The sequence below is a fragment of the Polypterus senegalus genome, chromosome 12 (genome assembly GCF_016835505.1).
Source record: "Polypterus senegalus isolate Bchr_013 chromosome 12, ASM1683550v1, whole genome shotgun sequence".
NCBI lineage: Eukaryota > Metazoa > Chordata > Cladistia > Polypteriformes > Polypteridae > Polypterus > Polypterus senegalus.
In genome coordinates this window covers 99,857,054-99,995,414 of record NC_053165.1, presented here as the reverse complement: position 1 = coordinate 99,995,414, position 138,361 = coordinate 99,857,054, and the positions used below count along the sequence as shown (strand labels likewise).

At 40.0% G+C, this 138,361-nt stretch overlaps 2 protein-coding genes across 3 annotated transcripts; one reads left to right on the top strand and one right to left on the bottom strand.

Annotated features, from left to right (window-relative positions):
* Positions 1-38,529: 38,529 nt before the first annotated feature.
* mrps11 (mitochondrial ribosomal protein S11) lies at positions 38,530-91,883 on the bottom strand. 2 transcript variants are annotated; one of them, XM_039773014.1, is made up of 6 exons: positions 91,694-91,880; positions 64,531-64,629; positions 53,528-53,626; positions 43,268-43,397; positions 41,931-41,996; positions 38,530-38,772 (listed from the first exon to the last, which is right to left on the bottom strand). In XM_039773014.1, exons 1-6 carry the CDS (start codon positions 91,768-91,770, stop codon positions 38,665-38,667), a joined length of 579 nt encoding a protein of 192 aa, XP_039628948.1. In that variant the 5' UTR covers positions 91,771-91,880; the 3' UTR covers positions 38,530-38,664. The 2 variants fall into 2 exon arrangements, with proteins under 2 accessions (XP_039628948.1, XP_039628950.1); XM_039773016.1 differs by lacking the exon at positions 64,531-64,629 and having other exon boundaries at positions 91,694-91,883.
* Positions 91,884-92,432: 549 nt separating this feature from the next.
* On the top strand, positions 92,433-97,476 carry mrpl46 (mitochondrial ribosomal protein L46). Its single transcript, XM_039773009.1, has 4 exons — positions 92,433-92,725; positions 95,762-95,960; positions 96,683-96,856; positions 96,942-97,476. Exons 1-4 carry the CDS (start codon positions 92,480-92,482, stop codon positions 97,196-97,198), a joined length of 876 nt encoding a protein of 291 aa, XP_039628943.1. The 5' UTR covers positions 92,433-92,479; the 3' UTR covers positions 97,199-97,476.
* The last annotated feature ends 40,885 nt before the right edge of the window (positions 97,477-138,361 follow it).

The following is a 138,361-nucleotide window of genomic DNA, read 5'->3' as shown; positions in this document are numbered from 1 at the left end:
TCTACCTTTGACATTTGTCAAGGACATAATGGGTTTAGATAAAGAATTTGTGTCATCTTATGTCTTACAAACAAGAGGCATCCGATTTTAAAATTCTAGGTTGTCAACTGTTGTAAGGGAGGAAAATTTATTAAATTGCCAAATATGTTACTGAAATAAATATGCAAATAGACTATTTGCAAGGGATACAAAAATTAGACCCACTTAATTCTTTCTAAATGCTGCAGGCAGCTGTCTGATGATCTGCTCTCTGATGACTTTAATTTTAGCTGAATAAAAGATCAGCACAAGCTTAAGCTGAACAGAAGACCCTCCTTGTTGCCTTATCAGCTGAGCACGAGCTACAATCCAGTGCTATAGCCTAAAGGCAAAAATTAAATTTAAAAGGTCATCAGAGAGCAAGACAGAATTTTGTATTTCTCGCTCTCTCGTTTTATTTTTATAATAATGAATACTACACCAAGGCTTACATTACCGATATCAGCATAATGTTGATCCCTGAATCTGTTCTATCTCAATGCTTGGAGTGAAGCACCCTTCTGACATGGATAGTTATAAATTGAAAATAAATGTTTGATGTACTTTAGCAAACAAGCTGTTAAATTGAGTCATACTAATAAATGTCATGACCTTGTGTTCTGTGCTTTATTTCATTATTTCTAAAATGAGGCTACAGTAATGCATGCTGGGGTCTAGCGTATTCATGTGAACAGTTGAGAAAAGGACAGCATTGTGGGTTTTTTTTTTAAGTTTTAAAATATGTCTACAACAGTATAAAGTGTTTTACAAAGTTTCATTTTCCTGAGCGTTTTTGCTCAGTCTTGTGGGGAATAAAATGTCAATCATGTTGGTTGTGAGAGAGTTAACGTGTGGGGTGTCTCATTGACTTGTTAACTTGCAGAGACATACATGTGTTACTGTAAATGACAACTGTCATTAGAGTGCCAGAATGCATATGAAGCAGTCTTGTCTTCTTGTCCTAATCTATTTATAGACTATTTATATTCTGCTAAAGAGTCCAGCGTTTCGTTAGGTAAACATTTATTGATAATGACTTTTTGCTGCAGAATAAAGCTTCATAAATATTGAAGGCACTTTAGTAGATCAGGAACACGAAGAGTTGTTTACTTTCCATATGTTTAGGGAGTTGGGATTCGACCTCAGTGGGTTTGGTAGATCCAGCAAAAAAAAACCAGCAAAAGCAAGCAGTATGTGTGGGTTTTTTTTTTTGTTTTTTAATAGTAGAATCTGAGCATTTGAGGATCATTATTCTTCTCAACAGTGTGTACTGTCTTGTCACAGAGCTAGTGACTAAAAAACAAGAAGAATGAATGTAGAACACTCATTGTTGGTGAGGTAGTCTTTAATGTACAAAGTGGCCCTCTCCTCTTGAATCAGATGTTTATGGCCTGTTGTCATCCTTTCTGGAATCGTCTAAATTTAGGGACTTTAAGGGTGAAAGTCCTGTCAGGATCATATGTTCCTCAGGTCAATTAGCTGACTTCATACAACACTGAGCACAGGAAGTTCTTAAATCATGCTGCTCAAGCAATTCCTTAATAATTCCTTCTATTAATTTACCTCTGATGCATGTTAAGCGTTCTTGCCTATGGTGACTTGGATATGCCCAATCAACCTTATAATGGGATAATATTTGTTGTTTTCCAGCCCTTACGAATTCCCCAAATGTGCAGTGACTTTTGAAAAATATGTGTCAAGGGTTTATATACAGTATGTACTTGCCAACCTCCTTAAGCACTCAAAGGTAAAAGTTATGTGGTCCTGGTGATTTGTTAGATCTCATCTTATTTAATCTGTGCAGCACTTCTCCCTCTACAGTTTCTCAATCACTCAGTACCTCCTTGGAAGCATATCGACTTTATCATGTGTGATGATTTCAGAAAAATGCAAGATTAGAGCATTTGCCATTTCACTGTCTGTATATTTTAAACCACTCAGTGCTTCTAATACAGTTTACCTCCTACTTTAACTGTTCTTTCACTATTAAAATATTGAAAAAATCTGTTTGGTTCTTCTTTTTGCAATGTTCCTTTCTAACTGCTAGTTTTTCTCATATCCTTCTTAGTGGTTACCTCGTACTCTCATATGCCCCACGATTTACATTGGAGTTACCAGTCTTATGGCTGTTTTTTCCTTTGCAGCTTCTTTTTTCTCTCCTCATTATCCATTGCAGAGTTATTCATTTATACATATAAAGGTGAGTTAGAATCCGAGAGTCTGTGTTTGTGGAGGGATGGAGAGTTAAGGCGGGTGGGGGAGTCACGTCATCATCTCCCCTCCCATTCACCTCATTTCATTCACTTCATTTCGCTCCCAGCTGAGATCCGCAGCTGACGCGGTCTTACCGTTCTTTTTCCTTAGTGTTTAGTCCTCTCTCCTTTACTGATTTACTGTTTGCTAGATGCAGTACTTACTGAATAGTATTTTTTCCTTTAGTGTTTCTACTTAGTGTTTAGTAGACGCGGTTTGCCGGTGTTCCTGGCGGTGTTGCAGTTTACTGTTACTTTCTACTTCGTTTTTGTACTTAAGTGTTTAGTAGATTTTTACTTTATCTCATTTACTGTTGTTTTTTTTACTGTTGTTCCTGGCGGTGTTGCCCTTTTTTACTTTAGCTCATTTAGTGTTTGGTAGACTTTTACTTTATCTCGTTTACTGTTGTTCCCGGTGGTGTTGCCGTTTTTCCCGTTTCTATATTTTATGTAGCATGTTCACGAATTAGTGAGAGAAAAAAATTTATATATTTTGGCTCCAGGAGGACAAACCAAAAATGTATATAAAGAAGCTCTCTAAGTCGCATGTAGATACATAATTATTCCAACTACAGCGACTGTAGCGAAGCGCACGAGGTCTGCTAGTTTCAAATAATTTCCAAATTTTTATATGTAAAACGTTTTCAGACCTCTTCCACTGCTGTTCGATAAGCTTTACAGTGTGGAGACTGTCTCACTTTACCCCTTTAAGACTCACTTCTGCTCAAAATGAGCTCTTTTAAAAATTAAATTTAACAGTTTAGTTTTTGCATCTGTGCTCTGCCAAAACACCGAGAAGTATATTATATTATGGTCACTTGACTTAAGTGGTTCAAGCACCTCTTCACCCTCAATTCTAACTTAATTGTTACAAAATCTAGACGGGCTTTTCCACTCGTTGGTGTCTTGACATACTGTTATAAAAACAGTCACAGATTTGATCTAAAACTTCTACTCCTGTACTCTTCTACTCTATATGTAAAGATAGCCCAGTGGGTAATTAAAGGCCATCATAGCTATAACATATTCAGCTAAACCTGACTTTTAATATTAAAACTACTTTTGAGGGTTCTATAAGAGTGAAGAAGAGTGAATGCCAGAGCATTTAAATTTTAGGTATAAATAGCTTTGTTAATAAAATGTGTTTGGTTTTGGTTTTGCGGGTGTTCTTCAAAATATCTTGATCACTCTGTGCTCAGTGCTACAGCGTGCTATTCTGCTGTTGTATTTTCATGAGCACAAAGTACACTGCAATTCTTATTTATATGTCTCACTAACATGTAAGGATTCCACTCTCTGGCACCATGATGTGTAAGAATGTATTAAAATAGGCAACTTCATTTTATTTAACAGACACTACTAATACTGCTGCTGCTACATCAGTATTGGTCATGTTAGCCTCTCGAGCTGCCCAGTTTACTACTAGAGACTTGATTAATCTTACTGGGCTGCGGTAGCTAATTTGATTTTTTAGTTATTTATATTTCAAAGAGATAAAGTGTACACGTCAGCAGCATAAGACAAAAATGATACAAGTGGTAGATCTGTCTTGCTTGTCTATGAATTTTAATAAATACATTTGAGATACCCAAAGCTGTCATCAAAGAATTTAATAGAATAACAAGATATCAAGGAGTGTATATCAGACCCTGCATTATCTAATTGTAAAGTACTGTCCTTGAGGCAACAGAATCGAAAGGGCAAGGGTAAAGGTCAAAATGAAATGGCATATGTGTGTATAAGTGCTACCTGTGAGGTAGTCGACTCTCCAGAGAGACGTCACAGTCCACACCAGTGTGTAGGGCTACAAAATGACTGCTTGGGTGCACATCAGTCTTTATCCAGTTTACAGAAATCTTCCATCAAGCAGTCAAGAACAACATATCAACTGAATTTTCAACAACGGCGAATCTCTTTGTGTTATCTTTTGAGAGGATGATTTTCTCTTTTGCCCTACAGATGGACTTCCCATGTCTGCCTCTTGTGATAGTGACACTGCCCTTTCTTTCATTGCTCACTACTACTGACACGTGAATATGCACTACCATAATATACAGTATGGGCCACCCTATCCCCCGGCTCTGAGCTAACCCAAGGCCACAGTCAAAATCCAAGGTTCTCCAGTGACCATACATCTGGGACGATGAGCTTTAGCAGCTGGGAGGCGTGTCGGAAATGCCCTCCAAGTGTTGTGTCTGCACCCCACTCCAGGTGCCACACATGTGGCTGGTTTTTATAGCCATTTTCTCCAGATATTTTCTCCCCCTCAGACAACCTTGGCCACCTGAGAAGCACGACTCTCTGAGGTTTAGACCCTGAAGTCGAAACAATATGTACTTTGTGTGTGTGTGTGTGCGCGTGCAGAGAGAGGATGTGTTATGTGGTAGGTAGCCATCCATATAATCAGATTGCTTTTCAGATCTATGAATATAATACTCCAATCTTTACCCTGTCAAATAAGCGAAGCAGCCACCATGGTGCAATATCAGAGGCTTGACCTCCGGTGCTGACGTCCGAGTTTCACTCTACGTTAGGGGAAGCAAAAAGTTTATACGCCTGAAGAGCCCCAATCAGGGTGAAACACGTGTTGTATACTCTTTGTATAATTTGGCAGGTACTGTATAATATTTGTGTGTGTGTGTATATACAGTATGTATGTATATATGCATATATGTACACTGTAAAAAAAAAGTTAAATTTAAGGTAAAAAAAACTGGCAGCTGGGGTCGCCAGGATTTTACCGTAAAAAAGAAGGTAACAATATTTTTTGGTCTACAGTACACTTAAAAAAATAATGTTTAATTTACGGTAAAATACTGGTAGCTGGGTTGCCAAAATTTTACTGTAGTAGATAAGGTGACAATATTTTTACATTTACAGTATAATTTTGTAGTAAAAACTATTTGGTCTTTGCAACAAACTCCAACAGAAGGGAATGTTTAACCATAACCAGAAATTCATGTTGTGTAATAAATATGACAATCAATAAACAATATGTACTGGCAGGGTCAAATCCTAGTACATAGTTTGCATCAGTTAGTTAACATCAAACTGTAGCAAACATGTGCCATTTAATTAGACACATTGAAAACAATTCAATGTTCAAATTAGTTACAGCGCTTGCCTGGTAGGGAAGTAAAGTTTTCTCTTTTGTGGTGTATGGTGTCCTACGTATCGAATACAACTCACCATAAATCAGCTTCCATAACCTCAAAAATCCTTCAGCATGTGGGGAAAAACAAGTCTGCTAACTTACATGTAGGTTAAGTTTTTTTCCCTCCTATTCAAAGGTATGCGGTTCACCAGGAACGATATTGTAAAAAGGGGCGTGTCCTTATGCAAATATCGTAGCCGGTTTTACTGAAACAGTGGTTTACCGTTTTAAATTTTACGGTTGTTTACCTTCGTTATTTAACAGTTTTACACTGTAAAATTAACAGTTTTTTTCAGTATAACTGTAATGCATCAATAAATGGTATTTAGCATATTTTGATGGTAGAAAAATATTGATTTTACAGAACTTGGCTGTAAAAAATAATTAAATTTATTGTTAAAGATATACAGGTAATTTTCAGTAGAACATAAGGTAACTTTCCTTTTTTTCAGAAAAGGTCTTTTACCTTCACCATTTACAGTATTTGTACCGTTAAATTTACTGACATTTTTTACAGTCTACTGTATGTATGTATGTTGTGTGTGTGTGTGTGTGTGTGTGTGTGTATATATGTGTATATATATATATATATATATATATATATATATATATATATATATATATATATATATGTGTGTATATATATATATATATAAAATCATTATGTAGTACATCATATAGTCATTTTTATTTTATTGACAAGTATAAATTTGGTTTGTGAGTGTACATTGTTGGGATGGTATGCCAAAAAAAAACAAACTGATTCTTAAATTTCATAAATTACTTTGACTTTTATTTCATTGCAGACCATATGAGCCCAAGATATTTAATGTTTTATCTGGTCAACTTCATTTCATTTGTTAATATACATCCATTCCTTCATTTCAGGCCTGCAACACATTCCAAAAAAAGTTGGGCCAGGGGTCAAATTAGGGCCAGTAATGAAGTAAAATAATTAAATAATATGGTTTGAAACGGATGATGTCAACATGTGATTGTAATCATGATTTGTTACAAAAGCAGTATCCATGAAAGGCTGAGTCTTTGAGAAGCGACGATGGGCAGAGGATCTCCAGTTTGACAACAAATGTGTGAGAAAATTATTGAAATTTTTAAAGATAATGTTTGTCAAAGAAAAACTGGAAGGGATTTACATATTTCTCCGTCTACAGTACATAATATCATTAAACAATTCAAAGGATTTCAGTGCATAAAAAGCAAGGGCGCAAGCCTAAGCTGAACACTCGTGATCTCCGATCCCTTAAACCAGGGATTCCCAAACTCGGTCCTGGGGGGCTCACTATGGCTGCAGGGTTTTGTTCCAACCAGCTTCTGATTTTAATTGGACTCCTGGGCTAATCAAGTGATGTGTTGTTTCCTAAGTTCTGTGTTTTGGGAACAATGTAAAAATTAGAAAACTACAGTGGTGTGAAAAACTATTTGCCCCCTTCCTGATTTCTTATTCTTTTGCATGTTTGTCACACTAAATGTTTCTGATCATCAAACACATTTAACCATTAGTCAAATATAACACAAGTAAACACAAAATGCAGTTTTTAAATGATGGTTTTTATTATTTAGGAGAAAAAAATCCAAACCTACATGGCCCTGTGTGAAAAAGTAATTGCCCCCTGAACCTAATAACTGGTTGGGCCACCCTTAGCAGCAATAACTGCAATCAAGCGCTTGTGATAACTTGCAATGAGTCTTTTACAGCGCTCTGGAGGAATTTTGGCCCACTCATCTTTGCAGAATTGTTGTAATTCAGCTTTATTTGAAGGTTTTCTAGCATGCACTGCCTTTTTAAGGTCATGCCATAGCATCTCAATTGGATTCAGGTCAGGACTTTGACTAGGCCACTCCAAAGTCTTCATTTTGTTTTTCTTCAGCCATTCAGAGGTGGATTTGCTGGTGTGTTTTGGGTCATTGTCCTGTTGCAGCACCCAAGATCGCTTCAGCTTGAGTTGACGAACAGATGGCCGGACATTCTCCTTCAGGATTTTTGGTAGACAGTAGAATTCATGGTTCCATCTATCACAGCAAGCCTTCCAGGTCCTGAAGCAGCAAAACAACCCCAGACCATCACACTACCACCACCATATTTTACTGTTGGTATGATGTTCTTTTTCTGAAATGCTGTGTTCCTTTTACGCCAGATGTAACGGGACATTTGCCTTCCAAAAGTTCAACTTTTGTCTCATCAGTCCACAAGGTATTTTCCCAAAAGTCTTGGCAATCATTGAGATGTTTCTTAGCAAAACTGAGACGTCCCTAATGTTCTTTTTGCTTAACAGTGGTTTGCGTCTTGGAAATCTGCCACGCAGGCCGTCTCTTTCTTATGGTGGAGTCATGAACACTGACCTTAATTAAGGCAAGTGAGGCCTGCAGTTCTTTAGACGTTGTCCTGGGGTCTTTTGTGACCTCTCAGATGAGTCGTCTCTGCGCTCTTGGGGTAATTTTGGTCGGCCGGCCACTCCTGGGAAGGTTCACCACTGTTCCATGTTTTTGCCATTTGTGGATAATGGCTCTCACTGTGGTTCGCTGGAGTCCCAAAGCTTTAGAAATGGCTTTATAACCTTTACCAGACTGATAGATCTCAATTACTTCTGTTCTCATTTGTTCCTGAATTTCTTTGGATCTTGGCATGATGTCTAGCTTTTGAGGTGCTTTTGGTCTACTTCTCTGTGTCAGGCAGCTCCTATTTAAGTGATTTCTTGATTGAAACAGGTGTGGCAGTAATCAGGCCTGGGGGTGGCTACGGAAATTGAACTCAGATGTGATACACCACAGTTAGGTTATTTTTGAACAAGGGGGCAATTACTTTTTCACACAGGGCCATGTAGGTTTGGATTTTTTCTCCCTAAATAATAAAACCATCATTTAAAAACTGCATTTTGTGTTTACTTGTGTTATATTTGACTAATGGTTAAATGTGTTTGATGATCAGAAACATTTTGTGTGACAAACATGCAAAAGAATAAGAAATCAGGAAGGGGGCAAATAGTTTTTCACACCACTGTAAGTTTAGTAAATATAAATAAATGTACCAAGCAGGTATATGGGAATAATGTATTTTTTCTTTTTTAATAATTTTTTCATGTTGATTTTCATTCTACTTTTCTAGGTGTTCTAATTGTTTAATTAATCAATTATTTACTAATTAGCGGGTCTGATGCTAAAGTAGTTGCAGCCTTTGATTATTCAGTGTTGTTTTCCAGCGTGTCTGCTCTGCTCACTTTTAATTGTCATTAATAAGATACAACGAAGGGGGAAAACAGCACAGAGAAAGGGCAAAATAGAATGAAATCAAGAAAAGAGAATTAAGCATTTAATTCTATGCTAAAATCAGAAATATTTCTAAATGTCTTATAAATGTAAAAATCATGCCGCTCTGCTTTTCTGAATGTAGAATAAAAGAAAAATACATTTTTATTTCAAATTTAAATTTGCAAGCATATAATCGCAACAAATGCATTATAACTAAAATTAAAATAAAACATGTCTAAGGCATAGATCTAATGACTAATATGTGCCTGCTTTAAAGTACACAGCCTGTCCAGGTTTGGTTTGATATTTGAGATTAGAGACACTCTGAGCTCCTTTTCTATTTGAAGTTTGTTTCTATGACGAGCGCCGCCGCTGCTGCTGCTTTTATAGTCGCAAGATTTTCAATCCAGAAAGTTCGAGACGTATCGGTATCTGTCACGAACATTCGGGTAACAGTAGATCAGGTGATAATGCGGCGTGATTGCACCACATTGGCAGCGTAGCCAATATTGCCAAATTGAGTTAAATAATTTACTGCGTATTGGGTTATTTTCATGATACAACCAACACCGATATAATATTTGTTGGCCGAAAATACGTTCGTCTCGCGCAGATTGACTTCATTGGTGTCATCGTTTTACGAGATTTTTTTAAAATTAAAACATATTTAATTTCTTTACATAAAAAAATAAATAAGAATAAATAATTTATTCTTTGTTTTTGGGATTAGAATTACTACCAAAAAGCACACAAGGCATTTTAACAGTTATTAAAGCACTTAAAAAAAAAAAAAATAAATAAATTGCAAACATTTCATTGAAGTTAGCCGAACACATGCAGATCTTATGGAAGTAAAAATGATAAGAGACCGCAACACCGGACGAGTATCACACCTTTGTTAGTTGTACCTTGGGTTATTCTCTATATTATGCAGGGGGTGCAGAATTATTCCAGGTAGAAAAGAGGGGGCGCGAAATACGAAAGTTTGAGAACCGCTGCCTTAGACCAGCGGTTCCCAACCTTTTTTGGGTCAGAGCCCACTTTTTCAAAGAGTGATTCGATAGCGAACTATACTATATATTGAAAAACAGATTTTTATTAGAATATATTAACAATATTGGTGTATTTCTCAAAGTATGATTAAAAAAATGAATATAATATTATTAGTAAGAGGGCTGAGCTTGGTGTGATGACACTCATTTTTTGATGTTTGGTGCCATTTTTGTCATCAGCAATCTTAAGCTGCCGTATTCCACTATTGACGATCTGTTTCTTTTCGTTGTTAACAGATTGTTGACCGTAATAAATCCTCTTTTGGCTAAATATGATGACGGGAGACTTGTAGATCGTCTAATTCATGTTGCTATTAGGGAAAAGTAGTGTTTCTCCCAATGAAGTGACATGACATTTGTTGTTTGGTGAAAGTGAAGTGGCTGGCGCGTAGCGCCGGAGGATTGGTGAGCGAAATGAGCAGGGGGCAATACCACCTAGTTTTTAATAAGTAGGTCCACGTAAGTTTTCATTTGAATGTGATATGTAAGTATCGCACTGTAATTTTAGGTTTTCACTTGCTCTGTAGAAGTTCCGAAACAATTTGGTATTGATAAAAATCTCACGTGTTTATAGTAATGTTCAATGAACCTGTCAAATCATGCATAGATTCGTTGGGAACCTCAGCCTTAGACGGCACTGCATCAAGAACTGTCGCTGATATAACTAATATAGCTGATATAGCCTCATGGCCACGGGATTTCTTCGACAAACCTTTGTCATGCACTACAATATGGAGTTACTTTTACAAGTGCTACTTAAAACTTCACTATGCAAAAAAGAAGCCTTATGTTAACCTTGTCCAGAAGTGGCGTCGACTTCTCACGGCTCAAAGACACCTGGGATGGACTATCACACAGTGGAACCATATACGGTGGTCAGCCAAATCAGAATTCCAGATCTTTTTGTGGAAGGAATAGATGCCGTATGCCCCGGACCAAATCGGCATGGTATGAGGTTGCCCTTGGTAATTTTATACCTCTCTAATTGGCAGCGTTAATGCAGAAAACCACACTGAGGTTTTAGAGCAACATATGCTGCCTTCAAGATGACATCTTTGCCAGGGACGTCCTTGCAGTTTTCAAGAAGACAATGCAGTGGCTGTGGGAGAAGAATGGAGTCCTGACCAGTCCCCAGTAGAAAATGTGTGGGGAATTTTGATATGAAAAGTGCAATGATAACGACCCCGGATTGCACACCTTAATATGCGTTTGCAGACAGAATGGAACAAACTAACACCTGAAATTCTTCATTACTTGGTATCCTCCTTTAAGTGCTCTGAGGAGTTGGAATGGCGACATTACAAAGTGGTGAAGGCTTTACCTACCCTCAAGTAACATCCAATTGTCTATTATGGAAATAGTGTAAATCACTTCAGTTGTTCAGTGACCTGTCAAATGTATGGGAACTTTAACATTATTATTGTGCATTTGGTTGTTGCCTTTATTCTATGAGAGTTACGAGATCAGGATACTTTACAGCTGCTTCTTGCAGCCAAAGCACGGACGGGTTGGCTAAGTGCCTTGCTCATTTTCACACAGGAATTAAAGGAATGTATGGACTTGGACTGTATGCATTGTGTTTTATAAATGTTTATACACTCACCTAAAGGATTATTAGGAACACCATACTAATACGGTGTTTGACCCCCTTTCGCCTTCAGAACTGCCTTAATTCTACGTGGCATTGATTCAACAAGGTGCTGAAAGCATTCTTTAGAAATGTTGGCCCATATTGATAGGATAGCATCTTGCAGTTGATGGAGATTTGTGGGATGCACATCCAGGGCACGAAGCTCCAGTTCCATCACATCCCAAAGATACTCTATTGGGTTGAGATCTGGTGACTGTGGGGGCCATTTTAGTACAGTGAACTCATTGTCATGTTCAAGAAACCAATTTGAAATGATTCGAGCTTTGTGACATGGTGCATTATCCTGCTGGAAGTAGCCATCAGAGGATGGGTACATGGTGGTCATGAAGGGATGGACATGGTCAGAAACAATGCTCAGGTAGCCCGTGGCATTTAAACGATGCCCAATTGGCACTAAGGGGCCTAAAGTGTGCCAAGAAAACATCCCCCAGACCATTACACCACCACCACCAGCCTGCACAGTGGTAACAAGGCATGATGGATCCATGTTCTCATTCTGTTTACGCCAAATTCTGACTCTACCATTTGAATGTCTCAACAGAAATCGAGACTCATCAGACCAGGCAACATTTTTCCAGTCTTCAACTGTCCAATTTTGGTGAGCTCGTGCAAATTGTTGCCTCTTTTTCCTATTTGTAGTGGAGATGAGTGGTACCCGGTGGGGTCTTCTGCTGTTGTAGCCCATCCGCCTCAAGGTTGTGCGTGTTGTGGCTTCACAAATGCTTTGCTGCATACCTCGGTTGTAACGCAGTGGTTATTTAAGTCAAAGTTGCTCTTCTATCAGCTTGAATCAGTCGGCCCATTCTCCTCTGACCTCTAGCATCAACAAGGCATTTTCACCCACAGGACTGCCATACTGGATGTTTTTCCCTTTTCACACCATTCTTTTAAACCCTAGAAATGGTTGTGCGTGAAAATCCCAGTAACTGAGCAGATTGTGAAATACTCAGACCGGCCCATCTGGCACCAACAACCATGCCACGCTCAAAATTGCTTAAATCACCTTTCTTTCCCATTCTGACATTCAGTTTGGAGTTCAGGAGATTGTCTTGACCAGGACCACACCCCTAAATGCATTGAAGCAACTGCCATGTGATTAGATAATTGCATTAATGAGAAATTGAACAGGTGTTCCTAATAATCCTTTAGGTGAGTGTGTGTATATATATATATATATATATATATATATATATATATATATATATATATATATATATATATATATATATATATATATCTATATATATATATATATATATCTATATATATATATATATATATATATATATATCTATATATATATATATATATATATATATATATATATATATATATATATATATATATATATATATATATATATATATATATATATATATATATATATATATATATATATATATATATCTATATATATATATATATATATATATATATATATATATATATATATATATATATATATATATATATATATATATATATATATATATATATATATATATATATATATCTCTAGATATATATATCTATATATATATATATCTATATATATCTATATATATATCTATATATATATATATATATATATAATCTATATATATATATCTATATATATATATATCTATATATATATATATATCTATATATATATATCTATATCATATATATATCTATATATATATATATATATATATATATATCATATATAAGACGACGCTGAGCACAAGCAAGACAGAGCCCTGCCCGCCAACTCTAAGACCGTGGGATACGCTCGACAGAGCCCCACCTGCCAACTCTAACCCTCCTACTGCGTCATGGGATACACACGACAGCTGTACCCATCCTCCCGAGTCCAGCGTCGCTCTCGAGGCATGCAACAACTCGCCAAACACAGCCTCAGTCGCTTCCGTCTGTGCAAAAGTCCACATGCACCTCTGAGCCACGTTGACTTTACACCGCACGCAAGACAGAGAGCCACAATCGCCAACTCACAGAACCCCGCCCACCAACTCTAAGACCATGGGATATGCACGCATTTAGTGTATAAATGGATATAAATAATTGTATGTAAATGATTTGCCAAAATCTTTTGTATGTAAACAATACAGTTTAAAACGTTATTGTTTTTTCATCAGAAAACCTGGTTTCCACATCTACCTGTATTAGTTTTTAATTTTAGTTTAGTTTTAGTTTTTAATTAGTGTATTAATTTTAGTTTCAATGGCACTTTTACCACTCGCAATAGGATGGACGCGCTGACTTATCGTGTCGACTGGGCAACACAGTGAATGCAGCGTCTATCTATATATGTCTATGTTTTCCGTAGCCTGCTACAAGAAGGTACTCTCCCGACAATTGGCATTTGTTTCGCTCCTTGCTATTTTCGTTATACTGCGACGGTGGTTTCCTAAGCCTTTGTTATACTGAATTCCTTTCTCACTGTTTTCCATTCCTATTCTTACACCGCCGTATGCTACAGCGGGCTTCGGCTAGTTAGCTTTATTATTATTATTATAGTGCAGATTTGGCTGAGCACAATGTGCTAAGGCACAGGTGTCGCACTCTGGTCCTGGAGGGCTGCGGGTTTTCATTCTAACCATCTTCTTCATTAGTGACCAGTTTTTGCTGCTAATTAACTTGTTTTGCCTTAGTTTTAATTAACTTGACTCAGGCCCCTTAGTTGTCTCTTTTTCCGTAATTGGCAGCCAAACAATAATGAGACACAAAACGAGCTGCCACATGACCAGCTCACCAGTGCCATCACACAATATCTGAAAACCAGTAATGGCGTGCTGCACGATAACGTGCAGTGAATACACTTCACTTGAGCATTCACACTCTTTCTCTGTACATTTGCTCAGAGGTTGATGCGCTTGCTGCTTCCTGAGCAGCTCTTCTTTTTTCCACCCTAGCGGCCTGCTTCTTCTCTTCTTTCGTCAGCATCTTTTCACATTAAAACTGATTAAGTTAGTTTTTGTGTTGCAATTACTTAGTATGTTTTCTTTAATTTTTCACTTAAGCTGGCACTTAAGTCTTCAATTTGCCCCAAGAGTGATTAGCGAAGGTGGTAGGGAATGAGAACGGCGTCCATATGCATGCGCCGCACGGCCGCCCTGCTGCGTGCTGCCGAGAGTTGATTCTATTCTAAAATAAAATACAGTAATCCCTCGCTATATCGCGCTTCGACTTTCGCGGCTTCACTTTATCGCGGATTTTAAATGTAAGCACATCTAAATATATATCACAGATTTTTCGCTGGTTCGCCGCTTTGTGCGGACAATGGGTCTTTTAATTTATGGTACATGCTTCCTCAGTTTGTTTGCCCAGTTGATTTCATACAAGGGATGCTATTGGCGGATGGCTTAGAAGCTACCCAATCAGAGTGTGTATTATATATTAACTAAAACTCCTCAATGCTATAAGATATGCTTCCCGTGTGGTACTTGAGATTGTTTGCTTCTCTCTATCTTTCTCGCTCTCTCTGCCTGACGGAGGGGGTGTGAGCAGAGGGGCTGTTTGCACAGAGGACACGGACGCTCCTCTACAAAATCGATGTGCTTCTGTATACTTAAAAGCACGTATTGCTTTTTTGATTGTTTGCTTTTCTTTGCGAGCGCTCTCTCTGACATTCTCTGCTCCTGACGGCACTCCTTTGAAGATAAGATATGTTTGCATTCTTTTAATTGTGAGAAAGAACTGTCATCTCTGTCTTGTAATGGAGCACAGTTTAAACTTTTGACTAAAGGGTGTTATTTCATGTCTAGAGGGCTCTAATAATGTTAACAGGGTGGGAGAGTTTATAAGGGCTTAATATATAAAAATAACCATACAAACATATGGTTTCTACTTCGCGGAATTTCACCTATTGTGGGGGCGGGGGGTGGGGGGGGTCTGGAACGCAACCCCCACGATCGAGGAGGGATTACTGTAAAAATAAAAAGAATAATAAAAATCTTCATCCCCAAAAGCAGATAGTAGACATCACGTAGTATATGTGTACCAAATTTCAAGTCAGCAGGTGAAACGTTTTGCAAGCTACAGGTGATTTAAAATCCTGGACAGACAAACGAACAGCCATGGTAGCGTATTATATAGGAAGATTAAGAAAGGTGAAGGTCTCAGTAAGGTTGATCTGCTCAGGTCACCAAAACATTTTGATGGTGTTCTTCTAAAAAACAGAAAAATCAACAGTTTGCTGTGGCAGAATGAGAGCAGCAACAAGCCATGGAATTAAATAACAGCAAGAATTGGCTTCTCATGAAGAAATTGGTTGGAGTTTGAAATCCCAGAGTCTGTTGGCTCATTTCACGTCTCAGTTCTGTTTGGCTGCCATTTAATGAAGAACAGAATCGAGTCAGAGGACTGAATCCTGAAAAACAAGGCTTTTAAAAGGAAGGAAAAATAAGTTAATTAGCAGTGAAAACTGGACACTGATTAGGAGAAAGGGTCAGAATGAAAACCTGCAGCCACTGCGGCCCACCATGCCTGTACCCCTTGTACTAGAGGAATTTCAGATTTAGACACATTACAATGGTTTACTGCAGTGTTTCTCAACCTTTAAGTATTTGCGACCCGAGTTTTCATAACAGTTTTAATCGCTCTCCCACCCCAACATTTTTTTGAAATGTAGATGCACATTTTATACCTACTTAACTTTTATCGACATTTATCTAACTCTATATTTATTGTTCTAGTGTCAGATTGTAGTTCATTTGTTTTGGTTTTCATACTTTTGATTCTTGTTTTCTTTTTTTCACATCTTCGTGCCTCCCTTTTTGTTACTTCGCGGGCCCACCCCACAGGTTTTGAACCACTGGTTTACTGTGTGGCACAGTGGTTAGTTTATCAGCCTCACAAATTCACCATCCTGGGGTTGGGATTGCACACCCAGGGCTCGACTGTGTAGAGTTTGTGTGTCTCTCCCTGTCTCTGTGCGGGTTTGGGAAAGCTGCACAATACAACTATAAAAAGATTCTAATAGCATAGTGTTATGGTGTATAAAATCTGTACATTTTGGCTTCCATTATATTTTGTTCAAGACAAGACAACAGATGAAATTAAATTAAAGCAGGTTTTCTTCCCTTACACCTTACTTTTATAACACTTGTTCATAGCTTCATGCTAATTTGGTTTTATAGCCTGGGAAAGGATGCTGAGCTGATACCTCAGGCTATTGATGGATGGACATCTGGAACAACAATTTGCTTTATAGCCTAGGACAGGAAGAACTACTATTTCTCCGAGTACATCAAAGGTTTTGTTGTGTGGGAAAACAGACAGTGAATTAATTCATCAATCATTTGGACAGCCAGCCAATCAGGTGCATGTGTTTTGAAACCAAGGCTTGACATTTCATAATAAATATGCCTTGGTTTGGAAAGAAGAGGAGAGAAGCAAAGGGAGAAGAAAGAGAAGCAAAGGGAGAAGAAGAAAGAAGAAGAGGAACGGACGAAGACGGCCCTGGTCGTCAGAAAGGCATCATGAACATCGATTGCTAAATCAAACGCCTCCCTGGGACATTCATCCTTGTCATCTGTAACTTTTTCGTAAGCTTTTTCTAAAGACTATATATATTCAGACTTTCCTATCACTACCTATTTTCTAGTATTCTTTGTTCTTGTGGTATTATTATTATTCTTGTAATAAATACCATGCTGCTTTTAACTTTCTATGCTTTGTCTTAATGTCTAGAGTGATTGAAGTAATAAGTTAGATTTCTTTGAGCACCTGGTGACAGCCGGATTTTTGCCATTATTTCTGTGCTGCGAGGTTTATATGGCTGAGAGCGAAGAGCGCTATACTCAACAGAAGGGACAGATATGATAAAGAAGGTATTCTTGGCTGATGAATGGCCTATAGTCAAGAGTGCGGAGTCTTTGTATGTTTAAATGTATTCTTGTAGACCAAAAGTAATATTTAGGTCTGAGATATCACTAAAACATCGTATTGTTGTTCGTGCCGAAAATAAGTAAGTCTCTTGAAGCGCTGAATGACAGGCTGTTATTCCTATAGCACTTGTGTGGTTTAAAGTGCTAAGGGTTAATCAGCGTGTGTGTGTCATTCATGGAGCACTGTTGTGGTTAGGGTCTGTGTGTGTGTTTATCTGTGTGTGTGTGTGTTCATCTTAAAGTGCAACAGTAGACCAACCCGATAACGAACTTGACGAGAACATTTACCTTTGAGGAAACAGGTAAAAGGGCAAGTGGAGGGAAATACCACGATAATACACATAGTCTACTGCACTGTTTATAAAAGTAAAGTAATTGCAGGAAACGATTTAAAATTCTATAATTAGTCATTTATATACTTAACTATAAAGGCATTGCAACAGCAAGGAATCCCAAATGAAAAGTCCAGGTAATGTAATTTTACAATAAATTTACAGTTGAGTTTTCATAATTCTATAAAATCATTTACTTCATCATTTAGAGCTAAGTGTATATTTACAGCAAGCTTACAGTCTTATGTTTGTACTTTGAATAAAATGCAGTGTTTAAATAACTTAATCCATGATGTCTTGAGGAGAAGGAAGAATTGCTTTTGTCATGGTTGGTTTGTGACACATTTGCTAATTTATTGAAAACCAACCACCATAAATCAGCTTTCACAACCACACACACACACAAAAAAAAGCAAAAAAAACAAAATCTGTTTCCTTACTGTCTTAAGTTTCCAAGGAGTGAGGATCCCCCTCGAGACCCTTTGCAGCAACATGCAAATCACGTTGTTTTTTATGTCGATATTTTGCCAAGATAAAAACGCAGAAACCTTTCTGGAAAACTGCCTGAAATATGGCAGCCCGTCTAAGCCTATTTGTCTCAGGTGGACAGAACCGAGTAACGGTTAACCTGTGGTGAATGTCAGCTCATTTTAAGTTAAATCACTTAATACGAGGATGTACTGGGAAAACGGCCTTCCCGTTCTTGGAGTATTAAAAAGTGATCATTTGGGATAAAGATAATTAACTTAAGATAGGTGGATAACGGCAACAGTCCTCAAGACTAATTATGCCTGTTTGAAGGAATGAAATCTTTTGGCTTTGTGTCAAATTAAATCAAATGTTTTAGTGAGACATCCAAGAGATTTATATCAATATTTTGAGAAATGATCATATCTGCTGGCTTCATGTAGCCATTTTAAGGTAGTTATTAACTCCATGAGCTGATTTTTTGAGCCTATTGTATTAAATATTATTCTTCAATTTTTTACTCATAGTGTTTTAATGTGAAATCCCTGTGAACTGATACATTACAAAACTTATAAACTATATAAACTATTCTTGCACATTGACACTATTTCTTTATTGGTTTAAATGTAAATATACTGTTCAAGCATTTCTCTGTTTAAAATGCATTTTAACCTTAAACTGTAATATCATTTTTAATACTGTCTAAAGTAAGTATATGAATAATTTCATGTATTTTTATAAGATTTTTTTGGACACTGGATCAAAGTTAGCCTTTGTGGGAGTGTGCAGGAGTGGGCTACGTGATCCGTGTCCATGTTGCTCTGGTAGGCTTAAACCCACAGCCTTGACTGGATTAAACAGGTTTAGGAATGCCGTGCTGCTGTCTTTTCTGGAGATGGTTTATTATAAGAGTAAAAAGCAGATTTAATGGCTTACAGTGTAAAAGACATGAGACTTGAACAGACAACACTGGAGCTTAGGGTCCAACACCTCTCTTGATGAAAGAACACTGCACACCCCTGAAAAGGTGCTTTTTATATATATGTGGACTGGGACCCGGACACAGGCAGACGGACAACATAGTTCACCCAACACACGTTTATTTTGTACAATATTTTACAATGCACGAACCCCAGTGCCTCTTGCACAGATTCCCCAAAGTCCAGGCCACACTCTCAGTCACTGTGCCTCTCTCTCGACCGCCTCCCGTCCTCTTGCCAGCTCTGTCCTCTTCCACCCAACATCCACTATCGACTGAAGGGAGGCGGCCCCTTATATGGGAACCCGGATGGGCTCCAGCTGCTTCCTGGCACTCCCTCTTGGACACACCCCTGTCTGGCGGAAGTGCCGGCTGTGCACCCGGAAGCCGTCCGGGTGTCTCCTGTCTTCTTCTCCAGCACTTCCTGGTGTGGCGGAAGTGCTGGGCTCCTGGATTCCTCGGGCACCGAGGCGCCGCCTGGCGGTGGCCACGGGTCCCTACAGGGCTGGGCTTCCAAGCCCTGTACCCGAGGCCCCCAACATAACCAGGACGGATGCCCCCTCACGGTCTGGAGGAGCCCGGCCGGGGACCACAACATATATATATTGTCACAGAAGAACGGGGACCCTGCCCAGCCAGGACGCCTGGACAGTCCCTGAGTTAGACGATACCTCCCCTGGGCCACGAGAGGGCAGCCACCCAGGTCTGTTTGGGGGCCACGGGAATGGAGCTGAGACGCTCACCACTACGGGAGGATGTGGCCACCGCCAGGGGGCACCTGGACTGTTAGGGAATCCTGGATGGCAGCACTTCCACCAATCCCAGGGGCACCCAGAGTGCTTCCAGGTGCTCTCCTGACACTTCCGCCAAACCAGGAAGCGATGTCAGGTGGAGCACCTGGGGCTTATCCGGGTCATGAAAAAAGGGGCCGCCTTCCTCCAGTAAGAGAGCCAGAGTTGGGAGGAAGAGACAAAGCCTGTGAGGAGGGGAGAGGAGATCAAGAGAGGAAGAGAAAGAAGAGGAGAAAGAGAAAGGAAGAGAGTTGGTGGATGAAGGCATTGTGGTGCATATATTGTGGACTTGAACCTGGACACAGACAGACGGACATCTTATGTTCACCCAACACACCCTTTATTTACAATATTTACAATTATTGCCCTCACATGCACCCCCAGTGCCTCCAGCACCGATCCCCCAAAGTCCAGGCCACACAGTCCTTTGTGCCTCTCTCTCTTGGCCCCTTAAATAGGAACCCGGATGGGCTCCAGCTGCTCCCTGGCACTCCTCCGCAGACACGCCCCAGTGTGGCGGAAGTGCCGGCTGCACACCCAGAAGCCATCCAGGTGTCCCCTGTCGTCTTCCCCCTTCCTGGTGTGGCGGAAGTGCTGGGCTCCAGGGTTGTTCAGGCACCGGGCGCCGCTGGCGGTGGCCACGGGTCCCTACAGGGCTGAGCTTCCAAGCCCTTTACCCGTGGCCCCCAACATAACCAGGGCGGACGCCCTATATACAAATATATACACATATACATATCTACATATATATATTAGGGGTGGGACTCGATTAAAAAAATTAATCCAGTTAATTAGAGGCTGTGTAAGAATTAATCTTGATTAATCGTATGTAATCGCACACGTAAATTTGCCCCAAATCGCAAATGGTTTTTTTTTTTAATTTAAAAGGGTTTTAGTGGGCGACAGAATCAAATAATAGACATGGACATGAATATTGTAAACTTAAGCTCTTTTAATTTCTGAAAAAAAAAATGTTTTTAAACTGCATTTGAATTCAAAACAAACAAAAATATCATCCCTGGTTAAAATTGGGCAGACTTAAAAATAAAGTGGTAGTTTAAGTACTTTAAGTACATTTTCAGTATAGTATTGTCTTTAAATAATAATAACCAAAATGTCAACATCAAGTGCAGTTTTTCTTCTTAAAAAAATAAGTCAGAAACATAAAAGGTAATTTGACCAACTTAACCTTTAAACTTTTATTTTGTACATTAGGCTAAAACAGTGTGATCATTGAACATTTTGTAATGAGATGTAATTAGAATTACTAACGGTCACGGAAGTCCAATGATCCCCAGTAAGAGCCACAAAGTCCGCTTTCTGTAATGCATCTAATTTTGCTTGCTTTTCAGTGTGCACAAAACCATGCTTTTATCAAGACTTCGCTCGGGTAGTCTTTTGAAATGAAATTTTCCTCCGATCAGTCGTAGGAAGGCGCTTCATTCTGACTCTAACATTTTTGTAGCTGTGATGTGTGCATCAGTGTAATCGGTGTACCAGGAAATCATGCACTGAGAAAAGTTCCCCTTTGCTTGGAACACAAAGTGTGATTAAATGTGTTATTTTTTTAACGCGGTATGGAGTACATGCATCAAAGCTTCTCAGCTGTGCTTGTGCTAAGAAAAGGAAACATTTTAAAAATAACATAACATGATTCTGCGTTAACCGCATATTTTTTCATATGTCCCAAACCAAGGAGATGCGAGGGTAAATGAATCGGGAAGCGCGCGTACATACTCAGTGTATTATCCCCTCTCGGGAATCGAACCTCGGATGTCAGCGCTAGAGGCTTCGCGCCACAGCGTGTGGCTTGTCTATTTGAGAGTATGTAGATCGGGATATATATATATATATATATATATATATATATATATATATAATATTCACAGCGGAGAAGTAGTGTGTTAAAGAAGTTATGAAAAAGAAAAGGGAACATTTTAAAAATAACGTAACATGACTGTCAATATACAGTATTTGTTTTGTGAGTGTTACTGAGTGTTGCTGTCATCAAGGATTTGATTATCATTATTTCTTTCAATCAGGTTCGTATTTGTAGGATGTGTTGTGTTCAAGTTACATTCCGTGTTTGTCAATCGTTGTAAAGATGACAGGTTTCATTCATCGATTCGTTTCTTACTGCCTCAATAAACAGCTCATCTTCCTCTTTATCTGAGACCTGACACACTGCATGCACGTTTTTTTATTTTTCTTTTTACACTGTCTTCCTTTAGCGGGACATTGACTTTTTCCACCGTGTGCTTTGTTTCCGCAGTAGCTGCACTTATGAATATGCTTGTATGCGTCACTCGCTTCATATTTTTTTGCTGCCTTCTCAATTGCGTAAATTCGGTTTTTGTTCAGCTCTCTTTGGAACTGTTGCTTTTTGTCTGTGCACTGCGTCAGTTCACGTGAGCCACTTGGTGTTCTTGCATCGAAGGTTCCCAGCTGTGCTGGTGCCATCTCGTGTGATGTCCATGGCTGTATTTAATGTTACCTTAGTCCTGGCACTTGAAACTTTCTCTCGCAGTTTCGCTGAGTTTGTGCCAAACACCACCCTGACCATCTCATCTTCCTCTGCATAAGCACAGTCCTTCACCCGTGAATATTTAGCAGCAGTGTTTCTATTGGATTGCCGCTGACGGACAGCCTTATATGGGCAGGCACTAAATTACAAACGCCAGCGGCAGCCTGTCTATGAACTTAATTTAAACTTTAGGTTTACACTGTGCTTTGTTTCTGAAGTAGCAGCACTCATGAATATGGTTGTATATGTCAGTCGCTCGCTTCTTATTGTTTCGCTGCCTTCTCAATTACATAATGCATGTTTTCTTCAGCGCTTTTTTGAGCTCTTCCTGGTTTTCTACGTACTGCGTTGATAGTCAGTTCACATGATTACATGGGAGGCGTGATGATGTCACATGAAACTCCGCCCCCCACGGCCATCCAGCTCAACTCCATTACAGTATATGGAGAAAAATAGCTTCCAGTTATGACCATTACGTGTAGAATTTCGAAATGAAACCTGCCCAACTTTTGTAAGTAAGCTGTAAGGAATGAACCTGCCAAATTTCAGCCTTCTACCTACACGGGAAGTTGGAGAATTAGTGATGAGTCAGTCAGTGAGTGAGGGCTTTGCCTTTTATTAGTATAGATTATTCTTGTTGATTTGGTGGGCCTCTCTTGAAGTGATGTTACTGGACCAGTGCTCTACAGGGCAGAAAATTGTAGTGACCAACACAGAGTTGTAAAGAATAGTCAGTAGCCACATTGAAAGAATGCAGTCCTCTCTGCCCCTTCGTATAAACTGTAGTTTCCTTTTGTTATGAGCCCACTCCAGCCTGTTGTTGATGTGGACCCCAAGTACTTGTAGCTGTGCGCCAGCTCCACATCCACTCTCTAATTAGCAATCGGATGCAAAGTCTGTTTGATGCAGCCAAAGTCCAATAATCAGTTTCTTAGTTATACTGATGTTAAGTTGCACACTGCGACACAGTGGTGCAGTAGTAGCGCTGCTGCCTCGCAGTTAGGCGACCTGGCTTTGCTTCCTGGGTCCTCCCTGCGTGGAGTTTGCATGTTCTCCCCGTGTCTGTGTGGGTCTCCTCCGGGTGCTCTGGTTTCCTCCCTCAGTCCAAAGACATGCAGGTTAGGTGCATTGGTGATCTTAAATTTTCCCTGGTGTGTTTTTTGTGTGTTGGTGTGTGTGTGTGTGCGCGCGCGCATCCTGCCTGGGGTTTGTTTCCTGCCTTGCGCCCTGTGTTGGCTGGGATTGGCTCCAGCAGACCGCCGTGACCCTGCAGATAGGATATAACAGGTTGGATAATAGATGAATAGATGGATGAAGCTGCACACAACTCTCTCTGTAGCAAGAAAGCCAGTTTTGATATTTTTTTACCTAAAACACACGTGTGACAAGTTGATTAGTGATTCCAAATGGCTCACGTTTCAGACATTTGCATGAGTGTGCCCTCCAAAGGACTGCCGACCTGTCTATAGTTGCTTTCTGCGTTGTGTCTGATGCTGCTGTGACACTGAATTGGATTACTCAGGGTTGAGAATGTTTCCTTTACGTATGCACCACATCTAATCCATCTCATGTTTTCCATAGGATATTTATTCCAATGTTCAATATACATTTTCTGTTTCCCCTGTCTGTTTTCAAATGCTTTGAACTCTGTTATAGGGTTGCAGGAGGTCAGTGCCCATCCGAGGCAAAAAATTGAGAACCATCTGGGTGGAGCGCCAGTCTGTCGCTGCTAATCGACTTTTAATGTGATATTTATGTGTTACTAAGGTGTTTTGAAATGGTGGTCAGTGCACTTGATAGCTTTTAAATAAGATGGATAAAGGGGTCATGAGATGTTTAAAGGGGTTTGTATCTAAGAACATCAAATGACAAAATCATCAAAATGTGAGAAGTTCTTGGAGCAGTTCAGGTCCATGGGTAGGCCGGAGCCTATTCTTGCAGAGTTTGGCACAAGACAGGGACCAACCCTGGGTAGGACGCTAGTTCATTGTAAGGTCCATTCTTGGGCACACTGACACTTCTATGGGGTCAGTTTAGAACTGAAAACCGGTTTTACAAATGGTTGATGCCTTACATGAAAAGAGTTGCTTCCACAACAGTTCTACATGATGAACCAAAATGAAGTACCATATGTCTCAAGGTCATTGCGTGAGGTAGAGGCAGCTGAGTTTCCTTTGATCGGTGATCCCTTGTAGTTTTTAGACAGCAACATGCCTTGGTCCGGTGCACACCGTGATTTCACTGTCCAAGCGTTCTTCACAAACAACTAATCCATTATCACTACACAACACGCCTTCCGAACACACTTCGCATTCCTCCTAATGGTGACGTCCCAAATCGGAAAACAATTCTTCTGTGGTTGGCTAAATTTAGGCAGACTGGTGCAACACTGAACAAAAAAATCTCCACGGCCGTCCTCGGACTGTACGAACGTCTGAAAACATCCGAGCTGTAAGGGCATCAATTCTGCAGTCTCCTAGACGTTCAGTTCACACCTTAGGCATTTTCAACACGTCTTTGAGGACCTTAACTTCCATCCATACAAAATGATGGTAGTGCAAGAACTCACTGGACAAGCTGTAGAGAGTTGTGCACGAACATTGTGCAAACCGTTCATCGAGATGCCATCGTCATGTGTAGCGATGAGGCACATTTCCATTTGAATGGTTGCGTAAATAGGCAAAACTTTTTCTACTGGGCTGAAACCAACCCTTGTGAACTTCATCAGAGACCCCTGCACAGTGAGTGTGTTACAGCTTGGTGCGCCGTTGCAGAACTTGGCATTGTAGGCCCTTATTTTTTTGAGGACAAGGGAGCAACAATCACCATCACTTCAGAATGTTATATTGAAATGCTAGAGAACTTTTTGCTGCCCCAACTGGAAGAAATGGATGTGGTGGATGCCTGGTTTTAGCAGGATGGAGCAACAGCATATATGGTGCAGAGATCCATGTAAGTTTTGCGGGAGATGTTTCCAGGGAAGCTGATCTCCCTGTACGGCGATGTTGGGTGGCCTTCACGTTTATTTGATCTTCCTCCATGCAATTTCTTCTTCAAGTCGAAGGGATACACACACCAACCTCAAAACCTCGAAGCCCTCAAGGACACTATCTGCCACAAAATCGCCGCTATTCCCCTTGAAATGGCCGAACGAGTCATACGAGCGTTCAGAAATTGTCTTAAAAATAGTATATCACTAATGATGGCTAACACCTTGGAGACATCATTCTTAAAACACAGTGAAAATCATCTATTTTTGTATCCCGTTTCTGGTGTCGTAATGAATTTGTAGCGTTTTTGTAGAATAAAACGTTTGAAATGTATAATAAATGTAGCTAATTTCATGTATCTATTTGTCTGATGTCTTTTTTTCAAGGCATCTCACATCATTTGAGATACGGTCGTTGACATTTCTTTTTGTTTTTTCTAGTCGGAGCACAGGCAGGTGAAGCAACTTGCTCGTCGTCACACAGCGTCGGTTCAAGCCTGATGTAAAGCAAAATGTAAGTTATTATCATTAAATAACGTGCGTACTAGATTTCTTCACATGATTGACAATAAATCTTATCATAAATCATATTTTAGAATTAAATCCCGTCCCTGAATTGAACTGAACGGGGTTGAGAATCTTGTTCTAATATTGTGGTCATTTTCTCCTTCTTAAAGCACCCTGGTCTCTACTCTTAATGTTTTTTTCTTTTCTTTTCACTACAGGCTTTTCCAGCAAATAATAATTAGTTACCCGTTGCCGCCTTATCTCCGGGTTAATGCCATGTAAAACATATGCTCGTGTTTAATCAGCGGATCTGGTGACCAAAGCCCTCCTCCCCTACCCCCCCCACTTTGTAATAAGGGCCCCTATAAAAGGCAGGTGTACAGCATGGCCTGACCTTGGTTACCGTGGATACAAGATCCACAGCTTGCCTGGAAACTGTTCCTGCTAATTGCTGTTGTCGTGGTAACAAATCACATGATGCATTCCCTGGGAAAAAAAACAGCAATTGTAAATGTGTCCATTCATTTAATGCTTTTAATTCTGTATTTACCTTGTCTTATCATGGTGGCTAACAGGATGTTTTTGTGAATCCACAACCATGAGGGCTGAACAAAGACAAGCTGGTTTCATTTCAATTACTCCAAAACATTACCTTCTTCTCCTGAACCCCCTACATCACAGGATCCAGATAGCCTTACAGCCATCTGCCTAATTTTTATAACCCATCATTACCTCAGTCTGAATATCAGAGCCATTTGCATTAACTCCACGGCACAACTTTTAAAAACCCATTTCAGGAACATTTACATGGTCAGCGATGAATGGCAGGGAAAAAAGCAACACTTGAGAATATGGCTATATAACTTCCATTAGAAGTATGCAGCTCCTAATTATTTTTTCCCTGTATGGGAAAATTGGTGCTTCTGTATGAATGAGGAGCACAGAGGCCATTAGCCATCGGAGGGAAAATGCGGCTCGTGTCACCCTTCAAGAACATTTACTTGGTAATCAGAGAAATTTATGAGAATAGATTTGAAATGCCATAGAAGCTATTAGAAAGTGGCACTTCTTTGCGACATATCACCAGAACTAAAAGCTTATGAAGATCACAGAAATTTAGCAAAAAAAATAAAATACATAAGGCGTCAGTGTCTGCCAGCATTCCAGGGACCTGGGAACAAGGGGGTAGCCAGGAATTCATTTCAACGGGGCGACTGAGAAAGTACATGAATCATAATTCTGTCTGGAACAGTCGTAAATATATTTCAGGGGGGATATAAACCCCAAATCCACCCCCAGGCTACTCCTATGCAGTGGATCATTTCTGTTAATCCAATATCTCCACAAACATATTAGCCGCCTAATCAAGCAGCTTTTAAACTGGCAGGCCTGTTCACTGCTCAGGTGATACAAGCATTGCACTCCTTTAGTGCCACAAAGGATGGCTGCTGATCAGCTTTTCATAAATCGTCACCACTACGCATGTAATTTAACCAACTAGCCAATAATAAAATGGAGTCTCCTTACAGTGCTTGGTGAAAAACACAAATTTTCTTATTGATCCAGTCTTTCGTTTGTTTATATCTTAATTTTTCTGCAACCAATACCTCAGCCTTATTTGATATAGTTGTTGCTCTGGAGTGACAGGTATGTGTGAATTTAGACATGTGTTTATGATAATATACTGTAGTAGGAAAGCCTCAGATCTCTAATCCTTGAAGACAAGACGGCTCATGAGATTCTTATGATACAAGGCACCCCCAGGTCACTCTGGCAAGGGTGCTGCCACCTCTTTGGTGCGTGATGGTGTGTTTGACTGTCTTTTGGCCTGTGCCATGTGCTTCACTGTCAGAAGATGTCTCTGCAGTTCTTTTCCTGTCAGTGATGATGCATGGCTGTGCCACCACTTGCCACCCGGAGGACCTAAAGTCCAATTACATAATTGTGGTTGGCCCACACCTCCAATTCTTTGGTCATTTGTCACTTTGATATTGTTGCTGCTGCTTTTTTCCTGTCAGCCATTGAGCATAGTGACATTACCGCTTACTGTGAGGAGCACCGAGAAACAAGTAACATTCACCCAGTTTGCACATGTATAACTTCTTTGGCGCTCTAAATGCATGACTTGCATTTACAATGAAAGCGATCAGTTGGATTATGCAATGTACTTCACTGTCAGCAGATGTTGCCACACTTTATTTCCTGTCAGCCATGCTGCGTGCATGTACCACTGTTCTTTTTATGTTAGCTATTTGCCATGAGATGGACCCAAAACCCAACCCAAGGTTGCCCGGACCTATAATTTGTGGGTCGTGTCACAATTATCATAAGCTCTCAATTTAGAGTAATGTCAAGGTTCAAGGCCTAGGGGTTCTCAAGTTTTTGCCTGAAACACAGACAACCCTAATAAACATTGTGGTGGATGGCCAGGATGCCTCTGTGAGGGAAGGACCTGGGGTGGGTCATAGCTCCCCCTGAACACGAGAAGGCAACCCACCCTGACTCACAACGGGGCCATTGGGTTGAAGCTTAGAAGTTCAACCCTGCTGGGACCCATGGCCACCACCTTGGGGGCACCTGGACAGTTTCAGAGCCCTGGGTCTCTGAGGTGGTGCCAAGAAGATGATCTGGGAACACCTGGAGGACTTCTGGGTGACCTATAAAAGGGGCCGCCACACTCCAGTCGAGGAGCCAGAGTCGGGAGGTGGTGGTCGAAGCTTGCTGGGAGAAGAGTGGAGGTGGTAGACAAAGGGAAAGGAAGAAAGGACTGTGTTGTGCTACTGGTGTACTGTACTGTACTGTGCTGTGTAGAGGGGAGCAAAGCGAAAGGGCTTCCTCACGAGAATAAACGTGTGTGCTGGACTTGAACTTGTGTCTGCCTGTCTGATTCGGGTAGGGTGGCTGGTATGCCCCCTTGATTTTTTATTTTTATTTTATCAAGTTATGGATCTGATGATTCACATTTACCAAAAAATTTCAATTGTCAAGGAAACAGGTGGTGTATACGTAGCATAAAAGCTTTGAGGTGCTGTAGGACCAGACTCCTGCCTTGTGAGAGCAAGTGTGTTGGTCAATTGAATCGATTCAAAGTTTCTTACCAGGCAGCATTATTATACTGTAAATGTCTACGCGTGGTAGTGTGTGTGTGTGTCTGTCTGTCTGGTCCAGAAGTGAGAGGGTAATCGCTCTACCTCAGAGAAAACAGGAACTCACTTAGTCACTAATACACGAACGAGGCCAGCACATCGGCAAAACAAAACTTCCGAAGAAAGACAAAGTCGCTTGGCTGCTAATGCACAAGAGATGTTAGCATGTCGTCAAAATGAAACCTCTGAAGAATGACAAAGTTGCTTAGCCACTAATACAGAAACGAGGTGAGCACATCGATAAAACAAAACCTCCGAAGAAAGATAGTCACATATCTGCTAATACAGACACAAGGCGAGCATGCCGGCAAAATGAAACCTCCGAAAAAAGAGTCACTCGCTTAGCCGCTAATACAGAAACGAGACCAGCACATTGGCAAAACTAAACCTCAGAAGAAAGACAAAGTTGCTTAGCTGCTAATACAGAAACGAGACAAGCACATTGGCTCACTTAGCCACTATTACAGTAAAGAGACGAGCACATCGGCAAAACGGAACCTCTGAAGAAAGAGTCACTCACTTAGCCACTATTACAGAAACGAGACGAACACCTCAGCAAAATGAAACCTCCAAAGAAAGACAAAGTTGCTTAGCCGCTAATACAGAAACAAGGCGAGCATGTCGGCAAAATGAGACCTCCAAAGAAAGACAAAGCCATTTAGCCGCTAATGCACAAGCGATGCGGACATGTCGGCAAAACTAAACATCCAAAGAAAGAATCACTCGCTTAGCTGCTAATACAGAAACAAGATGAGCACGTTAGCAAAACGAAACCTCCTAGGAGAGAGATGCCCGGAATAGTTCTTTTCAATTACATGACATTTCTACAGTTCAATTTTTTTTTCTGATGATTTCAATAGTTTCTAGGATGGGCTTACACAGCTAGTTTATAATATGAATCTGGTTTTACAGCCATAGATATGATAATCTTAAAAAGCAAATGGATTAGTGCAGTATACAATATATGACATCATCACAATGTTATTATATAAAAGAAAACGACTAACCAAATTTTTACAGTCGGCTTGATTTGCACGAACAGTTTGGTCGCAAATACTCAAGTGCTAGAGTGCATGGCCTTTAACATTTAAAGCTTAAAGGTGCAGTTATATCCCTTGATTTAAATAGAAAAAAAAATGAACGCTGGAGCCTGATGTAGAAATAACATTGAAAAACTCCCATGTTTCACTGTTTTAATTTGCTCACCTAGCAGCGACTGGAACAGTCTGGTTTTACGCCTAAGAAGTCTACCATCCACCGCATCCTAGCACTGAGGGTTCTCATGGAGCGCAAACGCAAATATCAGCAGAGTTTCTTTGCAGCCTTTGTCGATTTTTGTAAAGCATTCGACTCAGTTGATCGAGCTGCCCTGTGGGACATCCTGAGGGTTCGTGAGATCCCCTCAATGTTGCTGGATATCATGGCCGGCTTGTACACTGGTACTGTGAATGCTGTGTAGAGTGGAGGCAGAACCTCTGTGTTTTTCCCAGTTGATTCTGGGGTTCGGGGTTAATGCTTGTATGGACTGGGTGTTGGGCAAGGTCATGGGGTCCAGCGGCTGTGAGGCATCTGTTGGCGAAGAACGGTTCATGGATCTTGACTTTGCTGTGATCTTCGCGGAGTCAATGGAGGCTCCTATCAGGGCGCTCGAGAGGCTGAGTGAGGAGTCTGAGTGTCTGGGCTTACAAGTGTTCTGGATAAAAACCAAGATCCAGGCCTTTAATGACCTCTTAGGCACAGCCATCAGCAGTGTGCCTGTTTGCGGAGAGAGTGTTGACCTTGTTGAGAGGTTCACTTACCTTCCTATGAAGTCAGTAGATGGATTGGGAGAGCATGGGGGGTCATGAGGTCACTGGAAAGGGGTGTGTGGTGCTCCTGATATCTATACAAAAAGACAAAGGCCCAAGTCTTTAGAGTCCTGGTGCTTCCTGTCTTGCTATATGGTTTGCGAGACTTGGACGCTATCCGGTGACCTGAGATGAAGCCTGGACTCCATTGGTACTGTGTCTCTCTGGAAAATCTTTGGGTACTGTTGGTTTGACTTTGTGTCAAATGAGTGGTTGTTTATGGAGTCCTGAATGAGGCACATTACCTGCATTGTGAGGGAGCGTCAGTTACGGCACTACGGCCATGTGGCGCGTTTCTCCAAGGGTGATCCGGTTCGTAAGATCCTCATTGTTGGGGGACCGAGTGGCTGGACGTAACACCTGGTTTTGGCAGATAGAGGGTCACTTCCGGAGGGTGGGACTGGACCGCATGTCTGCCTGGGGTGTTGCCAACCAGGATCACGAGTTGTTACGTTGTGAAGTGGGTGTCAGCAACGCACTTTACCAGTGCATGCTCCCCAACTTGACTTGACTTGAAGTAGTCAAGTTGGCTGGTAATCTGTAGCGTCCACTGGCACACCGTCTCGTTTGAAGTCCAGTAGCCAGCTTGCCTCCAATGGATTTGTCTGTGTAGTCCTCCCAGGGCAAATGTTGCTGTAGGGTACAGATGCAGGTACTTGACTTTCATTTTTGATCTCCTGGTGACTTGCATCAAAATTGGAGTTTGATAAGTCAGAGTCCGATTCAGCAATAAAACGCAAAAAATAAATAAATAACATGCACTGAGTATTTTTCTGTACGCATTGGCATTACACTCTCGCCCGATGTCGATGCTGTTCTAGGCGTTATTTACTCTGTGCTACTCACACACACACAGGGATTCTATGTCAAGTCAACAAATCTACCGGTCCTCCGAGCAAAGAGGGTCTACCTATATCATAATGGTGAGTTTTATCACCCTCTGCACCGGATGTCGACCTAATTTGACATCTGTCCTCTTGAGTTGACAAAAGTCGTCATCCGCCCAAAAAGAGTTGATATTGTTTTGGACTGGTAATTGTTGTTTTTGTTGTTTACGTTGTGTTGTGCTTGTGTTTGTGAGTTGAACATGTGTGTGTAACTCTTACTGCGTATTTTGTATCTTGGTTTGGGTTCAATATTGCGTTTTAAATGCAGATCTGATTTGACCGATTTTGCAGCATAATGGGGAATTGGTACAGGATGACCTCCTCAACATGCCAATAAGGCAGAGTAGGGGAATCCTACATTGTACAAGTCCATTTGAGATAAGACAAAGCTAGAAATGGCATTTATAAATCAAAATTTAAGGACAAATATCTGGATCATTCCAGTTGGCCACTGAAGTAGCCTGTATGGTTCTCTGTTATAACAGTTAGTGCCAGAATAGTGTTCAGACCATTAACTAATTACTATGTATGGCTCCTAAGAACATTTTCACCTTTAGCTTAAAGTTTGGGACCATAGTCATAGACTCCATGGATGTGATTTGACAACTTAACAGTTTGAAATTTCTACAACTGAAAATGAGGTGCCTTGAACCCTCACTGGAGGCCCAAGTATCACATCCACAGTGAGCTGAGCATCCAGTTCAGATATATCAAGGGTTGTGATATAGTCGCTTCCAACATTGTCTCAAAGCATAATCATGTGCAGCAAAGCGTTGATGATGGTGATGTTCAGGTCATTTAATTTGAGGGACTAGCTGTGCTACATGTCTTAAGATGGGTTGAAATCTAAATAATCAATGTAGACCTTAGCGTTAACATTTGCAGTGACCCATTTATTATGATGTCTTTTATAACACACTAGCTGTCCCCTGCGGCTCCGCCCACGTCGTAGTGAAACAGAACAAACTTTAAAAATCAATAAACAGACAGGTATTGCTAGCTAAGCAGAGGCAATATAAGCTCCAAAATGCAGAGGTTAGATCCACTCGACCAGAGGTTGGTGTGTGAGCTTAGAGAGCCCTGCTCGGCTCTCCACTCCTGACGTCCTGCTTCCCCTTCCCCTTGGCCCACAGTCTGTCTCTTGGATTAGTGAGAATAAATCGCTCCTGCAAGTGAACTATGATGATGATGAGAGAAGTTGCAAAATTAACTGGAATGTTAAAGTAAATTCTAGAAAAAAACTTTATCTAAATCCGTTAAGTAGTTCTCTCGTGAAAAGTGGACAGACAGACACAGGATTATATATATATATATATATATATATATATATATATATATATATATATACATATATACACAAGGGGCTTTGCCCTACTCGCTTTGCTCGCCAAGCCCCGTTTTTGTTTTTCCGATACACACTTTTAAGATTTTTTTTTTTCTTTGAATTGTTGCTATTTCATTAGTTTCACTTTTATTTCAGAACCTCTATAAAAACAATATTTGGAACCTTTCGAGCCCCAATCTGCTGAATATTTTAAATGAGGTCAGTGAGACATGTTTAATGACTTTGTACCATAATTCAGGATCGGTTTCACTTTCCTTATTTTCTGAATTTTCACCTAGGTTATTCTTTTTTTGTCTTTCCAACGCTTTTGAGTCTCTTTTCTCTGCACTGCTTTCTTCTTCGCTTAGTCGTCTACGTTTCATTCATAATGTATTGTCCTTATATGCTTTATATGCGGTGAGAGCCCTGGATCTGTGTGTGCTCAAAGCCAAAACACGACTATGTTCCTGCCAGTGCTGTTATTTGGTTGTAAGTAGGGCGTGTCTTGCAAGAATCTCATGTTCTAAGTCATTGCGAGATGGTCCTGGGTCAGTCTCTTGGCACAAAGTCTCATGTTTAAGGTCCCTGCGAGACACTCCATGGCCAATCTCTTTAGTCTCGTGGGTCCTTTAATTGTCTTCCGTGATCATATAAGATCACGTCTTGTCACCCTACTGTTTCTCTCCAGGTTTTTTTTTTATAATATATATATAGTGTATATAAGAGAGAGAGAGATGTAGTAATAAACTGCATTACATTTCTCATCCAAACACATGGTGCATCACAAACATTTGTAGTAATAAAATGCATTACTACAAATGTTTGGGGCACCATCTGCTGCAATGACAAGTGCAATGCATTTGTCTTTATTATATGCCATTTGGTATGGAATTCGTAAAGGCCATGTTAATGATTATGATGCGTCATCATCTGTTGGAATGACAAAGACATAGCTACAGGGCGGACACACAGACGCCTATCCTTTTAGTAAGGTGGATGCCATTCAACTTAAGTTTTTAATCAGAGCTACACTTGATTGATGGAGAACGTTTGAAGGAAAATTACTGTGAGCTGCAAGGTGTCATACATTATGTATCGGAGTGAAAAATCTTTGGATTTTTAATAGTTTGTTAAGTAAGGATAGTAATAATAGTAAAGAATAGTGAATTTCCCCTTGGGATTAATAAAGTATCTATCTATCTATCTATCATTTCATTTGTGTGAATATTAGATCGTAGGATTATTTCAATAAGATGCAGCTCTTAAGAAAATAAACTGGGAAGGCTAAAATAATTTTTGGTAGTGTGTACTTATTAGTGTGCAGGCATATGGCCTTTTGGACTGAAGATAACACATCACAACGTCTCACAGGGAAGAGAGAGGATACTGGGATGTATGCAAATAGGTAAGTAGGCTATTGCAATTGTAAAACCAAATGCTAACATAGTGATAAACTATCTATTAATTTATTACATTAACTACAGTTTGTATGCTTGTAAAAAGACGTGAAATAGGTGCTTTGGACCTTGCCATCAGCATGTTATCACATTTACCTAATGTTATGATACAGCCAGGGTTTGTTCCCTGGCTTATGGTTGTTTTTCTTTTTATTTTGCAATTGCTGTTTAAATTTAAATATTATCTTCCGGGTGTTTCTTGTAATTATGTATTTTTGGTTTATATTGTGTTGTTTATTATTTAGTATTTATGTATTATGCTTTGTTCTCCTGTCAACCTTGTGTTTTGCAGGAGTAATACATACAGGCGGGACCATCCTGATGTGACCACTGAAGGCTCACCCTCAGTCTTTATCTTCGGAAGCTGACAGCAGATCTTTCAGTGGTTATTCTATTTGTCACAAGAACGACACAAAGTCATCCAAAAGGTTTGGGGCAGCCACCCGTATATTGTTCCTTGGCTGCAAAAATGGCTTAATTTGAATAGAGGTGTCCACAGATATGAGTCCAAAACAGAACTGAGCTATGTAGTTAAGATGGCGGCTTTAGAAAAGGAAGTGACGTCATCTATGGTGGTCGGAACCAGAAGTGGCATCATTTGTGGTGCCAGACCCAGAAGTGACATCATCAGTGGTGTCTGAACCCTGCAGGATTTCCTGTGGAAGGTCTGCAAGGGACTGCTAGAGATCGTCAGTGCACCCCACCCCGCAGTCTCCCAATCGCATGTGTGTGACATATTATTTACTCATTTGCTTGAGAGTAAGTTGCAACAAGTGGTAGATTTGCTAAACCAAAGTTATAATGCTGGCAACCTTCCTTCAGAATGGGTGTTAGCAGTGATTTTTCTATAGGGGGGTCCAGATCTAATTATGCAATTTTCATTACGCTATAACTTATTAAGTTTATTATATCGAAAATCACCCGAAAAATCCCAGACCATCGAGAAGTGTGTGAACTGACGACATGAAGTATCGTCTTCGTGCCGAACTAGAATTGTCCCTGCATAAATCAAAGTCATCCAGACGATCTGGATCTGCATAATCAGATCAGGACCACCCTGTAGTACTGAGCCCAGGTAACGAACAATCAGATCCAGCTAGTTACAGACCTATATCATTATCTTGACACATGGGTAAAATTCTGAAACGAATGGTGACTGACAGATTGACATATTATTTGGAAAAGGAAAAACTTTTGTCTTCATGAGTGTGGATTTAGGAAATACAGAATGACTTTAGACTTTGTATTGTGCAAAAGATCAGACCGCAGGAGGCCAATAAGGAGGTGCTGGAGGCAGTTTTCTATGATATACAGAAAGTATATAGTGTGCTCTGGAAAGTGGGGCTGCTGATAAAATTAGAAAAACTAGTTATAAGGTGATGAATGTATAATTAGATCAAAGATTTCTTATTTCAAAGGGCCATTCAAGTCATATCAGACACACAGTAACCAAAGGGTAAAAGAAACAGAAACACATAAGAGCTGAAGAGATTCATAATAAAAAGCCTTGGCAAAGCATAGCTTTACTGTTATATTGGGGGGAACTTAAATTTAAACTTAAATTCATTTAAATCTTAAGTGTCTTTTTATTGCTTTTGTTTGCCCAAGTTGTAGTTTCCTAAAAAAAGAATTAGTTTTCATGTTAAGCACTTGCAGATTTTACAGACAAAAATGAATGCTGGCAGTAAGTAAAACTATGATTTGAAAGAGACGACATAACAGGTACAGTGCCATCTACTGGTATATAAAAGCAATAATGAGCTGGGAAAAATGTCTATTATTTATCATCTTGATCTTTTTATTCAAAACTTTAATAAAAAAAGACTTCAACTGAAGTAAAATAATTAAAAGGGACAAAAATATAAAATACATTTTTTCAAATATATGTATGCCACAATTATTGGCAGCCCTAGAAAAATATATGGATAAAATCTAACTGGTTTATTCCCATTCATATTTTATTTTTCTAAATTCATTTAAGTATGGATGAACACGCAAGTGGTCAGCTATGACTTCCTGTTTCACTGTGGTATACATTCAGGCAACACATTCGCTAAATTCTGCATTATGGGAAAGACCCAATAACACAACAACAATGTGTGGAAAAAGGCTGCTGAACTGCATAAATCATGAAATGGCTATTAGAAAATAGCTGAACAGATGAAGTGGTCAGTTCAATAATTTTAAAGTAACTGGAGATGTTAAGAACTGGCCTGGATGGGCACATGTGTTTGTACTGACCCCATGCACATCAAGGAGAACGGTTTAGGAAGCCCAAGAATCTCAGCGGGAGAATTGTAGTCATTAGTTGGGTCTTGGTGTCAGAAATTCTCCAAAAACTACAATCACTTGCCACCTATAGTACATAACTTTAAGTTGTTTGGGAGGGTTCCCAGAAGAAAGCGTCTGCTGTCCTCAAACTAAATACTCAAGTGCCTACAGTTTGCTAGACATTACTCGATTTTTTTGATAGGACCCAATAATGTGGTCAGCTGAGCCAAAAAGAGAGCTTTTCAGCATTAACCACCAGAGGTGGTTTAAGAGTAGAGGTAACAAAAGGCATACAGAAAAGTACAGTATCTAATCTCCACTGTGAACTATAGTGGTGGACCGACTGTTATTCTCGAAAAGGCCCTTGACAGCTTGTTAGGATACATGTTATCGTGGACTCTTATAAACATTCAGCAGCTATTAAGTCAAAACCTATTAGATTTTCCAGCTGACTGTTGGATTTTGAAAAAATGTGGAAGAGCTGAAGAGAAGAATCCACATGTTTGGACCTAAAAATCTGGAGGATTCTGTATGGAGAAATGGTGTTAGATCCCTTGACATGCATTTGCCATCCTTATTAAGCACTACTGGAGATGAAGGCAAAGGGGGCTGCGCAAAGTATTAAATGAAAAGTTGCTAATAATTGTGGCACATATTTACTTGAGAAAAATATTAGTTTTATGATTGGAATTTTTTAAATTTCAATTGTTGTGCTTCAGTTTTTGTTTATATTTTGATGATAAACAGTAGACCTTTTCACAGCCCATTTTCCTTTTATGGACTAAAGGTGCCAATATGGCAGCACAGTGGTAGTGGTGCTGCCTTACATTAAGATGACCAGAGTTCACATCATGGGCTCTCCTTGCATGAACTTTGCATGTTCTCATTGTGTTCGCCTGGGTGCTCCAGTTTCCTCCCACGTTTCAAAGACATGCAGGTTAGGTGGACTGATAATGCTAAATTAGCCTTAGGTTGGAATTTAAATTCATCCTAAAATGAACTGGTGTCCTGTTCAGGGATTGTTCTCGCCTTTGTTGAGCGGGACTGGCTGCTCCATCACCCTGTTCAGGAGAAGTGTGTTTTGGAAGATGGATACTAATATATGCCAATCACACTTTAGATCTTAAAGGGTGAGGGGTACTTCCTTTTTTTTTTTTTTTTTAATTATGTCAATAATTTCAAATGCTGACACAGTATGTAGTTTCTGACAGAAAGTAAACCTACACATGAATAAATAGGTTTTGCTAATAAAATAATCATGTTTAAGTTTCCATGAATAAATAGCTTATATATTCGTCTGCTTTAAAATAAATGCGATCAATTAATGAAGCTTTTGCCTATTTTGAAAGGTAACAAAAGATTCATTATTTTATGCAGATTTACTTCAATGTTATTCTGTTACAGAAAATACACCTCCAGTTCATCACACAAATGCAAATTTTCTCAACTGATTTTATATGCGCAGTATTTTATAAATGCAAACTGTATAACCTTGCTTTTAAATAATATTTAAATGATTATTTTGTCCTATCTAAACGTACAGTGGATTTATACGTTTTCGCTTCACTTTGTCTTTTATTAAAAATCATTAATTTCCCCTAGAGTTATCATTCTTGGAAAAGAAGGTTATGTGATCCACCCACATAGCCAGAACCACAAACAGAGCAAATAGCTGTAAATCACAACAACCTGCCTCGAATAAAAAAAAAAAGAAAAGAGGAATAAACACAGAACATAAATATTTATTGTAACAGAACATAAATATTTATTGTATAAATGAAGAGGTTCAATGACCTGAGTTTAATAAAATCCAGATGATGGTCACAAGGATGAAGTTTTGCTCTTACATGCGATAGCCTAAATCCTGCGTGCTTTCCTTGGTCGACAGCCATTGTGAGGGATGGGAGTGTTGTCTGTGATGGAAACTACCTCTAATCCACCCATTGTTAATCCTTTAATGGCAGACTGCAAGAAAACACATACAATGTTTTACTATACAGTAAAAAAAGGTCCAACAGCAATGCTATAAAAACACATTATTTTATTAATTCTGAGAAATAAATTAATTACTGATTTGGAAAATAAAGCAAAGGTGATTTACTTTTTTTTTTTTTTTTTAAACGTTTTTAATTATCTTTACCAGGAGTTGCATTAGTTTTTAAAGGAACTGTAAAGTAACACACATCTTTGGTATGTGGAAGAAAAAAAAAACCAAAGTATCCAGAGAAGCTCAATTCAAACATGGGAGGACCTTACATACTCCAGACAGTCAGCAGCCATGTTATAAATAAAACACAGGCTCCAAAAGTGTGCAACTGCATCTCTTACTACTCAGGCACCAAGATTAGATAGTGTGAACTTGGACCCGGACACACACAGACGGACATCTTAAATTCACCACACACTGTTTATTTACAATATTTACACAAATTAGTCACGTGCACAAACCCTAGTGCCTTTTGCACTGATCCCCCAATTGTCCAGGCCACACAGTCCTTTGTGCCTTTCTCTCTTGACTGCCTCCCGTCCTCTCTCCAGCTCTGTCCACTTCCACCCGACATCCACGGATGACTGGAGGGAGGCGGCCTCTTTTATAGGAACCCGGATGGGCTCCAGCTGCTTCCCGGCAATCTCCCGTGGACACACCCCCGTGTGGCGGAAGTGCCGGCTGCGCACCCGGAAGCCGTCCGGTGTCCCCTGTCGTCTTCCCCCCGGCACTTCCTGGTGTGGCGGAAGTGCCGGGCTCCCGGGATAATCAGGCACTGGGGTGCCGCCTGGCGGTGGCCACGGGTCCCTACAGGGCTGGGCTTTCAAGCCCTCTACCTGAGGCCTCCAGCATAACCAGGACGGACGCCCCATCTCTGTCTGGAGGAGGCACAAGCCCTCCTCTGGTCCTCCTGGGCGCTGCCTCAGCCACGGCAAAACGTTTCAAAGCCTTTCCTGTACGGACCTCGTGGTTCAGAAACAGTTTCATCCCAAGAACAATAAACACACTCAATCGATTGCTTCTTGTAGAACTGTGTGTACTTATAAGTACAATCACCTCACTGTAAACTTGCACTACAGTTACAATATTGCACAACCTGCGCCACTTTATAAAGCGCGTATTTACATGATATCATTTTCAAGATGAAATGCAGCAAAATAGGTTGATTATATTATACAGATAAAACTTTAACTTCATTTAAATAATCTGTATTGTTAATAATTAAACATGTGAGGATACAGTGCTGCAGCGCTAGCAAGTTCACGTATTGTCCCTGGTTGCGCTGTATATTTACTGAGGCTAGCACGACACAAAGGATAGACAGATAGAATAATTAAACATGTACTATGAAGATATTTCAATGTTCCTTAAAAGTTTTGAAGAATCGTCGTTGTAAGTTTACAGATAGCTTAATGTCTATTTTACAGAGCTAATTGTGTGACGATTGGGTATTTGGGGAAAGAAAAGCAAGGACAGGAATTGGAGGTTAGTACGTTTGAAAGAGACAGGACTGCTACAATAAATTATTTCATTGCAGGTCGCGCATGGTGCGGCAGCATCTTGTGTGAGACATGAACAATCACTGCACCATCGTGTTCTCATGTTTAATAACATGCTTTCATTCCAATCATCATGAAAATGATATCACGTATACATCTCATTATTTTAGTTATTCAGAGGGCTTTAATATCACAAATGTAATGGATTCTGTGTCCTGTCGGAGGAAGAGAGCCATTTTAAGAAGCACGAAGTGATTCACACACACAGAGCACATAGAAGATCACATACAAAACAAAGCATTTAATGTGCTACTTTAATTACGATGTGATTTGAGAAACTGGTTAATTAAACGATTTTAAGATGAAGTTTATGATGTTCTACTTTAATGACAAAATAAACTACATGATTAAAGTGGAAATTTCGAGACTGAAGTTGACATTTCATGCTTTTTCCAAACTGTGTGCCTTTTTTTTCTCTGTACCCAAATAAGCTTTCATATGACACTCAGATGGTGGGCTACGACTCGGCTTTTCACGGCGACTTTGATATGAGACTTCATTTTTATTTCCGGTACTGTGTGACTTTGTGAACTTGAGCTTTCAAGTTTCTCCAACACGCTATGTCACTCGATCAAGTTCCTTTTGTTGATTTTACCACGGTTTAAATCAACAAATAGTATGTTTTTTCTTTGCCTCCACATGGTATTCGCTGAAATTCTTATATTTTCCACCGTGCTTTTCCCATTGTCTTTCACAGATGGCTGAGCTGAAGGGCTATTTAATATTGATTTGCATATTCAAAGAGGTGTAACTCTGGGAGGAGTTGGGGAGGGACTGAAGGCACATGCACGAGCGTTACTTTTCACGCTCACCGGGATTTATGTAGTGAAAGAATGCGGAAGTTGGCGAACACACAGATTCCTGCATCTGTATTTTTCTGTGCATAAGCACATTTCAGCTTTTGTGCTTATGTCATGTTATAGTGGGAGTTCTACGCACGGCATTATGCATGAGGCCCCAGGTTAGTGGGAGTTCTACGCACGGCGTTATGCATGAGGCCCAAGGTTATTACTTAATTAATTTTTACACCTTGAGTAAATTGCAGGACTTTGTTCTTCTTATAGTGTCTTATCCTCTAAGGATGTCATCAATAATTCCTGGCTAAGATCATTTGGCATCTGCTTTGAACAATCATGAGCACCTTGTGCATGTACTCAACATAAATGACATTTCTGATTAACAGGAGCACTGTTGTTTGATGTGTCAAATGCTATAGCTCAGTACCGTTGAGGCAAATAAGTCTCAACAACTCTATTACATACACTATGATTCATTTGCTTTAGAAGGACACAGTCCAATTTGTCAATAAAAAATTATTTTGACCCAAAAACATAACTGCATGTATGATGTTTTGATACCTTAATGTTTGTATTCTTCACAGTGTCTGAAGGAGTGCTAGAATGGAAAAAAACAAGCACCCATAAAATCTTACTCTAAATACTGAGACCTGCCATTCTAAACTGTTGGCACACCAACAATGTGGACAGCAGCACTTAAAGCAGAACCTACTTTTAATTAACAGCCTGGCACAGAAATTGAGTTTTGGTGCTATAATCAGGTAAAACTGAATGTATTACCATGCGTCCTGGTCCCAGACCCTTCACTATCACTCGCACATGTAACACTCCTTTGATATGTGCTTTCTGAAAAGAAAAAAACAAGCAATCCATGAAAAGCAATAATATACAGCAAAATTACATGAGAATCCCAAAAACAAAAGAACAGAAAGTATGGAATAATTTCTCATTGTATAGAATAAGGAAAATACTCAAAACAAAAGAAAAAAAATGGAATGGCAAAATATCAAGGAGACAGCCACAATTAAGTTTTTTGGTACAATCTTAAAATAAAAATATTATTTTATGGCTTTAAACAAATAAAGCAAAGTACACACAGTTTATAGATTATGTGGACAAAATATTATGATTTATTTTAAACATGAATAATTTGTGAAAAGCAGTAAGTTATTACAGCAGTAGTTTAAACAATGAAAGTTAATTCTAACGGAAAAAAATGCACAATTTCTCAAACTCTGTTGCCAGCATGACTAATGCTGCCCATTCTTTCCACAATCTATTGCCCTGGAGAAGCTGTAGCCACTAGTGTATTCCACCATGGTCAGTCAGTCATTTTGCAACCCGCTATATCCTAACACAGTGTGCTAAGAAATGCCACTGAGGTTCTTCTTGCTCTCAGCTATCACGGTGTGTAATGTCTCACAATATTAAAACAGTCATCACCCTGCACACATACACTTTGTTCTGACATAGTGCCAATATTCTTCTAGGGTCACATCAAATGTATCTTTGGTATATCGTGTGTATAGTTCTAAGTCTTGCACTTAAGTAGTAGTTAGCACTTTTACTTGTTTTTACATTTTATGCTGTTGCTGAATTTCCATTACATCTTGCCTTAAGAAGGGGCCTGAGTTGCCTCGAAAGCTTGCATATTGTAATCTTTATAGTTAGCCAATAAAAGGTGTCATTTTGATTGACCTCTCATCACATCCATAATGGCTAACATGGTACAACACCCTAGTACTACATTCTGGAATTCATAAACTATTTACTAAATCTCTACCTAAAGAATGAAAAAAAAATTAATAGATTCATTTTTTTAGGTTTATATGCTGAATATATACATATACTGCTACCTGCACATATACCTCTGCCACTGTCTCTATTTATTCCTAGGATTCATTTATTTAATGTGTGGGTTTTTTTTTGTCTACTTTTTTGTCACTGTCTGCAGGGGCACATGCAAGCAAGCATTTCATTGTACATGGTATTTGTACACATGACAATAAAGAATTGAAATTGAAATGAAGTGAGAAGATACTTACAAGATTAAGCTAGTGTTATTTTTAAAAGAGTTGGGAAAGGAAAAAATATTTGAAAATATGTAATTTTCTTACCGCTCCTGCTGAAATTCCAGCTGTCTGAGCAGCTACTGGTGTGGCCTTCTTTATATTTTTGAATCCTTCTGTGCCACATGATGTTCGAGCTATGTACTTCCCTGTGTGATCAGTTACCTGTATGTGTGTACTGACAGAGAAAACAACAGGAAATAATAAGAAACTGCATATAATCTCATATTTTTTCACAGAAATATATTTATTAGAGGTAGTCAGACAAATGAAAAAGCTGCATGTATGCTCTTCTTCACAGTGGACATTCATGCATTGTATTGTCGTAAGTCGTGGGTAACATCATAATTAATAATATTAAGTTAGTACTAAGACTATTTTAGCTTCAATCAAGACATGTTACAAATTCTATTATATATTACGATCAGACAACAAATATTGTGAATCAACAACTGTGGAGATCCTCATGTTTTCACAATACTGTATGAGACTCAGATAGTTGTTTCCAAATATTTCATAACCAATCATGCTTATATACTGTATATGCTAGGACAATGGTTACTTGTTTTTATCTATTTATTTTTGGTTTCTACAGAATCACTGTTAACTAGTTTATTTACAAGAGCTTAATATCAGGAATGATTTCATAAGATATCCTATTAAGTAAATTGTAATTGGGGACTTAATTAACAGCAGTCATATAATTATTATTAGACTTCCATTAATTCATTCTGTTTTAATTGAAGCAATTTTTAATCCTTGACTTTACAGAAGACTGGAAATGGACATTGTGTTTAGTCAAATGGCAGAATTGCAGATACACATTTAACAAAAATGAACACAATTGTGTTTTTTATATTATTATGAGCAAAGCATTTCAGTTATATTAGAAACACATCACATTTTATCAGCTAGTGATTTTTATTGCATGACCATCTGATGATTTGTACAGATAAACTGCTAGAAACTACACCTTTCTTTTTAGTTTTTCCTTTGTAAAATTTTCAGATGTTACACTGCCACAGAGTTATTCCTTGATTAATTTGTGATAGTAACCACAGACTTTTTTTTTTTTTAACCTTTTCTGGATAAAAATTAAAACCCACATCAAAAGCATAAACAGTATTTACTATTGAAAATAAAAATGGCTGGGGAGTGCTTCTTTATCATATACAGAATAGGTATAATACCCCTCTAGTAGATTGACAGATACAGAATAGGTACAGTATGATACCCCCCCTAGTAGATTGCCAGAAATTGTCAGGAAACAGGATGACTATCCTTCATGATTTAGAATGTTAAGGTATTTAAATATAGACTTCTGATTCCACAATATCTAATTTTTAATGGAAAGAATATTTGGGACTTGTTATGCTAAAACTCTAAACTGAAGAAAAGGACAATCAGTGTTTGTATTATACAGGTATATTTAGAAACTGAATGATGGAGACATCTTATATACTCAGCAAAAAAAGAAACGTCCTCTGACTTTCAACTGTTTTTACTTTCAGTAAACTTAATGTGTAAATATTTGTATGAACACTAAAAGAGTCAACACCATAAGACATAAACTAAACATGTTTCACAATGTGTCCCTGAATGAAGGGAGGCTCAAAATCAAAAGTACCAGTCAGTATCTGGTGTGGCCATCAGCTGCTTGAAGTACTGCAGTGCATCTCCTCCTCATGGACTGGACCAGATTTGTCAGTTCTTGCTGTGAGATGTTACCCCACTCTTCCACCAAGGCACCTGCAAGTTTCTGGACATTTCTGGGGAATGGCCCTAGCCATTGATCCAAATCGATCCCGCTCCAGGGTACAGGCCTCGGTGTAACGCTCATTCCTTCGACGATAAACACGAATCCATCCATCACCCCTGGTGAGACAAAACCGTGACTCATCAGTGAAGAGCACTTTTTGCCACTCCTGTCTGGTCCAGCGAAGGTGGGTTTGTGCCCATAGGCGTTGTTGCTGGTGATGTCTGGTAAGGACCTGCCTTACAACAGGCCTACAAGCCCTCAGTCCAGCCTCTCTCAGCCTATTGTGGACAGTCTGAGCACTGATGGAGGGATTGTGTGTTCCTGGTGTGACTCAAGCAGTTGTTCTGGCCATCCTGTACCTGTCACGCAGGTGTGATATTCAGATGTACTGATCCTGTGCAGGTGTTGTTACACGTGGTCTTCCACTGCGAGGATGATCAGCTGTCCTTTCTGTCTCCCTGTAGCGCTGTCTTAGGCGTCTCACAGTGCGGACATGGCAATTTATTGCCCTAGCCACATCAGCAGTCCTCATGCCTCCCTGCAGCATGCCTAATGCACGTTCACGCAGATGAGCAGGGACCCTGGGCATCTTTCTTTGGGTGTTTTTCACAGTCGGTAGACAAGTCTCTTTAGTGTCCTGCGTTTTTAGAACTGTGACCTTAAATGCCTACTTTCTGTAAGCTGTTAAGGTCTTAACGACCATTCCACAGGTGCATGTTAATTAATTGATTATGGTTAATTGAACATGCATGGAAAACATTGTTTAAACCCTTTACAATGAAGATCTGTAAAGTTATTTGGATTTTTAAAACATTATTGTTGAAATACACAGTCCTGAAAAAGGGACGTTTCTTTTTTTGCTGAGTATATATAGATCTCTAAAGGGGATTGTGAGAAAAGGACTTGAACAGAAAATATCACTATATGCAGATACAATATGTGACTGTATATATCTGACACACAAAATTCTGTGCCCGCAGGCGTAAAAGCATTAGCAGATTTTCAAAACATATCTGGACTCAAAAAAAGTGAATTGTCTAGCACACAACATCAGATTGGACACCTTCTCATTTATCTTAGGAGATCAGTTTAAATATCTAGGGTTAAATATTATAAGCAAATATAAAGCATTTTTCAACAAAATGTTGCGGTCTGTATAGAAAAAATGAAACAAGACATGAATAATTAATTGGTCTACCCTCCATCATTATGTGTGTGTGTATTTTTGGATTTTCCCCCAGGAGATACTGTATATATCAATCACTCTTTGTCCTACTGACTGATCTTGGTTTACATTGATGGCCATTGATCTCTAATCTTGTAGAGTTTTGGAGGGTCTAGACCAAAAGCAATATATGCTGAACCATGGTTTCCTTTAACTTATTACATATAGCAATTTTGTTTACAAGCTGCACGTTTACATGGTCAAAGTAATGAACTGAATAATCAAAGAACTGTACACATAAGAACAGGTGAAAAGAAATAATTATGAAAAGTATGCACAACGTCAACCTCCTCTATGTTCTGTCTGTGCAGGATCCTTTTACTGAGCTGTACAAACATCTAAACTGACCAAGGCATACCATCGCTCCTGGCTGTTTTTGCTTGGTGAACTAGAGTGTATCAGCATATCATGTTGTGACCTCTAACAGGACACTCTACTGCAAGTGTCGCTTAACTTTTCTTTGTCCATCTCATGTCTCATTGTGCCATCTTGTCTTCTTTTCCTGTGCAGAACTGATGATCCTGTTTGCCTCACTGCAAGCCGCATTACTCTGCACAATTACAGTCTCGGCTTACACGTTGGGACTGTTGTGTTTGCAGTGCTCATTTGCATGAACTGCACGCCCCATTGCTCGATGAAATCACAGCTTTAGAGATAAAAATCCCAACCTGCCTAAGACCACCCTACTCGGTACAGTTTTATTACTGATAAATAAACAACATGGATTGGCTAATTTTCCTTTTCTATAATGTCACTAAATGTCTAAAAGAATCAGTCAAAGTGTTTTTGAGATTTTAAGGTATTGAGTTTTTCTACTGTGGGGTATTTATTCCTAAATATTCGTATATCGAAATGTCTTTTCTTAGCAGAAAGCTGAAGGCCTAGATGTAACATCCCACCATTTTTAAGCTTTTTAACTACACAGGGAATACTGTTTTTGTTGATGAGTGAGTCAGTTAGTCAACTTTACAGTTTTAATATATATATTGTACTGTCTTGCATTCATGTCTAAGGATGACCTTCCAGACTCGTCCTTGATAAGCAATACAACCCCAGGGAGAGAGGGGTGCTATTGCTGATAGTACCATCTCTTTCGGTTCCTAAGGCACAGAGAAGATGGCCAATGAGTACAACTGATTCTGCTCATTCCAGTCAGAGTACTACACAGTATATTCAAGGCACTCCAAGAAGGTGGCATCTCATTGTGGACTAACTCTTGGCAGAGACTGATCTCTACTGGAGACCCGAGAACTCGGAGAAGCAATTACAATTTTTGTTGGTTTATTTTATTAATTAAATAGGAAAACCTGGCTTTTGCCCCACCATTTATTTTGGACTAGCAAAATACCCGCGCTTCGCAGCGGAGAAGTAGCGTGTTAAAGAAGTTATTAAAAAGAAAAGGAAACATTTTAAAAATAACGTAACATGATTGTCAATGTAATTGTTTTGTCACTGTTATGAGTGTTGTTGTATATATATATATATATATATATATATATATATATATATATATATATATATATATATATATATACTAGCAAAATACCGCTTCACAGCAGCGAAGTACTACATTAAAATTTTTATTAAGAAGAAAATTAAACCTTTTTAAACTGAGGGAAAATATGCCAATAATTATTTGTTAAGGATCTCTTTGTATACCATGTTGTCAGTTCGGCCCTCCGATTGTAACATGACCAAGCTGTGCGCTGAGCTTACTCTTGAGCATGCAACTTACAGTTGGCCATGTGAACAGTAATCTTGTCTCAAATCTCACAGCTTGGATTGCTGCTGTCATAATCGGTTTGAGTTTCATGGTTTGTTTCAATTACGACAGTATTTGCAGGATTTGTTGTGTTGAAGTGACATTGGCATCTGTCAAGCGTTGTAAGCACACAACCGGTTTCATCGATTAAATCACATCCAGCTTTTGAGAGTTTAAACATTCATAAACATCAAAGTGTCCACTACTGAAATCGTCACCTGTCAATCTAAGATGTTTAAGAGGCATTGGTGGTTGTCAAAAGGTGTAAAATATTTGGCCATTTCGGTACACATGAAAGCAACAACCGAACAATTCAGCGGCAGCCATCAACTCACATGCAGAACCATAGGTGAGGGACTTAAGCATTTTACTATTATAGTGTTTCTGTGTAGTATAATTATCTCCTGTACCGTCATCAGTCCACACCTTGAACCTGTCCCAGTCATTCAATACATAAGACACAATGTTCCTCCGGATATCAAGAGTGAGCCTGATATGGCCGTGCAATATGTAACAGAGAATGGAAAAGGTAGGTGCCATCTCCGGGCATGGAAACCACTCGGTAAGTGACAGTTCTTTGATCGATAGTGATCACCTTGATAGACATGGTCATGGGGATTGGAATGATAAAGGAAATGGGTACCTGAGCAATGTAAAGTAAGTCTAAAATACCTATACAATAACTATAATTGTAATAAACAAATAATAAAACAGCAGAGAAGCCGTGGATTAAACAAAAAGGCTATACAGTAATCCCTCCTCGATCGCGGGGGTTGCGTTCCAGACCCCCCTGCGATAGGTGAAAATCCGCGAAGTAGAAACCATATGTTTGTATGGTTATTTTTACATATTTTAAGCCCTTATAAACTCTCCCACCCTGTTAACATTATTAGAGCCCTCTAGACATGAAATAACACCCTTTAGCCAAATGTTTAAACTGTGCTCCATGACAAGACAGAGATGACAGTTCTTTCTCACAATTAAAAGAATGTAAACATATCTTATCTTCAAAAGAGCGCCGTCAGGAGCAGATAATGTCAGAGAGAGCGCTAAGAAAAGCAAACAATCAAAAAATCAATATGTGCTTTTAAGTATACAGAAGCACGAGCCTCCATGTCCTCTGTGCAAACAGCCCCTCTGCTCACACCCCCTCTGTCAGGCAGAGAGAGTGAGAAAGATAGAGAAAAGCAAACAAGCACCGCGTGGGAAGCATATCTTATATCATTGAGGAGTTTTAGTTAATATGTAATACATGCTCTAATTGGGCAGCTTCTAAGCCATCCGCCAATAGCGTCCCTTGTATGAAATCAACTGGACAATCAAACTAAGGAAGCATGTAACCTAAATTAAAAGACACATTGTCTGCAGAAAGCGGCGAACCAGCGAAAAATCTATGATATATATTTAGACATGCTTACATTTAAAATCCGCGATAGAGTGAAGCCGCGAAAGTCGAAGCGCGATATAGCGAGGGATTACTGTAGTTATCAGAAGGGAGACGTGAATCCCGTGGCGAAGCAAGGAAGGGAATGTAGAGACCGGAGCGACGGATGGTCTTATAACGTGGGAGGCGTTGGGATGGAGGACCCAACGCCACCTCACACGGCGACGAGCTGCAGGTTATGGACGTATATATGTACGTAAGTAAGATTCAGTTAGCATTGGGAACCCGTGTACCAAATTTCTTGAAGATGGGCCCATAAGTAACAAAGACCGTTGAAAAGTTTGATATGGCGGCCGACAGTGGCATCATACCACCGAGATAGATAGATAGATATAGATACTTTATTAATCCCAAGGTGAAATTCACATAATCCAGCAGCAGTATACTGATACAAAGAAACAATATTAAATTAAATAGTAATAAAAATGAGTCCTTGGTCTTGCTGGTGTTAAGGTGTAAGTGGTTTGAGTCGCACCATTTAACAAAGTCTTTGATTAACTTTCTGTACTCCTCCTCCTGCCCACTCCTGATGCAGCCCACAATAGCAGTGTCATCAGCGAACTTTTGCACGTGGCAGGACTCCGAGTCATATTGGAAGTCTGATGTACTGTATATAGACTGAACAGGACCGGAGAAAGTACAGTCCCCTGCGGTGCCCCTGTACTGCTGCACACAATGTCAGACCTGCAGTTCCCAAGACGCACATATTGAGGTCTGTCTGTAAGATAGTCCACAATCCATGCCACAAGGTGTGAATCTACTCCCATCTCAGTCAGCTTATCCCTAAGGAGCAGAGGTTGGATGGTGTTGAAGGTGCTAGAGAAGTCCAAAAACATAATTCTTACAGCACCACTGCCTCTGTCCAGGTGGGAGAGGGATCGATGAAGCATATAGATGATGGCATCCTCCGCTCCCACCTTCTCCTGGTATGCAAACTGCAGAGGGTCGAGGCGTGACAGACCTGTGGCCTCAGGTGGTGAAGCAGCAGCCTCTCCATGGTCTTCATCAGATGTGGCGTCAGAGCAACAGGCCGGAAGTCATTCAGCTCACTAGGGCGTGATACCTTTGGGACAGGAGTGATACAAGATGTTTTCCAAAGCCTCGGGACTCTCCCCTGTTCCAGGCTCAGGTTGAAGATGCGCTGTAGAGGACTCCCCAGTTCCAACGCACAGGCCTTCAGCAATCGTGGCGATACACCATCTGGACCCGCTGCTTTGCTGGCACAAAGTCTTTTCAGCTCTCTGCTCACCTGGGCTGCTGTAATTGTGGGTGGGGATGTCTCACCTATGCTGGTATCAGCAGAAGGATGGTTGGAGGATGCAGTACTCCGAGGTGAGAGTGGGTTACTGTGATCAAACCTATTAAAGAAGTTGTTCATTTGGTTTGCTCTCTCCACGTCTGTCTCGATGGCGGCACCCCGCTTGAGCTGCAGCCAGTGATAATCTTCATCCCATCCCACATTTCCTTCATACTGTTGTTCTGCAACTTCTGCTCCAGCTTTCTCCTGTACTGCTCTTTCGCCGCCCTGAGCTGGACTCGGAGTTCCTTCTGCACGCACTTCAGCTCATGCTTATCACCACCTTTAAAAGCCCTTTTCTTCTGGTTCAAAAGGCCCTTGATGTCACTTGTAATCCATGGCTTGTTGTTAGCATAGCAGCATACTGTTCTTACTGGAACTACAATGTCCATACAGAAGTTGATGTAATCAGTTGTGCATTCAACAGCCTCTTCAATGTTCTCACTATGTGATCTCAGCAATATATCACAGTCTGTAGTTCCAAAGCAGTCTCTCAGAGCCTGCTCTGCCTCAGGGGACCACTTCCTGAATGAGCGTGTGGTAATAGCGTGTGGTAGTAGGTAGCGCCCTCACTCTTGGTTTGTATTGAGGCTGAAGCAGAACCAGGTTATGATCTGCTTTCCCAAGGGCAGGCAGTGGGGTGGCGCTGTATGCGTCTTTAACGTTTGCATATACTAGGTCAATAGTCCTGTTTCCCCGAGTGTTACAATCCACATACTGGGAGATGGCAGGTGAATGTTTTATCCAGCGTTACATGGTTAAAGTCTCCAGCGATTAGCACAAGTGCCTCAGGGTGCTGCGTTTGTAACTTAGCAACTGCGGAATGGATGATGTCACTCGCCATCTCCGCGTTCGCTTGAGGGGGGATGTAAACAATAACAGCAATCACGTGTCCAAACTCTCTGGGCAAGTAATAGGGCCGCAGACTTACGGCCAACAGTTCAATGTCCCTGCAGCAAGTGGAGATTTTAACGTTTACATGTCCTGAGTTGCACCACTTTGTATTGACATAGAGAGCGAGTCCTCCTCCTTTCTTCTTTCCACAGGTACTTGCGTCTCTGTCCGCTCTAACTGTGCTAAACCTGGGTAGCTCCACGTTAGCATCTGGGATGATAGACGTTAGCCATGTTTCACTAAAACACAGCAAGCTGCATTCTCTGTAGGTTCTGACATTTCACCAGCACAGCCAGTTCGTCGATCTTATTTGGTAGTGAGTTTACATTTCCCAGAATCACAGAAGGCACCGACGGTTTATAACGCCATTTTCTCTCAAGTTGTTTCAATTTAATCTTATTTTTTATCTTTGCGCCGGCTCGGCTGCCCCGATATCGTCTTCTTACCTTGTCAGGTAAATAAGGAACCACACCGGCATAAGCATTTCTTCTCAGTGCTTTAAGCTGACTGCTTGAATAGGCGATTCTCCGAGTGTAAAAATCCATGTCAAATAGTAAAATAGTAAAAATGTGTAAAAAGTGTCCAGGGAGCAATTCCACATAAAAGAAAGTGGTAGAAGTGATCAGAGAAATAGAGAAAAATAGAGATAAAAAGGTAAAAGATAAATAGAGATAAAAAGGTAAAAGATAAATAGAGATAAAAAGGTAAAAGATAAAGTCGTATACGGAGCTGCTGGAAAGGCTGCCACTCGGATGCGGCGCCGAAAATGATCATAAATAAGTACCAAATTTCAGCCTTCTACCTACACAGGAAGTTGAGAGAATTAATGACGTTGGAAAGTTCAATATGGCAGCTGACAGTGGCGTCATACCACCGAAATAAGTATGTACATTGGTTTCGGTTAGCGCAGGGAAGCCGCCTACCAAATTTCGTGAAGATGGGGCCATGAATAAGAAAGTTCAATATGGCGGACGTTGTTGACCGTTACGCATAGAATTTCGAAATGAAACCTGCTTAACTTTTGTAAGTAAGCTGTAAGGAATGGGCCTGCCAAATTTCAGCCTTCTACCTACACGGGAAGTTGTAGAATTAGTGACGTTTGGAAAATTCAATATGGCGGCCGACAGTGGCGTCATACCACTGAAAGAAGTACGTACATCGGTTTTGGTTAGCGCAGGGAAGCCACCTACCAAATTTCGTGAAGATGGGGTCAGCCTTCTACCTACACGGGAAGTTGGAAAATTGGTGACGTTGGAAAGTTCAATATGGCGGCGAAAGTGGCATCATACCATCGAAATAAGTAAGTACATCGGTTTCGGTTAGCGCAGGGAAGCCGCCAACCAAATTTCGTGAAGATGGGGCCATAAATAAGAAAGTTCAACATGGCGGACGTTGTCGACCGTTACGTGTAGAATTTCGAAATGAAACCTGCTTAACTTTTATAAGTAAGCTGTAAGGAATGAGCCTGCCAAATTTCAGCCTTCTAAGTTGGAGAATTAGTGATGAGTCAGTGAGTGAGTGAGTCAGTCAGTGAGGGCTTTGCCTTTTATTAGTATAGATTTGTATGTCCATGGTCTTTAAAATAAAAAACGGATATTGTTTTTATGTTTGTGGGCTGCAATTTTATTTTTAATTTCTGCAAATATTGAATAAAATTAGATGTGGATGAATTTTAGCTTTTCTGGTTCACTGTTAAGATTTCACTAAATCCCAAAGTAGCTAAATATCATTATTTATACTTTTATTGTGTACTTTTTTTTTTGTTATAACAAATGAGTATTCTGCTACTCAAGTTATTCTAGCCCATTCCTAGAAACTATACCAAAAACTGAGGATTAATTGATAAGTCTCTCAAAATACAGTAACAATTTTAATGTTCCATGTAAAAATTACTCATTTTAACTTTTTATTTAATATATGCTCTTACTTGTTGTATGTTGCTTTAACATGTGCTATTGGGAGTTCTTCATACTTTTTGCCTTGCCAACGCAAGCTGGATTCCTGGCCAGGAACAGGAGGGAAAATACTGAAAGAAATGAAAATAAACAAGATGAAAAAAAGTTTGGAAATGTGAAATAAATATTAAATGTATACAAAAATACTATAATTTAAAATGAGTAAATACAGTACTCTTATTTCAGGTCCTTTCAGAGTATCAAGTACATATTAGGTTATAGAAATAAAAACAGTTTTATAGTAATACTAGACAAGTCTGCTACAATAACGGGCGCTAGAACAGTAGTGCATAAACATTAGTAGGACCAGTCTATATTAAATGGCAAGGGACCCTGACCTCATTCTATTTGTCTTATTTTTTTTTTTTGTCAAAAATATTTTTGCAAGAAGCCTAAAGTAAAATAATAATAAAAATAAAATAGAAACGTATATGACAATACAGTAAGTATAATTAATATGCCTTAGTGTAAAACTTTGTAACAATCTGTAATACACAATATCTGAAGAAGATATTTAGGAAACATTTTCTATTTTTTACCTCATGAAATGTTTCTACAAAATTTCATTATAGACAACATTTCTTGTAAATATTCTGTCTGAGTTTGGCAATAGTTTGACTTGTTCAGGACCATCTACAACCTTGACAACAACATCTGGAAAACTTCTAACTCTTGATAATGCAACATATAACTGACCGTGGCTGAATACTGGTTTGGCAAGTAAATGCCAACTTTTTCTAAGGTTTGCTCTTCTGAGTCTTTCTCTTTTAGCGTTTTTCTGATGCTCATTTTCTTTTTCTTCAATCGATCTATTTGCTCGTATTTTTTTTTTTGTCTTTCAGTCTTTCTTTTGTTGATGTTTACTTGTTGAACTGACCGTTCTTCCAACAGATGTTGCTTATATAGAATTTAATTGTCTGTGTCTTTTGTCCTACTTGACGTGTCCTTTTTTTATTTTGGGTGGCATGTTGTTAGTAGATATGTCCGTAATATTTTCTCTTACAGTAATACTGGCTTGTATGTGGCTGTAATATGAGTCACTGTATTGTGTGCCTTTCATTTTCTCTCGCAGTAATACAGGTTTGTATTTCCGTAAAATGCCTGTAATTTTCTCTGAAAGCTTTGATGAATACTGGCTTTGATGTCCGTAATATGACTTTCATTTTCTGTTACAACAGTGGGCAACCAGCAGAGTGTCCCTAGCAACTGATGTAATGTGTGGCGTGCAGCTGATAATCGTGCTGTGGCATCTCCCCAGCAAGTACTGTGCAGTTCCCTAGCAAGTATTTTAATCTGTGGTGGCGTGCAGCTGATTATTGTATGTTTGGCGTCTCCCCAGCAACGGATTTTATGTGCGCAGTCACGACTACCCAATCAGCATTCTCCCAAGCAATGATGTCCTTTATTTGCTTATCATGTGCGACCGCAGTTAGGCCAGTCACTGTGTGCCCAGCTTCCAGTGTGTGTGTGTCCACGGTGCTGTGTGCATGGGCGGGCACGGTGCGATGTACGGCGCGGCGCGGCCCGCACATGTGCACTTCACCAGAAGACACACACACGGACACCTGGACGCACACAGGGGTTTTATTAAAGAGGATGATAAATATTTTAATGAAGAAATCTTATTTTCTTTTACTATGTTTTTTGTGGATTTTGACAAATGATCCACCAAAAGATGACAGCAGAGCTTCATGGAATTTCTGCCTTTAGGCATTTGTGTCAGATTATTGAATTTCACAACTGTCACATTTTTACATGTTTTATTTTGTTGATAAACGTAATCAGTCTATAATAAAAGTAAATACTGTAGCAGGAAGACTGCTTTATTCAAAAAATGTAACTTATTTGTCAAAGAACAAAAAAATGAACAAAGACAATGTAAAAAATATATACAACAATCACAAAAATTACAAAATGTTAATTTACTTAAGCTTTTAAAGTTTATATATCTATACTAATAAAAGGCAAAGCCCTCACTCACTCACTCACTGACTCATCACTAATTCTCCAACTTCCCGTGTGGGTGGAAGGCTGAAATAAGGCAGGTTCATTCCTTACAGCTTCCTTACAAAAGTTGGGCAGGTTTTATATCGAAATTCTACGCGTAATGGTCATAACTGGAAGCAGTTTTTCTCCATTTACTGTAATGGGGATGAGCTTCAACGCCGTGGGGGCGGAGTTTCGCGTGACATCATCACGCTTCCCACGTAATCACGCAGTACATAGAAAACCAGGAAGACCTCAAAAAAGCGCTGAAGAAAACATGCATTATATAATTGAGAAGGCAGCGAAACAATAAGAAGCGAGCGAGTGACATATACAACCATATTCATGAGTTCTGCTACTTCGGAAACAAAGCACGATGTAAACCTACACTTTAAATTAAGTTCATAGACAGGCTGCCGCTGGCGTTTGTAATTTAGTGCCTGCCCATATAAGGCCGTCCGTCAGCGGCAATCAATAGCAAACTCCCACTAAATATTCACGGGTGAACGACTGTGCTTATGGAGAGGAAGATGAGATGGTCAGGGTGGTGTTTGACACAAACTCAGCTAAACTGCGAGAGAAAGTTTTAAGTGCCAGGACTAAGGTAACAATAAATACAGCCATGGACATAGCACGAGATGGCACCAGCACAGCTGGGAACCTTCGATGCATGTACACCGAGTGGCTCACGTGAACTGACGCAGTGCACAGATAAAAAGCAACAGTTCCAAAGAGTGCTGAACAAAAACCGAATTACACAATTGAAAAGGCAGCAAAAAATATGAAGCGTCTGGTACATACAAGCATATTCATAAATCCAACTACTGCGGAAACAAAGCACACGTTGGAAAAAGTCAATGTCCGCTAAAGGAAGACAGTGTAAAAAACCCGTGCATGCAGTGTGTCAGGTCTCAGATAAAGAAGAAGGCGAGCTGTTTATTGATGCAGTAAGAAGCGAATCGATGAATGAAACCTGTCATCTTTACAGCGATTGACAAACACGGAATGTAACTTGAACACAACACATCCTACAAATACGAACCTGATTGAAAGAAATAATGATAATCAAATCCTTGATGACAGCAACACTCAGTAACACTCACAAAACAAATACTGTATATTGACAGTCATGTTACGTTATTTTTAAAATGTTCCCTTTTCTTTTCTAGCTTTTTAACACACTACTTCTCTGCGATACGGGTATATATATATATGTATATATATATCACGATCTACATACTCGAATAATGGATACTTTATTAGCCATCAATGATTGTTTTGGTAAAGCCATACTCAGTGTATTCATTAGATGAGCGGTAAAAACTAAGAGCGAGGGAGGATGCAGGCTGTAGTGCTGGCGTCAACTCTATCTGAATTGGCGATCACATTTGAAAAAATATATCTTTTCAAGTTCTATTTAGTCCATATGTGTCAAACTCAAGGGCGCGGGCCACATCCGCCCGGCGTGTAATTATATCCGCCCGAGATCATTTTATATACTGTATTATTGTTATTAATGGCCGGGTATATGAAGCGCTGGTAACACAATAAACTACAGATCCCATAATGCAGCGCTTCAGCTGCCTTGCGAACACTTACGCGTTAATCAAGTGTAGCTTATGATGCTGCAAGTTATTGCGAAGCTAGCTCACACGATGCTGAAGAGAAAAGTTGATTCTGAAAATAGAGCCTTTAAAAACCGATGGGAGGCTGAGTATATGTTTACTGAACCCGTGTGTCTCATTTGTGGAGCTAATGTGGCTGTAATTACAGAATTTAATCTAAGACGGCACTATGAGACAAAACATCAGGGTAACCTGAATGCAATGCAGAAGATACAGAAAGCAGAAGAATTAAATAAGAATCTGACACTTCAGCGGACGTTTTACCGTGCACAATCACAAAGTGATTTCAAGTGAAGCTGCTTTTATGGGAGACACAAATGCACCAGTGCAATTTGCCCCACTTTCCCTGTTGCCAAGTAATGTTAAACCAAGTCGTCACTACGGTGTTCCCAAATCGCACTTTGCTGATAAACTGGCGCACTGAGTTTGCACGGCTTTGGTGACTTTGAAGAACAAAAAGTCCGTCTACATGCGGCTCGAACCTTGTGCATGTTTGGTAGCACATATCTGTGTGAGAAGCTCTTCTCAGTGATAAAGACTAACAAAACAGCACACAGGAGTCGCCTCACTGATGAGCACCTGCAATCCATCCTGAGAATCTCCACAACACAGAACCTCACACCAAACATAAGCGAACTTGTTGCCAAAAAAAGATGCCAGGCGTCCAGCTCTAAAATGACATATGAGCAAAGACAACTGAATGATTTGATTTGTTATTGCTGAAAGGAACACATTTTATTTATATTTCTAGGTTTTGTTATGCAGCATGTTCATATTTGAATTTGTATAATTTTGACAGGATATATTTTTATGGAGAGCAAAATCTTTTGGGATATTTAAAATCTAAGTTTATTTTTATATAAAATTACATAAGAGAAAAGAAATTTGAATGTTTGTTCTTTTAACGTTTACTTTATTTCTAACTTGTATAATTTAGACAGGATATATTTTTATGGAGAGCAAAATATTATAAGTTGTTTAAGGTTTGAGTTGATTTATTCACGAATAATATTCCTGTCTGTTTTACCATTCCTACCAAAGATATTTCTGTCGACTAAATAAAAATTCCTTCTATTTAAAATTTAAATAGAACTTGAACAAATCGATAGTTCATAATATCCACGCAGACTTGCACGTAAGAGCGGGAGTTATCCGTTTTAACAAGCAGCGTATTGCACTGATACGAAATAGCTGTGTGTGTATATATGTAGATATGTATGTATATGTATATATGTTTATATATATGTGTGTGTGTGTGTATGTATATGTGTGTGTATATATATATATATATATGTATTTGTGTGTATATATGTAGATATATATATGTATGTATATATGTGTGTGTGTATATTTATGTGTATATGTATAGATATGTATATATATATGTTTATGTGTGTGTGTAAATATATATATATATATATATATGACAACAACACTCATCACTCACAACAGTGACAAAACAATTACATTGACAATCATGTTACGTTATTTTCAAAATGTTTCCTTTTCTTTTTCATTGCTTCTTTAACACACTACTTCTCCGCTGCTATATATATATGTATATATATGTGTATATATATATATATATATGTGTATATATATATATACACACACACACACAGTATACACATACATATATATATACATATATATATATATATATATATATATATATATATATATATATATATATATATATATATATATATATATATATATATATATATATATATATATATATACACATACACACACAGAGTATATAATAACATACACAATTCCTTTATAAATTACCTGGTTAAATCTATTATCTTTTTTATGTGAAAGGTAGGTCCGGTACAGTATGTTTAAGAATAACATATGGTTTAGCACTAAAACAAAAACAAAAAATGGATGAACATCCGTTTACTGTATGCTTATAAAATATTTTTAGTAAACTGCCATTCTGTTAAACTCTAATTATCAAAATGTTGTAATAAGTGGAGACCAGAGACGTGGAAAGGTTTGGGGCAGCCACCCGTTTATTACGGTTTCCCGGCTGCAAAAGTCTTTGAGGCATTGCAATAGTTTGTTACAACAGAGTCCAAAACAGAACTGCCTGCCTAAGCAAAGGCAGCGAGCTTTATAGCACAGAGGGCGGAAATGATGTAGTCCTCTGGGCGGAACTGGAAGTGACATCATCCTGGGGGCCGGAACCGGAAGTGACCTCATTCTTGGGGCCGGAACCGGAAGTGATGTGTCCTTCCTGGAAATGGCTGCTCCTGGTGAGATTTCCCGGGTAAGACCTGCAGAGAACTCAGAAAGAGCGTCAGTGCACCCCGCCCCCCCCGGGCAGATGTATAAACAGTATTTCTAAGCCCTTCAGCTGCTTCCCATGCACCGTGTGTGACAAGACTCCCCCCTCAGCCCAGACCCGTCGGGTCGGGCGACCTGCACCGAGAGGTCGTGGGCCGGGAGAGGGCATCGGCGTTGGCATGAAGAGACCCCTGTCGATGAACGAGCGTATACTTGTACTGCTGCAGGTCAAGAAACCACCTCGTGACCCGCTGGATTGACTCCCTGTGAAGGGCCATCCACTTCAGAGGTGCATGATCCGTCACCAGAGTGAACACGCGACCCAAGAGGTAGTACCGCAGCTGAGTTACGCCCATTTGATCGCCAGAGCCTCTTTCTCCACCGCCGCGTACCTGGTCTCCCTGTCCAACAGTTTCCGGCTCAGGTACATAACGGGGTGTTCAACACCGTCGACCTTTGGCTCAACACGGCACCCAAGCCTGTGTCCGAAGCGTCCGTCTGGAGGATAAAAGGGAGAGAGAAGTTAGGGGAGATCAAGATAGGTGCTGAAGTCAGAGCCCTTTTTAAGTCACTGAATGCAGCCTCCGCTTTATCAGACCATACCACCGTATTAGGAGCTCTTTTCTTTGTCAAGTCGGTCAAGGCGCGCTCTCGGAGAAGCGAGGCACAAACCGGCGGTAGTACCCGCCAAACCGAGAAAGGATTGGACTTGCCGCTTGGTTTTTGGACGGGCCAGGCCATTATGGCTTGCAACTTGGAACACTGTGGCCTCACAGTACCCCGGCCCACTAGGTAGCCCAAATATTTGGCTTCTCTCAATCCAAAGAAACATTTCTTGGGGTTGATTCGGAGCCCGGCCTCCCCCAGTGTCCGTAATACTGCTGTGACCTGCTGTATGTGTTCCTTCCAGGTGCTGGAATAGATGACAACGTCATCCAGATAGGCAGCACAGAACGAGTTATGGGGCGGAGCACTTTGTCCACCAGGCGCTGAAAAGTCGCAGGCCCGTGTAACCCGAATGGAAGGACACGATACTGCCAGTGTCCGCTAGGAGTGCTAAGCGGTTTTTCCTTAGCGGACTCCGTTAAAGGAACCTGCCAGTACCCTTTGTCATGTCAAGTGTAGTCAAGAATTTGGCTGGTCCCAGTCTCGAGGAGGTCATCCCGCGAGGCATGGGATAAGCATCAAATCGGAAACTTGGTTAAGCCGGCGGAAGTCATTGCAAAACCTCCAACTGCCGTCAGGCTTAGCAATCAAGGCGATGGGACTGGACCAGGGACTACTACTTTCCTCGATTACTCCTAGTGCCAGCATTCGCGATTTCCAGTTCCACTTCTACTTTCTTTGCCTCCGGAGTCTGTAGGGTCGCTCACGGACGATCACCCCGGTCAGTCAATATGTCATGCGCAATCAGAGAGGTCCGACCTGGTTGTTCACTTACCACCTCTGGGACAGAGCGGATAGCTGCTTGAGCTCTTGTTTCTGTCTGGGGATAGCTGCTCGCGAAATTAAGGGAACTTACTTCGCAAGAGAGAGCAGGGCTGTCGGAGGAGGGATCGGGATCCCTCTCCTTCCACGGTTTCAGCAGGTTTACATGATATATTCGCTCAGCTGGTGGCGATTGGGCTGTTTCACCAAATAGTCAACCAATCCCTTCCTCTCCTTAATTTCGTAGGGGCCTAGCCAATGCGAGCAGTTTAGAGTGAGAAGTTGGTACCAATACCATGACGCGATCCCGGTTGGAACTCCGGAGAGTCGTGCCACGGTCATAAAGGCGGGCCTGTGCTGATTGCGCCTCCTCTATATGACTTTTTAGAATCGGTCTTATTGCATCAAATCTATCGCGCAATTGGGCGATATATTCCAAAATATTAGTGGAGGGCTGTGCCTCCCCTTCCCAGCCCTCTTTTAAAATATCTAATAAACCCCGGGGTTGTCTTCCGTACAATAATTCAAATGGAGAGAACCCGTAGAGGCTTGAGGAACTTCCGGTAGGCAAAGAGGACAAGGGGAGGAGTTGGTCCCAATTCCTCCCATCCTTGCTGACTACCTTACGTAGCATTTGCTTGAGAGTTTGATTAAATCTCTCCACTAGCCCATCGGTTTGAGGATGATACACGAGGTTTTAAATGCTTTATTTTCAGTAACTTGGCAGTCTCCTTGAGCGTTTCCGAGGTAAAAGGCGTTCCTTGGTCCGTCAGGACTTCTCTAGGAATGCCTACCGAAAAGACTCCTACTAGTTCCGTGCAATATTTTTAGTGGTAGCGGCGCGGAGCGGCTTCAGGGAATCGGGTAGCATAATCCACGAGGGCGAGTATATATTTATATCCTCGGGCTGAGGGTTCTAGGGTCCTACTATATCCACCCCAATCCTCAAAGGAACGTCAATAAGGGGAAGGGGAACCAGAGGAGCACGGTCCTTCCTAGGAATTTGCCGCAGTTGACATTCCGGACAGGAAATGCAAAAACGGCGAACCTCCTCATTGATCCCCGGCCAAAAAAACCGGAGCTTAATTCTCTCTAATGTTTTGTCGGACGAGATGGCCTCCAAGAAGGTGGGAGTGTGCTAACTTCGCAAACCTGCCGCCGGTAGGTCAGCGGGATTAGCAACAACTTCGGACCTTCCCCTCATGTTCAGCGACCCGATACAACAATTCATTATCAATGACAAAGTGAGGTCCCTGTGGCATGGGCAAATGCGCGTTGGCGTTAACGAGAACCACTGCATTCTTTATGTGTTTCAGAGAGTCGTCATTCCACTGTTCTCTCTTGAAAGAAGCGGTGTTGCTCTAAACTGAAAGTGCAACTCAGAGAGGGGTCGGTCTGACCTCAAGGGGCGGAGATCCTCCTCGCTGCGGCGCTAGTGGATGGCGTAGTAGCCCGCGACGGTCGGGAGTGTCTTCGTCACTCTCTTGGCCTACCGCCCACTCCCTGTCGGCTGATTACGGTGTGGAAGCAGCTTGAGATGAATCGTTGTCATCTATACGAGGCCATAAGTTTTTGGGAATGCTTTCTAAACTACGCTGTTACTATCAGACCAGTCCGCCCGAGGATTACGGAAGCGGAGGATCGGATGCACCGCCACGGTAAGCTGTCGAAGGGTTCCTCCGAGACATATGTAACACGGGCGGTATTTATGCGCGGATATCTCCGTGTATACATTTTAGACTGGTCTTTTTTAATCCATTGTTGCGGTAGAAAAACGGCGAGCAACGACAGACACGTTACTGCGGAATCAAACAGCGCTGTTATCTTATGTCCATTAATAAGAAGCTCCCCGTATGTTTATCCGCCAGGGATTGCTAAGGGCACACAAACAACCCGCCATTGTCCCCTACGGTCCGCCTTGTTCCCGACAGGTCGCAAGCCAGGCGGCCCGGCGACTTGAACAAGCTCTGGAATGCGTGGAAGGGACTGCTTTAGTAGGACATAGCTCCGGGTAGTCCACAGAGCGGCTGTTCTGCCCTCCCAGGTTTCACAGCCGGCCTCTGGGTTTGCAAGAGCTGTAGCAGCTCGTCCATAGAATGGAATTAAGCCCCAGGCGGCTGGGCAAATTCCTGGGGTAGTCTTTTAGCAGCAGAAAACAGGCCACTTGCTGCACTATTTGTAAGGGGTTAACTCGAATGGCGTAGCCACTCACCCACCTGTTGCCAGAGAGCCATAGCCTGCTCTGACAGCCCTTTGCTTGGGTTAAACTCCCAGTTTATGATTTCCTTCACCTGCCGGACTGGGGACAACCCATCGTTAACTGGGACCTTGGTCCCGATGGGCAGCTCGGCTTTCCTGCCAAGCAGAGCATACTGAGCCACTCGAGTGTGTTCCCCAGAAGCAACCCCACGCCTGTGGGTCCCCTCGTTCTCCACGAGATGGGTGGTCCCACACCGGGTTATGCTCATGGAGCAGAGCCTGCACGCGTCCTTCCTGACCCTCTGGCGCACTCCCGCCCGAAACTTCGGCCCGGTACTCACCCACCTGGTTCCGTGATAGTTCGTGTCCCGGGTTCATCGGGGACACCATCCTGCCGACTACGCCACTGTAATAAGTGGAGACCAGAGACGTGGAAAGGTTTGGGGCAGCCACCCATTTATTACGGTTTCCCGGCTGCAAAAGTCTTTGAGGCATTGCAATAGTTTGTTACAACAGAGTCCAAAACAGAACTGCCTGCCTAAGCAAAGGCAGCGAGCTTTATAGCACAGAGGCGGAAATGATGTCGTCCTCTGGGCGGAACTGGAAGTGACATCATCCTTGGGGCCAGAACCGGAAGTGACCTCATTCTTGGGGCCGGAACCGGAAGTGATGTGTCCTTCCTGGAAATGGCTGCTCCTGGTGAGATTTCCCGGGTAAGACCTGCAGAGAACTCAGAAAGAGCGTCAGTGCACCCCGCCCCCCCCGGGCAGATGTATAAACAGTATTTTCTAAGCCCTTCAGCTGCTTCCCATGCACACGTGTGTGACAATGTGCATTATTTGTCATAACAGCCTATCTAATGCCTTGTGCTTGTGTAAAGTTAATAGTTTCACATTGAACTCAATAGTTTCAATTAATGATTAAGCAAGTTAAGCATAGCTGTTGATTTCTAATTCAACTGACAGTCTTGGATGTGTGTGTGTTGATAAGAGAAGGCTGGAGTATGATTAATAGGAAGGTATTAACGTTTTAAAGACAATAGGTTTGGCCAAAAATCAACCACTTTTTAAAGCATAAGAAGTTAGCTAGAAAAGGAGCCTGAATTTGAGTGCTTTAAAGCTAGTATCCATCATCTACTTAAGGCATGAGACAAACTTTAGGCTTCTTCGATTATGGATCTTTCTATTATTCACCATTCAGTATTACAAGGAAACAGTTCACTTAAGATCAACTGGTACATTTTACAGTCATTAAAGTGTAACTGAGAAATTGTTGTATGAAAGATACTTGGGTGAATCTAGGTTAATTATCACCACCTGTCATGAGATGGACTTAATATGTTAACCTATGCTGAACAAACAAGAGCATATGCTTTATGAGTAATGCAAAATAAAAGGTTTCCCATAACAATGTAACCAACATAGCTGTTGACCTTAACCAACCTGTATTCCTCCAAGTTGTTTGTGGAAGGAGAACTTGTGAAACTTTCTGCAGGCACTTGAAATCTCTGTGCACTGGACCACAAACATCGGGGTCCATTCCTGAATGACGAGAAAGAACATAAAATTAACTCTTAACTGAAAGTAATACAATGGCAGAAGACAAATTAAAAAATGCATTAAAAAGTATTTTTACAACATTGTTTGAAGCTCCAGAAGTTCACTTGAAAAAAGAAAAATGTTCTAAATAAACTAATCAAAAATGGTCAGGTTTCTGCTTGCATTGTGCTACAATATGATAGATGCACCATTGGTAACATTTATGCTTGTAGGTCAATAGCTCATCATTCTTCATCATATGGCTAATAACAGTCTAACAAGCTTATTACCATATTACAAGGAAAGGCTATCTTCAAGCAATAATTATAATTTTTTTTCCAGATGTAACAATATTTGACTATTTTGTATATGGCTAATAGTAGTTTATTAATATCATTAAGAACAGATTACGGTAAAGGTATTTTTTTATTTAGTAAACGCCTTTACCCAAAGAAACTTCCAAAATAAAAACAAAAAAAAAAACAAAACACAAAATCAATAAACATGCCAGATGCTTAAATATAGTGTAAAATCTTACAAAGCAATAATGATTGTAGCTTTGGTCATATTTTTTTGTCTTCTGATTTTTGCCATAGTGGAAAATAAACTGAAGTTTCAGCACTCCATCCCATTGCCTTTACAGGGTACTTGAGTCAACTTCCTGCAATATTCCCTATTACTCTAATTAATACTCAAAATTTCTGGTGATGAAATGCGACCATATAACAAAAAATTACTATTATAATTATTTTTTGGAAAAAAAATACATGACTTGCTAAAATATTATATATATAAATACTGTAAATGCTTAAAATTACAGTTTTGACAGCATGGAGGATGAAATGTTTAGCAGTACAAGCTTCAACCTGTAATCAATTTCAAAGAAAGATTGCAACAAAACAAGAGGTAAATGCAGTAAAGAGCTGTGAACTGTAAATACTGATCCTATAAATTTATCCAAAAAATGTACTTGCACCTTGACTCTGATAGTAACATCTGCACATTAAGTCCTATACTTATTCTATCAAAATGGACAAGAAAGTAAAGGTTGTTTTATAACAGAGATGAGACTTGCCATAAATATATCAAATGTTGTCAATATATTCACTAGTCTGTATTCTCGAGTTTGTAGGAGGAGCTGCACTTTCAGCTTATCTGGCTGCACTTGGTAGATTTAGTTCTGTATGCAGCAGTTATTTTTTGAAGTTTAATTTCTACATGTGTTCTCAATTCTTCCATTAGAGGATATACAATGTATGGTTTAATCATTTCTTGTATTATACCCAGAAACTTGCATAAGTGCTCTGAGTCTACACTCGTTAAGAATGCTATACATAATAATAAAGTTAGACCTCTTATATCTTTGAAAGATGCTGAGAAATTAGTTTACGCTTTTGTTTTCAGTCGACTAGATTACTGTAATGCACTCCTCTCAGGACTACCCAAAAAAGACATAAATCGTTTGCAACAAGTGCAGAATGCAGCTGCTAGAATCCTGACTAGGAAAAGAAAATCCGAACACATTTCTCCAGTTTTGATGTCACTACACTGGTTACCTGTGTCACTCAGAATTGAGTTTAAAATTCTGCTAATGATTTATAAAGCCTTAAATAACCTCGCTCCATCTTATATATCGGAATGTCTGACACCCTATATCCCAAATTGTAACCGTAGATCCTCAAATGAGTGTCTCCTTACAATTCCAAAAGCAAAACTTAAAAGAAATGGTGAGACGGCCTTCTGCTGTTATGCACCTAAAATCTGGAATAGCCTGCCAATAGGAATTCACCAGGCTAATACAGTAGATCCTTTAAAAAACTGCTGAAAACACATTACTTTAACATGGCCTTCTCATAACCTCACTCTAATTTAATCCTGATATTCTGTATGTTCAATTCATTATAATACCTATTCATGGTGGCTCTAAAATCCGTACTAAGCCCTACTCTCTCTTCTGTTTCATTTTCCAGTTTCTTTGTGGTGGTGGCCTGCGCCACTACCATCTACTCAAAGCATCATTATGCTCCAACATTGATAGACTAAAAGCCGGAAGTCTGCATGACCATCATCATCAAGTCCTTCTGTAAGAACCCTAAATACAAAGGGGACTGTTTCATTTATGTGAGGTAGAATGCCCAGAGGGGACTGGGCGGTCTCATGGTCTGGAATCCCTGCAGATTTTATTTTTTTTCTCCAGCCGTCTGGAGTTTTTTTTGTTTTTTCTGTCCTCCCTGGCCATCGGACCTTGCTCTTATTCTATGTTAATTAATCTTGACTTATTTCATTTTCTTAATGTGTCTTATTTTTCTATTCTTCATCATGTAAAGCACTTTGAGCTACATTTTTTGTATGAAAATGTGCTATATAAATAAATGTTGTTATACAAAAATTAATTAGAAATAAATTAAATAAATAAAGTATGAACACCACTTTATTTCAGTTACAAAGACTGAATGTGTTGCGTGCATGTGAAGGCTGAAATGGTTATAGGAGACAAGCCGTAATTGTTCTCAAAACTCTCATCAACTAAGCCAATGTCTACTGAAGACTCTGTAATTAATTATTTAATGAATGAACCTATTATACCTTTACAGAATATATACTGTATATACTTAAATATGTACCATGATCTTATGAATACCAAAATGGCTTGTTACCAAATGGTTTTTAGTGCAGCTACTTAGTTGCCCCATCCTGCTGTTATAAACTGCTGCTTAATAAAATGAGTAGTAAATGTTCAAACGAATAACACATTTTGCATATTGTGAAGGACGGAAAGAAACAGATTGAGCTCATATCCATCTGTTCTTGATTTCAAACTAAGAGAACTGCAAGGTAATGTAAGTAGTTCGTTGTATTTTTAACCCATGTGATTTCATGAGTCTTACACTAATTATTCAGTGAGCCATGCAAACAGAAATAAGAAGAGTTTATTAATTTCACAGAGCATGTAAGCATCTTATTTAGAGAAGGGTCTAAAACAGAATTTCAAAATGCTCATACACCAACAAGTTTACTAATTTAATCATACAGACAGAAGCACAATGTGGTTTTTAGATACGGACAGTCACTGTTAAACATGTAAATTACATCAACATTATGTTGAGTTTATTAAGCCCTCTCTATAAATTTATAGAAAATGACAGTGCCTCTAAAATCCAACCAAACGCCAGCCCTGTTTATACCTTTTATTAACATGCATTACTGGTGACTGCATTGTCTAAATGCATGCTCCATGACAAATAGTCGTGCCAGTTGATAATGTGCATGTATAGTTGCTTGCTATGCATTTGTACTCCCAAACAATGCCATCATCAAGTCTGAATTCTAGGTTTACAGGTGTACTGCATTTTATTTTCACCTTAACAGAGTGCTCTTTCTTTGAAAGTTGACAACGACTCTCATCAAAGGAAAAGTCAGACAAAGCGACTTCACAGAAACCATTGTTTTATGATCAACCAGTTTAACATGAATACTATGTTGTTTTAGATGAACCAAATCCTTTAACATTAGATAACCCGAAGCATACGAAAATATTCATAATGCTGAGCCACCTTAAATTCGCTCCCACCTCCTCATAGGTGCCTTTATTTTGCAAATGTGTCAATTAGGGATGCACCGAAAATTTTCGGCCGAAATAGCATTATCGGTTTCGGCCGAAATGTAAGAAAGCGCCGAAAATAAAAGCCGAAATTGTCGCCACGCCTCTCCCATCCTCCCGTCTCGTTCGCGCTGTCATTACGCATCAAACACGGAGTATGTCGGCGGTTTGGAAGCACTTCAAAGTTTCAGATGAGGACAGCAAAGTTGCAATATGCAACATTTGCTCTGCAAAAGTTTGAAGAGGGGGTTCAACAGCAAAAACATTTTCGACTACAGGTTTAATACACCACCTTAAGTCAAGACACGCAATTGAATTTGAGGAATACCGTCAAACAACGTTGCTTAAAACTAAGCCAACTAGCAAATCAACACCCTCGGTTGCCACATTTTTCGAAAAAATTAAGAAATTTGCAAATGACAGTGCTAAAGCACGTGACATAACAGAGAAAGTAATGGAATTCATTGCTTTAGATGACGAGCCGTTTTCAGTCGTGGAGGACATCGGATTTCGTAGGCTAATACACCACATTGAGCCGCGTTACACACTGCCAAGCAGATGGTATTTTGCAGAGACCTCTCTACCTGAAATGTATGACCGTGTTGCAAAGCATGTTCATGAGCTCATGACCACAGATATCTCTGCTCTAAGTTTTACCACAGACATATGGAGCTCTGACGTTAGTCCAACTAGCATGCTCAGTTTGACAGCGCAGTGGATAAACGCGGAGTTTAAATTGCAAAACATTCTGCTTCATGCACAGGAGTTTGTCGGCTCACACACTGCAGCAGCAATATCCGATGCTTTGGCTAACATGTTTGAAACTTGGAACATAGACAAGTCTAAAGTGCATGTGATTGTGAGAGATAATGCACGGAACATGATAAAGGCTATGGATGACAGTGGATTAAAGAGCATACCTTGCATGGCACACACGCTGCAGTTGGCTGTGAATGAGGGAGTGCTTAGTCAGCGGAGCATATCAGAAATCACAGCAACTGGGAGAAAAATTGTGGGACATTTTAAGCATTCTCCGCTTGCTTATTCCAGACTACAAGATTTGCAAAAACAGTTTGGGATGCCAACAAACGACTACAGCAAGATGTGGCCACTCGCTGGAACAGTACATACTATATGTTGCAAGGATTACTTGAACAGAAGCGGGTTTTAGCTGCATACATGACAGATCACGACCTGCCAGCAACTTTGAGTGCACATCAGTGGATGTTGGTGGAAAACATTGTCTCTCTTCTCCCGCTCAACAGTTAACCAAGGAAATAAGCTCAGCTCAAGCGCCTGTTGCTGAAGTTATTCCACTGATCGCAGCACTGAAGCGCCTGCTTGGAAAAGAGGCGGAAACAGATCATGGCGTAAAACAGCTAAAAACTCTACTGGAGGCTGTTAACAAACGCTTCCAAGACATTGAGTCCAACCCTCTTTACGGCATTGCAACAATATTAGATCCACGCTTTAAAGACCATTACTTTGACGATGAGAAAAGGCAGGATGTACGAAATGGTGCAAACAGAGCTTACGGCTCTTGAAACCTCTGGTGAAGCACAAGCCGCGACGGGGAGAACAGAGCAAACTGTGCCTGAGAAACGGTCACGTACAAGTGATGAGGCGCAAATTCCTTCGCTTTCTGATATGTTTGATGAAATTTTACAGGAAAGCGTCCCAACCCACAGCGGTATAAGAGCAAGCGCAGCCTCACAAGAAGTAGCAACCTATCTAGCTGAACTACCCATTGGCAGAAGTGACAATCCACTTGACTACTGGCGCGAACAAAGATCGCTTTCCTTTGCTTGCATGGACTGCGCGCAAGTACTTATCTGCCCCAAGCACCAGCACAGACAGTGAGAGATTATTCAGTGCAGCATCTCATGTTCTTGATGAGAACAGAAATCGTCTCTCCAGCCAGAAAGCTGAACAACTTTTGTTCATAAAGAGAAATCTGCCACTTTTGCTAAAATAAAAGCAGCCTAATTTGATGTTGTTTACAGTTAAAGGTTTGATTTATTTATTCTGTTATTGCAATGTTGTTTTGCACAGTAATTTAAAATTGAAGTAAAACGTTTAATGCAGGTAATATTTTGCACAATTCGTAAAGGCACTAAAAGCTAGCACAGACTGAGTGATTTTATTCAGTGCAGTATGTTCTTCATGAGAAGAGGAACTGTGTCTTCAGCCAGAAAACTGAAAAACGTTTGTTCATAAAGATAAACCTGCTTCTTTTGTTTAAATTAAAAGCAGACCAATTTAGTGTGTATAGTTATGTTGTTTACAGTAAGAGGTTGGATTTATTTATTTTTCTTCTGTTTGTGCACTGTTGTTTGGTACAGTAATTTAAAATTGAAGTAAAAAAGCAGCTAGCATTTTTTTGCACAATTTTGTTACAGAAAGAAATTTTATTTAGTTTTGTTATTGTTAAACAGCCTTATTACTGTTATTTATTATCAATAAAAGTTTGATTGCTTAATTAATTTGTAGTTTTTTTAATACAAACAAAAAGAAAATATTTTAAACATGTTTTTTAATGAAGCCATTTTCGGTTTCGGTATCGGTTTTCGGCCAAGTGCATCCAAACATTTCGGTGCATCCCTAGTGTCAATCAGCACAAACACCAAGCAGCCCATACCCCACTAAGGCAGCTGAAGTCTATTTATCTGGGAGTTAGGTATCTGGAATTGTCTAGGGTAAATAATATATTGTTATTTGGAATACACACATTTCATGTGTGTTCCATGTCTAAAAGGATCTTTATAAATGTAGAATGACAGGAAATGCAAGGCAAGAAATGTTGAACACATAACTAAAACAGAAACCTTTTTCATGCTATAGTAATAAAGACAAAATGTTGACATGAAATGTGTAATGTGTGAAGACTGAAGTCCAAATATCAAATAAACATTTTCACAAAAGTATAACAAGACAAGTGTGCTTTTATTCAAGAATTTAACTGAACAAAAAGAAATTATTCCAATTTTCATGTTGCTGTAAATGTGTAAAAACTGAAGCCAAAATATCATTTGGTACAAAGTAGACATGTCTGCTTGGCTGGTGCAGAGGCAAGAGCTGCTATCTTGTAATTAAGAGGTTGTGGGTTTGATCATGGTTCCTTCCTGCATTTACTATTTTCAGTAGTGAGCTGCTATTATGATTACACTTTATATAATAAAAACACATGTTTGATTTGAGTCTGTAACAGCTGGTGTAAATTTATGGTACTTGTAAAAGATATCACTGAAGGGATATAAGCAGACACACAAATGCTGATGAATCGTCTTCTTGGTATCACATGAATTTTTTTTTTCAGTTTTATTTTTGAATAAAAGCACACTTGTTTCATTACATCTTTGCAAAAGTGTTTATATTATATTCCAGTAACCACTTGAATGACATCAAATCAGAGTACCTTTCCATGGCACTGGTGTGTCTTCAGTTGTTTTAATATAGATGAACATGCTTTCGTAAACAATGAAAATGCTAGTGTGAATGGAAATTGTTTTTTGTTGAATGAAAATGCAGTAGTGAGGATGCAGCCTTACATTTTTGTCACAAAAGGTAGAATTTATACCCAGTGCCATTTATTAATCTGTAGAAAGTAGAGAATCTTGCATGGGGATACATTTTCAGTAGCTGGTATGCCTTTTTAAGCAGGTGAATCAGTTTTTAACATAATACAATCACTGCAGCATCCTTAAATCTGAATTTTGAGCTTAAAAGGTTTCATACGTGTGAATTTCTTTTTTCACTTTCTTCAAAAGCTGATTTTTCTTTGAGCTAAGCCAACACATTTCACATTGCTTCTTTTTTTGTAAAATCATTCCAGTTCTCAGGGGATACTGAAGCCATTGCACCGAACATTTACAGCACCATAAAGGCACATTACAAACTCTGAACATTTCACTGTCTTATATAATGAAGATATAAAATAACATGACAAAAGTTTTTAAAACGTGCCTCAAGTGAATGATTTGAGGGATTCAATAATGGCAAATTAAAAGAAATAACTAACATCAAGTTATTTAATGCTAATAATACAATCCAACTGAGATAAGGACACTTAAAAACAAAAGACCTTTTTAACTTTCACTTGTTTAACAAATTTTTAAATGACAGGAAAAGAGTGACTCTTTCTTTGAAACATTTTCTTTATCTGATCATGCACTTGTTTAAAAATAATACCTCAAGTTCACCATGCTTATATTTCCCTGTGACTGCAAGACAAGGGCCCTTTTCCTTCTGGAACCATCAAAATTTACAGATGTGACCCATCTAAATAAATTCAAAAATCACAAATTTGTAACACTATCTTTCCGCTCTTGTGCAAAAGGAACCAACAGGGGCATTAAAGCCACATTTACCTGTTTCTGAAGGCCAAATAACTATCAGTGTTTTTGTAAAGATGAAAAATTGACACCTGAGCCTGAAACAATGCAACCTGTCAATTTGCAGTGCCTATAAAAAGTATTCACGCCCTTGGTTTTCACATTGTATATTGTTATACTGTAACGGTTGTCACATGTTTTCATGGTTGTGTATTCTTTTAACCGTTTCTGCCTCATGCTTCCTTTAGGGTGTATGCCCAGAGGAATTATTGACTGGGGAATATTTCTTTAAGGGAGTAGGGTCCAAACAGCGCCTGTGGGTCCTGGCTAAAATCTTCCTTAAAAGGCAAGGAGGCGCGTAGTTTAAAGGGGAGGGAGAGAAGGAAAAGGAAGGAAGCGAGGAGGGCGGAGGAAGAAGAAAGGTTGTTAAAAGAAGAAGCTGGGAAGGAGAACGGAATTTGTAAAAGAAGCGCTTGGTAAAAGCACGGAAGGCTCCGAAGTTCACGGTTGGACGCAACAAAAAGGAGTGCGGGCTAACAGGAAAGCATCTTCGGAGTGCACGGTTTCAAGTATATTTTTTGTTGAGGGTAGCGGCCATGGAAGGACGTTAACGCTCAGACTCCCGGGTGAGACGGATTTCATCTCTTAACGAAGGATCGCCCCCAAGCCGGTGAGATCGCTCCTTTTACTTATAAATCAGATTACTAGGCAGCGGAACGGAGTTGTCTAGATTACTGGACTATTCACGGACTTCCCAGGCCGTGTGGCTAGACTCTTTTTTAAATCAACCTTATATAAAAGGGAATGGGGAACATGGGGGGATTGTGACTCTGTGGGTATAATTTTATATTTGTATATATGTGTATATATGTGTATTGCTATAGATATCTATTTTGAATATAGGGGGGGGTGTTGTTTAAAGGATATATCTTGGGTGCTTTTCTGGGCTTTCTTTCTTGCTGTCTGTCTGTATAGTATATAAGGGGTTGGTCTATTACTGGGTGTATATTTTTGGATAAGGAGGGCTTAAATGAAGGGTTATTACTGGTGTGCTTTATAATATATATATATATATATTTTTTTGGTTAAACAATTGTTAGTTGTGTATTTCTTTTTTTGATATAAACAACTCCATCTGGGGAACATCAAAGTTGGGTCTAAGGTTCTGTCGGTGCTCGGACATTATAATAATAATTTCCTATTAGAAGGAGTTTTTTGTGTGTGTCGGACTCCTCAACCATCAATTAGTGGAGTTCGCTACATAAGTGGTGGCCGTCACGGGACCGATTTGAACCGGGTTTAATTTATTTGATTTCTTTTTTTTTTCCTGTTTGGGGATTTATATACTTAGCTAGTTACCAGTTATGGCTACTGAGGCTTTAGAACAGGGGCTCGATGGTGATGAAGATCTGCTGGCGAAGAATCCATGGTCTTGGGCCCACACGTCACTGTCAGGGCTTGCGAAAGAGTCAGAGAAGTTACGGGCATGTTGCAACGTTTGTATATGGATGACACCCTAGGAACTAACAGATCAGACATCAGTCTTCCATCTCCAATAACAGAGTTATTCGATAGGGTCCAGAGAATTGAAGGAAGGTTGGACCAGATGGTGGACACGCTGATGGCACGAGAGGAATCTCTTAGGGAATATATGGATACCACTTTTTCTCATTTGGAAGAGGCTATGGTTTGCCAGGCAGAAGATATTCTTAAAGAAACTGTGGCCTGTTTGAACGAAGAGATAAGAAGTGGCAGTCAGAATTGCAGGATGTGGTTCATCAGAGTACTCAAGGAAGGTGGCGTCCATTTAGCCATTCAACTCCATCGGGGCAGACTATATTGAGACCAGCAGTGTTGCCTGCTCCATCGGCAGCATTGCGCATGGACTTTCCCAAGATTGGGGAAGCTTATACCACCGATGACATTCTACGATTTGTGGAGCAGGGGGATGCCTTTATGGAGGTGCACTCTCTGACATCCAGTGAACTTATGGGGGTTTTGAATGCCTCTCTACACGGAGCAGTCGGTTGTTGGTGGCAGGCTGCCAAACGGACTATTGCGGATTGGGCTTCATTTAAGACTGCTTTTTTAGATGCCTTTCTACCCTCCGATTACTATGAAGAATTGGAACGGAGAGTACGGGAAATGGAACAGCAACCAGGGCAGGCCATTGGGACTTTGCATATGAGTTCCAGGCCTTATGTCTTAAATGGAAACCAGACATAACCGACGAAGAAATCTTGCCGCTTATTGGGAGCATGCAACTCGAGACTGGGGGGACACTCGGGGCATGGTGAGGACGGTGGATGATCTCGTCAAACTGGGATCCATGGTGGAACGAGACTGGGCGGCTAAAAGAGGGTTTAGGCCATCAAAAACAAAACCGGGGGAATCAACCAATACTGGTAATAAATACCAGAAGAAAGAGCTAATAGATGGTCAGCTAGCAACTGTGTTTGGTCAACCTTCCCTTCTGGTGGTTCCAGTTCAGCTGAGAGGCTTATGGGGAGAAGCCATAGTGGATACAGGGAGCACGTTTACCCTCATGCCTCAGTATGTGGCAAAAGATTAAGACCTCGGAGGACGAACTGACAGAGTCCACTTCGGTCAAGTTTATACTGGCGGATGGCAGAAGAGGGGTCGCTCTGGGAAAGGTTCAGATCAAATACCAATTACAGCAGACGATCTGGAAGACTGACACTTTCATACTGGATGATGCCCACCTGGCCATGCCCTTACTTCTAGGGTTGGACTCCATTATGGCTGCACAGATGACCATTTGCCCTTCTCAAGGAGAGTATAGCTTGCCTGGGGGTGGGGTGTTCCAGTTTGGAAGAAAAGGATCGGAAGAGCTTGGCCAACCCATCTCCCAGTTTTATTTAGCGGTGGCAGAGGTCCTGGACAAGGCCATGGACCCACTTATAATTAATCAACGGAAGAGGTATGCGTCCATTGTTAGGCAGATGGCCATCAGTATGGACAGACCAATTGGGGACTACTCAGATTGTCTCCCATGTTATTTATACAACTGACGAGTTGCCCATTAAACATCGGGTTTATAGAGCCTCTCCCCAAAAACTTCAAATTATTAGGGAAGAGCTTGCTAAGATGCTGCAGGCTGGCATAATTGAGCCATCATCTTCTCCATGGGCTTCGCCAGTGGTGTTGGTTCGGAAGGGGATGGATCACATCGGTTCTGTGTGGACTACCGAGCCCTAAACGCTAAAACCCGAGTGGATGCTTATCCTATGCCCCTAGTCCATGACATTCTGGAATCGCTCCATGGGGCAACAGTATTTTCCACCTTGGATCTACGCTCCGGTATTGGCAGGTACGGATGGGTGAAGACAGCGTACAGAAGGCGGCAGTGATAACTCCGGAGGGTTTGTACCAATTTCGGGTTATGCCCTTTGGGTTGGTCAATGCCGGAGCTACATTCCAGAGGTTAATGGAACAAGTCCTGAAGGGGCTACTGCGGAAAATTTGTTTTGTATATATAGACGACATCATTGTATTCTCACCAACAAAGATCAACACTTGCTGGATTTAGAAACAGTGTTTCGCGTCTCCATCAAGCCAACCTGACCTTGCACTTAAAGAAGTGCCATCTGATGCGATCCCAATTGACCTTCCTTGGCCATGTGGTTTCAGCAAGAGGAGTGGAGGTGGATCCCGAAAAGACTATCACCATACGGGACTATCCAACCCCTACCAAGCGTGAAAGATCTGCAGAGGTTTTGGGGATGATAGGGTGGTATCATAAATTTATACCAAACATGGCAGACAGGGCAGCTCCTTTGCATCACCTCACCAAGAAGGGAGCCCCGTGGAAATGGTCACCCGAATGCCAGGAGGCAGTAGACAGGCTGAAGACCGCTCTGCAGGAGCCGCCCATCTTGGCACAGCCGGATCCACAACTACAGTTTGGGTAAATACTGACGCAAGTAATGTGGGACTGGGGCGGTGCTTACACAGTGTCATACCAGTGGGGAGCATGTCATTGCCTATGCCTCAAGGAAATTAAGGGGACCTGAGCTTAACTACTCAGCCAGTGAAAAGGAATGTTTGGCTGTAATTTGGGCTGTGGAGAAGTGGCGGCACTATTTAGAGGGGACAGTATTCAGCGTTTATACTGATCATAATGCTTTGACCTGGGCTTTCAAGTGCTCAAAAACTTCTTCCAGGCTTACGAGATGGGTGCTCGGCTCCAAGAATTCAAATTCCAGGTTTACTACCGGAAGGGTCATGGCAATATAGTACCAGATGCGTTGTCTCGGATTCCTGAAGAGTCCCAAGAGGTACTGGTGGCTGTGGTCAAACCCTCTGTGTCTGAACTGCCCCTAGACTTGCAGGTAATCGCCGAGCTCAAACAACTTGTTCTGTTTGTCAGGGGTGCAGGGAAGGTTCAGGGAGTAGATCTGGGCATATCAGATATGAAGAACTTCAAGGGGTGCTGTATCGAGTGATCCCTCGAGACTTGGAGGCCACAAGTATCAGCTAGTGGTTCCCCAAGAGCTAACTTCAATTTCTCCAATACTTCCATGACAGTCCTTTTGGGGGTCACCTGGGGAAGACCAAGACCTTATTACGGATCCTGGAGGTAGCCTGGTGGCTCACCATTCGTAAGGATGTCTGGTACCATGTTAAAAACTGTCAGATATGTCAACAGTATAAGATTCCTCCAGGAAAACCGGCTGGTTTATGCCAATCCACAGTGGTGAAGGAACCAGGAGAAATGGTGGGAGTGGATTTGATGGGTCCTTTCCCTAGGTCCAAGAATAAAAGACTGTATTATTAGTAGTGGTGGATTATTATTCCAAATGGGTGGAACTGTTTGCTTTGGCTAATGCAAAAGCAGGGAAGATATGCTCCATTCTTAGGGAAGACATCTTCACTCGGTGGGGTGTACCAAAATACATGGTGTCTGACAGAGGACCACAGTTTACCTGTGGTTTGATGGAAAACTTATGTTCCAGATGGGGGGTGATGAAAAAATTGACAACAGCCTATCATCCCCAAACGAACATGACTGAACGGGTAAACAAAACCCTTAAAACTATGATTGCATCATATGTGGGGAAGAACCATCAAGACTGGGACCGCTGGTTGCCGGAGCTTCGATTTGCGCTCAATACTGCAGTACACGAAGTTACCGGAGAGACCCCTGCTCTATTGGCTGGTGGTAGGCAGATCAAGGGACCCCCGAGCGTCTCATTAAAGCCCCACACCCTAATTCAGTGTCTTATCTGACGATACATCAGCTAGTCACCTTAAAGAAGCAAGTGGAGAGTCGTGTGGCAAAGGCCAAAGCCAGGCAAGCCAGATCTTACAATAAACGTAGGAAAGAGGCCCACTACGATGTAGGGGATCTGGTCTGGATTAGGTCTCACCCACAATCCTCTAGAATAGATCAGTTTGCTTCCAAGCTTGCGCCAAAATATATTGGTCCGGCAAAAATACTAAAAATTTTAGGACCTAATAATTACAGGGTTCAGTTTGAGACGGGAACAGAGTCTAAAAGTGACACTATGCATATAGTGAACCTAAAGCCCTACTTTGGTCCCTCTCCAGAGGGGGGGGTGGGGACTATGTAACGGTTGTCACATGTTTTCATGGTTGTGTATTCTTTTAACCGTTTCTGCCTCATGCTTCCTTTAGGGTGTATGCCCAGAGGAATTATTGACTGGGAATATTTCTTTAAGGGAGTAGGGGTCCAAACAGCGCCTGTGGGTCCTGGCTAAAATCTTCCTTAAAAGGCAAGGAGGCGCGTAGTTTAAAGGGGAGGGAGAGAAGGAAAAGGAAGGAAGCGAGGAGGGCGGAGGAAGAAGAAAGGTTGTTAAAAGAAGAAGCTGGGAAGGAGAACGGAATTTGTAAAAGAAGCGCTTGGTAAAAGCACGGAAGGCTCCGAAGTTCACGGTTGGACGCAACAAAAAGGAGTGCGGGCTAACAGGAAAGCATCTTCGGAGTGCACGGTTTCAAGTATATTTTTTGTTGAGGGTAGCGGCCATGGAAGGACGTTAACGCTCAGACTCCCGGGTGAGACGGATTTCATCTCTTAACGAAGGATCGTCCCCAAGCCGGTGAGATCGCTCCTTTTTACTTATAAATCAGATTACTAGGCAGCGGAACGGAGTTGTCTAGATTACTGGACTATTCACGGACTTCCCAGGCCGTGTGGCTAGACTCTTTTTAAATCAACCTTATATAAAAGGGAATGGGGAACATGGGGGGATTTGTGACTCTGTGGGTATAATTTTATATTTGTATATATGTGTATATATGTGTATTGCTATAGATATCTATTTTGAATATAGGGGGGGGTGTTGTTTAAAGGATATATCTTGGGTGCTTTTCTGGGCTTTCTTTCTTGCTGTCTGTCTGTATAGTATATAAGGGGTTGGTCTATTACTGGGCGTATATTTTTTGGATAAGGAGGGGCTTAAATGAAGGGTTATTACTGGTGTGCTTTATAATATATATATATATATATTTTTTTTGGTTAAACAATTGTTAGTTGTGTATTTCTTTTTTTGATATAAACAACTCCATCTGGGGAACATCAAAGTTGGGTCTAAGGTTCTGTCGGTGCTCGGACATTATAATAATAATTTCCTATTAGAAGGAGTTTTTTGTGTGTGTCGGACTCCTCAACCATCAATTAGTGGAGTTCGCTACAATACAGCATTGCATCACAATGGATTCAAATTTCTCTTTTTTGACAGTGAACAAAAGAAAAATAACTCATTTTTGTCAATGTAAAAACAGACCTCTGCAGAGTGGTCTAATTTAATATAAAGCACAAAATATCACCTTCTCCAAGCAGTATTTCGTAGATGAACCTTTGGCAGCAATTATAGCTTTAGATTCTGTGTGAGCAGGTCTCTATCAGTTTTACACATTAACACTGCAATTTTCCCCCATATTTCTTTGCAAAACTGCTCACAGGAATTGTTAGTGAAGAGGCTTTTTCAAGCATCTAAATATCCAATGAGCGTTATCGTGCATTTGTTGTTAACACACAGTCTGCACCATAGAGTGGTCTGTGGGGGCCATGCATAACTTAACAGCATAGAGCAAACTGCACCACAAATATGCATGGAGAGAAAAAGGCTCATGTTAAACGGTACTGCATTCCCTTTTCCATCACTTGTTTACAATTCATGTTTAACAAAATGCCTGCTAAACTAGGTCTGGGCAACATATCGAGTTTCATGATATGAACGATATTTTTTAAAACATAGTTTGAAAATAAAATTATCGCGATATATTAATAGGCTATATGCGCACAGTAGTGCTGAAGTACTTCTGACAGCTCAGTCGCTTCTGTTGTGATTTTTGTTTACTGGCAAGAATGTCCGAGTACATGAAGTTTAAGTTTCATCATACAGATAGCTCTACAACTGAACAATGTTGTGTACCTTTATTTTGAGCTTATAGTAAGTACAACAAGGTACTTAATTTTCATACCATTTCCAACTAATGCAGAAACCCGATCTAAATGGGTTGTTGCTTTCTGGATAGAGTGTTTTGACTGACGGAGGATGACCCACTGGGCGAGGAGGAGGATAATAAAATCTTCAAGGACAACAAATACGCTTCAGCTCTGTTTCTAGTAGTTTAGTTAGGGAGGAGATCCAACAGCTAAGGAAACAAATGGAGACACTTACATACAATGTATGCGCTCTCTCTCTCTCTGAACAGAGGGGAACATTTGAACAAATCCGAACTTTAATTTAAAAACCAACGACAAGCAACCAAAAAACATTGCAGAAGTTCATGCTAATAGCCTTACAGCCCGGTCGCTGTACACACTTTTTTTAAAATGAGTTTTAAGCACAGGGAAAAAAGCGAACATTTGAAAAAAGAGAAAAGTAACATTGCAACAATTCACGCTATGAACTGAAAAATTAACTTTTGAAAAATCCGTAATACAAAAACCACCAAGAAAACTAACCTTGCATGAGTCGAGTTCTGGCATGAAGTGTTTTCCTTCAGGTGTTTTCTCTCTTGTGATTTCTTGGGTTTCTGGTGTTTTTAGCTGTTTAGCTGGTGGGAGCGAAAGCCTCATGCAGCCATTCCAAAAAGAAAGTCCTTGTGACCCAACCCTTCGTGTTTGCCCTCCACATTACTGGCAGTCTGGCTTTATTTACATTATGCTGCTTGAAAGCACAAGGGTTCTCAAATTGGTAAATGAGTAAACAGGTAAACAGTTTTTCCACCTCTTGTAATTTCTTTCTTTACTTCGATTTCAATTTTCTTCAAAACTTTCTTCTCACCACTCTTCACTTGCTTAGAAGCCATAGTTAACTGCAAAAGCACACAAAATACTGTAGAGTACAAAGAGAGTGCACGTCTGACTGAGAACAATGAACAGGTTAAATGAAAAAGCCAGGCAGGCACGCGGCTTGCTCGCTTTCTCTCTCTTTCTCTTTCAGCCTGCCTGCCTTCCTGTGCCAGGGGGTGGAGTTGGGGGGGATGGTTTGCGTGGCACGTACTGCCTGCTTCTCAGAAAAAGAGTCTCAGCTGTATCCCCCCTCCCCCTATGCAGAAGGCAGGCAGTACGTGCACGCGAACCATCCCCCCAACTCCACCCCCCGGCACAGGTAGGCAGGCAGGCAGATAGGCAGGCAAACATGTGCAGCTGTTACAGACTCAAATATATGTGTTTATTCTGTAATAGTAACAACAAGAACCGCTCACTACTCAAAATGGTATATGTAGGAAACGCCCAGAATCGAACCTGCAACCTCTTGATTATTTGTCAGCAGTTCTAACCACTGTATCACCCATGCGACTGTGTCAGCATCGTACCCTAACCCGATTTCTTTTTATTCGGTTATATTCTTGAATAAATACACACTTATTTTGTCGACTTGAAATGCATGTGTTCCAAATAACAATATAATATTTACCCTATACAACTCCAGGTACCTCACACCCAGATAAACAGACTTGAGCTGGGAGAACTTTTTCTCCGACTTGACAGTCTGGTTGCTGCTTCTGCTGATCGACACATACGCAAAACAAAAAATGCTATTGGAGAGGTGTGAGGGAATTTAAGGTAGCCCAGGATTACAAGTTTGTTCGTAGGCTTCAGGGATTCTAGTGTTACAAAACCGGATCAAAGCATTCCTACTACATACATAATCAAATGTTGAGGCTAAATACAGGGAGTGCAGAATTATTAGGCAAGTTGTATTTTTGAGGATTAATTTTAATATGGAACAAACACAGTGCTATCAGTCAATCCAAAATGTTAATAAACCTGAAACCTGAATGTTTCACAACGGAAACGTGAGTGTGAACATCATCAGGGGAATACATATGTGCGCACAATTATTAGGCAACTATTAGTGTGCAGATTTATTATGCAACTAAAGGAAAAATGAAAATTTTCCCATCTCACTTGTTTATTTTCATCTGTTATAGTGAGAATAATAAACAAACACCTCAAAATTTACAAATAAACATCTCTGACATTTCAAAAAATAAATCAATCAATCAATGACCAATACAGCCACCCTTCTTTCCAATAACAGTCATAAGCCTTTCCATTCATGGAGTCTGTCAGTTTCTTGATCTGTTGACGATCAGCTTTTTGTGGAGCAGTGACTACAGCCTCCCAGACACTCTTCAGAGAGGTGTATTGTTTTTCTCCCCCGTAAATCTAGCGTTTAAGAAGTGCCCACAAGTTCTCGATAGGGTTTAGGTCAGATGAGGAAGGGGCCATGTCATTATTCCTTCATCTTTAAGGCCTTTACTGGCTGGCCACGCAGTGGAGAACTTCGATGCAAGTGATGGAGCATTGGCCTGCATAAAAATCATGGTCTTCTTCCTGTATCACTGTTTGAAGAAAGTGTCTTCGAAAAACTGGCAGTAGGTTTGGGAGTTGATTTTGAGTTCATCTTGAGTTCATCTTCAATGCAAAAAGGTCCAACTAGCTCATCTTTAAAAATACCAGCTCATACCAGTACCCCACCTCCACGTTGGAGTGGAGCTATGTGCCCATTACTGATCCACAGGTCCATCCATCTGGTCCATCAAGAGTCACTCTCATCTCATCGGTCCATAAAACCTTTGAAAAAAATCTGTCTTCAGATATTTCTTGGCCCAGTTTTGACGTTTCAACTTATGTTTCTTGTTCAGTGGTGGTTGGGTTTCAGCCCTCCTTACCTTGGCCATGTCTTTGAGCACTGAACACCTTGTACTTCTGGGCACTCCAGGTAGGTTGCAGCTCTGGAATATGAAAGTACTGGAGGATAATGGGTTCCTGGTAGCTTCACGTTTGATTCTTCTCAAATCTTTGGCAGCTAATTTGCGTCTTTTGTTCTCAACACGTTTCTTGCGACCCTGTTGACTATTTGCAACAAAATGTTTGATGATTCTGTGATCACACACCAATATCTTAGCAATTCCAAAAGTGCTGCATCCCTCTGAAAGACTTTTTACAATTTTTGACTTTTCAGAGTCAGTTAAATCTCTTTTTTGGCCCATTCTGCCTGAGGAAAACTAGCTGCCTAATAATTCTGCACACCTTGATATAGGGTGTTGATCTCCTTAGGCCACACCCTCCCTCATTACACAAATACACATCACCTGACATGCCTAAATCCAATAAGCATTCAAGTTAATACAGCTTGGAGTTGGAATATACACATTAAAAATGATGATATGGTCAAAATACTCACTTGCCTAATAATTCTGCACTCCCTGTATACATGGTCTCAAATTTAAACAACATAAGTCACCATGCAAATAGTAGGATCTTTTACAAGTCTTTGTTTTCAAATTTGCACATTAAAAGTAATGTTTTGGCAAGTAATCACAGGTAAATACAGGGTGGAGTGCAGGCAGGATAATATTCAACATATTTCAAGGGTTAGGGTCACCAATCCACCTAACCTGCATGTCTTTGGACTGTGGGAGGAAACGGAGTACCTATCAAAATGTTTCATTTTTATTATTAATTTGTCGACATTGGTCTTGAACCTTTGACCGTTTGATCAAAAGTCCAACATGTTAACCACATGACCAGCACTGCTACATATGTGTAAATATACAGAAACTTACAGTATGAAAAGGATTTAAGGGTTTATGTTAGCACAACAGTCTCATCATCTAACAAACATGTACATCTAATTAGAAAAGCACTAGGATAAAATATAAAGACTGTTAAATGCAAATCAAGGGACATAATACTGATTCTATATAATGCACTGGTGAGGTAGAGCTCCATTCAGTGCACTACAAAAAAAAATGTACAGTGCCACCTGAAACTGTGCAGAGAAGAGCAACCAAGTGCCACCCAGGACTACAGTGATTGGGTTAAGTAATAAAACCTATTTAGTCTCAAGAAGAGGAGGCTGCACGGGGACCTAATCCATGCCTTTCAAATTCTCAAAGACACTGATAAAGTTGATCCAGCAGAATTACATACTATAGACCACCAGTTGAAATTATGGTGAAGTATATTTTGGACCAAAGCCAGAAAGCACTTCTTTACACAAACATGTATGGAAATCTGCAACCAAATTATTAAATTATTTAATTGAAGCAGAAGCCTTGACAACATTAAATGAAATAAACATTTAAAAAGTACCTGAACGATATATACTTACACTATAAGTATAATGTATATACTATACAACTTAGCTAATAGCTAAATTAATTAAGCTTCAATACTCTCCTCTCATGTGTCAAAATTCTTATGGCTTTAAAAAAATTTCTTCACTGAGATATTTATTCTGAAATCAAATGCAACATTATTTTATGCTAGAAAATGTTTTTTATTTTATTTTATTAATTTTTTTGTAATCATTCCATACACATAGATCAATTTTTACAAAAAACAGGAAAAAAAAAGATATGTTATCTGAATCATGAGACACATAATGGAAGAAAAAATGTTGCTTTTCAATAAATATGTTAGCTCCACCAAAAGGCAATTTATAGAATAAACATTTTTTAAAATGTGGAAAAGTAAAAATTAAGCAAATAAAAGAGGAAAAATGGCCATACAAGTATTCAGTCCTTATATTATGAGAGCCCAGAGTTTGGCACAATTGAAAAACCTTGGTCTAACAGTTGTCTTGGATTCACATCCAGCAGTGAATCATTAAAATGACTTCCATATTTTCTGAATAAAAAAAACCCCACAGGTGATGGATCATTATTCAGGTAGTAAAATCTAAAGAGCGCACAATTGCAAATACTGACAAAAATACCACAAGCAGACATTTTGAAAAGGGTACAAAACAATATCCACACGTTTGGCTGTTCCATAGTGACTGCTGGTTCAGTTATCAGGAATGTAAGGATGCTCTGATCGATTAGCTGCCAATCAAAATCAGTTTATTTTACAAGACCCATTCAGTAAAAAGGCAGATCACAAAAACAATATTTCAGCTTTTCTAATTTTACAGTAATTTTGTTGCATTGCTCTTTTAAACAATAGATTACAGTAATTGCACACTTGTCTTTTTTTTTTTCTTTTACAATAAACGTCCTACAGTGTAAACAAAGACCAGGACATTTGTTTTATCAGTGAGTGAGAGACGATTGGTATACAAGCCTTTACATTAAAGAAAGTGGAGTAATAAACTGAAAAAAAATAATTGGAGAAGTTGTCCTGTGCAACTAAGCAAATGGCAAGAAAAGTTCCTATAACTAATTCTGACCTTTTTAATGTGTCCTTTAAATTAAAACAGACAGTGAGCTTATTTAAAATGCAGCATCTTACACTTTTAACTGAAAAAAGAAAGATAAAAAAGAATCTGAAAATTGCTTTGCAGTAAATAATAGACATTTTTAAAGATTAACACCTGTATAAATACAGAAAAATATATATTTTAACAGAAGAAGGCTGTAGTGCAAATAATGATTTAAAATGATTAAAATGTATTAAGTGCATGTATATTTACATTTAAGCAGTGTTTAATTTGCACCATCAATTGACTGTGTAAGAATATATATATATGCACACAGTATATATATTTTTTGTCAGAGAAATGGAGAAAAGTACTTTTTTCAATTAAGCTTCATTTCAGACTGGTACATTACAAAAAAATTAAACAATATGACAGCCTGTAATTCTGAGAAGCATTTTATTTTCTTTTATCCATTCATATGTATTATGGATAAATATTTTTGCACAGAAATTATTTGTTAAAATATATAATTTTAAGGAAATTTTATGGTCACTGAAAAACCAGCCTACAAAATTTCATTTTGTTAATAAAAAATGAACAGTCAACACTTGTGGTCTATAGTTTATAGTATAGTGTATTATAAAAATACAATTTAATATAAGACCTAAGACTACCATTTGTCTGGTTATGTAGGAGATAGAGTAAAAAAGTTTTAATAAAAGGATAAAGGAAAAATAAATCAGTATTGGAATCGGTCAATAAAGTAACATGAAATCGGTGATGAGTACAGCGATGCCTTACAAAAATGACTGGAGTATCCCTAGTAAAAGAATATCAAACCCTCCCAGGCAGTGTCTAGAAATGGCCACCACATCAAACTGCAAACAAGAAAGAGATCAGCTGCAAAGAGGTAAACAATTAAAGAATTGCCTCGAAGATGCTACATAGTTCAGAAACTAATGTAAACCTGTACCAGACAACTATATAAAGAGCTCTGAAAAATACACCTGTATGGGAAGGTGGCAAAAAGAAGAAAAGAATGGAGAATGAAGAAAAACAAATCCTTCAAGAAAAGCTGTTTAGATGCACAAGACTCATCTGATTAACTATAACAATGTGGATGGCGCATGTCCGCATGGAATAATGTGTCAAATCCCTCCAGAACAGAGAATTCCTTTGAGACTAAGTGTGACTCCCTTTATGAGAGTAGGGATGTCTTGATATCAGAATTTTTGTATTCGATACCAGTGAAATTTTACAGTACTCAATACCTTTCAATACCACAGCAAAAAACAGAAATCCCATTTCATGGCTTTTTATTAAAGAACCCCTATTTATTGAAGGGAACAATACTGTGCCTTTTTCTGTAATACAATATATCAAAAGCAGCGACAGCTTAAAAATATTAGCATATCCATCAAGTATGTGGTGGGCTGGCGCCCTGCCCGGGGTTTGTTTCCTACCTTACGCCCTGTGTTGGCTGGGATTGGCTCCAGCAGACCCCCCGTGACCCTGTAGTTAGGATATAGCAGGTTGGATAATAGATGGATGGATGGATATCCATCAAGTAGTTACCCAACTATAGTTTAAGGAAACAAGTATGGACATTCATAATTAGCAAAACACAATGCTAGGCTTGTATTTTAACTTGTGGCAGAGATACAAATCCCCCAATTGCAACAACAAAAGTAGTTTATAATCTTGGGTGAATTTCTGCAAAGGGATTATAAAAAACGATATTTCATTAACTATCTGATTTATCTCAACATGTATACATCCTGAATTTAACCAGTAGCTTAAAACTACTGCTTAAAATCCACTACTAAACATAAAAATAAAAATCAAAAATGATAATAGAAGTACTGTTGGATTAGTGAATTCCAAGATTATTCCAGATATTTCCATTTAAGCAAACTCTTTAAAGCAGTTACTATTAGCTCCAATGTGTCAGTTACCATTCTGTTATATTTATAATATTTGCTATTGCAAGATTTATTTGCTTCATTAGCTGGTTTAAAAAATTACTGAAGAGTAATATTTAACGGCTTAGTCAAGTTAATTCAAATTTCAAATGTCAGAATCTCATTGCACTTTAATTTCCCACACGTGTCCCTCCCTTTCTTTTTTTTTACATTTGTCCAATCTTTAAAGCATCCATCTAAAAAATCACTGTAAACATTTTGGAAAATTAAGGCATTTTCTAAATATGCATGATAGTGAGAAATTAATTAATGCAATTATTTCTAGTAGTACTGACTACTGCAATGCCATGTTCACTGGCTACTCAAATTATTTTTTATACAGCTTTCGGTTAATTCAAAATGTTGCTGCAAGAATTATTACAAGAACAAGAAAATACAAATATATAACTTCAGTTCTTAAGTCCTTACACTGGGCAGATTTCAAAATCCTTCTTTTAACATATAAAGCCTTAAATGGTCATGTCCCTACCCTCTTATCTGGATTTACTTACAGAACAGATCACACATTAAGATCTCATGATACTGGCCTGCTTATGTTTCCAAGGATTAATAAAATAACAGTGGGAGGTTGAGCTTTTATTTACAGGGCCCCTAAATTATGGAATGGTCCTCCTCCTACTACTATAAGGGGTGTCCTTTTAGTCTCAGCTTTTAAATCCATACTTTGGTTTAGCAAACACTGAGTGTATAGCTGCGGATTAGTTGTGCACAATGCATCTCTGTTGTGAGTCATTAGTACTAAAATATAAGAAATGAAATATTTATAAACTGTTATGAACCCTCCCCTATTCGGTTTCTGTTCTCAGCATCCACATGTGGCACTTGGTGCCACTGCTCTCCTGCCAAGTCGTTTGCCTGGTTACGGAAAACACATCTCAGATAATGGAACATGGGAATCATGGGGTATAAGGAACATTTTATCAGATTGCCTGGTCCAGCACTGACTCAGAAGTAGAATGGCCAGTAGAAGGGAAGCGCTAGCTGTGTCCGGCTTGTCTGACTCCTTTTCTACAACCTGGTCGTGGTTCTACAATTAACTGATGGACAGATGTTGCTGTTTTCATTTATGTTGATTTGTTTCTACTTTATGTCTTTGAACAAATCTGTAGCCACAAATGTGATAGTTTTGTATTTAGTGAGTGGTACAATATGTTCTTGAATTTTCTCTTTAGAGTTGTTGCAGCCTCCATTTGGTGAGGAACGCTATTGTAAGAAATAGTAGTTTCTACTATTGCATTGTATTTCTGAGATGGCAATGACACATTGGCCAACTAGCTCTATGAAGAGGATTACTTTAGTTCAGTTTTCTGCATTGTATTTACCACATTTCTTGACATCCATTACATGCCCAAACGTCCGTTTTTTTACTCTCCACAAGGGTTTATTTTGGGAGTTTTTATGTGTCTTATTAGAGAATCAAGACTGGGGGTGGGCTGTCAAAAAATGGGCCTGTTGAAGTCTACTGAGGGCATTTCTTTTGTGATTTTGGACTCTACAAGTAATAAGCTGTTGCTGTTGTTACATTATTCTTTATTTCAGAACTCCTGTGAAACAGTCTTTAGTTTTCTGTTTTCAGGGTTTCTTGCATGAGTGATCAGACTTTGTTATTGATTATGTCTGTGTACAAATCCAGAATTAGAAAATGACTTGGGCTGATGTTACCCCGTAATCAATAAATTTGCAACTGCGAGACAGCATTAGATTCTGTAATGTATAATTCAAATATATCACGTGATTTTACTTATGCGTAATAATAATGAGCATTCGTTTGTCTTCAAAAGCCAAATACTGTAAATGACAATTTAGCTTTTACAGATACATATTTAGAATCAATGTTTAGAAATTACAATGTTAAACAATTACACCTCATTTGATAAGTAAAAGTTCTCAAAGCTTGCACAAATCTGTTTTTGATCTAATTCCATAAAGGGATAAACGGGACAATACCACAAGCCTGTGTGTGTGCTTTGTGTTTTTTTTTTATTTATTTATTTTTTTGAATAAGTCTGATTCCTGCACTCACACGTTGAATGTCTCTTGCGTGAACACTAAGTATTCCCAGATATGACCTCTGCTGTTTTTCTTTTTGACAGGTCGCTTCATAATGTTTTATCATCACCACAGTAAGCCATTTTTATATATACTTTTTATTTATTGTGCCTTCCTTGTGTGACTTTCTTGGTACTACCGCTACTGTGAAAAAGTTGGCACCGTTATGTTTTTGCAGCTTTGGTACCAAATTAGTACTGAAATACTGGTTCTTTTGACATTCCTAAAAGAGAGTACACATATGGACATGGTTCGCTAAAATGTTGACAGCAGATAGTGGAAAAAAAAAAATTACTTAAAATGCTACACCCACAGGGTGTCTATCTAAAACCTAACATCCCACTAAGGCATATATACTCTCATCAAGAGATCTTGCAGTTTATTCTCCGATTACAATAAAAAGTAATTTTAACTTGCTTTACTTATTCACTTAGATATGCAGTCTTTGATTCTGTTGGGACTGGCATCAGTGTCATTATCCATATTATTGTTTTGGGTGTGCTAGCAACAGAAATCTGCTGTGGGTCTTTGTGATCAGCGATAAAAAGATCTTATTTAAATGGCATTCTTTTAAAGTAGGTGTGATGACACACTGTTTTGGAAATGGACATACTGTAGTTAATTTTTTCGGAAATACAACTGGCCAATTCCTTTAGCCTCACATTTACTCCAACTGTATCATCTTACTCTTTAGTGATGCTTTGACCAATCAGTTGACGCTCTAAATCAGCTCTAAACTGTGATCCGTAAATTGGCCAATACCAAAACATTTTTTTTTTTTACTATGTGCTTTTCTAAGTTTTACAGTAATTTAGCTGCAGTGCTTCTTTATGCAAAGTATTACAGTAGCTGAGGAAGTCTGTGTGTTGTTTGCAGTTGGAACTTCATGTAAACAGAGAACAGCCAGGAAAACTTTAGGAGAGTGAAGCCTGAAAATTGGCTTTTACATTAAAAAAGTGGAGTAATAAATTGAAAAACAGGAATCTAAGCCGTTCTCCTGTGCAACGAGAGCAACAGTAGACATACATTTTGTACAGCTGAACTTTGAGTGGATATACTGAGAACTAGTCTATGACAAGATTTAAAAGAGAAGCTGGCCTACACTTTTAAGGCTTACAATGTTCTGTCAGTCCTCCTTTGTTAATTGCCCTTTCCAGCCATTATGATAAGCAATATACAGTGCAATATTGTCCAAATAATGCTTCAGAGAGTGCTGCAATGCAGTTTGTTCGAACACTGCTTTTATACCTACAAAGCTGGTTTCTAAGTAATCAACAGAAGTAGGTAAACCAGCAGGAATTTGTTTGCATCGGCTTTACAGGCTTAATTAACTTCATTGCTGCAGAAATGCTGTAAGTTATTAACCTATTACTTGTTCCATGAAAAATGACTTTTTGTATAATTGTATAATGTTTTTTTAACAGTTTTTAGTAAGCTAAACTTCTTTTTTAACCTCTGGACGTTTACCATTTACCTTTATACCATTTCAAGCTATTCATTGGACCACAACTTTTTAAATTTCAATATAAACTAGAAAAATCTGGTAGCCCAATAAGAGTACAAAGCTGGTATATAAGCACACTAAAGACTGAAAGCTAGTGTTGCAGAAAAAGGTGGCTCTACAAAAGATTAAAAGTGTAGTCACTGAATACTGTTTTTTTTTTTCTTTTTAGATTAGATTAGATAAAACTGTATTAATCTCATGGAGAAATTTTCTTTGCAACGTAAAACATATCTCAGATTAAAAAAACAAAGAGCATTTGGAGCTTAAAAAAAAATATAGAAAAAACAATTTCACCGAGTAATTTGGTATTCAGTAGAACTAGAACAATAAGGATGTGTGAATACTTCTACAAGATGCCAAACGTAAATACTAACGTATCAACATACAAGGTTTTATAACGACACACATAGTGAACATAATCAAACGAAGCTCAAGATTAGAAGCAGGCAGTACTTTCTGATTAAGCAGTTTGTTCAAAAGAAAAACTAACTTGACAGCCATCAAAACAAAGTCATGAAAATCTTCCTTAACAGCTCCAATGAAAGATGAACAAACACTAGTGCGAATAAGAAAGCTATATTTTGAAAGAGCGAGTCACCAAAGCGACTTCTAAAACATGTCCAACAATAGATGGCTAGGTTTAAGTATATTTTTTCGAAAGGTTTTGACAAGTTTGAATGTTTCAGTTTATTAAAGTAATCACACGCACGCACGCACGCACGCACATGTATCTTTAACATCTTCATGCAAGAACATTCACTCCATATAAATGATGATGATGAATTCATGGATGAAATATGTTTCTGGTAATAAAACTAACTCATCAATAGTTCTGAAGGTCTACGGCTCTCTCTAAACGTAACTTAATTAGAATGATTTTGCATGTGAAACATTCTGAGATTTCTTTCCTGTGCACCACTCTAAACAGAAGCATAATACTGAAGATTACTCACACGGACAACGTTTGCGTAAAAATCTGCTCACATGCCGTTCTAACAACGAAACAGACGCTGCTACAAACTTTGTACATCCTCTTCTTGAAGAAAACTCCTCAGTGTGTAGTTAGCCCTCTAAAGTAAATCTTATTCACCGTCACCACGCTACACGGAAGTCTGGCTTGCATCTGTGAAGGTTACTCCTCCCCCTGGAATGTTCTATTGCTTTAACAACAGTGAGGGGAAATGTGAATCATCGAATAATTTATGTACATATTACTCTGCACAAATCGCTGCATCATATATCATTTGAAAAGTAAAACTACATAAAACAATATAGTACCATTTACATTAAATGTATTTTTTGTCCTAACTACTCTATTCTATTAGTATAATCAATAATTAAGGGTTAGTCAGTCAGCAATCAGTCAGCAAAAATCGTCAGAATAAGACATTTATCTTACGGTACTTGTGTTTTAATAGAGAAGTTAGCAGAATAAAATCACAGAGCAATTTTAAAACACAATTCCGCTTACAATTTTACAGGAATCCCCCCTACCCTTGAAGTTTGTTTGGTCTCGGCTGCTGCTGCGCAGCACCGTTGAATTTGATAAGTATTTTACACATACAGTTTTAAAAGATATTACTATAGTAGTTAGTTTTGTATTAAACAACTTATTAAAAGAACGTAATAATATAAATTCTAATTTATTAAATGTTTTTTATATAATCGACAGTGACAACACAACCCACTCCCCTCTAACCTTTTGCAAGATTCCCACTTCCTGTGGTGGGTATGTCAATATGGCGGTGCCCATGTCGCCGGCACTGTGCCGTCTTGTAATGAGACATGTTTGGTTTGCTAGCATGGGCTTTTCAAGCGGTAGTAATAGACTGCTCTTAGCTGGACCAAATCTGTTTAATCTTCGCAGATCTACGAGAAATGTATCTCAATGGAAGTTACACGGAGCAGTTTGTCTGCAGAGACCCGCTGTAATTTCCCAGGAACGGAGTCCAATGGAGCAGCAGGTAGCAGAACTACTAGGCCAGGTGAGGTCACTTTGTGATTAGAGGTTTGCCTTCTGTTGTTTTCTAATCGAAACCGAGTCTGACCAGCTAAAATGACAGAAATAGTTGGATATTTGTATTTATGTTAATACCAACGTAGAATGGTTAAAATGTGTTGCAGTTGGAGTTGCCAGTAGATACCGTTACAAACACTCCATCAAAAACTAATATTCCCGTTCTGAAAAACTAAATATTTTAAGTATCGTTTAGTACCTTGCACGGAGGTTAAACGCTGCTTTTAAAAAATGGAAAAACGTCCTTTTGTAAAGAAAGGTGTCAATTCTACAAACAAATTATGGTGCCAAAGCTAGTTAACCTTTGGATCAGCTCTAGCTGCAGTAATCAAGTATTTTAAATTATTCTGATGAAAAGTCCCTTCCGTCCTTCAATGTGCGTTCCCTTTGCACCATCCGCAAAAGAGTGCGACGTTTTGCCATACATGAATGACATTGACAAATGATGGGCAACTTTTGTTATCCGAAACAGGTTGAAGTAGGCAGGCAGTTTGGTGTAGTTGTTAAGGCTCTGGAGTTCAAACCCTGACGTTCAGGGTTCAAATCCTGCTACTGACACTGTTTCTCCAATTGGCAAACCAAAGGAAATGTAACCATTTGGACCATAAATGTGGTTAGTTGCCTTGGATAAAAGTGTTAGCCAAGTAAATGTAAATATTTAAATTGATAAACAATCATGCTAATAAATGTGTTATTCAGTGATAGTAAATTTTAATGATGCATGTAAAGCTTCTCTCTAAACATGTAAATGCAAACATGTGCTCTGATATGAACAGTTTCAAAACGGAACAGCTCAAAATAATTGCAGTGCTCATTCCAAAATATACAGTTTTACAAGTCAATATTTTTTAGAAAAGCAAAGGTAGTTATTTGAATATTAAAGACACTATCAATAAACACCCATTCTGTACTTAATTCAGCAAGAAATGTTCTGCTTGTAGTATGATGCTTTTGGAGTTGTCATTACAAATGGTAATTGTTATACTGAAATATATTAAAAATGTGTGTCCTGTGGTGGGCTGGCGCCGTGCCTTGTGCCCTGTGTTGGCTCCAGCAGACCGCCATGACCCTGTAGTTAGGATATAGCGGGTTGGATGATGGATGGATTTGATTCTAATCTTTCATAGCTAAGCCGATAACTTCACAGAACTCTGTCACTAATACCAGCCCTAGAGTTGTGGTTGCGCCTAGCTGGAACTCTGATTCTTGTTAGTAAAGTTAGGAAATGTTACAGGATGAGTATTGGCAGGGTTGGGACAAGTATGCTACTGTTAGATGACCCGTCAATTCTAGACCATTCTTTTCCCTAACCATTTACACATGAGCTGTGAGATGAGTGGGCAGAGCAATGATGGCTTGCTCTCCAGTATGTTGGATATTGTTGTATGATTGTTTTATCAAGCATTTGGGTGTAGGGATACTGTGAAGGGTATGAAAGTCTGTTTCCATAGGAAAGTAACTAACGTAAAAAATCCTCCATATTTTACAGAAGTTCTCCCTGTATACTGTATTTTTGTTTCCCTGTACTTGCCACAGAAACTCTTTCCCCATATTTTTCTCTCATGGTCCTGATTTCCCTCTATAATTTGAGCTATTCACACTAATCTGGCAACCCTTATTGCAATTTTTATTCAAGTTAAATGTAAAGCATGTCGTTAGAAGTTTTGTATTTTGACTAAAATCTGTAGATTAGAGTAATTTGTAAAGAACAAGACACACAGAACTGTAAATTTATATGTAGAAAAAAAATGCTACAAGGCTAACTCAACATGCTTTATTCACACACACACCTGTGTTTTAGTAACATGGTCAAGTTCAAGTTATTAACAGTTTTTTACCTTTTTGCTGCAAAACAGGTGTGTGCAGTTAAAGCAACAAGACCTTAAAAATAAGTATCTAGGTCCTTTATTTTTAAGTTTAAAAAAAAAAAATACAACTTTGCATAAATTTGAATATAAAATTATGCATATGGCAAAAAAAATCACATTTAGAATACCTGGCCTATGTACTGTACATTTTTGCACAATTTACCCTTTATTAAATCACAATCGCCTTGTAAATGTGCTGAGGGTTCAGCCAGTTCCAGTACCAACAAACTAGTCATCACACCTGCCAAACTTCTTTGCCGCAAAATAAATGAATCACAAGTTGACCCAGGCCACGGAGATATGCCTTGGCATTGCAGATGACTTGAATTTAAATGGAATGCAACTGCTTATAATTAACAAAAGCAGCTTCGCACCCACACCATACGAAAACTGGATGTAGCATCTCCTCAGTTAGCTAATTGCTTTTTAAACTGCGTGCATGATGAAGTAAAGCTTGACAGAAATATTCCTGACCTTTCAGCCAGTTCCCTGAGATGCGGCAACAGGTAGCCAAACTAAGCTGCCGGAAACCAAAAAAGGTTCTTCAGTGAAAATGCGCAGCTTTATAATGGAACTGAAATACAATCTGTACATATTCAAAACTTCTGAAGTTTAATATGTTTGTCATGTTAACACATATTATGATAATGGCAAGGTGATATAAATGATGTAATAATTCATGTCTTAGAGCAGTTATAATATTATAGTAATGCATGCAACTCATCATTTAGCTAGTTCTCTGCATTTCAGTGCTTTATCAAGGGTGTTTCCATTTCCTATTTTCTCTGAAATGTTGCGTATGCATGGGTGTGAGTTGTTGTAAATAAACACTTTTCAACATCAGGTTTTCTTTTATTAATGCTGATGTCTGTGTGGGAAGTTGCGTATACCATTTTGAGCCTCTTTTCACGTGTGTGTAAAATTTATAAATGAGGCCTCTACTTTTTATGTTTTTCCTGAGCCCCTTTATAACTTTTACATGTTTTCTTAGTGACTGAACTCTGATTTATTTGCTAATATGATTGTAATTGACTAATTTTCAAACATAGATTGTTTTGGAAATTATGGACTATTGCATTACAGATTTTTAACATAATTATAAAGGAAGTCTGTTAATGCTTTTGTTTTGTTCTCAGCTTGAATTCGAAAAAAGTCTTCTATCAGATCATGAAATCTCTGTACTGGAGGATGCCGAGAGGATCAGTCGCAAACAGGCTGACGACTATGACTCTGATGAAGATAGGGATGATGGGAAAAAAATTGTCACTGCACAGGATCTTGAGGACATGTGGGATCAAAAAATGCAACAGTTCAGTCCTGCTCCACGAATCACAGGTTTCTAATCATGCTATTTTAACTGAAGTTGAATACTCTGCAAGTGACCAATATTGGTTTAATATTTCTATCTTTCTTTTAGTACAAAATATTTTTGGCACTGCACTAACTGGTGTAAGAGATTTTTGATATTATATGTTCCCATGTATAAGTGTGGTTGATTGTTTTTGGGAATGGATGAAAAGGCACACTATGCTGTTAATACTGGTTTAAGTGCAATATTTCAATGAAAATAAACAAAAAAGAAACATGCAAGGTCTGCAGACCTTCCTTCATATGGGAGCTATTCTTAATTGTGAATTACTTTGTAGTTCTGAAGAAAATCCTTTTTTTGGAAAGAAAGTGGGGGTCTTTCCTCAAGCCTTTGATTAATTTGCACACCTATAATCCAATTTGGTTTGTGCTTTTATTGGCATCAGCCATATTTCAGTAGTAATTTGTACCTCGTTTCAGTTGTAATCGTATATAAGATCATTATCAAGGAAATATATTTAGATTTCTTTTCTTGACCAACCTAGGGATGAATTGTTTTTCCCCTGGGCTTTGTATTGGTTTGTTAGATCTTGTGTTATTTTTCCTGTCTTGCAAATGATTTATATTCAAATTTTGGATCAGCCTAGTTCCTTATGTGATATTTTAATATTTCATAAAGGTTGTTGTGTGACACATTTTCTTTCTGCAATTATTACAGTGATGCAGTTAAGTCTTTTACTGTATTTCAGAAGAGGATAAGAAGAATGACAGGATGTCTCTTAATCGTAGTTTGGGAGATACTCTGTTGCTGTTGGTGAAAGAAAAAATTGGTAAAAATGATGTGTGGCTGCTTCCTCAGGCACAGTGGGAGGAGGGTGAAACTCTAAGGCAGACAGCTGAACGAGCCCTTACTACGGTGACAGGTATGATGAGCATAATCTTTGTTTTTGTTTTTGCTTGGAATATTAATTACGCTTTTTATTTGTAATACATTCCTTATCTTAACAGGTGGCAGCATCAATGCAACTTTTTTAGGAAACGCCCCATGTGGGTTTTATAAGTACAAATTTCCAAAGGATGTCCAGACTGAAAGCTGCTATGGAGCTAAACTGTTTTTCTTCAAAGCCCTGCTTGCAGACAGAAATGTCAGCCTGTTGAGAAAAGGTGACTATGTGTGGGTGAGGAAGAATGAATTGCAGGACTATTTGAAACCTGAATACTTGAAACAGGTCAACCAATTTGTTTTAGACACAAGTTCAAACTGAAGAGATGTTAGCAATGTCATATCAACTTTTGTCAAAAGATGCAGGATAAAATTAACCTTAACTTCTCTGTTCTAATGGGAAGTGATCTTTTTTTTCCTGTGATTTCTGTATCTCACAACATTTTTGTTAAAGGATTTGTTTTGTTTATTAAAGTATTTTAAGCTTTACATTTCTTACAAGGTTGTCTTTCAGTGATTTGCAGTATTTCACACTGAAATAATTGAATTGACTAATGCATATTAAAGTTTTCCACTTTAGTTTTTATTGACTCTGAACAATGTTTGAAATTCTTGCATTTTTTTGTTGCAGTTGTTATAAGATGTAAAGACATGCAGGTTAGATGCATTGACTTGCTAAAATGCCCTGGTATGTGTCAGTATGTTCACATTACAATGGACTGGCACCATGTCCAGGGATTGTTCCTGCCTTGCACCCAGTGCTTGCTAGAATAGGCTCCAGCTTCCCTGCATTGCTGCTCAGGATAAGTTGGTTTCAAAATGGATGGATATTTAGATTCTCAACATCATGTAATCATACCCGTCTGGTAAGAAATCTAATTCATTCATGCTTGGTCATGTTTCAGCACAGGTCTTGAACTTGCCTTTTACATTTTATGTTTGTAGACAGACATGGGATGGTCTTTGTTTCAGACAGGCTTCATACTACTGCTTAATTAGGATCAGACACACAGATGTTAAAGGAAGTGAAACAGCATGTACTGTTTAGGTTGCATTGTCACTTTTCACTGCTGCTTGCACATTAAATGTCATTTTGTAAGAAACAAATTAACACTATGCAGTCTTAATTAATTTTAAAAGGAAAAGTACAGTTTGAAAATTATTGAACATTTCTAAAATAGTTTGATTGCAAAAGCTGTTTTAACGTATGTTCCACAGATTTTTTTTTTTTTTTTTTTTAAACTCTTGTGTATCTTTTCAGAGCAAACAGACAGCATATAGTGTGTTAAATTTCTTAGAACAAAAAACCAAAATCACAGGTCGAGTCCTATTTCTAACTCTTAATCAAACCAATGCGTTAAAGGTAGGTATTGGCCTCATTTGATTATATGCTGGAAATAAAGCCATACTTCAGAGACATGTACAATATAGAATATCCTTAAATGTATGATTCTATATTAAAAAAAAAAAAAAAGCAAATCTGTATAGGCTTGATTTTTTTAAAAAATTTTTGTTGATATTTTGAAAAAAATTTAAAAAGTCATAAGTAGCCCTATGTCTTGAGTAAGATGTGCAAAACTTTCAGGTGCTATAGTCATATCTAAGTTCCATTGTAATATCATATACATTGTTTACTTAGTTTTCTATATTAAAAAATATTTATCAATAGATTAGCTGTGAAAATCGTCTTCGAAGGAGTTTTACAGATATAGCTTGAAGTCCTTCTTATGGCATACAAAGACACGGGAGCATGTGAAAATAGAACATAGGTTCGGGTGTGCAGCGTACCTGTGGCATCAGCGACCAGTGACAGAAAAATCATAGAAACATATCCACAAACGACTTCCACTGCAAAACAGACTGATACACTCTGTCACAGTGAGGCACATTAAACATGCCAATGCCACACATGTCAACTGTGGGACACTCCCTTGTGTAGCAAAACAAAGGTACAGCATGCTAGAGATTAATTTCACCGTACTCTGTACATGTGACAATCTTGGCCCTATCAACCTACAAAACATAATGAAGTGTGATACAAACATTGATACTCTAATGTTCAAGACCTGCTCTTTCCCAGTTTATTTGTGCCAAGATCAGTCCTCATTGTGCACCACAGTCAAGAGATTTATTTGTCTCAAAGATTAATCAAAGTCTGGCTCTCTGACAGAAGAAGAAGACATTCCCAGCATGGAGTGGATTGTAGTGAAGAATCACAAAGTGACAGTATCTGAAATACCAGACATTACAGGTACAGGTATTAGTTTTGTATCAGTTGAATGTGTCCTTTGTCAACATTAAAGTGTTCCGAGTAGAGAAATGAAGTATCACTGCATCCATTGTCCCAAGGTTAATTTCAAACTAATTAATTTGGACTGAGAGAAATTTCAGAATTTTAGAACTGAGAATAAAACATGGATTCATCAGTTTGACCCAGAGTCCAGTCACAAGTTGAAACATTAGAAGCACAATGATTCTCAAATACCAAAGAACATCAATGCTAAGTTATATACACAACCTTTTATGATGCTGGGGTTGTTGTCTTTACTGGTAACAAACCCTAAAAGTTCTCCATGACTAGTTAAGCTGAAATGGTTACCACCACGGGTGATGTTGTTCAACTAAGGGAGTCGAATACAGAGAGTGTTGGCACAAGCAAGGTGTGGCAGTAGGGGGCGCTAGTGCTCCCTTGAACCCTCAGGGATGACTCCAAACACCAGGTAAAAGTCCAAGACCTTTTATTTTCCTTTAACACAAATGTGCACCAAGCACCCTCCACACTACTCATACAATAAACTAACACAATAACCACTACTACTAAATCTCTCCTCGCCCAGACACTTTGCTCCTCCACCTCCCAGCACAGCTCAGTGTCTGGAGTGAGCCACAGTCCTTTTATAGCCCCTTACCCAGAGGTATTTCTGTCCCATCAGTCCATAGTTCCTAATTGCTTCCGGGTCAGGGCAATCAGTCTTTTACTTCAACCCGGGAGCACGACATTTCTTCCCGTCACGTGACCGTGACCTACACCCGGGTCATACGGCATCACAGAGCCCATAAGCCCCCCCCACAGAGACTCCTGGTGGTCCCCAAGGTATCCAGCATGGCTGTGTATAAACAGTACAAAATCCATAAGGCCCTGCTGGACCTCGGGGCAGGATCCTGCTGTCGGGAGAGCACCTCCTGGCGGCCTGGGGGTGAGGACCGGCATGGGAAGCCGGCAGTCCTCCACAGTGGCAAAACATTTTTGAGTGGAAACAACGGTTTTGTGAGCTTTGTAAAATGTGTATTGGCATTAACATGGATTGAACTGAAAAATAATACTTGATTTTACTTGTGTTTTACTTAAAAAAATAAATAAATAAAAGCTTAATTACCCCCATAAAGCCAAAAAGCATTTCATTAGTTTATGACAGTAGAGTAGTAGCTGCAACCCTGAAAAACAATGAAAATTCTGACAGTTGCAGACTGTGACCACTAAATGTCAGTATTTCTTAAGAAACAAAAGCAGCTTTAAATATGAGTTAAATAAATGTCTGAATTTGATCCATTATGTAAAGAAAAGGCATTTCATGAATGAGTTACATAAACCATATTTTACTGAATATCTCGGCAGCAACATGGTTGGAAACCTGAAGCAGAATCCTGTTTTTATTAATTCGCAGAGCTGATAACAAAAGTAAAAACACGGCCAATTTCAGTATGTATAGTGCAGCTGTAGAATGCAAAAGAGTTTGGTTGTACATGGAGGCAGTATTCAAAATTGGAATTAGGAGGTTAAGGTTGTTTGGTGTATGCAGGCCACTCTTATATTTTTCCTACCAGTCTGTAGTGGCCAGTGTAGTTTTCCATGTTGTAGTGTGCTGGAGAAATAGTATTATTGCAGGTGATGCAAACAGACTAAATAAAATGATTTAAAAGGCTAGTTCAATCTTCGGAGTCATGTTGGACTCGATGGAGGTAGTGGTAGAACAGAGGTGACACAGGAAGCTTCTTATGATTCTCACCTCCTGTATGAGGTTTTTGGCTAAACAGAGCAGCACATTCAGTAGCTGACTGAGGCAACTGCATCGCTACAAAGAGCGCTATGTGAGGTTGTTAATGCTGTCAGCCATTAGGCTATATGAGGGATCTCAAACTCCAGTCCTGGAGGGCTGCAGTGGCTGCAGGTTTTCATTCTAACCCATGACCTGTTTTTGCTGCCAATTAATTTCCTTTGAATTAATTTTCATTGACTTTTTTTTTTCTTTCTAAGATTTGTTCCCTGCAATTTCTTCATCGTTCTTCTGAATTGCTGATTTCTTTCCTTAAACAGAAATGAAATGTGAAGTTAGTGAGTCACCAGAAGAGCAACTACGTTAGGGCCTCAAACTCCAACCAATTTCACTCCAAGTTGTTTAATTAGGCACCAATTCTTGCTATTAATTAAATCTGTTCTAAATTAAATTCCATGGCTTGTTGCTGCTATCATTGTGAAATAGAAATTTTCAAAATTGCTGATTTTTTTTTCTTTACTTTTCTAAGAGCACTGATAAAATGTTTTGGGGACCTGAGCAAATCAATATTCCTGAGACCTCAACCCGTTTTATTTTCAGATATTGTATGGTGGTCACAGTTTGCTGGTCATGTTTTGGTTAATTTTGTATCTCATTATTGTTTGGCTGCTAATTAAGGAGAAAGAAATAAGGGGTCTGTGTCTTCGGGATCAAGTCAGTTAAAATGAATTCAAAAGAAGTTAGCCACTAAAACAGGTCACTAATTGAGGAAAGGGTTAGAATGAAAAATGAGTCACCCCTAGGCTGAGGTGATATTTATTTGTTTTGAATGGTAGTGATCTGGCCTAGAGGAGATCTTCACAGCCAATGACACTGTGTGCAAATGACTGACATCCTTCACTGTGAAAATGTAACTTACTGTCGCTTGCTAAACTCGCCAACAAGCATGAATTTAAAATGTTTTGACTAGTTCAAAAATAGGCATCTTCATTTTGCAAAAGCTAGAGAAGGTTTTGTTATATCCAAGACATTAAATACAATAACCGTATTTTAAAAAATATACATTTGTAGGGCTGTTAACAAGGCTAGAAGCAATTCATATTTAAGGTTGCCATTCTTGCTGTTTTATTAAGCAGCCTTATAATAGTAATGAATTCATTTACTTGTTTTACAGTGTTCAAAGAATGCATTTATTTGGTTGGCTGACTGCCACAGTTGTCAGCCCTGAAAGCAAAACTTCTGTAGTTTGCTGGTTTACTTCAACAGTTTCAAGGTAACTTTTACAGAATTCCTAATCATGTGTATTCATTTTTAATGAAGGGAAAGACAAGAAAAAAAAACAAAGCTGGAGTCTGAAAATAGGTATTTGTTCTCTTTGTAAAACAGCTTGTTATGTTAATTGCAAGAAAGATATGTATCCAGACTGGAGAATTATCCGTCAGGAATGTCGCTGTAGTCTTAAAGACACATTTGCTTGCATACACATAATGTATACCAGTGGTCTCAAACTCCGGTCCTGGCGGGTCACAGTGGCTGCAAGTTTTCATTCTAACCCTTTTCTTAATTAGTGACTTGTTTTAGTTGCTAACTTCTTTTGAATTCATTTTAATTGACTTGCTCTTGAAAACTTGGACCCCTTAATTATTTCTTATTTCCTTAATTAGCAGCCAAACAATCATGAGATGTAAAATGAGCCAAAACATGACCAGCAAACTGTGCCCATTATAAAATATCTGAAAATAAAGAAAGATGAAGATCTCAGGAATGCTGATCTGCTCAGGTCCATAAAACATTTTAACAGTGCTCTTAGAAAAGAGAAAAGCAACAATTCCAGAAATGTATACTGTTGCACAATGAGAGCAGCAACAAGCCATGGAATTTAGGGACGAGTTTAATTAATGACAGGACCTGGCGCCTCATTAAGCAACTGGTTGGAGTTTGAGGACCTGACTTAGTTGTTTTCTGTTAGCTCACTCACTTCACATTTCATTTCTGTTTGGGTGCCATTTAAGGAAAGAAATGAGGCAATTCAGAGTAACAAATCCTAAAAAACAAGTCAATTAAAAAGAAAAGAAAAAGAGTTATTTAGCAGCAAAAACTGGTCACCAATTAAGAAACGGGTTAGAATGAAAACCTGCAGCCACTGTGGCCCTCCAGGACTGGAGTTTGTGACTACTGCTGTACAGTATATTTCTTTAAGCTTATTAAATATAGCCAGGTGCTATTGAACATAAAGGTATTTTGGGTTAAACAAAGGAAAGGAGAGAGGGAGAAGAGATTTTTCCAGTAACACAGAAACTCAGAAGCTTCTAGTTACTTATAAAGTGCAGGAGTGGTACGTGACTGCGGGAGACACAGGCTGGTCTGTTCTTCTGTAACTAATAAGTGAAAAAGAAAATGTGTCTAGTCTAGGCATGTGTAACTTTTGGAAAAATCTTTCATTTCTGAATGGATTCATTTTTGAAAACGGCTGTCCAAAATTACAAACTGGCCACCATACCATGGAAAATTGAAGGGAGGCTTGTGCTTTAAATAGGTAAAACAAATTTCACAGAAATTTGCTTTCATTTATTACAGTCTTCAGAAATTTGCTTTTGAGGGTGTAAGCCAGCATTAAATGACAACTTACGTTCATCCTTTCTTTCTCTTGTGTTCTATACTTTCTATACTGCTAGGTGGGAGAAATAGTATTGCTTAATTAGGAAGTTTTTCTTTACACAAAGAACGATAGACACTTGGAATAAGCTACCAAGTAGTGTGGTAGACAGTAAGACGTTAGGGACTTTCAAAACTCGACTTGATGTTTTCTTGGAGGAAACAAGTGGATAGGACTGGCGAGCTTTGTTGGGCTGAATGGCCTGTTCTCGTCTAGAGTGTTCTAATGTTCAGCAAAAGTCAAAATTCAATAAAAAAAATTCTCAGGCAAAATTCACCCTGGCTAAATACAAAAGGCAGTATTAAACTAGAACAAGTAAGAAATGCATTGTTAAAAACAGAGAATGCTCACTGAATTTAAATAAAAAGTATTTGTACTTAAACTGTCAGTATTACTTTAGTTTAGGTACTGAAAAATGCATCTATTACTCATTTGATGTACTCTTACACAATAAGACCTTAACAAAGGGTTCTTTTAGTCTTAATTACAGCTCTGATGTATCAGTTAATAGGTTATTCATCTCTGTGCAGTGTGGCAGTTGAAATGCTGTTAAAATTACTTATGAATATGAAGGATTTGCGGGTCTTATAAAAAAGTATGCAATATCAAGAGACATATATCTCACTGAAACCACATCTGACCATTGAAGTTATTTTAGTAGGCCACATTGCACAGATGAATAATCACTTTACTGATGTGTTGTGCATGGTATTAACACCGAAGGAAGCTTTTAAGTTCTTGTCACTTAAGAGTAAATCGGTACTAGATGCATTTATGCAATACCTGAACTAAAGTGTTACCAAAATGCAATTTAAAAAGTATTCACTCCCAGTTTGTTAATTTTTATGTTAGCCCACTTGCTAAAATAGTCTGAACAGAAATATTTTTTAAACTGCTCTTTTGGTTGCCTATCTTGGGTTCCAGGGTTAGGGCAGGTTTCTTTGACACCTCTCTCAGCTCTACGAAGGCAGAGTACGTCAGCAGTCTCTTGCCATAAGTGAATTGACTCTGATCTGCTGTTGCCCCCTTTTTAATACCTCTTCTGAGTCAACTGGCCAGGTTTTACTTAGAGACTACATGAATTTTTCCATGGTAGAAAGAATAGGCTTTGAGGCATTCAGAGTTCTTTTATATTTCTCCACAGGTTCTTCCTGTGCACCTATCTTGAGCCTCTCAGGCTGACAGAGTGAACTATGACACTGTAATGTTAAAATGATCCAAAAGCCACACATCCATATAAATTAAACTCAGGTTCTGTTTTATATTCATCAATTTTGTATATCAAACTTAAATATTGTAAATAAAGTTGCAATCAGTTGAATGTCATCTAAAAAGTTAAAAGGTGTCTATCTGTGGCCAATTATGGTGCATCGTGAAAGTTACAGCAGTGTCATATTAACAATAGTGTTAATGGCTGCCAAGTGAAGAAGCCAATGTTCTATAAAGCAATATGACCATTCTATATGATTTATTAACAAATTTTAAGTAAAATATAAAAAAAAATATTGGTCAAACAATTCTGACATGTAAAATATTAACAGGCAACAAGAAAGGTAATGTAGTACATCTCCCACGGATAACATTAGACACCAAAAGAGATCTTGATATGCCATTCGTATTAAAACGTTTACAGTTTCCCATTAGAATAGCTTTCGCTATGACAATTAACAAATCACAGGGGCAAACATTCAAAAAAGTCGGTTTATTTATTAGAAAGAACACGGATCAAAATTCAATCCGATATTGATGAAAAGTTAATTCCAAATATTGTTTTTACTGACATTTTACTGTAAAAGTTAGTCGGTCAGTCATTGTCCAACCCGCTATATCCAAACACAGGGTCACGGGGGGTCTGCTGGGCCAATCCCAGCCAGCACAGGGCACAAGGCAGGAACAAATCCCAGGCAGGGCGCCATGCCACCGCAGGGTGCACACACACACACACACACAGGACAATTTAGGATCGCCAATGCACCTAACCTGCATGTCTTTGGACTGTGGGAGGAAACCCACCCAGACACGGGGAGAACACGCAAACGCCACTCAGCAAGGACCCAGGAAGCGAACCCAGGTCTCCTTACTGCGAGGTAGCAGTGCTACCACTGCGCCACCATGTCGCCCTACAGTAAAAGTGAATGTTTAAAAAGTATTTGTGTGCTAATTTCAAAGCCAGACAGAATGAAAATGTATAATGTAACGAATACCTCTAACGCAACATGAAACATCATTTTCTTTCATTTTATTGTGTTTTACTATTTTTAATATGGCTAATTACTCGCTGTAATGTAAAATAATTCTATTACGCATATGTAACAAATCCTATGAAAATAACAACCTGTTTAAATTGTACATCCACATCCCCATACACGAGTGGCAGAACCGCAAAGAGGCTAGCGCCTTAGCACCAGCCCGGGGGTTGGCAAGCGAAGTGAGCAGGGAGCAAAGCCCCTTAGTAGAATCTTCTTGTATAATACGCTACCGTGGCTGTTCGTTTGTCTGTCCAGGATTTTAAATCACCTGTAGCTCTCAAACCATTTTACCTATTGACCTGAAATTTGGTACACATATACTACGTGACGTCTACTATCCACTTTCGGGGTGATGATTTTTATTACTCTTTTTATTTTTATTTTATTTTATTATAGAATCAACTCTCAGCAGTGCGCAGCAGGGTGGCCGTGCGGCACAAGTGTATGGACGCCATTCTCATTCCCTACCACCTTTGCGGTCACTTCCCCTACCTCTTCATATCTTTGATCATTCTTGAGGCAGATTGAAGACTTAAGTGCCAGCTTAGGTGAAAAATTAAAGAAAACGTACTAAGTAATTGCAACATAAAAACTAATTTAATCAGTTTTAATGCGAAAAGATACCTACGAAGGAACAGAAGCAGCGGGCCGCTAGGGTGGAGAAAAGAAGAGCTGCTCAAAAAGCAGCAAGCGCATCAACCTCTGAGCAAACGAATGCTAAACGTACAGTGAAAGAGTATGAATGCTCAAGTCAAGTGTATTCACTGCACGTTACCGCTCAGTACGCCGTTACTGGTGTAAGAAAAATAGATGCAAGCACACAATGGTGATTTAAAACACCTTATGAGAAGAACTTGGGAGTTATTTAGGACTCTTCACTTTACAGATTCGACTTATAAAATATTGTGCAGAGTATAATTTAAGATGTGCAATGTAACTGAACCTGTGCTCTGACCCCAAAGGTCATGTAAAAAAAAAAAGGTAGTTTTGATCTCCATATTATTAAGAAGATACAACTGCATTTTGTAAGTTCTAATGAAGACTGGTCACGAAGTGTGGATGGCAATTAAATGATTTTTAATTCAGACAGCTTGAGTATCCAAAATTAGGAAAAGTATTAGTACTGTACAGGCCAACTGTTATTTGAAATTGTGTTCTTCAACAAGAACAAGGGGGAATAGATAGAAAGACACATAGGCCCAAACATAAATTAAATAAGTTAACATGTATTATATTATAAAATAGTACTTTGAGGGCTTTCAAATTCTAAATTATTTACGACATATATTGGAATGAATGGCCTTTACTCCTTAATGCTGTTCTTTCTGTTTCATGGTCTTTTTCTGTGTCATGCCTTGTTGTCAGTAGTCTCATGCTTCATGACCTTCTGCTCTCACATTTGGGATAAAGTCAAATTTAGTCAATTGGTCTGTTTCATTGGTGGTCTCATGCTGTGACTTTTTAAAATATCGAAGTACCATGCATGCATGTAATTACTTCAGTCCAGGTCTTCACCCCTTATTAAGCATTTATTCTTATGCTGTAATTGGGTACCAAGGTTTAAATGAACTTTTTAGGCCTTGTGTCAGCATGAGTTGTGAGCAGGTAGTAGAGTTAATTAAAGGGGAATGTGACTTTTCAGAACTGAGAACTGGAGGAAATGCTAGGAATTTTCTGAAATAAGTGAACCATTTTGAGTGCAAGAAATAATGAAAAGAATTGAACAAAAGACATATCAAAAAGCAGAATGAAAGGCTGAAGAATCAGACTGGTAATAATGACGATTACAGTCATAGTCCAAACCTTAGAATATAAGTTCAATAAGCCCAAGAAAAATGAGACAATAAGGTATTTAAAAAGTAACCACTGGGGGGTGTTGAAAGGCTGCTTAAACAGCAAAGAACATAATGTGAAATGGACCTCGGTTATGATGGAACAAATACTATTGCCTAGCAACAATAAATGAGAGATGTAGTCAAGATCCATGCATAAAATAATCCCCTATTAGATTGTTTTGTTATTCTCCTTCTTTAGTAAAGGTGCTAAGACAGGATGGTAGATGGTTTTACACTCCATTTTGTTACAGCAGGTTATGTATGACTGAACACGTGTGTATGTGTTTCATGCAATAGGCTGTTGACCCATTCAGACCTGGCTCCTGTCTTTGTGCCCAGGACAGCCAGGAAACACACAAGCTTCCCACATTCACATATACAGTGTTGATTTACATTTGTCATTTTTACTAAATCAGCATGTTTTTGTGATAAAAACAAAAACTGCAATTCATAGAGATGTGGGGAATGGACAGACTGCACACAAAAAAGTGACAGGAGCAAAGCTTTGAGCCCAGTCCCCTGAAACAGCTGGTCTACATGACATATGTTTCAGCAATTTCTGATTCTGCTCCTTGTAAATTAGGAAGAAGTTATTCAAGCAGTGTTGTTCTTAACTTGAAGTGAATAACTGAATACAAACCATTTAGCTGCAGAGATCTGTAGGTAATAAATCTATTTGTGCATTACAAATCTCCAGTTGTGATATATCATTGGCCCTATATTGATTAACAATTAAAACCTAAATATTAAAATAACTTTTGTGCAGAGGATCTGTGTTAAACCCTTTAGGATGTAGAGAAGTCATAGCAAAGAGTAAATCCATTTCGCTCTTATCTGTAGGTGCTTTAATTGCTGTTGCTCTGCTGGATATATCTCAGCCTTATGTTGCTCATAAAGTAATCATTCTGCAGCCAACTTCAGAGAAAAATTAAGTGACTAATGACAGGGTAGCTAACTCGGTTTCAGTTTGCTTTCCTAATTCCTTAAATACATTATTATTTTCAATTTATTATCTTTTACACTAGATAAAGACCTACCGCCCTAGTAAATAAGTTGTATTTTAATCATTTCATTGCCAACAGTATAAGAAGGATCTGTCAATCTTTTGTTCAGGTATTTGAAACTTCAGGGCTGAGATTAGCCTATCCCTTGTGATACAAGGCGCTATATTGGCACCTGACCCGGCACAGACAGACTCTGGAGTGACACGTAAAATAAATAAATGTTTATTGTCTTCACCTGAGGTCCAGATCTTCCCCATGTCAGGCACAACACAGTCCCAGAAGTACAAAAGCACACAAACACAGATACTTTCTTTGAACAATCCTCCACTCCTCCCAGGCAGCTTTGTCTCCTTCCTCCCGACTCTGGCTCCCGGAGTGGTGGCTGCTGGTCCCTCTTACAGCCCACCCGGAAGTGCTTCAGGTGTTTGCTGACCTAATTCCGACTGCACTTCTGGGTGTGGCGGAATTACCGCCCAGATGGGCTCATGAAGCCATGCAGCTTCCTCAGTGGTGGCCACGGAGCCCAACAGGGCTGAGCTCTGAACTCCCATACCTGTGGGAAGCAGTGTGTAGCTCTGAAGGGACATCCCAGCCGGGCATGGGTCCCGACCGTCCGCCACACCCTTAGAAGCTTTTCAATGATGCCTGGGTGCAACCTCAGGTTTTTTACCACAGGATTGGAAAAATACACGAGGGTTTGGTTAGTTGGGGCCTCTGAAGGGACTATGTATGCTGGTGAGAGTGCCCTGTAATGGATTGGAGTTTGCTGATGTCAGGATAATCCCCACATTTTTGAAATTGCCAGTGGGTTCAGTAAATTGATAGTTGGATGGATAAACTTTGCATACAGTGTTACTCTGAAATTTCCCCAAACTCGGCTAGATACTGTCCTAGCTGCCACTGTGTGCTGGACTCTGTTTCGAGTTTTTAACCACAAAGTGTAAAGTATTTGCCATAGTTTAATTTTTTTCCTTACCTTTTTTCCACATTAATTTCCATTGCAGACATTACACCTTTTGAAAGTGTTATGCTATTTATTGTCAGTTTTACTAAATGTTTATAAAAGTTGACACCTTTTCTGACAACAAAAAATAAAGCATACCTCCAGATACTTTAAGTAGGACAAAAGCAAGGGACAATATGATCCAGACACATCTTATTCTAAAATTAGTCACTGTATCCTATCTGTTCATCTTTTAGCATATGAAAAATAAATTCTTCATTTACTGAAATGCATACAATACTGGTGCACTTCATATTAAAGGTCACAGTAATCTTGAGATCTCAAATCAAGTCACAAGGAGAGACATTTCACAAAGTAGGCACTGTCACAGTATTCCCTATTTGGCAGCATCAAGTTAAAGTACAGGCTGACTTACATTTCTTAAGAAAATATGAATCATAGGCATGAGGAGTCCATAGAGGCCATATAGGTTTGCTTAGCTCATCCACGTTAACCTGGTAGATGCAACTATGCAAGAGTGCAATCATGAATCAAATAGACAGCTTCCTTAAAAATATCAAGTAAAGCTGCCCCTTGGGGTTTTTTCTGTCATTTTCCTTAGAGGAAAACCTTTCCTATCAACTTGGATTGAAACTTAGTTATCTTTGGAGCACTGAAACAGCTAACAGAAGGTGTCACCTCCTTTTGTTGTCTAGCCCTCCAATATGGATGCTTGACTCTCTTTGTTCTCTTTTATTTTCAGAAATCCCTACTGCTGATAGGAGCATCTAACACGTCTCTACTTCACCTGACATAGACAAATGCCTTTAATGGACTTGGGTTCTAGACAACCAGCTACACACACACATGCTACAAAATGAAATGGAACACCATATTCCATCAGTAACTTCTGCTCATGTCTGGCAAGGAACTGGAAACCTCTGTGTGTACTTGTAGTTTTCTTTTTCTTTAGCAACATTATTTCTATTCATGGAACCTCTAATATTTCAAAAGCCAAAATGACAAGCTTCATTTGCATATGCATCAGGGACGTGCAGTCAGGGGAGGCAGGTGAGGCCTCCCCTTGTCATCATGAAAAGTAAAAAAAAACTAATAATGATAACTTAAAATAAATGTGTCCACTGGTCTGTGCTATAAATTTGTTTTCTGTATGATTCCAATACCGTGTCTGCGTGGGTTTCCTCCGGGTACTCCGGTTTCCTCCCAGCGACAAGCCTCACCTCACCTCAGACTGCGCTCTTCCTCACACATTGGGCAGATGCCTGCAATTGCCGTGTGCCTGTTGCTGTCTCTCTGTATGTCGCCAATATAATGTTTGCAGACACGTTTATCACACACCCTGACTTTCCGCAGTCTGGCTAATATCTTTAATGAATGTGTATGACATATTTAGTCTTGCTTATCGGACATAAAACCACAGTGAAGAGGCACAAGGTGAGGCAGACAGTACCGTGCCACACCAAAGGGAGCAGATGTGAGCCCAACAGGTGCTTGTTGCTGCTGTTCTTCTACGCAGACACTCTATAAATTTGCGATATCAGAAACTCAAGTGCACTGCAGCAGTCCATTTATTTTTATTTTTTTTCCGTATAACAGCCAAAATGGAAGATTAAGAGTTTTAAAACTAAAGTAAAATAAGGAGGACTTTTACAAGAAAGTGACAGAGATTTTTGAGGAGAAGGATAGGCACATGGACTTCATTTACAAATAAAGGTAAGATCATAAACGGTTTTCAATTTTATAAAAAAATGGGATCAGACTAAGAAAAAAACAACGCAATATTTCAAAGCTAAATTTTGACCTTAAATAAAATATTCTTTCATTTTTCTTGTTATCTTTTTGTTTAAAGGTTTGTATTTAATTTGATTAAAGCATCAGAATTAAAAGCTTTTAAAAACAACTAAATGATGCAATTAAGGTCAAAATTGAAATCTGTTTTTTTTGTACACCACTCTATACTTCCATTTGTATTGAATGAGTATGAATTGTGGAATTGCAACGGCAAATTTAGAACACATTAAGGGTGCAGAGCAAAGGCTCTCTCCGCTCTCTCCTGCCGCTATAAATATAATGTTCTTTCTTAGCCAAATCTGTGCCTTACCTATGTGTGCGTGTGCGTGTGTGTGTGTGTGTGTAAAGAATGCTGATAAGATATGAAACATCACCAGTAGTCAATGTGCATGCTGCCAATTGAATAGTGAGTAAGCTACTCTTCTGGGTTCATATATTTGAAGGAGTCAGTGCCTCACCAGCCATGAACCTCACCTCACGTCACTGATATGCATGTGTGTTTTTAACATCTTTGTTTAAGAAAGATTCTAAAATTTCAGTGGGTAGTTAATGGATCAGTCCGTCAGGACCCGTCCCCCCACCCGAACGCGGAAGGAGACTACCCTCTCGTCCACCAGGGTAAACCCCAATATACAGGCTCCAAGTTGGGCGCCAATAAGTATGCCCACACCCGCTTGGCACCTCTCACCGGTGGCAACTCCCGAGTGGTAAAGAGTCCAGCCCCTCTCAAGGAGATTGGTTCCAGAGTCCAAGCTGTGCATTGAGGTGAGCCCTACTATATCTAGCCGGAACCACTCGACCTCGCGCACTACCTCAGACTCCTTCCCCTTCAGAGAGGTGACATTCCACGTCCCAAGAGCCAGCTTCTGTAGCTGAGGATCGGACCGACAAGGTCCCCGCCTTCGGCCACCACCCAACTCACACTGCACCCGACCTCCTTGGCCCCTCCCATAGGCGGTGAGCACATGAGAAGGGGGACCCACGTTGCCTCTTTGGGCTGTGCCCGGCCGAGCCCCATGCGTGCAGGCCCGGCCACCAGGTACTCGCCATCGAGCCCCACCTCCAGGCCTGGCTTCAGAAGGGGGTCCCGGTGACCCGCATCCGGGCAAGGGAAAACGCCATCCAAATTTTTTATTCTTCATAGGAGGTCTATACGCAAAACAGCATTTTGGAGTATCCTCCCTTTTTGGAGTCCCTGGAGGGGGTGCTAGAGGGCATACCTTCTGGGGACTCCCTCGTACTGCTGGGAGACTTCAATGCTCACGTGGGCAATGAATGTGAGACCTGGAAGGGTGTGATTGGGAGGAATGGCCCCCCCGATCTGAATCAGAGCAGTGTTTTGTTATTGGACTTCTGTGCTCGTCATGGATTGTTCATAACGAACACCATGTTCAAGCATTGGGGTGTTCATATGTGCACTTGGCACCAGGACACCCTAGGCCTCAGTTCGATGATCGACTTTGTTTGGTCGTGTCGTCGGACTTGTGGCCACATGTCTTAGACACTCGGGTAAAGAGAGGGGCGGAGCTGTCAACTGATCACCACCTGGAGGTGAGTTGGCTTCGATGGTGGGGGAGGATGCCGGTTAGGCCTGGTAGGCCCAAACGTGTTGTGAGGGTCTGCTGGGAATGTCTGGCAGAGTCCCCTGTCAGAAATAGCTTCAACACCCACCTCCGGCAGAACTTCGACCACGTCCTGAGGGAGATGGGGGACATTGAGTCCGAATGGGCCTTGTTCCGTGCCTTTATTGTTGAGGCGGCTGACCGGAGCTGTGGTCGTAAGGTGGTCAGTGCCTGTCGTGGCGGTAATCCCCAAACCCGTTGGTGGACACCGGCAGTGAGGGATGCTGTCAAGCTGAAGAAGGAGTCCTGTGGGACTCTGGAGGCAACTAATAGGTACCGACAGGCCAAGCAGAATGCGGCTTCGGTTGTTGCTGAGGCAAAAACTCTGGCATGGGAGGCGTTTGGGGAGGCCATGGAGAACGACTTTCGGACGGCTTCGAGGAGATTCTGGTCCACCGTCTGGCGTCTCAGGAGGGGGAAGCAGTGCAGTGTCAACACCGTATATGGTGGGGATGGTGCGCTGCTGACCTCGACTCGGGACGTTGTTGGTTGGCGGGGGGAGTACTTCGAAGATCTGCTCAATCCCACTAACATGCCTTCCGATGAGGAAGCAGAGCCTGGGGACTCGGAGGTGGGCTCCCCCATCTCTGGGACTGAGGTCACCGAGGTGATCAAAAAACTCCTTGGTGGCAGGGCCACGTGGGTGGATGAGATAAGCCCGAAGTTCCTCAAGGCTCTGGATATTGTAGGACTGTCTTGGTTGACACGTCTCTGCAACATCACATGGACATCGGGGACAGTGCCTCTGGATAGGCAGACCTGGGTGGTGATCCCCCTCTTTAAAAAGAGGGACCGGAGGGTGTGTTCCAACTACAGAGGGATCACACTCCTCAGCCTCCCTGGAAAAGTCTATTCGGGGGTTCTGGAGAGGAGGATCCATTGGATAGTCCTCGGATTTAGGAGGAAAAGTGGACCAGCTCTACACCCTTAGCAGAATCCTGGAGGGTGCATGGGAGTTTGCCCAACCAGTCTACATGTGTTTTGTGGACTTGGAAAAGGCGTTCGACCGTGTCCCTTGGAGAATCCTGTGGGGAGTGCTTTGGGAGTATGGGGTACCGGACCCCCTGATAAGACCTGTTCGGTCCCTGTACAACCGGTGTCAGAACTTGGTCTGCATTGCCAGCAGTAAGTCAAGCCCATTTCCAGTGAGAGTCGGACTCCACCAGGGCTGCCCTTTGTCACCGATTCTGTTCAAAACTTTTATGGACAGAATTTCTAGGTGCAGCCAGGGTGTTGAGAGGGTTCGGTTTGGTGGACTCAGGATTGGGTCACTGCTTTTTGCAGATGATGTCCTGCTGATAATGATGCTTCAACAGGCCGTGATCTTCAGCTCTCTCTGAATCGGTTCGCAGCTGAGTGTGAAGCGGCTGGGATGGGAATCAGCACCTCCAAATCCGAGACCATGGTCCTCAGCCGGAAAAGGGTGGAGTGCCCTCTTAGGGTCGGGAGCGAGACCTTGCCCCAAGTGGAGGAGTTCAAGTATCTCGGGTTCTTGTTCACGAGTGAGGGAAGAATGGAGCGTGAGATCGACAGGCGGATCGGTGCGGCGTCCGCAGTGATGTGGGCTCTGCATCGGTCTGTCGTGGTGAAAAAGGAGCTGAGCCGTAAGGCAAAGCTCTCAATTTACCAGTCGATCTACGTTCCTACCCTCACCTATGGTCATGAGCTGTGGGTAGTGACCGAAAGAACGAGATCGCGAATACAAGCGGCTGAAATGAGTTTCCTTCGCAGGGTGTCTGGGCTTTCCCTTAAAGATAGGATGAGAAGCTCAGTCATCCGGGAAGGCCTCAGAATAGAGCCGCTGCTCCTCCGCATCAAGAGGAGTCAGATGAGGTGGCTCGGGCATCTGATCAGGATGCCTCCTGGACGCCTCCCTGGCGAGGTGTTCCGGGGCACGTCCAACCAGGAGGAGAACGCAGGGAAGACCCAGGACACGCTGGAGGAACTATGTCTCTCGGCTGGCCTGGGAACACCTCAGGATTCCCCCGGAAGAGCTAGAAGAAGTGGCTGGGGAGAGGGAAGTCTGGGCATCTCTGCTCAAGCTGCTGCCCCCGCGACCCGACCTCGGATAAGCGGCAGAGAATGGATGGATGGAACTTACAGTTTGTTTAGAAATGTATTTATGCTTGTGCTTGTCTTGAAAACTGCGCACATCTTCTGGTCTATTGCTAATAACATCTAGCAGTTACTTGTCTTCATTTGCCAGCAGAGTATTTGAAGAGGCTAACAGAAAATTAAAAGGCAGGTTCACAGCATCTGTGCTAGAGTCCAGCCTAGCTGCTATGAGTACTCACATCTGGCCCCTATACCTCAAGGTTGTATCCCAATGATTACCCCTTAAACCTATGGCAGTAGTGGTCTTGAAAACCCTGATTTTCAAAATAACATTCCAAATTGCTTTAACATCAGGAGAAATAAAAAGACAACTTACAAATCCGACAATATACACAATTTTTCATAGTCAAAAATGTGTACTTAAAACTGAAATGAAATCTGATCTCTTGCGATTACATTCATATTGTTTTTCTGCAGCATGGAAAGAAGGTAGCATCTACTAGATGTACAGTAAAAAAGTAAACTGTTATACTGACAAGTTAAGCCTCTGATTAGAATTTTTTCTTTCCTCTATAGCACCAAGAAAGTCTGGGGTACTGATACACAGTACATGATATATGCCAGGATCTTTGATGCACTATAAAGGCCATGCAAAGAACAGCAAGACAATATAAATCAGTTGCAAAACTGGGGCTTCTAGCACAAGTTCTGATAAATGACATAAAATGCAGTGACAGTGTCCACTTTCCAGTCATCCATCATACAATATTACTTAGATATAACACAGTTGTAGGTCTTAGAGGGAGTTGTCTATGTTTAATAACCAGTGGGCCCCCTCCCCCAAAGAATACTTTGCAATAGTGATGTACCCTTTCAATTTAATCAAAGTCTTTCCAGATATCTTCTGGTGATAGGAGTATCATGCAGTTCTCTAAGTGAAGTCTAACTAGTGCATTGTTCTATTGCAGCATTATCCTGTTCAGAGTCATCAACTTTAAATTAGATGCCAATGCCTGGAAAGAACAGATCTTCAGATTTTTAATAGGGTGGCCATATAGGGCCATTGAATATCATGGGGTAGCACACTTAAAAGTCTACGGCATAAGCAATTTACAAGATATACTGTTATTAATATAATTGTAAGATTGCTTAACAATATTATATTAAAGAGAGAAGAAATCGGACCATTCGTCAACCTATTATACACCAACTTGCTAAATTCCAGTTTGAAGGAATAATCTTCAGTATCCTACTACTGATGAATATTGCACTTAATAATTTTAATCTGATAATGATAGGGGTATGCATTGGTTATATAATTAAGAGTGAATTGTAAATTGAAAAATGTTAATGGTTTGGTGTAACTAAAACACAAACCAGATTTAATTTACAATTTATTCCACAGTAAACTAATCAAAGGGATTAATAAAGTATCTATCTATCTATCTATCTATCTATCTATCTATCTATCTATCTATCTATCTATCTATCTATCTATCTATCTATCAAAGTAAAAATACAGTACATTACACAGGAGTAACTGGTTGTATATTAGTAATAGAACAAAATCCACTTTATAGTTCTCGATCTATATTTGAATGGAACTTCTGTCCCAAAGTGACCTGGAATCACAAAATCAGCCTTGTTATCAAGAATTAACTCCTCCTGAAAATCCCAGTCACTTGTTAACATCAGATCACACTTGATGACCCTGCTTGTTCCACTGGTGAAAGGCTCACATGAATAATGGACAGACCATAGACTTGTCTGGTTCATCCTCCATGCTCTGCTCAAACCACTAACTAGAAGACAATCCACCCAAGCCACACCTCAGTATAACATCTCTTGTGACCATCGACCCCAGATACACATTGACAACTACTTTTCACACCTAGATTGAACACATCTCCATCCCAGCCACAGATGGTGAGATCACAATTACTAGTCCTGATGTTGTTGAACCATAGACCTTGATGATTTTTGCCCTCCAGTCTTTCTTTAAGAAAGCCCTTGGATTCTTTAAGAGGTAGAATCCAAATGGTTTAATTAGGTCACAAATGGGTTTCTTTCCCCTCCTAGAGGCCAAGAACACAGCATTCTGCCTCAGCTTGCAAATGTGTTGTCAGTTTCTCTCCTGCAGAGGTTGAAGACAATGAGATCAGCTACACAACACAGGCTCTGTGAAATCCAGAATGGCTAGTGCATAAACAAGACTGCTGATATCCAATGCTATGCCAATGCTATCAAATAAATTTATGGTCATTTGCAACACAGCATGGTTCCAATCGTATCTACAGAGGGCACAACACTCCTGAAATACAAGCAATGGATCTTGGATCACTCTGCAAAGAACTTTTGAGAACTCTTTACAAAAAATAACCAAGTGGATCTTTCAGTGCTCAAGGAGATCCCCGTGCTCTTCTAGGTCCCTGAATTAGATGAGTGTCCAGCTCTCCAAGAAGTCCAAGCTGCCTTCCAAGTCCAGAAGAACAAGAAAGTTCCCAGGTAAGACACTTTATATGGCGAAATATAAAAATATGGGTGACTTAATCTTCTTGGATGGCAGTATTTACAACCCCTGAAGATTGTCATCCCACTCAAAAACCTCCTCAACAATCATCTATGAGCTCCAGTATGCTGGCGATGTTGCCGAGTGACCATTTACCCAAAAGGCCTTTAGAGGACTCCTTACACTCTGCATATTCCTGGTTGGGCCAGGACATCAGCATCTGTAAGAAACTTACCCTTCAGACTTCTTTCTAGAACATAAATCATCCAATGGACATCAAGATTGTCAGCACAACACTGGGCAATTCACAAACCTTTCCTTACCTTGGAATTATATTCTCTCACATTGACCTCTGTGACTGAGGAGATTGTGAACCACCTCTGGCAAGCCTTCTCTGCATTCAGACACCTCCACAAGCATGTCTTCTCTAACCAGCTTCTCAAATCATATATACAGGATTGTCTTGAGGCACAAATCTGGGGAAGGTTACAGAAAAATTTCTGCTGCTTTGAAGGTCCCAATGAGCACAGTGGCCTCCATCATCCGTAAGTGGAAGAAGTTTGAAACCACAAGGACTCTTTCTAGAGCTGGCCGGCCATCTAAACTGAGCGATCAGGGGAGAAAGGCCTTAGTCAGGGAGGTGACCAAGAACCCGATGGTCACTCTGTCAGAGCTCCAGAGGTCCTCTGTGGAGAGAGGAGAACCTTCCAGAGGGACAACCATCAGCAATCCACCTATAAGGCATGTATGGTAGAGTGGCCAGATGGAAGCCACTCCTTAGTAAAAGGCACATGGCAGCCCACCTGGAGTTTGCCAAAAGGCACCTGAAGGACTCTCAGACCACGAGAAACAAAATTCTCTGGTCTGATGAGACAAAGATTGAACTCTTTGGTGTGAATGCCAGGCGTCACGTTTGGAGGAAACCAGGCACCGCTCATCACCAGGCCAATACCATCCTTACAGTGAAGCATGGTGGTGGCAGCATCATGCTGTGGGGATGTTTTTCAGCGGCAGGAACTGGGAGACTAGTCAGGATAAAGGGAAAGATGACTGCAGCAATGTGCAGAGACATCCTAGATGAAAACCTGCTCCAGAGCGCTCTTGACCTCAGACTGGGGTGACGGTTCATCTTTCAGCAGGACAACGACCCTAAGCACACAGACAAGATATCAAAGGAGTGGCTTCAGGACAACTCTGAGAATGTCCTTGAGTGGCCCAGCCAGAGCCCAGACTTGGAACTGATTGAACATCTCTGGAGTGATCTTAAAATGGCTGTGCACCAACGCTTCCCATCCAACCTGATGGAGCTTGAGAGGTGCTGCAAAAAGGAATGGGTGAAACTGGCCAAGGATAGGTGTGCCAAGCTTGTGGCATCATATTCAAAAAGACTTGAGGCTGTAATTGCTGCCAAAGGTGCATCGACAAAGTATTGAGCAAAGGCTGTGAATACTTATGTACATGTGATTTCCCAGTTTTTTTATATTTTTAATAAATTTGCAAAAGCCTTAAGTAAACTTTTTTCACTTTGTCATTATGGGGTGTTGTGTGTAGAATTCTGAGGAAAAAAAATGAATTTAATCCATTTTGGAATAAGCCTGTAACATACCAACATGTGGAAAAAGTGATGCGCTGTGAATACTTTCCAGATGCACTGTACTGTATATCAATTGTCCTGTATGGATGTGAGTCCTAGACTCCCTACTGCAAATAAATCCACATCCTAGAAGCATTCGTCATCCGCTGCCTCCAGAAAAACCTGGGCATCACTTGGGAGGAATGGATTCCACACACCAAAATTTTTGAAATGTTGCTCATCAATCAGAATTGAGGCCAGCTGTGTCTGCTGCTGGACCGGGTATACCATCCACATGAATCGTCCTTCCCTGATGGTCTTGTATGGTGACTTCACCAGTGGGTCCCGACCTTGGGTTGGTCCAAAGACATGCTGGAAGGACCATCTGAAGTTTTCCTTCAAGGCCTGCTCAGTTCCACATTGACAACTCAAAACACTTGCTGGGGAGTGGAGTACATCAATTTGAACCACAACAGACCCATAAAAGAGAGGAAAAGAGAGTGATAAGACTTCTCTCTTGACACTAGCTTACTGTACCTGAGGGCCAACTCATCTTCTTGTTGCTTCCCTGAGTCTGCCTTTCCTGAATTGGGCTTCTCTCTCGCCAGTGTACACACAATAGAGGGTATGACCAAGATGGAGAATTGAAATGACAGCATCATTGTCCAATTAGCCTCTGGTCTTGTAATTGCAGATTCACGTAATAAGAATAAATTGATTTCAATTATGCTGTTATGCTAAGAGGAGTCCTTTCTTTACAGTTAACTACCTCTCACTATTAGGTAATTCTTTCCTTTTTCCAACTGACATCTTCTGTTCTGGAATCTTGGATAGCTAAAGATTTTCCAGAGAGGATACTTAGTCTGTGGTCACAAATCTCCATTCTCAACTCTCCGCAATTCTGTTTATTGAAGCTTAATCCAGGTTATGCTCACTGGGTGACCAGTGAGAACCAACCCGAATTGGGAGTCTGTAAAAATAACAAACATTTTTAACACATTCTGAGCCACCAGTTAGTCTAATAAGTGCATTTGAAGTGTCTGTGGAGGGGGTCTTGGTTCATGAGAACGAGAAAAGGATTGAATAAGTCATGGGATACTACTATGCCATAATTCTGCACCTACAATACAGTATATACGTCTTATATTTTTACATTTGAAAACTGCTTTATTTTTTATGAGAACAAGATTTTATTAATTTTCCAAATCCATTTATTTCAATACATGGTTATGGTTGTCATAGGTCCTGCATATGGCACTGGATGCACGGGATGTACCATCCCTGTATTAGTCCCCAATCTAATATTAACACACATGCTTCTACAAATACCCATTTATTAATCCATTCTAAGGAAATCAATGAGTTCTTTAAATAAAGAAGCCTTAAAACACATTTTTACAACTTTAGTTTTAATTAAAATACATTTTTATTGAAACACCCTTATGTTGCTGTGTATTGTTATATACTGCTCAAAAGAATTAAAGGAACACTTTTTAATCAGAGTATAGCATAAAGTCAATGAAACTTATGGGATATTAATCTGGTCAGTTAAGTAGCAGAGGGGGTTGTTAATCAGTTTCAGCTGCTGTGGTGTTAATGAAATTAACAACAGATGCACTAGAGGGGCAACAATGAGATGACCCCCAAAACAGGAATGGTTTAACAGGTGGAGGCCACTGACATTTTTCCCTCCTCATCTTTTCTGACTGTTTCTTCACTAGTTTTGCAGTCAGTGTCACTACTGGTAGCATGAGGCGATACCTGGACCCTACAGAGGTTGCACAGGTAGTCCAACTTCTCCAGGATGGCACATCAATACGTGTCATTGCCAGAAGGTTTGCTGTGTCTCCCTGCACAGTCTCAAGGGCATGGAGGAGATTCTAGGAGACAAGCAGTTACTCTAGGAGAGCTGGAGAGGGCCATAGAAGGTCCATAACCCATCAGCAGGACCAGTATCTGCTCCTTTGGGCAAGAAGGAACAGGATGAGCACTGCCAGAGCCCTACAAAATGACCTCCAGCAGGCCACTGGTGTGAATGTCTCTGACCAAACAACCAGAAAGACTTCATGAGGGTGACCCAAAGGCCCCATGTCCTCTAATGGGCCCTGAGCTCACTGCCCAGCAGCATGCAGCTCGATTGGCATTCGCCATAGAATACCAGAATTGGCAGATGCACCACTGGTGCCCTGTGCTTTTACAGATGAGAGCAGGTTCACCCTGAGCACGTGACAGAAGTGAAAGGGTCTGGAGAAGCCATGGAGAACATTATGCTGCCTGTAACATCATTCAGCATGAGCAGTTTGGTGGTGGGTTAATGATTGTCTGGGGAGGCATATCCATGGAGGGTCACACAGACCGCTACAGGCTTGACAAAGGCACCTTGGCTGCCATTAGGTATCAGGATGAAATCCTTGGACCCATTGTCAGACCCTATGCTGGTACAGTGGCTCCTGGTGCACGACAATTCCTGGCCTCATGTGGTGAGAGTATGCAGGCAGTTCCTGGAGGATGAAGGAATTGATACCATTGACTGGCCACCACACTTTCCTGACCTAAATCCAATAGAACACCTCTGGGACATTATGTTTTGGTCCATCCAATGCCACCAGGTTGCACCTCAGACTGTCCAGGAGCTCAGTGATGCCCTGGTCCAGATCTGGGAGGAGATCCCCCACAACACCATCTGTCATCTCATTAGAAGCATGCACCGATGTTGTCAGGCATGTGTACAAGAACACAGGGGCCATACAAAGTGTTGCGTACAATTTTGAGTTGCTGCAATTAAATTTTGGCAAAATGGACTAGCCTGCCACATAATTTTTTCACTCTGATTTTTGGGGCGTCTTTGAATTCAGGGCTCTGTAGGTTGATCATTTTCATTTCCATCAAACGATGTGGCATCCTTTCGTTCCTAACACATTACCCAGTCTATATCAGTCTAGATATCCAGGAGGATTTCTTTTTCCCATTGAGATCTGATGTGTTTTCAAAGTGTTCCTTTAATTTTTTTGAGCAGTTTATTTTAGTGTTTGACACATGCTAAATTTATATCCAGTATGAAAATAAATTCTATGTGCCTTATCTAATATAGTCACTGTGGGGCAGCAGAGAGCCAAATAAGTTGCACAGTTCAGCACTTATAGGTAAGAAGAAAAGAAGCCAGACATGCTGAACTGACTCTCTCTCTCTCTCTCTCTCTCTGAATACAGGTCACGCAGAGCCAAGAAAACCAAAGGGCGCACAGAATGGCAGGCAAGTCAAAATGCTGGAACTTATCATTCCGGCCAATAAAACTACATGTCTTATGCCATGCAGTTAATATGGGATTATCCATCAGTGAAACCTGCCTTAATTTTATTAAAAAAGGTGAAGTATCTGATGGCACAGAAAACATATAACATGCTTTGTAATATGCAAAACGAGACCATTGCCACTCTTAAAAAGAAAGAGTTAAATAAAATAAACCATCAGCTAGAAGAATAAACTCCCAGGGCTCTTCTTCTTTCACATCTAATGTGAAGCAAAGAACTAAATATAAGTCTATTAGAAGAAAAGAAATAATTGGCGGCTCTTACCTCTGCCTTATTAGTTGTACACTTCATTAAGTTGTCCAAGATTACATTACCCTTTTTATGTATTTATTGCTACAGTGAGGGAGTGTTTGTAATTAAAAGATGGTGAAAGACCAGCTGGGAGGTTAAACAACAAAATCTGTTGTTTTACATATACACGTTTGTAATTTGTAGAAGTGCAAAGCTCCTCATTCTCTTCCTTCAATGTACACATTGACAGTAGAGCAGGAGGCCATAAATAAGAAACTTGCCACATGCTTGTTCATTAACGACTTTCATCTAGTAAAATGTAAAAACACTGTAAGATTGAACATAATTAGAAAAAGTTTAGAAACAGAGATGGAGGACGTGATAACACAGGGATTATTGGTGCCACCTCACCTGAGATCATTGGGTTGGAAGTTTAGTTCATGCACTACCTGGGTGGAGTTTACATATTCCACCTGTGCATAGGTTTTCTTCAGACTCTCCCTCGTTTCCCTTCCATATTTCAAAGATTTGCAGGTTGGGTTAATTGGCCTCTGTATAGTCTACCAGTATGTGCTCTGAAGTCAACTAACATTCCATTCTTGTGTTGAAAGAGGGGAAAGTCAGCTCTCGCTTGCTCCCCATCAGCCTATAACTGGATTAGGCAGTTTTTAACTTCCTTTTGTTGGTGATTTTTTTTTAACTGTAGATGGATATTTGGCTCAAAGAATCATCCACTTTAAATCAAGCAGTCTTTACAAATATGTGAAAATATTGTCACACATGTGCACATGGGAGGCAGCTAAAGGGCTTGAATGATGATAATTCCTTGCTAGGATGTTGCAGACTGCACTGACTCTTTTTCTCACTTTTCTGCAGACCATTCATGGGAAATTCTGCCTGGCCCTGATGACGTCAATTCTGGTTCCAACCCCTCTGTGTCATTTCCGGGTCCAAGCCTATGGACGAAGACCCTTCCGGTTATGGCTCCTTTGAGGGCGCTTCCTATACTGGCCTTTAAAAGGCGCCACCTTTCCCCTGTCCCCTCAGTTCTGTTTTGGACTCCAATTTATGTACATCAGTGCTATCACTTTATTCAATTTTGTGGCCAGGAAATAATATACGGGTGGCTGCCCCAAACCTTGCTATGGCTCTTTGTCAGGTTTGTGACAATTTTTATATGAGCCACTGACATCCCATCCCAATTTGGTTCCTTCATTGCATCTAGTAGACCCTCTGTGGCCCTGAATTTGAATAAATAGTTTTTAAAAAGATGGATGGATACAGGAGATATAGGAACATTGTCACAAAACATATAGCAAGATCATTACAAATAAATACCGAAGTTAACAAATGAAAATAGATAAACAAGTACAACTTTAAACAACCTTAAAACTCAATTGATTTGTTATCAGACATGACTAAACCAGTTCAGGGTCACAGACAACCATATCTTATCCCAGTTGAATTGGGCACCAGTAAGACATCAGACCATTTCAAGGCACAAACATACACACTACTGTACTCCCACCAGGAAAAATTTAATAGCATCAGTTACCTTATCTTGCATGTCTGTGGGATTTGGAAAACCCACACAGACTCAAATGGGAATGTGCAAAAGTGCACACAGTGTTTGGCCATGGCAAGATTTCAACCCTGGATTCTAGAGGCAACAGCTACATCCACTGTGTTGTTCGAGTCAATGTCTAGTTAAAATCTAAAATTAAAGCCACTTTATTAAAATACAATTCCACCACTTACAGTATCATCAGGACTGAGGTATCTCACACAGGCTTCATACTAACTTTAATTGCAAGTGTTATCTTCTCAATGTGGCTTTCAAGTTGTTCTCTCTATCCCGTGTCTTGCTACCCCTTCATGCTGTCAGTAAGCCTATGCCTTCTTCTCATTAAGGTAATGGTGTGTTGTACCTTTTATATCCCCTTTTGAACAATTGTACGATTAGTTGTTGGTCATACCAGATGGCTTGGGAAAGACACCCCCAGTGCTGTCTACTAAAATCTGTTGCCGCTAGGACTCCAAGTTCATCCATCTTCTTTCCATCTATTGCTTCCACAAAGTGTAAGAGGTAAGGCAAGCCAACTGCTAGACCTCCATCATTCCTTTCGGCCAATGAATCTTGTAAGGCAGTGTGTCAAACATACACAATCCAGCTGTTCACCCCTTCCCACCACCTCACTTCTGTCCTCCTCTAGATAGTGTCAGTGCCTTTATAGAATTTTAATCAAATATTTTAGTCAATACATGGTCATTTTTACAATTTAATACAAGTATATACAGCAGGGAAAAGAAGTATTGAGTCAACGTTTTTTTCAGTAAATATATTTCTAATGGGGCTATTGACATGAAATTTTCACCAGATGTCAGTGACAACCCAAATAATCCACACATATAAATAAGTCCATAAATTATGTATAATAAAGTGAAATGACACAGGGAAAAAGTATCGAACACATGAAGAAAAGGAGGTGTGAAAAGGCATGGAAAGCCAAGAAACCAGCTGAAAACTGTCAGTATTTTGAAAGCAATCCTGATAGCCCCCTATCAGTGCAAATTAATATCAGTTGATTTTGTCTGTAATAGATGGCCTATAAAAAGGTTTCTCATTAACAAGGTGTCACACAAGAAGCATCTCATGATGGGTAAAAGCAAAGAGCTCTCTCAAGACCTTCGCAACCTTATTATTGCAAAACATATTTATGGCATTGATTACAGACGTATTTCAACACTTCTGAATGTCCAAGTGAGCACCATTGGAACCATAATCCAGAAGTGGAAAGAACATCATTTCACCATAAATCGGCCATAAACCCAGGTGCTCCTCGCAAGATTTCTGACAGAGGAGTCAAAAGAATAATCAGATGTTTTGTCCAAGAGCCAAAGACCACTCACAAAGAGCTTAATAAAGACCTGGAATTAGCAGGTACAGTTGTTTCAAAGAAAACAATAAGTAATGCACTCAACCGCCATGGCCTCTATACACGCTCATTGCGCAAGACTCCACTGTTGAAGAAAAAACATGGTGAAGCTCGTTTAAAGCTTGTTGCACTACATTTGGATAACCCAATGAAATACTGGGAGAACAGTCTGGTCAGATGATCGATGTCATTGCACACACCATATATGGAGGAGAAATAGTACGGCATATCACCCCAAAATACTGGCAAACTTCGTATAATTGAAGGAAGGATGAATGGAGAAATGTACTGGGACATTCTTGATAAGACTCTGCTGAACATGAAACAAGGGTGGACAGTTCAGCAAGACAAGATTCCAAACACACAGTCAAGGAAAATCTCAGTTGGTTTCAGAGAAAGAAGATAAAGCTGCTAGAATAGCCCAGTCAATCACCTGACTTGAATCCAATTGAAAATCTATGGAAATAACTGCAGATCAGAGTTCATAGAAGAGGCCTTCAAGATTTGAAGACAGTTTGTGTGGAAGGATGGGCCAGAATCACACCTGAGCAATGGATGCGACTAGTTTTTCCATACAGCAGGCATCTTGAAGCTGTCATTACCAATAAAGGCTTTTCTACTAAGTATTAAATAAATTTCAGTAAGTGTGTTCAATACTCTTTCCATGTGTCATTCCACTTTATTACACATAACTTAATTTATGGACTTATTTGTTTTGATTTCTTTGTATGTGTGGGTTACTTGGGTTGTTACAGACATCTGGTGAAAATGTTATGTCAATAGCTCTATTAGAAATATATTTACTGTGAAAACATTGACGCGTTCAATCCTTATTTTTCCTGCTGTACTTAAATGAAGTTGTTTCAATTGATTATTAAAAGCATTAGGAAAAAGACTGAAGGTAACTAAAGGGTCAACTAAATACATCTTAAAACTTGAGCACTTCAGGGTTTCCTCATCTTAAGAGGGACCATCAAGATAATTACTAAGGGTAAAAAAAAGTAAATGAGTAATAAACACCCCCTTAAAAATCAAGGACAAACTAGTGAAAAAGCCCAAACACAGCTATTGTGAAGCGGTGATAAGATCAATGGGAGAACCCATAGGTCACTCCCATTAACAAAGTGGTGTTTAGAATAATGGAAGAATTGACATGTAAACAAAGTTACTGGTGGCTGTAGCTGATTGGCTAAATGATAGAATTCTGCATATTAAGAGTCAGATGACATGATATATTTGATATGGTAATGGTAATAGAAAAGTATAAAAGGGAATGAATTGTAGTATTGATTGCTCACTCTGTGCATATCTCTGTGCAAATAAAGATCCATTTTCATCTGGTCTTCGTGAATGACTTCTTTGAAAATAGAGGAAACTTTTAATTCCACAACACCTTATGACCTTGAGTTGCTGTTCCTCTAACGAGCATCTCAAGGAAGTCAGTCCATCACAAAGGATAAAAAAGTCTTTTTGAAACCACATGTTTTAAAGCCTATGCAAAAAGGTGTACATTGAGTTTAGTCATGAAAGACAACAGTAAAGTTAATGGCAATCGAGCATGATTTGAGCAATACAAGGCCCAACACAAAAAACACAAGACTAACCCTATAGCTCAGAGACCAAGAGTGGGAGGGGAGAAATAAATAGATGTTTATAGAACATTTTTTAATTTGTCACAGAGAGAAAATGCTCCGCTTGATCGCTTCACTCAGCATGAATGTACATGTTTTCAAATATAGATGTTTTCAAACACTTGTTCAGAAAAAGTTGGAGTGCAAGAATGAACGGTCAGTTAACATCATGTGAAACTGAAGAAATTTTTCAATTATTTACAGAAGTTTACAGTGAATAATACATATCTCCTGCACATGTTTTTGAATGGCACAAGTCTGTGCTCAAAGGAACCCATTTTTTGTCCGTAGAATATGTAAAAGCAAAAACGATGGAGATCCTCAACAACCTTTCTGAAAATAATCTGCAGAATTGCTTTGAACATTGGCAGCATCATATGCAGCAGTGTGTCATCTGTGACAATGCGAGTTCGCTGAATACTCCCATCGTCCATCCGGGAGCCCTTGAACCCAGCACCGTCGGTAATGTTACCAATGAGCATGGCAGTGAGGCACAACAAATGGAGCAAGGGGATGGTGCAAAAGTACAAAGTGCTTTTATTTAAAACCAACAACAAAAAGAAACAGTGTTCAAATAGATAGTGCAGTGTTTCAAAAAAAGTCTACATTAAATAAATAATCCATAAAATCGTGTGAAAGATGGAGGTTAAAAAAAACAGAAAAAACATCAATCCTTTAAAAGAGGTTAAAATAATGCTGGAAGCAGACCCTTTGAAAACAAGCTGGTGTCTTCTTTTATCTGGCGGCTCTCCTGCTTCTCCCAACAGGAAAGTCCCCTTCTCAGTAGCTGACCTTTCTACTGTCCGGTTCCACTGGTCTGGAGGTCTCCCTAACTCTTGGCTTCGGTCGCGTACTCTCCAGACTGAGACTTGGCTTGCCTGGTGACCAGGACACCCACGTCAGGGAATTCACCGCCCAAGCCTCCCCACTCCCGCTGCCTTCTCGGCCTTACGCGGCCAGCCGTCCTACTTCTGGTCACTCCAGCTCTTTGATCGCTCAGCTGGAGCGGCCGCTTCCTTCTGCCCTACTGAGTGTCAGCCAAACACCACTACTAGGGCTCACTGTCCAGCTGCTTGCCTGCCTGCGAGCACACGCTTGCGTGCACTCTCTCGCTCGATCACACTGGTTCTCTCTCCATCTTCCTGCTTTCTGCTTCCTGCTTTCTTCCTCCCTCCTGCAACCTCTGTCTTTCTTTTCTTCTTCCTTCTTTCACCCCAAGCCACCTTGCGCTTCTATTTATGAAGAGGACATGTTAGCTATAGCAATAAGCAGCTCCTGGGAACAAATTACGGATGTAGACAGTTTCTCACCTGTGCAGTTAGGTGAGAAACGTCCAAACCACAAATCCCCCTGGAACTGCTTCAGCCACTCAACCACCACGCCCCCTCGCTAAGCTGCAAGTGCGGCAATTATTTATTTAAAACTGGCCTCTTGATGTGAGCTGTGGACCCGCTATACCACATCAACTCAGAAGGAAACTATTTTGAAGGGAATCGTAATTAATTTTCTTAATTTGTTAAATAAAAAGAGTTACAGGCACAGTCTCATATTTTTTGTGTCAGACCTCATATAACACAACAGGTGACAAAAGAAAGAAAGCCACATGAGAAATGGACATTTAAGAATAATTCCAATCTATATACTTATGACTCATTTTATTGGTATTTAATCCATTATAGAACATAATGTTTTGAAAAAATGCTTCTGAACAGTCAAAGCTGAAGAAAAACTTAAGGAATATCAGCAACAAAGAGAAAATGTACTGTATACATGTACAGAAATGTAGAAGTGCAGAAGAATTGACATTTTAAACAATGTACAAGTCATGAAATGTTTATATTAACAGCCATATTAACCTATCTATAAGACTGTGGTCAGGAAAGTGAAAGGACAGACTGGAAACAGTCGAAATGTCGGGATACCAACTGAGTCGTCCCTTTTAATCATTGCGAAACGAAACAAACAAAATAAAGAATTAACGGAAAACAGCACCAACATGATATCTCCAATCAGGGATTACCTCCTACTAAAGGACTTTCGAGAGTCACATCATTCTGGTCTTCCAGCAAAAGAGGCCTTTTTCTTAGTCAGCACTTCTTTTATAGAGCAACTTCCGGAAGGGGGCTTAAGTGCCTTTACTGAGCGTTTTCTCAGAGCTATGAGGGAAGAACAACAACAGGACAAAGTTAGCGGTAGCCCCCCTCTCGTCTCAGTGGGTTATTGCGTACCTTTCCCCAGTCCTTAAAGGATTCCTCCAACGCCTATGCATGACAAAGAGCTACAGAATATTTTCTGCATCATATTGATGTGTTGCATAATTAAACTTTGAATAAGCCTGAAATAATAAACTGTGATTTAAAACTCCTTCATCTTCACTCTCAAACCTGCTTAATCCTGTTCAGACCTGTAGGTGTCTGCAGCCTATACTGGTAGAACAAAACATAAGTCACAAGGGTGCCAGTCTACCAGAGGGCCCGCTAACACACATACTGTACTAAGAAGGGGCAATTTAGAGCCAGCAATTTACTTAACTTGCATGTTTTTGGCAAGTGGGATTAAATGTGAAGACACTGGAGAAAAATCCACAGAGATATGGACAATGTCCAGGTGCAGGATATGAACCCAGGGCACCAGATCCATGAGTTGCAAGTAGTAATTACTTCATCCTCACATCTCACTGCAATTGACGCATCTGTCAAGGGTTGCTTGTACGTTGCCGAAGCAACCACAGGTTCACAGTGCCACCGAGACAACTGCAAGTTCGCACCCTTCCCGCATAACACGTCTGTCACCTGATGGGGGATGCAGGGAACATTATAACCCAGCCACTGACCTGGCCCCGTCCCTGCAAGTTTGCTGTGTCTGTGTATATTGAAGTGGTAACTCCAGTTTGAATAAATACCTTGACTGTTCCTGTTTTGATGAAAAAATAACATCGGTTTTCTTGAAGCCTTTGGACTCAGTGTCTTCTCTCGAATGCAGGACAGCGACACACACGTCACAGTATACAAAGCAAAGAAAAATCTGTTCAAGTTTTACCACGTAAAAAAGAGAAAATTAATAGCCTGGGTTAAGTTTCTCATAAGTATTATAATGCAAAGAACATCATAAATTCGATCTTCACATCAATTGCTAATTTAAGAGGCTTTCTGAAATCTATCACACTTAAAATGGCACAATAAATCCTTTGTAATTCACAAGCTACCCAGCCCACTCATTATTCAATAGGTGCTTCTTAATCTGGCTATCTCTTGTGCCAATCATAGTGGTAGATAGCTGTCACCCAAAAGAGGACATTAAATTCACATCCTGACAATTCTATAGAGTTTTATATCTGATATCACATTATTTTTTATGATAAAAGGCTTTAATGTATTTTTATGATAATGTTATATAGATAAAATATTATGTAAATGCAAATTATGTGTACTTTTAACAATTCAAAATTTATAAGCTGATAACATTTCTGTGTTCATTAAAAGTTCTGAAGAATCTGTATTCTAGGATTGCAACTAGTTTTATTTTCATGGAAACGTTTTCTATATTGCAACTGGTTTTGTGGAGAAAAACAGAAATTAAAAAGAACCGGGGCCTGGTACATTTCAGAAGAAATAGCCTGGCTGCCATAAAGAAAGCCTTCTCAGAAGAATATCCTTTGAATAACGTGTCTGTGTGTCCAAACACCACCTCATGAACCCATCGCTCACTGGTTATGTTAAATCATTAGGTCATAGCTGATATCCATTATTAACTTCTGAAATGTATATTTCATATAGCTGTGTAAGCCCATGCTGCAAAAAGCCCGGGGTCCTATAAATTATTGAAATCGTCAGAAAAAAATTGAAATGTAGAGAAGTCAGGTAATTGAAAGGAACCACTCTGGGCATCTCTCTCCTAGGAGGATTCGTTTTGCCGACGTGCTCGCATCGCTTGTGTATTAGTGGTGAGAGGAAAAGTAAAAGGGATACTGTTTTGCCGATGTTAGAGGCTAAGCGACTTTGTCTTTATTTGGAGGTTTCGTTTTGCTGATGTGCGGGACCCGCTTGTGTTATTAGTGGCTAAGTGAGTTTTCTGTTTCCTCGGAGGTGGAGCCCTTACCCCGTCTCCACCTCTCACTTCCGGGCCGGACAGACAGACACATACACTTCCACATGTAGACGTTTATATGTAAGATACTACTCACAATTTTAATTCATCCCATAATAGGACAGGAAATGTTTCCTTATAATGAAAGTATTTTCAATTAGACCTTTTTCATTCAACGTGTGATGCTTTTCTGTAGCTGTCTTCAGGGGCTAAGTTAACAAATTAGCACATTGTACTTATTCCTAAAATGGTCAATTAAGAGGTGTTTTGGGAAACCCATGAAAAAGTAGTATATTATGTATGGACATCATAAAGTTTTTCATTAACCTCTAAGAGTCATCTTTTTCATGAAAATCACCCCGATTAGTCTGAAAGGATTGATTTGGTTAAAACATATTGTAAGATGAAACTTAAACAAATAATATATTTGAATAATTTCAAATTATCTTCTTAGTATGCTTCCAGGTGGCATCACTGTATCTAGCACTGTTGTCTCACGGTTTAAGGCACGGGGTTCCTGAATAGTCATAGCCTGTGTGGAGGTTGTACATCCTTCCTATGTGTGCCCCCTCTGGTTCCCCAAAAACAAGGTTTGGATAATTGATGGTTTTCAGAGGCGGCCTTAGGGGTGTGAGGGGGCCTAAGGCTGATCAGCCCCATGCGGGGCCAGTTATGTCAAACGCTGTTACCGGTATGTGTGGACTGTATAAACTTGCACGTGAATTTAATAAAAATAATGTTAACATACATTGGATATTCTCATTACAGTATTCAGCAAAAGATTTGCAAGATAACACGTGGACTTTATCAAAATATAAATGGAGGATATAATTTGACAAATCTGCTCGAATGGGACACGCGGACCTCAAAAGCCCCATTTGCCAACCCCCAAATGCCATTCTTGGTGGCTTTAGGCTGTGCCCTCCAATGGACTACCATTCTATCTAACACTGGCACCTGGCATGGCACCAGAACAGTATCCAACCCCTGAGTCTGATGATGCATCGATGGATTTATGTACAGTATTTAATATCAAGGACTGGTTGTACCTTTTAAATTAGAGGGATTCTAGTAAATATGGGACTGACTTTACTGATGTTACATGATACTCTAAAAAAATGTTTCAGGTCAAGAAAAAAAAAATAGTACAAGAGTTTGCAACTACCGTTTTGAGTTATGTTAACTTCTGTTTAAATCACGGTATTTAGATCCCACACAATTCAATATGTACCATGAATTAGCTTTTCCTTTACATTTAAATGTATTTTTAATTACAACGTACTTAATACTTAGTAGTTTAACCCAGTTTTTTTAAGCTGGATACGCCAAAAAAGTGTTGTTTTAAAGTATTCACTTATGTAACGTGACATCGATTCGATCTTCTTACAGAGGATCTTCTTACAGAAAACATGAAATGAAAAAAGCATAATTTTTGACCTCACTAGTCTTCTTTATTATTGCTCCAGGACTACTATAAAGCCCCCTTTCTCCCACACCCTGCACCTACGTCAGTAGGTATAAATCAAAGAAATGAGCACCAGTACCATGTACTGACATGTGGCAATGCATTGGGAAATGTATGATTTGAAACATTGAAATAACATTTTATTTCTCAACATTTGTAAAAGTAGTATATAAATACTGTAATGTATGTGTATGTAATTCTTTAGGGTAACTTTTTTGTGTTATTGTGTTGTAAAGTAAAAAAAAAATTACTGAAAATGCCGCCCTGACCAAAGTACCTCATGGCCGGCCCTGGATTATCATTGAACAGGCCACATTGGTTGCAAAAATTAACATGTTAACTTTCCCCGGCCTAATAAAAACATTTTAATGTGACACTAGAGCTCTCTTTACAGAGAACATCGTACATCCAATGCAAAACCATTAGCAGACAGACAGACAATCAAACACAAAAACAGCAAATGAAAACCGTACAGCACATTTTCCAAAGTGAGAGCTGAGAAACAGGACACAAAAACAACAGCATAATGCAAATCTTTAAGGAAAAAGAAAAGAAAAAAAAAGGATTGTTTGGTTTTGACATTAATAAATAGCAAGCCATACCAGTGGGCAATGTAGGCACTTGGATCTGTCAAGCCTCCCAAGACTGCAGCAGGGACTGTTTGGACAGCATTCATACTTCACATTATCCAGACAGTTAAAAATGTATAAAGTTTAGATAAATGTTACTTTTTGGAATTATTTTTAAATTTAGAGCTCAATAAGATCAATGAAGTTGATCTGATTCTCCTTAGTCTCTATTGTCCCTGGTGCTAGATCAAAATGTGAGTCATTTTCATTTCATCAATCAGCTAAGTTAGCTTCTGACATCATAAAGTGCATGCACAAAAATAGAACGGGACACAAAATACTCTGTTGGGAAAAAAAGAACTTCCATTGTCATGTAGGAAATGACATTCAAAATATTCTGAGCTTGGAAGAAGGAAATATACCTTCATTTATGGTTTAAAGACCTTTATTAAAGAATGTGAAATGGTGTAGCTTTATGTGTAAAGTGTGAACTTTGACCCGGACACAGACAGACGGACATCATATTATCACCACACACTGTTTATTTACAACTATTATTTACAAAAGTCACGTGCTCACAGAACCCCAGTGCCTCTTGCACCGATTCCCCAATTGTCCAGGCTCACAGTCTTTTGTGCCTTTCCTTCCTGGCCGCCTCCAGTCCTCGCTCCAGCTCTGTCCACTACCGCCCGACATCCACTGCTGACTGGAGGGAGGCGGCCCCTTTTATAGGAACCCGGATGGGCTCCAGCTGCTTCCCGGCAATCTCCCGCGGACACACCCCCGTGTGGCGGAAGTGCCGGCTGCGCACCCGGAAGCCGTCCGGGTGTCCCCTGTCGTCTTCCCCCCGGCACTTCCTGGTGTGGCGGAAGTGCCGGGCTCCTGGGATAATCAGGCACTGGGGCGCCACCTGGTGGTGGCCATGGGTCCCTACAGGGCTGGGCTTCCAAGCCCTTTATCCGAGGCCCCCAACATAACCAGGAGGGACGCCCCCTCTCGGTCTGGAGGAGGCACAAGCCCTCCTCTGGTCCTCCAGGGCGTGACTACTTTAAAACGGATTGTTTGAATGTAAAAGACTGGCCTGGAACGTCATCCGTGGTTTAGTTCCAGTAACCACAGGAAGCAGAGGATTTTTACATTGACCAATACAGGAGATTCCATACAGTAGCAATGACACCGTTGCAAATGCTATTTCTAATTAATGTATTTATTTTAATCTAAACATAAAGAGAATTAATTGATATTTTACTGCCTTTCTTTAGTAGCAACTGCCATAGCAACTAGACTTCCAGAGTTACATCAAGTATTCTTTTTACCTTTGAAGCCACATAAGGTTCATATGGGATTTTCACAACTGTTATTTCAAGCATAGGATGAACCCACGAAAAAAAGAAGCCATTTAATACAACATGACTTCTCAAATCCTTCTCACTTAATGAAAGCAAATAAGATCAGGCTTATACAATCACTATATTGTAGGCCTAATAATAACATGAAGTGGGGAACACAAAATGGCTATTGGAAATGCAGGAATTAAATATAACTGCGACGTTACACCACCACTTCATTTTTGCTGCCTTGATTTGGATTTTCAGTTAAAATTTACATTTGTGTGGAGGACTTTTGCAAGTGAGAGGCACTATTGGCATTGCTAGAGTGTAAAGGGGAGGCTATAAGAGACAAGGACTTAGCTGGCAAACTAAGGAGAACACTCAAGTTGAGCAAAGAAAAATAGTTTAAAACACATAAAAAAAGTCATTATATGATGTGAGTGCCACATGAGATGGACAGGCATCCCTACCAGGAGAGCGTAAGGTTCCTTACCCAGATGGGAGGCCACAACTGGATGGACAGTTACCCCAACTGAGAAAGAGAAAGGTGACTCACCTGAGCCAAGTTGACAGACAGACATCCAATCAATAGAGGGGACAATTCTTTACCCGGACAGGAAGCTGGACAAACGTCCTGACCTCGCACATGTGTAACACCTTCAGTGCCTGGAACAGAAGAAGAGGACAGGAAAAGACTGTCTCTGAGTAATGTTTATTCTCCCCAGTTGCTAGATGGCAGCAGCCCTCAATATCCCCGCTCATTTGGGAACCTGCAAGGAATGCTGGTAGTTGTTTTCCAACAGTGCAGTCCTGCTGGGGTCTGTGGGTGCTGCAAGATGGTGCTGCTGGGAGAGGTGTCCCTATTATGTGGGACTTCCATGTGACATGGAAGTACTTCCAAAGAACAGTAGCCCTGGTACCAGAAGTACTCCTGAGTCCTCAATAAAAGGGACTGCACTCCCCTGTCCAGGTGAGTCAGAGCTGGGAGGAAGGAAAGCAACACTTGACTCTAAGAGGGCAGTGTGGTGAAGAGAGGAGAGGTGATTGTGAAGAGAGATAACCTGTGCTTTGTTACTTTGTGGACGTATTGGGGTTAATAAAACATCCTTTATTTGAACTTGGGTCTGTATTGTGTGATCATGTTGGGGTTTGGTGCTTGCTGATGCCCTGGTTCTATCACATTGAATAATGGCAAATTATTGTCAAGAAGGTTCAAGTTTTAGCTCTTTATAATCTTTTGCATCCACCAAGGTGTACATATGCTTGCTTTTGATTGTTGATTCCAGTGCCTATAAAAGAAAAAAGAAGTAATAGGTCTATAGCATGACCTACCATCCTATTAATTTCAGCTAGTGGGCCAATCCTAGGTTGGGGTGCAGACCTAAATAAGCAAGAACTGACATGGAAACCTCAAAGAGGTAAGTATTGCATGCTGACTAGCATACACAAGCAAGCATTTCATTGCACTCTATACAAGTAACAGTATTGACTCTATGAACCTACAGTCATGGCCGAAATTATCAGCACCCCTGGAATTTTCCCAGAAAATGCATCATTTCTCCCAGAAAATGGTTGCAATTACAAATGTTTTGGTATACACGTTTATTTCCTTTATGTGCATTGGAACAACACAAAAAAACAGAAAAAAAGCCAAATCTGACATGTCACACAACTCAAAAACCGGGCTGGACAAAATTATTGGCACCTTCTACTTAATATTTGGTTGCACGCCCTTTGGAAAAAATAACTGTAATTAAGCGCTTCCTATAACCATCAACAAGCTTGTTACACCTCTCAAATGGAATTTCCGACCACTCTTCCTTTGCAAACTGCTCAAGGTCTCTCAGATTTGAAGGGAGCAATTTTGAGATCTCTCCATAAGTGTTCAATCGGATTTAGATCCAGACTCATTGCTGGCCACTTCAGAACTCTCAAGCGCTTTGTCTTCAACCATTTTTGGGTGCTTTTAGAGGTATGTTTGTGGTCATTGTCCTGCTGGAACACCCATGACCTCTGACGCAGACCCAGCTTTCTGACATTGGGCCCTACATTGCACCCCAATATCTTTTGGTAGTCTTCAGATTTCATGATGCCTTGCACACAGTCAAAGCATCCAGTGCCAAAGGCAACAAAACATCTCCAAAACATCTTAGAACCTCCACCATATTTGACTGTAGGTACTGTGTTCTTTTCTTCGTAGGCCTCATTCAGTTTTCTGTAAACAGTAGAATGATGAGCTTTACCAAAAAGCTCTACCTTGGTCTTATCTGTCCACAAGACGTTCGCCCAGAAGGATTTTGGCTTCCTCAAGTACATTTTGGCAAACTCCAGTCTGGCTTTTTTATGTTTCTGTGTCAGCAGTTGGGTCCTCCTGGCTCTCCTGCCATAGCGTTTCATTTTGTTCAGATGTCAACAGATAGTTCGAGCTGACACTGTTGCACCCTGAGTCTGCAGAACAGCTTGAATATGTTTTGAAGTTGATTGGGGCTGTTTATCCACCATTCGGACTATCCTTCCTTGCAGTCTCAGTTGTTCTCTTCCGTCCACGTCCAGGGAGATTAGTTACAGTGCCATGTGTTGTGAACTTCTTGATTATGTAGCGCACAGTGGACAAAGGAACATGAAGATCTCTGGAGATGGACTTGTAGCCTTGAGATTGTTGATATTTTTCCACAATTTTTGTTCTCAAGTCCTCAGACAATTCTCTACTCTTCTTTCTGTTCTCCATGCTTAGTGTGGCACACTCAGACACACAACAGAAAGGTTGAGTCAGTTTTTCTCCATTTTAACTGGCTTCAGGTGTGATTGCTATATTGCCAGCACCTGTTTCTTGCCACATGTGAGTTCAAACGAGCATCATATGCTTGAACTAAAACGATTTACCCACAATTTTGAAAAGGTGCTAATAATTTTGTCTGAATTTGGCTTTTTTTTCTCTATTTTTTGTGTTCTTCCAATGCACATAAAGGAAATAAACATGTGTATACCAAAACATTTGTAATTGCAACAATTTTCTGGGAGAAAAGGTGCATTTTCTGGGAAAATTCCAGGGGTGCCGACAATATCGGCCATGACTGTATATGAATAAAATTTAGATGATATTTATTAAAGCCCAGATATCCAGATTGTCACTGATGGCTGGGGTCCTTGTCCGGCCTCTCCGCTGAGAGGACCAAGGGAGCAAGTATGTGCAGAGCAGTACCTCCCCCGAGACGCTAGATGGTAGCCCCCATGGGTTGCAGTGGTGTCTTGGACTCCCACAGGGCTTCATGGGAGATGGAGTTGTCTTTAGCCCTTTTGGGATCCAGGGGCACTGCAGCTCCTTTAGAGCCCATATGGGTGATCCTTTCACCACACCCGGAAGTGCCGCTGGAAGTAGAGTTACATATAAAAGGAGCCAGCAGACAGTACTCGGTGAGCCAGAGTCGGAAGGAGGGAGAGGAAGCTTGCCCAAAAGGAGGAAAGAAAAGAGTATTGTGTTTCAGGCATGCTGTAATTGTGCTTAATGGGACTGTGTTATACTTGTGGGAATAGGGAAGACGTTACCCACAAGTGAAGACACAAAAATAAAAACATTTGTGTTTTAATCAGTGTGCCTCCTGCATCTGTCTGTGTCAGGTTGGGTGGCTGGCACGCCCCTAGAGCTTGTCACAAGATATAGGGTCAAACAGT

Bases quoted from the DNA above. Each gene is read 5' to 3' on its own strand.
- mrps11 (XM_039773014.1), bottom strand. From the start codon at position 91,770: ATGTACAAAGTTTGTAGCAGCGTCTGTTTCGTTGTTAGAACGGCATGT. The intron at 43,398-53,527 runs GTAAGAGCATAT...TTTCTCTGTCAG, and splicing joins GTTAAAGCAACATACAACAA to TACACACATACAGGTAACTG. The intron at 38,773-41,930 runs GTAATACATTCA...GTTTTCTTGCAG, and splicing joins GTCTGGGACCAGGACGCATG to TCTGCCATTAAAGGATTAAC.
- mrpl46 (XM_039773009.1), top strand. From the start codon at position 92,480: ATGGCGGTGCCCATGTCGCCGGCACTGTGCCGTCTTGTAATGAGACAT. The intron at 95,961-96,682 runs GTTTCTAATCAT...ACTGTATTTCAG, and splicing joins TCCTGCTCCACGAATCACAG to AAGAGGATAAGAAGAATGAC. The intron at 96,857-96,941 runs GTATGATGAGCA...TTATCTTAACAG, and splicing joins AGCCCTTACTACGGTGACAG to GTGGCAGCATCAATGCAACT.